The sequence below is a fragment of the Malus sylvestris genome, chromosome 7, assembly GCF_916048215.2.
Source record: "Malus sylvestris chromosome 7, drMalSylv7.2, whole genome shotgun sequence".
NCBI classification, from domain to species: domain Eukaryota; kingdom Viridiplantae; phylum Streptophyta; class Magnoliopsida; order Rosales; family Rosaceae; genus Malus; species Malus sylvestris.
Window position 1 is genome coordinate 34,580,006 of NC_062266.1, and position 110,552 is coordinate 34,690,557.

At 37.0% G+C, this 110,552-nt stretch overlaps 18 protein-coding genes and 1 non-coding gene across 24 annotated transcripts; 10 read left to right on the forward strand and 9 right to left on the reverse strand.

The window, feature by feature from the left end:
• Positions 1-1,442: 1,442 nt before the first annotated feature.
• LOC126630393 (metal-nicotianamine transporter YSL3-like) lies at positions 1,443-5,510 on the forward strand. Its single transcript, XM_050300508.1, has 8 exons — positions 1,443-2,229; positions 2,566-2,961; positions 3,068-3,240; positions 3,444-3,541; positions 3,636-3,770; positions 3,857-4,046; positions 4,164-4,278; positions 4,369-5,510. Exons 2-8 carry the CDS (start codon positions 2,586-2,588, stop codon positions 5,295-5,297), a joined length of 2,016 nt encoding a protein of 671 aa, XP_050156465.1. The 5' UTR covers positions 1,443-2,229; positions 2,566-2,585; the 3' UTR covers positions 5,298-5,510.
• Positions 5,511-8,227: 2,717 nt separating this feature from the next.
• LOC126630394 (cytochrome b5-like) lies at positions 8,228-9,886 on the forward strand. Of its 2 annotated transcripts, none has more exons than XM_050300510.1 (4): positions 8,228-8,346; positions 8,755-8,847; positions 9,323-9,389; positions 9,479-9,886. In XM_050300510.1, the coding sequence occupies exons 2-4, from the start codon at positions 8,761-8,763 to the stop codon at positions 9,727-9,729; spliced, it is 405 nt and encodes a 134-aa protein (XP_050156467.1). In that variant the 5' UTR covers positions 8,228-8,346; positions 8,755-8,760; the 3' UTR covers positions 9,730-9,886. The 2 variants fall into 2 exon arrangements, with proteins under 2 accessions (XP_050156467.1, XP_050156466.1); XM_050300509.1 differs by having other exon boundaries at positions 8,247-8,346; positions 8,670-8,847.
• Positions 9,887-12,099: 2,213 nt separating this feature from the next.
• On the reverse strand, positions 12,100-16,245 carry LOC126629710 (rab GTPase-activating protein 22-like). Of its 2 annotated transcripts, none has more exons than XM_050299814.1 (5): positions 15,815-16,245; positions 14,664-14,799; positions 14,501-14,550; positions 13,841-13,894; positions 12,100-13,698 (listed from the first exon to the last, which is right to left on the reverse strand). In XM_050299814.1, the coding sequence occupies exons 1-5, from the start codon at positions 15,952-15,954 to the stop codon at positions 12,474-12,476; spliced, it is 1,605 nt and encodes a 534-aa protein (XP_050155771.1). In that variant the 5' UTR covers positions 15,955-16,245; the 3' UTR covers positions 12,100-12,473. The 2 variants fall into 2 exon arrangements, with proteins under 2 accessions (XP_050155771.1, XP_050155770.1); XM_050299813.1 differs by having other exon boundaries at positions 15,566-16,243.
• Positions 16,246-20,612: 4,367 nt separating this feature from the next.
• Positions 20,613-23,315, reverse strand: LOC126627962 (probable 6-phosphogluconolactonase 2). Its single transcript, XM_050297540.1, has 3 exons — positions 22,601-23,315; positions 21,478-21,613; positions 20,613-21,373 (listed from the first exon to the last, which is right to left on the reverse strand). Exons 1-3 carry the CDS (start codon positions 23,002-23,004, stop codon positions 20,909-20,911), a joined length of 1,005 nt encoding a protein of 334 aa, XP_050153497.1. The 5' UTR covers positions 23,005-23,315; the 3' UTR covers positions 20,613-20,908.
• A 910-nt stretch (positions 23,316-24,225) lies between these two features.
• Positions 24,226-26,239, forward strand: LOC126629255 (ubiquitin-60S ribosomal protein L40). The gene is made up of 5 exons (XM_050299225.1): positions 24,226-24,402; positions 24,527-24,613; positions 25,327-25,429; positions 25,824-25,890; positions 25,999-26,239. The coding sequence occupies exons 1-5, from the start codon at positions 24,300-24,302 to the stop codon at positions 26,023-26,025; spliced, it is 387 nt and encodes a 128-aa protein (XP_050155182.1). The 5' UTR covers positions 24,226-24,299; the 3' UTR covers positions 26,026-26,239.
• On the reverse strand, positions 26,211-28,562 carry LOC126629253 (pyridoxal reductase, chloroplastic). Of its 2 annotated transcripts, none has more exons than XM_050299222.1 (8): positions 28,319-28,562; positions 28,015-28,243; positions 27,476-27,569; positions 27,265-27,388; positions 27,069-27,170; positions 26,817-26,968; positions 26,651-26,744; positions 26,211-26,554 (listed from the first exon to the last, which is right to left on the reverse strand). In XM_050299222.1, exons 1-8 carry the CDS (start codon positions 28,433-28,435, stop codon positions 26,369-26,371), a joined length of 1,098 nt encoding a protein of 365 aa, XP_050155179.1. In that variant the 5' UTR covers positions 28,436-28,562; the 3' UTR covers positions 26,211-26,368. The 2 variants fall into 2 exon arrangements, with proteins under 2 accessions (XP_050155179.1, XP_050155180.1); XM_050299223.1 differs by having other exon boundaries at positions 28,015-28,250; positions 28,319-28,443.
• Positions 28,563-28,696: 134 nt separating this feature from the next.
• TRNAL-UAG (transfer RNA leucine (anticodon UAG)) lies at positions 28,697-28,776 on the reverse strand. Its single transcript has one exon. It is a non-coding gene; the product is annotated as a tRNA-Leu (tRNA).
• Positions 28,777-29,249: 473 nt separating this feature from the next.
• LOC126629254 (homeobox-leucine zipper protein ATHB-12-like) lies at positions 29,250-30,592 on the reverse strand. Its single transcript, XM_050299224.1, has 2 exons — positions 30,047-30,592; positions 29,250-29,807 (listed from the first exon to the last, which is right to left on the reverse strand). Exons 1-2 carry the CDS (start codon positions 30,407-30,409, stop codon positions 29,475-29,477), a joined length of 696 nt encoding a protein of 231 aa, XP_050155181.1. The 5' UTR covers positions 30,410-30,592; the 3' UTR covers positions 29,250-29,474.
• Positions 30,593-41,401: 10,809 nt separating this feature from the next.
• Positions 41,402-43,404, forward strand: LOC126628114 (uncharacterized). Its single transcript, XM_050297701.1, has one exon. It carries the CDS (start codon positions 42,082-42,084, stop codon positions 43,042-43,044), a length of 963 nt encoding a protein of 320 aa, XP_050153658.1. The 5' UTR covers positions 41,402-42,081; the 3' UTR covers positions 43,045-43,404.
• Positions 43,405-48,571: 5,167 nt separating this feature from the next.
• LOC126630830 (auxin-responsive protein SAUR32-like) lies at positions 48,572-49,506 on the forward strand. The gene has a single exon (XM_050301038.1). The coding sequence runs from the start codon at positions 48,945-48,947 to the stop codon at positions 49,347-49,349; it is 405 nt and encodes a 134-aa protein (XP_050156995.1). The 5' UTR covers positions 48,572-48,944; the 3' UTR covers positions 49,350-49,506.
• Positions 49,507-52,534: 3,028 nt separating this feature from the next.
• On the reverse strand, positions 52,535-57,007 carry LOC126629699 (CDPK-related kinase 4-like). Its single transcript, XM_050299800.1, has 11 exons — positions 56,308-57,007; positions 55,792-55,922; positions 55,601-55,642; positions 55,394-55,502; positions 55,184-55,262; positions 54,568-54,864; positions 54,338-54,447; positions 53,993-54,097; positions 53,740-53,802; positions 53,170-53,337; positions 52,535-53,038 (listed from the first exon to the last, which is right to left on the reverse strand). The coding sequence occupies exons 1-11, from the start codon at positions 56,839-56,841 to the stop codon at positions 52,901-52,903; spliced, it is 1,776 nt and encodes a 591-aa protein (XP_050155757.1). The 5' UTR covers positions 56,842-57,007; the 3' UTR covers positions 52,535-52,900.
• Positions 57,008-62,030: 5,023 nt separating this feature from the next.
• Positions 62,031-68,311, forward strand: LOC126629039 (uncharacterized). Of its 3 annotated transcripts, none has more exons than XM_050298934.1 (16): positions 62,031-62,439; positions 63,107-63,157; positions 63,235-63,471; positions 63,773-63,871; positions 63,965-64,020; positions 64,227-64,338; positions 64,624-64,794; positions 65,039-65,296; positions 65,454-65,666; positions 65,751-65,948; positions 66,044-66,172; positions 66,291-66,593; positions 66,723-66,821; positions 66,899-67,362; positions 67,477-67,509; positions 67,916-68,311. In XM_050298934.1, coding segments are annotated over exons 1-16 (2,538 nt in total). In that variant the 5' UTR covers positions 62,031-62,325; the 3' UTR covers positions 67,917-68,311. The 3 variants fall into 3 exon arrangements, with proteins under 3 accessions (XP_050154891.1, XP_050154893.1, XP_050154892.1); XM_050298936.1 differs by having other exon boundaries at positions 63,241-63,471; XM_050298935.1 differs by lacking the exon at positions 67,916-68,311 and having other exon boundaries at positions 67,477-67,510.
• A 753-nt stretch (positions 68,312-69,064) lies between these two features.
• Positions 69,065-70,989, forward strand: LOC126629041 (uncharacterized). Its single transcript, XM_050298937.1, has 2 exons — positions 69,065-69,340; positions 70,626-70,989. The coding sequence occupies exons 1-2, from the start codon at positions 69,218-69,220 to the stop codon at positions 70,719-70,721; spliced, it is 219 nt and encodes a 72-aa protein (XP_050154894.1). The 5' UTR covers positions 69,065-69,217; the 3' UTR covers positions 70,722-70,989.
• A 6,058-nt stretch (positions 70,990-77,047) lies between these two features.
• Positions 77,048-79,956, forward strand: LOC126630566 (growth-regulating factor 7). The gene is made up of 4 exons (XM_050300698.1): positions 77,048-77,803; positions 77,897-78,067; positions 78,302-78,722; positions 78,922-79,956. Exons 1-4 carry the CDS (start codon positions 77,590-77,592, stop codon positions 79,673-79,675), a joined length of 1,560 nt encoding a protein of 519 aa, XP_050156655.1. The 5' UTR covers positions 77,048-77,589; the 3' UTR covers positions 79,676-79,956.
• Positions 79,957-81,086: 1,130 nt separating this feature from the next.
• LOC126630565 (protein IQ-DOMAIN 17-like) lies at positions 81,087-84,128 on the reverse strand. Its single transcript, XM_050300697.1, has 6 exons — positions 83,720-84,128; positions 83,456-83,615; positions 82,831-83,145; positions 82,460-82,699; positions 82,197-82,355; positions 81,087-82,097 (listed from the first exon to the last, which is right to left on the reverse strand). Exons 2-6 carry the CDS (start codon positions 83,579-83,581, stop codon positions 81,291-81,293), a joined length of 1,647 nt encoding a protein of 548 aa, XP_050156654.1. The 5' UTR covers positions 83,582-83,615; positions 83,720-84,128; the 3' UTR covers positions 81,087-81,290.
• A 2,806-nt stretch (positions 84,129-86,934) lies between these two features.
• On the forward strand, positions 86,935-88,680 carry LOC126627910 (small heat shock protein, chloroplastic-like). Its single transcript, XM_050297475.1, has 2 exons — positions 86,935-87,265; positions 88,121-88,680. The coding sequence occupies exons 1-2, from the start codon at positions 87,022-87,024 to the stop codon at positions 88,546-88,548; spliced, it is 672 nt and encodes a 223-aa protein (XP_050153432.1). The 5' UTR covers positions 86,935-87,021; the 3' UTR covers positions 88,549-88,680.
• Positions 88,681-89,238: 558 nt separating this feature from the next.
• LOC126629727 (uncharacterized) lies at positions 89,239-90,150 on the reverse strand. The gene has a single exon (XM_050299830.1). The coding sequence runs from the start codon at positions 89,765-89,767 to the stop codon at positions 89,387-89,389; it is 381 nt and encodes a 126-aa protein (XP_050155787.1). The 5' UTR covers positions 89,768-90,150; the 3' UTR covers positions 89,239-89,386.
• A 4,324-nt stretch (positions 90,151-94,474) lies between these two features.
• On the forward strand, positions 94,475-96,201 carry LOC126629865 (probable RNA-binding protein ARP1). The gene is made up of 5 exons (XM_050300008.1): positions 94,475-94,709; positions 94,859-94,997; positions 95,244-95,352; positions 95,441-95,480; positions 95,628-96,201. The coding sequence occupies exons 1-5, from the start codon at positions 94,515-94,517 to the stop codon at positions 95,844-95,846; spliced, it is 702 nt and encodes a 233-aa protein (XP_050155965.1). The 5' UTR covers positions 94,475-94,514; the 3' UTR covers positions 95,847-96,201.
• A 469-nt stretch (positions 96,202-96,670) lies between these two features.
• On the reverse strand, positions 96,671-100,131 carry LOC126629864 (polyadenylate-binding protein-interacting protein 11-like). The gene is made up of 11 exons (XM_050300007.1): positions 99,627-100,131; positions 98,878-99,504; positions 98,507-98,617; positions 98,366-98,410; positions 98,203-98,275; positions 97,994-98,106; positions 97,813-97,872; positions 97,681-97,728; positions 97,524-97,592; positions 97,090-97,151; positions 96,671-96,957 (listed from the first exon to the last, which is right to left on the reverse strand). Exons 2-11 carry the CDS (start codon positions 99,409-99,411, stop codon positions 96,900-96,902), a joined length of 1,173 nt encoding a protein of 390 aa, XP_050155964.1. The 5' UTR covers positions 99,412-99,504; positions 99,627-100,131; the 3' UTR covers positions 96,671-96,899.
• Between the last annotated feature and the right edge of the window lie 10,421 nt (positions 100,132-110,552).

Consider the following 110,552-nt stretch of genomic DNA (forward strand, 5'->3'; position numbering starts at 1 on the left):
TGGACAGCGCAATATATTTGTGGTATTTAATTTAATTACATAAAGTAATGGGTGGTGTTATATAAATAAAATTCATGAACTAAATTTGTGTATCAAATAATATGTACCACAAATTTAATACTATATAAATTTTCTTTCTATACTATATAAATTTTATACTATATAAATTTTCTTTCTAATTAGTAGCTAATTTATAACTTGAATTAAAATACAAATTTAATTAGTGCCAAATTTTATGCACCTAACATTATTCAAAAATAATTTGTATGTTATGAAAGTATTAATCCAACGAGAGTGACACGAAAATGCATTAGAGTTATGAAAATTTTCTTACATAATTTTACTTCAAAATTAGCATGAAAATATTCCCATTCTAACCATCCTCGTCCAATGAGAGATTTTTCAATGTGTATAGAATACGAAACGGTAAACCACATGTTATTATATAGGTGGTGTAAGTTGCCAATTAGTACTATGGTCTAGTGATATTCCTATTCACTTGTACGTGAGAGGTTTTATATTCAATTATCGCCAAATGTGGATTTGAACCACATTATTGTTATCTCATTAGTTATTGTGAGGTTTAGCACACTTCCCCACCTCTTAGTGTAGATAATATCGTTTGTCCAATAAACAAACAAAGTTGTTTAAAGTTTTTTTTTTTAAGTGTCCCTCTCTTTGTATAATTACAGTTGGTATCGCTCTGTGTTTCAGTCACATTAAAAAATTTCTCTCATCCAAGGAGCTATACCTACTCGCGATTGGGTTTGACGGTCCTCTGCATCATGTGGTTACCTTAACAAAATGAGTCTGTCATAATTTGATATTAAATTTGTCGTATCGAAATTAAGATTTTTTTACTCACAACTAAGAATGAATAATATTAGACAAATCTGAATTGTATAGCCAAGTGCAATGTCTACATATTAAGGGCTCGTTTGAATGTGCTTTTAAAGTGATTGCAAACACTTTTAGATAAAATATTTTTGGGTTTCAAAAGCACTTAAAGTGCTTTCTACAAGAAGCACCAGTTATAAGCATCTTCCAGGAAGCACTTTAAGTGATTTTCTAGAATTTACGTGTATCTTTACGAATGATTGATTCTAAAAATATTTTCACAAAAAACGTTTTCAGTTATTTCAAAAACATATCCAAACAACCTTTAAATTATCTATAATTATCGATGTGATACTTTAGTTCGACTCATGTAAATAATAAGCTTGATACTTAATCGTGGCCGAATGATTATACAAAAAAAAATCATTTAATTTATCTTTTAATTTATTTATTATTACTTTTTATGGTCTTTTTTTTTTTTTACTCAAAATATTTTTTAATTTGTAAGGACTACAAGAAAAGCTGAGTCTTTTCGGAACCCAGTGCGCCATGTTTAAGTACTCTCACTTTGAAGGGAATGAAATGAGTCAGTACAATCTCTCTCTCTCTCTCTCTCCCTCTCCCCTCAATGTCCTCATACAGATAGCATCACCATACATTAGAAAACGATATAATCTCTCTCTCTCTCTCTCTCTCTCTCTCTCTCTCTCTCTCCTCAATGTCCTCATACAGATAACATCACCATATAATCTCTCTCTCTCTCTCTCTCTCTCTCCCCTCAATGTCCTCATACAGATAACATCACCATACATTAGAAAAATATATAATCATTCCATTTGAGAAAAATGAACTAATTTAGATTTGCTCTCATAAGGTGGGTGCCTTTAGCATAAAAAACGTGTGTGGAAATCAGATGCATTTCCATCTATCTCTCTCTCTCTCTCCTCTCTTCCTGTTTGAGTGGGGTGGATCGAAAGTTGATATCATGTACTACAAACGCCTGTTTTGTACTTCAGTGTAGTACATGCAGAGACGACGGCTTTCCCTCGCAGTTTCTGCTTCTGCATTTTCTTATCGAATTATAAATGTCTGCCATGCGGTTGCCACCCCTCAAGCACTCGGCGCAAGCAGCAGCGTGACAGCGGAGTCGTGGGGGCTTTTTCTTTCAGGCTTTTAGTTTTCTCTGTAGCGGCATTTAATTCCATTAAATTCAAGACTGCATTGGGGCTTGCAAGGTTTGATCTTTCTGGTGGGTTCTTGCGCTCTCAATGCAATAAGCAATCTGGAGGATTTCAGATTGCGGATTGAGAAAAGGGTTCGTCTGCGGATACACCATTTGTAAATTTCTGAAATTTCCGGCTCGCGATCGAAGAACAAGAAGAGAAAGTTGAGGTGATAATATCATTGATGGGTTTTTGTGTTCTTTCTGTGTTTGTTTCATTTCAGCTATCAGATTAGTTCTTTAAACTCTCTGTCTGAAATGGCGTTGTGAAAACATGTTTGTATCGTTAAATTCTACAAATTTTTGTTTTTTTTTTGTTCTGTCTGATTTGATGGGTTTTGTGTTCGTTTCATTTCAGTTATCTGATTAGTTCTTTGATGTTTTTGACTAAAAGGTCTTGAGAAAACATGTTCATATCATTAAATTATGTAAATTTACTCTCTCTCTCTCTCTCTCTCTCTCTCTCTCTCTCTCTCTCTCTCTCTCATTTGACTCAATCTGATCAGGAAGGAGGTTTCTAGACCAAATGGGGAACACAAATGGCGAAAACGGAGAGATTGAGACGTTTGAGACAGAGAATGGACATGTGAATGAAGAGAATGGAGGTGAGCCACATGAGGATTTGAACAGAATAGTCCCATGGACAAGGCAAATTACAGTCCGGGGACTCGTAGCCAGCGTAGTTATTGGCGTAATTTACAGTGTTCTAGTGACAAAGTTGAACCTCACCACTGGTTTGGTTCCCAATCTCAATGTTTCGGCTGCACTTCTCGCCTTCGTGTTCATCCGGTCATGGACTAAGCTGCTTCAGAAAGCTGGAGTTGTATCAACTCCCTTCACCAGGCAGGAGAATACAATAATTCAAACTTGTGCAGTTGCATGTTATAGCATTGCTTATGGAGGTCAGAAAAATTTTGCCTTTGTTATTTTTTCCGTGTTGATGATTCGATTCCATAATATTCTTGAAATTTTGAATATGGGGTTTTGCTGAAATACATGGCACTGCAGGTGGTTTTGGTTCGTATCTGTTGGGTCTAAGCCGGTATATTTACGAGCAAGTTGGGGTTGATACTGAGGGGAACACTCCCGGGAGCACCAAGGAACCAGAGCTTGGCTGGATGACTGGTTTTCTATTTGCTACTAGTTTTGTTGGGCTGCTGGCTTTGGTTCCTCTCAGAAAGGTATGTTCTTTCGTCCTATCTAACTTTCGATAAAAGAACAAGGTTTGTATGAGGGAGTGAAAAAGTAAATTGGGTTATGTTTCTGAACTGCGAAATTATTGAGAAATCGATTCAGATTGCTTGTGTGTTTGAATTGATAAAGTTATTGATTCCGCACGGGGTTAGAATATTGTTTGTTCATGCAGTTTGGGTTGTGTTTGCAGATCATGATAATAGACTATAAATTACCATACCCGAGCGGAACTGCTACTGCTGTCCTTATTAATGGGTTTCATACTCCAAAGGGTGACAAGATGGCTAAGTAGGCATCTGTTTCTATGACTTAATCTTCGGTTTAAGATCAAATAGGACTCGAGTTTGAAAGAACTCTTAACATGTTGAGGTTCTTCTTGCAGAAAGCAGGTTCATGGGTTCATGAAATTCTTTTCAGCTAGTTTCTTGTGGGGTTTCTTTCAGTGGTTTTATTCTGGAGGAGAGAAATGCGGATTCGCTCAGTTTCCAACATTTGGATTGACCGCTTGGAGAAATTCGTGTGTGCTCTGCATCTTTCATTGTCCTTCTGTTTATCATGATTGGTCCTTCTCTCGTCGTTGATTGCATAAATTGTATTTTGCAGATTTTACTTCGATTTCAGTATGACTTATATAGGAGCAGGAATGATCTGTTCTCATCTAGTGAACTTATCTTTGCTTCTCGGCGCCATACTCTCTTGGGGAGTAATGTGGCCATTGATAAGGGGTCTTAAGGGAGAGTGGTTTCCTGCAACTTTATCAGAAAGCAGTATGAAGAGTCTAAACGGTTACAAGGTGTGGACTACACATTCAATTCCATTTCTTAACCAGATTCTTACTGATTTTGTCATAGAGATTTTCGAGTTCAAGTATGTAGGCAATTGAGTTACGTGTATCTTCGTTTTGCTGCAGGTTCTCATTTCCATTTCCTTGTTACTAGGAGACGGACTGTACAATTTTCTCAAGATACTGTACTTTACTGGCTCAAGCATCCACAGGAAAATGAACAACAAGAGCCTTAAAACAGGTAATTCACAACTTTGCATGGTTTCTGCTTCGTGTGCGAAAATGAAACATTTGATTTGAGAAATATCATTAAACTATTTCTCTCATGCAGCTTCAAATAACCAGAATGCGACTCTTGATGATCTTCGACGAAATGAAGTCTTCCTAAGGGATAACATTCCGGTTTGGGTTGTGTGCTTAGGGTACACCTTGTTCTCTGTCATCTCCATCATTATCATCCCGCTCATGTTCCCTCAACTGAAATGGTATTATGTTGTCGTAACCTACCTTATTGGACCCTCTCTAAGCTTCTGCAATGCTTATGGGGCGGGTCTAACTGACATGAACATGGCTCATAACTACGGGAAAGTGGCTCTCTTTGTGCTTGCTGCCGTAGCTGGGAAAAACGATGGTGTTGTTGCAGGACTTGTAGCCTGTGGTCTGATCAAATCAATGGTTTCTATCTCCTCCGATCTGATGCACGACTTAAAGACTGGTCATCTCACTCTCACGTCTCCTCGATCAATGCTTTTAAGCCAGGCTATTGGAACGGCCATAGGCTGTGTGGTAGCTCCTCTGACATTCTTTCTCTTCTACAAGGCTTTTAAAGTTGGGGATCCAAACGGTGAATACAAAGCCCCTTACGCCATCATTTACAGAAACATGGCAATTCTCGGCGTTGAAGGCTTCTCTGCTCTGCCCAAACATTGCTTACAGCTGTGTTATGGTTTTTTCTCATTTGCCATAGCAGCTAATCTGCTGAGAGATCTTGCTCCTACGAAAATCGGGAAATGGGTTCCGTTTCCAATGGCAATGGCTGTCCCATTCCTCGTTGGAGCGTACTTTGCGATTGATATGTGCATGGGGAGTTTGGTTGTGTTTGTCTGGCACAAGCTGAAGAAGAACAAGGCAAGTTTAATGATTCCGGCAGTTGCTTCCGGTTTGATATGTGGAGACGGGATGTGGATCCTCCCTTCGTCGATTCTGGCATTGGCCAAGGTTCAACCTCCCATCTGCATGAACTTCTTGGCAACTAAGTAGACCTGGATTTGCGTCGCAGACTCGTAGTTGTGTTCTTCGAGTACAGTTGCAGTAGGTAAAATCTGCAGATGCGGATTCAGCAAAGTATAGGGGAATTAGTGATAATTATCTCAAGTAATACATAAAGTAATGTAGCACGGTAGATGACTAGATGCTGGGGTTTTGTATCCTACTTCTCATATGATGAGCTAATAAAGATGCATCCAAAGAAAACTTGTGCCACATTTTGTCAAATGAAACCTGTGATTTTAACTTTTCTCCGACAATACAGTGTTCTAAACTACTCTAATCTACGGATGGTTTGAATATAGGCGTAAGAGGATCAAAACACTGCCCTGATCAGCTGGCTTGACTCACGTTTGCCATATTGCATCTTTATTTTCCCTTATGGTATGCATCTTCTTCTTCCTTCCCTCCTAAACTACTACGTTTTGTCGAAACATGGTTTTTTCAGCAATGAAATGTTATAACCTACTCGATCAATGGATGAGCGACTCGAACGCGAGCGCAAGGATTGTGACATTGTCCTGATCAATTGACTTAACCCGCTTTTGACATGTTGCTTTGCTTTCCTTTGCCTTTGTGCTGATTAAAAAGATAAGTTTGGAGCAGGTAAAGATGCAGGAGTAAGATTCTCTCCCCTCCTATTACCATCCCCTTCCATTCTCTCTTCTCATACTATTCTTTTTGTCTTATTCTTTATATAAAAAATTCAAAACATGATGTAGACGTGGCGTAATCGCAACCGTTTAAATAAAAGGGAATGGAAAGAGTGAGAGATTAGGAGGGGAGAGAATCTTACTTCGAAGATGCATGGTTTAAGAAGCTCACATCAGATATGATGGGGGAAGTGATCCTCTATATATATATATATATATATATATATATATATATATATATATTCAATTCAACGCCTAGAAGTTGGGGTATGGAAGTAGTAAATGAAGTTGTTTGTGAGGACCTAGGAGAAATTAAGGTAGCTGTGTCAGAGTTGAGAGCAGGACAGACATCCATTTTTGGACCACCACCGATGTGTGTCAATGACAGTGATATAGTTCTTCTGGTGTGAAGAAGTTGCTGCACGCCTAACTTTGGTTCAACTTCAACTTTTCTAGGCAGGCGGTAGGCTGATTTTTCAACCCCTATTGGCATTACTTTGCTTCCACTCGCTATGGAAAGGGACGAGGGCTCGTTTGACATTGCATTTCGAATGACCAAATTCAGTATAAGATAATCGAAAATGTATATGGCACGTCTGGCAAAGCCATTGCAACTTTTTTTTTTTTTTTTTTTTAAAGGTTTATAGCGAAGTGTTGCACTTCTTTACAAAGTACTTTTGAGTGTTTTTCGAGTTTCATAGAAAATTTGTTGTGTTTTTAATAACAGCGCTTGCACTAAAAACGTTTTTCATGTGTCTAGAACTATACTATAAAACCCAAGGAAAAATATAAAACATTTTAATTGGACTAACAATTGGGAGGGTTTTTTTTTTAACCTTTCCTTTCTAGAAAGGACTAGTTGGTGGCTTTTGCCACGATAGTCCACTTTTTTGGGGGCTGGGAAGACTCACATAGTCATTTCAGCCTCTTCTGCCCACCATCATGTGATTCACTAGCGCCAATAATCGAACTCAAAACATGTCGTGTGGAATACGAGTCTGAAAAAGGTTTGAAACGCCCTTATGTTGCATATAGTTGCAGATGGAGTTTCTAGCTCAGTTTCAGAAACACGTCAAGGTGATGTCGATAACCTTATTCGACCACACATGGACAAGACATCACTTCGTGGATCAACATAGACAAGACATTACATTTCTACTTTAGATGCTTGACTGTCGACAATATTGGCCAATAATACACTGTCACGTGCAAGTTAATCTCCACATAGCAATGCAACATTAAACTACAATGCAACCATAGTCAACCGTTTAATGTAATTGTGACGTCGTTGCATGTCTCCCACCTCTATCCTCTTATTTTCGACATCGTCATTCTCTTCCAATATTTCCAATGCTTCCAGTGACATTACCATATCTCATGGTTAAATTTCAACAGTTTACTCGTAAAAAACAATATGCAAGAGAGAATTTCAGTAACCAGACAATAGATTCTCAACTTGAAGCCATAAATTTCACAAACCCCAAAATACGAGTCCAATCAGCCCATATCCGCTTGGATCAAAGATGTAAATAAAGTCAATTTAAGGCCCAGATAGTTGTATCCGACCCCTCCACCCACCATTGTCGTAGCCCAACTTAAGGCCCACACAGTTGTGTCCGACCCTTCAGTTTAGCTCTTGTTTGTTGGGTCTCGGCCCGCCATTAATTTAATTCCCTGAATTTTAATTAAATTAATCAGCGTTTACAAGAAATAGCAAAATTTAGAATTCATCTCCCAATTTGTACTCGAGTTTAGAAATCGTTCCTAAATTAAAATTCCATTAATTTATTTTGCTGAATTCAACAAAACGTGCATTATTGGTCTTAGTCATTACCTTTTTTAAAAAAAAATCTCATATTTAGAAGACGTAACCCACATGTGGGTCCCATGTTTGTTTTTAGTCTTAATATAAAATAAAATAAATGTTATTTTTATCATATATTTGTAATATTATTTATATATCTTTTTAATAGAAATGAGATTCACAGGTGTTGAAAGATCGAACTGTGTTTCTAGCACACTGATAAGTTTTGATTGGAACTTGGATCCCTTCTACCTGAGCCAACTAAACAAAAATTTGAATCCTTAAAATTCAATCAAACAGCTAAAATTATTATAATTTTAAATAAGTTGGCCCAGGTGAAAGGGATCTAGGAGTATCCTTTCCCCCAGGTGGATGTGCCGTTTCGAGTGCGCAGTTGGGAGACATGTTTACCCTTTAAAATTTAAAAAGCCTCTAAATTTATTGATAACAAGTGCGTAATATTCCTAAATTCGAAGGGCATTTTGACAAGGTCTCGTCCATAAATGCCCGCTTCAGCAAATTGACTTTCCACTCTGAGAAAACAAAGCAGCAGAGTCCATCTCGCAAAGCCTTTCTCTCTCGGCGGGTAAGTCCCAATTGTTCATCAATCTTTGCTCTTCAATTCACAATCTCTCTCTTATCAATTTTATTTTAGATTTTGTGCTTAAACCTTCATGGGTTTTAATGGGTATTTCAAAATTCTGTTTTCTGTGATTGGTGGAACCTGTTTTTTATTGAAATTTCGAGGCTTTGGTGCATAACTTTTGTGGGTTTTAATTTAATTGGTATTTCAAATTTTGTTTTCTGGGATTGGTTGAAGCTGTTTTTGTTGAAATTTCGATGCTTTGGTGCATACATTTTTGTGGGCTTTAATTGGTCTATCAGAATTTTGTTTTCTGTGATTGGCAGAAGCTGTTTTTGTCTAAATTTCGAGGATTTGATGGGTGATTTTTAGCGGGTTTTAAAGTTTTCGGTGATTTTTGTATGGTGGCAGTGAAAGATGGCTTCTCATCCAAAAGTTCACGTATTCGAAGAGGTGGTAAAGCACAACAAGAACGAAGATTGCTGGATTATTATTGCTGGGAAGGTCAGATCTTTATCTTGAGTTGGATATTTGATTGTCGTACTGTAAACTTGAGTTCGCAGTTGATGGATTGATTTATCCTTTGTTTGGTTGCTGAGAAAATCTAGGAATATGAGAAAATAACCCTCAAGGACTCAACCCAGAATTTGACTATTATGTTTCTGCATGTCAATGTGCTCCTGTTTGCCACACTCCCACTCCTCAGTCCTCCCGTTGTATCTGTCCCTTGATTTGATTTTGATTTATTCAATCCATTGACTAGAAAAGAGTGAGCGCATAGGGGGAAACCGGAGTGCGAAAATCACTTCCCAGTGTTTTAAGGTCTCATTTGTACAAACATAAAGCAACTAATTTCTCGGTCGATGATTGTATGGAGTTTAGATCACATACTTGAAACAGAATCTGCTAGCTGCACCAAAAAAATTGATGGTTAGAAGAATAGGCTGATTTATCGATGGTTTGGAATATCAATTTTCAGGTGTATGATGTGACGCCATTCATGGATGATCATCCCGGAGGCGGTGAAGTTCTGCTAGCTGCAATTGGTAAGGCCTTCGATTACTTCGTATATCCTTTTATTTTCAACCTTCAAGCCAGTAGGGTTTATGAGACTAATTTTGTTTGAAAACTGTAGGGAAAGATGCAACAAATGATTTCGAAGATATTGGTCACAGTGATTCAGCCAAGGATATGATGGAGAAGTACTACATTGGTGAGATTGATCCATCAAATATCCCATTGAAACGGATTTCCATCCCGGCACAAGGGGGTCGAAAGAATCCTGCCAAGTCATCCGATTTCGTGATCAAGATTTTACAGTTTCTGGTTCCCCTTTTAATCTTGGGGTTGGCCTTTGCTGTCCGTAACTATACCAAGAAAGAGTAGAGTACCTAGTTGAATAGTTGAAATTTACAATTGCTCGTTTCAGTTATGTCGTTCTTGCTTTACGCCATTGTTCATCCGAGTATCAGTCGGTTTCTAGCGTCTGTTTGACAGATTGTACAATGGTTGATTTAAAATTAAAGGATTGTTCTTGTTGTTATTTCCATATGAATTCCTCATCCGTTATTTGTTGCTGTTGTGAGAAAGGCAATTGTTGTGTGTTGCATTTGAAACCTGTGCTGTGCTGGTTTTGGTTTTGACATTTCACCTTTTCTGCGGATGCGTTTTATCATGTGGTCCTGGACCCTCGTACATCAGGGTAGAATTATCTCCATCTTTGACCAAAGTACATTTAGCCAGCCTCCTCAACTGTGAACGGTGTTTGACACTGTCCTTCGAACGTTCAATGACCTCCATCTTTCATTAAATCCATCACCTGCAATGCACATAATAGGCCTGGCAATACGGGTCATGTTTGTTATGTTCATGTCGGTTTTTTGTCATATTTATTATCATAACGGGTCGTGTCAAAACTATTATCTTACTAGGTTTTTAACAGGTGACCCGATAACGATCCGATTTGTTAATGGGACGTGTTGTTTGGTGTCGGATAATGGATCATTCAAGAAATTGTCATGTCTAATGTCTAGATTTGACAAACGATATCCTTATTGGGTTTTTAACTCGTGACCTAATAATGACCTATCTCATTAAAGAATTTTTAATAGGTGACCCGATACTGACCCGGCTCGTTAACATGTTGATCTAAAACCTGTTATTTTCATGTCATTCATGTTGAGTGAAGCAAAAAATTATCAAACCTAACACATAGCTATCTTTTAAGGTACATAATAATAAATACTTGAAGTCAACAAAATAATAATAAATACTTGAAATTCCAGAAATACATCGATGACTTGTAAGTTGTAATTAAACTTATGCTTGATAGAAACATATAGAGTTGACGAATAAGGTGCGCTCATTAAAAATTTAAAAATTCACAGACGAAAAAATGGCAAAAAGTAAAGTATGCAGTTCCCTTCTACATCTTGCATCTATAATATTTTTGCCTTAGTGGATCTCCCTCTCATTTAATAAAAGTCCGAAATCTTGGTTTCCTAATTGGTGAAATACTAAGCCATCCGAATTGTTTTTTACTAATATTCAAGAAAAATAGTGTTTTAAAAGAATTCATAGACTTAGAGGAACTCTTACGTTATGAGTCATGAAGAATAATAATATTTTCTTCATTCAAGATAGTTTCATTAAAAAAAAAAAAAAAAAAAGACACTACATGAAGGCTGGTCACAAGTGTGGACGACTAAGAACTTTCCTGTTCGTAAGGGGCGGTTGTATATCTATAAATATTGGACTTTCGAGTTTGTGTTGTTTTTCTTGACGAGCTTTGATATATAACTTGCCCCTAATTGATTTTATTTATTTATTATGTTTATGTATTAGTATTTTTTTTTTGGGTCAAATATAGTAATATTAATTTTATCAAGTAACTACCCACATAGTGGGTGCTTTGTTTGAAATTTTCAAAATGATCTAGTTTTACTAACCATTGTTAATTATATTGTTTTCTTCTGGAATTTTTAATTAGGGAGGGTCATTTTTTTAGAAAATGAGAAGGGGACAGGGAGAGAGAGAGAGAGTGGGGGAAGTGGGACGTTTTTGTTTTTGGTTTTTTATTTATTTTAATATTGAAGGTATTTTAACATCATATGTAGATGAGACTTCAATAAAAAAAAACATTAAATTTTGAACCTGTGAAATTACATTATTGCCCATCATTTTTTTTGTGTGTGATAGAAGACTAAGTAGTCTTTTCATCCTCTTTTGGTTGACAGAGAGTTTCATTAATTAATAAAGATAGATTTAGAGCTCGTTTGGATGTGCTTTTAAAATGACTAAAAACGCTTTTGGTGAAAATACTTTTAGAACTAATCCTTAGTAAAAATGCAAGTAAATTTTGAAAAAACACTTAAAGTGCTTCCTGAAAGAAGCACATAACTAGCGCTTCTTGCAGAAAGCATTTCAAGTGCTTTTAAAATCCAAAATATTTTATCTAAAAGCGTTTTCAGTTATTTTAAAAGCACATTCATGTCCTGACTTTCAATGATACGACTTTCCTGTGACGTCTAAATATTGGACTTTTGGTTTTGCGTTATTTTTTTGGTGACGTTTTATACATAATTCAGTGTTTGGTATGACATTCCTACCGACCGAATCCATTCTTTAAGGGATCGAAACTCGACGAAACTGGAGCAATTCAAAGGCTCGTATTACACTAAAGGGTCGAAAATAGCCCCAACTAGATAATAATTTACACATCCAACCACCAAAGGAACACTGAACTGCAAGGGCCTATATAGGAGAATGGTATTATTTCTAATTGGACAATTTGGGAACACATGAAAATGTGCTCCTCATCCAGTATGGGAGTATGGTTACATTAACGGATAAATGGTAAATGCTAATACAGGAGTTTTACCTGCAAATCGTGGAATCGCGCGGTAAAAACAGAGCAGAATACAATGCAGGTAAATCTGAATAGTTAATCGTTCGAAAGTTTTGACACCGCCACTTTTAAGCAAGCTTGAAGATAGATAGTCTGGTCGGAGTGAGCTCCCGAAGTGCTTATGTTGTGAAAGAGGAAAGAAGGAACGAGGAATTTGGATGCTCCGAATAACAGGATGCCGAGAATGAACCATAAGAACGAACTATGCTACCGAAATATGCAGTCATGAGAAAGATGTCTCTATCTTGTCATGGAGGTTTACTACCAGGTCATGTGCATCGTCCAGGAGCTTCCATATATCGAGTTGCCCCGAGATGCTATTGCACTCCCGGATAATCTCATCCATGCTGCTATACTTCTCGATTATCAGCTTCCTCTTCTGCAATACAGAAGCTGCGATGGCGAAGAGTAACAGATCGTCTGTTGGTGGGGCTCGTTGCCTTATCCTGCTCCATGCAGATTTTCCGATACCTGCCCTTATGGCTGCTTGATCGGCCCACATTACCTCCCATAGGCATACTGTCTGTTCGAACGTCAACTCCCTCCTAAATAGCACAACCACCATCCTATAAACGAAAAAGCAATCCTCCGCCTGGAGCTTCTCCAAGTGCCTGTATAGATGGGAGTCCTTGCATTTGATAATTTTAGAAACGATACTCAACTGCCTTCGGATCCCTACCTCGTCAAGCCTAAAATTATGTCGAGCCTTCTTCATGAAACCGACAAAACACCAGAAAGCCTCGTGATCCTCTGTTATTACAGCAGCTATAGGAGAAAGCAGGTCACTCATGCCCTGGCAGTAACCAATTTCGGGGTCATAGAGTGCATATGCTTCAAGAATAGCAACTAGTCTAGCAGCATGGAAAATTCTGCAAGGCTCCAAGTGACTGTAATCTTTCAACCCAACAGCCTCAGCAGTACGTGATGCCCTATCCTGTGACACTTCAGCTTGAGATGGGGCGTGCGGAATCCAATCTGAATTAGTCCGTACCGCATCAAGGCGTATGATCCGCTGCCAGGTGGCAAAATCCTCAATGTTTAGATTTGATTGGACCTCTGTCCTCAAGGGAGAAGATTCATCCTTGGAAGTCACGTCATGATCATTTTCTTCCCTCCCTTCACATGAGGGGAAAGCATGAATCACCTCAGGTTCTTCAGAGGAATCCGAGTCAGACGAGTCAGAGTTTACTGCTTTGGAATCAGCATTTGTGTTTTCTCTTGAACCATCATCATCTCCATCCAACAATGTACTGGAAGGGTCATCTGAGTATTCAACATCTGGTATCTTATCTTCACTAGAAAGGGATTCCCTGGCGCTAACCACATCCTCAGAGCTGGGAGAACCTGTATCATGGGTGAATCTACTACCGTCCCCATTCAACTTAGAGCTATCATTTTCGCGCTTTATGAGTCGGCGGCACTGTCTGCGGAGTTTCTCATATTCCTTTCTGCAACCAAATATTCGAACAATGTACCATAAAGTTAGCAAAGCCAATGGATAATAAAAAATATTACTCAAACTGGAAAAAGCTTCAATCAACTTATGCAATATGAAGCTACAAAAGAACTAGATGAACTTGGCACTATTACCTTTTCTGAGATCGTACTATCTCCCTTTCTTCTTTTGAACTGTTTAATTCATAGCTGTTGAGAGTCGAGACAGAAATCCAGTCAACATATGTAAGTATGGTTTCGCACTTCCCGAAAACAACACAACATTTTAATGTATATGCAGAACAGGAATCAGTACGATGGTCATATATGAATATGATAATGGCATTAAAGACATAATCACAGGAATAATTTAAGTTTTGACCAAGGTATACTTGCAGATTTTATTTCCAAAACTCATGCCATCAATTCAGAAGGAATCGCATTACTCATATTACGTGGAGGAAAAAAAAAAGAACACTTTTCTGAAACTTTAACTCCACATTGATTATGCAGCGAATAGTTCAAAAGCAGAAATGTCAGGTCTAAAGCCTAAAATGAACTTCTCTGAAGCCATAACCAGACCTAAATAAAAGCTCATATATCTAGCAGTCAGTATGTTTGACTTGGACCTAATGACATGTCTAAAAGCAATGATCCAGACTAATAGGAGAGAAAGAGCATACAATCCTCTGCCAGGAATGATACACCAAAACACCTGATGTTGGAAGCACATAACAAGTTCTATCTCGGAGATGCAAGGTATTAATGTAGCAATGTTTCAGTTAAAAACTTAAAAGAGGTGTTGAGCATGCTTACACTCCAAGGAGAAATGGCCAAACTTCTGCTCTAATACTTGGATCAACACCCTGCATTCACGAAATTTTAAGATGAATAATGTCAATGATGGAAGTTGGAACCATGAATAGATGTTACGGCATTTTGATAGCAAATATATAACACAAAAGTGACAGAAACTCACTCCACTGCGAACTTTCTTCACCAACTTAACTCCACCATCGCGAAGCTTTCCATCTGGTGTAAAGAAAAGCCTCCATTGCTGAGCTGAAAGGGCATGTTTTCTTTTCCTGCGGGACCAAGGTGACTTAAGACGAACGCTGAAAATAAAACAATAAGCGCAATTAGTAATGGTACGATTAAGGAAGCATCAGCTATACGAAAAATATCAATGTATGAATGAATGAAAATGTCAGGCCAATAAAAACATATAAAAGAAAGGGTCTGGCAGTAAACGAAAACCAAATTAGACCGCTTCAAAAGTGTGGATATTCTGCATAAGCATGCACTCGAAGGGCCAAGTCAAAGCAAATTTTCAACAAGGATTAAAGTTAAACTGCAGATAAATGCAATAGCTTTGCAGCTTAATTAATTGACTTTGAATATCCAAAACATTTCAATCCATCCATCTGTTGAGAAGATTAGTAAAAGCTAACATCGATTCGGGTTTATCAATCTTTGACTTATTAAACCACAGCATTATTGCTCAATGGCAGCTTAATATACAAAATTCAAACACTTATAATATTAAAACATAAAAATCCTAACTTTGCTAGAACCACGAAACAAAAACAACACAAATCTTCCAGAAGCAAATCGATGCGCAAAAGAAACAACCAATGCGGCTTGCCCAATCCATCGAACCCACAATTTTTTAAGCAACTGAAAGAGTAACAATTTCCAAGGAGGACCAAAATGCGAATGAAGAAGGTGACCCGAAAGAAGGGATCCAAGCGAAAACGCCATTAAAACAGTGGAACTGAGCTAAAATTGGTACTAAAAACATGAACTTGAAGCTTCCCGAGATCGGGATCTAAGAGCGGAAATTACTGAAAACAAAAGCTTTAGAGAGAGAGAGAGACTCACCGATCAGAGGAAGAACAATGAGCTGGTGAGGAAGAGGACACGATTAACAGAACCGAACGCAAATAAATCCACGAAGACGACGACGACGACGACAGCGAAGACGAAGAATGAGATGAATTCGAGCTCGAAGGCGACGAGGAAGTCTGAGTTCGTCGTAGAGCTCTCATTTATCAGTGAATTTTTGTTCAAGGGTTTGCGTTTTTCAAGAAATTTCAGAGCTTTTCTGATAAATTTCAAAGCTTTGTTTACCTAGTGGCAGTGCTGAACACGGCCACGACCACCGCGAGCCCAGCCAAGGCCGTGACGCCGACGGCAACGTACGACGGTGCCGCCGACCATAACCCGCCTCCGCCGGAGATGAAGGCGTTCCCGGAACCGGAGGGGATCATGTGAGTAGGGTTGTAAATGACAGAAATGCCCTTGTGATCTGCTGCATCCGCTGCTTCTGGTGGGAGAGCAAGAGCAGGAGGAGGTTGGGATTAATTGGGAATTAAAATTTAATAATTTTACTCCCAATTGAAGAACCGCAAGAGTGAATGAATGAAAGAATGAATGAATTGAATGGCAAAGGCAACTGCTTTGATTTGGTTTTTTGCTTTGTTTGTTTTACTTTGAAAGTCTTCTTCTTTGTCTCTCTCTCTCTCTCTCTCTCACTAGTGACTGAGTCTGTCTCTCTCTAGAATCTAGAGGGTAGGAAGAGTAGACCCCATTTTTATAAAGAGTGTGAAAGAGAGTCAAGTGGAAGAGTTGAGAAAAAAAACAAAGAGTGAAAACATAAGATCAAATCTGGATTGATTGTGCCTGGTTTCTTTGTAGTCTTTATTATTGATTAAAATATGTTAGTTTACGACAACAAAAGGTTGGAAGGGTTAAGTTTATTAACACGTGTTCATTAATTATAAAAATCAAAGAGACCACACACAAAATGAATACAAAATTTTTTATCGAAAGTCGTAACCACAATCCCTAATTCCATTAGCCTACTAATTCTAGGTCAAGCATTTCCTAATTTTATTGTTTAACTAGGGTATTGTATACTATTATCAAGCTTTTATGTTTGTTGAATGTATTATGTTTCTTGTCACTTTATTATATTCAGGGATTATATGACTAATCAACCAAATCATGTGAGATGGGCAATTAGTCAATCAATTAGATGCATGATATTACTTCTTTCCTAATTAAGAGTAAATGAATGATTTATGCACTTTGATTTTCTTCTTCTTTAGTTAATTTAATTTAACGTCCAGATAAAATAAAATAGTGTAAAAAAAGAAAATGAGCGCAGATGTTGTTTTCTTAGTTAATTGTTTCTTTGAACCACTTCTTGAATAACTAAATGCGTTTGTTTGACCAAAATACGCTTACGCATAATGATATACAATTATCTCCTATTAGTTGGCAAGTTCACCAAACTCCAATGTCATTTCTCATTGAGTGCTTGCTTCTTACCTCATTTTCGGATTTGGATTCCATTCAGATTCAAATTGTGGGGATTCTAAGGATGTTTGCATTCTAGTCGTTTATTATACATTATGTAGCCATAAATCATTTTAAATTTTTTTTATTTAAAATTAAACACAAATAATGCTAACAAAAACTTACCGTACGATGTACAATAAACAATCATGATGTGAAAATTCTAAGATTTCCACAAAGAGAATCCATAGAGGACCCTCCTCTTCCTCCTCTTCCTCAGCAATCAGCATGCTTAACTTATTTAAATTACTTTCATGCTAAAATAAATAATTAATTAACATTGTGAGAGGTTATAATACTTCAAAGTTGTAAAAACTCGCTATTAAAATCCTTAGCTCCAATTAGACCGATGAATCATTATTGAATTGGACCTAAGAACTTTAACTGGTAGGGTATTGAGTACTGTATTTTTCGATAACTTCAGCACGATTGTTTTTTACCTTAAACATATTTAAAAAGGGTCTAATCCAGTTTGACTGGGTTGATTAGGCATGACTAATTTCTTAAAGTAACGATAAAGGCATAGTGGTGTGACACTTTACTTAATTAATCATCATGTTAGGCACATTTAGATAGTGAGGGCGCTCAAAATCTTGAGAGATTTATCAGTATAATCAACACATGAGATGATACATCACGTGTTATTATACAAATGGTGAGATATATGTGTTAAAAAGTTAATAACTTAAAAAATAAAAATTTTCACCACTTACATAAAAACGCATAATGTACTACTTGTATTCCCGTTATAATAAAAAATTTCTCCAAAATCTGCCCAACTAATTTTGTTGTTTGTGCAAACTTTGGCAAATTGTTAACTAACAAGAAAAGTGACTTAACAAGAAAAGTGAATATCAACACGCATAGTCAACAAAATCGGGCCAAGTGCTTTTGACTCGGCAAAAGAAGGCTGTATTTTTGTTCACCGTCTTAAAATGGTGTTAATGTTCACAATATTATTTATTTGATGAATTTAAATTTGAGAATTTTATGTATTTACTATACAGATTTTAAAATTTTAACTTATCTAACAGTGATAAATAAAATAGTAAGCATCATCGTCATCATCACTACGGGTGACGAACAAAAATATTCTCGTAAAAGAAAAGAAAATATCTTCTTTTTCTCCTTTTACTATCCTTTATATTGTTATTGTTATTTTTCTTTTTCTGTTCTTCCTACAATAGCTCTTTTTCTACTTTTTTATGTGATCATATACAAGTTACATAAAAAAAAAACAGATGCAAAATGATGATCTTACGCAGGGGGTCAGGGCCCTTTGTTTTATGGCTTACACTTTGAACTCTTTTTCTATCACCTATCACTATCGTGAAAGAGATCGTAAACCATTTTGTTCGAGACGCGAAGCTTGGAAAACATTTTAATTGGAATCGACATGTAACGTGAAGAGAAAGATATAACGTGAAATGTAAAGAAATATCCGATTAACAAGAAAAACCCTTCAAAGTGCGGCCATGGGACTAGGCCTGGCATTTTGGACCCAACTCGTTAATCCGATCCGACCCAACCCATTAATATTTGTATTTGGATGGATGGTTAACGGGTTGGGTCGTTAACGGGTGAATCCGTTAACAACCCGTTAAATAACGGGTCACTTTGGGTCAACCCGTTAACACCCGTTAGTTGAGGATATTTTAGTAATTTTAGTAAAGTCTTAATGACAAAAAATAAACTTTATGCAAAAAATAAAAATAATAATAATTGTTAACAGGTGTTAACGGGTGAAACGGATGACCCGTTAGTTTAACGGGTCGGGTTCGGGTGATCCGTTAACTTAACAGCTTGGGTTCGGATGACCCGTTAACTTAACGGGTTGGGTTCAACCCGACCTAAACCCAATAAACCCGACCCGTTTACAAGTCTACATGGGACAACCAGTTCATGCCTGCTGATGTAGAAGAATATGTAGGTTCCATCAATCTACTGTTTCTTAAAGCATGTATCATATAGGGTTGCACAGTCTTATTAAAAGTCGTACCTACATACAAATATATGGTATCCAAATATAATGAATTGTTTTTTAATAAGAGCGACTGACCATCCAGTCAGTCAAACTTTCTGCGAAGCTTTTCTCCTCCTTCAGAACTTATTCAACAACTAATATACATTATCACAATGGTTTTATACTTGAAAGTGTGCTCTTCTTGGTTTGGAGGATCAATGAACTTGTTTTGTGCTTGGTAGATCCCAACACCTACACCAAAGCCAAGGAGAGAAAACTAGTTATTTTAGACAACCGTTTGTTCTCAACCACACATGAAAATGAGGCTCATTTAGCCATGTTAACATGAACATGAACATGAGCAAAAGCTCTGTTTCTGGTTTAATAACATATAGTAGTTATCTTCTTGGAGATGATGAGTTTTGGCGCAACCGAAATGTTATTTTATAAAATATAATAGTTATTTTCTTGGAAAGGACGAGTCTTGGCGCAATTGAAATATTATTTCTTTAATTGTAACCGAAAGGTCATCGGTTCGAGTTGTGAAAATAACATCTTTGCAAAATAAAAATAACATTACGTACGATAAACATTTTTCCCTCGGCTTTGCAAAGAAAGAAGCATTGTTGGCTTGGGTCATCCTTTAGTTATCTTCTTGGGCGAATTGCATCTCTCTATTCCATTGCTTGAAAATTTTGATTGGGAGTAAATAAAGACGAAATCTTTGAGGACTTGAATGCAAAGTTCAGAAACCCAAGTCAGTTTTTGGTTGGACGGAAATGGAAAGATACAAAGGTTTACACCTTCATCGAACTTATTAATGACGTCACTCATATGAACGAACATCATAGAATGTACGTACTTGATTAAACTAAACTAAATTAAGCAAGTGGATGATTGTCCGCAAGGAGTACAGATCTTCTCTGGATCTAAAAAAAGGAAGCCCAATGATCAAATGATCCGAACTGTTGAAATTTGATCCAACGGTTACAATTATTATAACTTTTAGAAGAACCGTCTATTTGTAACCGTTAGATCAAATTTAAACGACCCGAAACATTTAATCCTTAGTCTTCATTTTTTAAGATCCGGAGAGGATCTGTACTCTCTACAAGGACAAGGAGGGAGGGTGCTCCTTCCTAGTCATGTGCTCAAACTCAGGCATTGGTTTCATAAATTTCTATAGATTTGCTTAAACAAGTAAATAACCCGCTGATACTTTCATTGATAAGAGCACTTTCAAGTTTCACCTAACTAAGGCAATAATTGTCCGTTAATTGGGTAAAGACAATTAATAAAACAATTTTTACCTTAATGGATAGTAATTGTTCGAGTGCATCTCTATCCATGTCTACTCCGTAAATGAATTGTCCGGGCAATTGGCATTAAAAATAATATTAGCTTCATTTCGGATAAGATTTTTAACTAATTTTGTCACATCACGTGTTATTATCCGAAATTACAATCCGTGCTATTCTCTGCTTCCTTCCATTGTAGCCCAACTGATTGGGCTTGGGGTGGAGAGGATTTTGCGGGTTTTGGGGATTCAAACACCCAACTGCCTTGATTCTTTAGATTTAGGAAAACTTTCATGCAACCGCAACCGGAATAAAAGCGTTATAGCTCATTTTCATGAGAGAAATTTTAATAGGATTGTTTGATTATTCGACCATGCATCCGCTTGAGGCGAAACAAAGAACACAACCGTTTGTAATTTATTGAAATATGGTTGTTGTCTTATTCATTTCGCCTCAAGCAACCCGCAAAGAAGGTTGTGTAAGCAGTGAATCACAGTGATTCCTGCCCAAATTATAGAACACAAACAGGTTAACATCGACATGTATGTAGTAAAAACATCGGATGCAAGTGCAACGAATTGCAAAGCCATCGACATTCTGCTCCTACAGCTTGGACGCTGCACCCTGGTCTAAAAACCAAGTTAACTCGTCTTCGGCTGCAAGCGACTGAACAGGCAAAGTATCAGGATGCTGACTATTTCCTAGCGCTCTCTGCACGGCATCAGCTTTATCGTCACCTGTCACCACCATTGCATTATACGCAGCGGAGTTGATCACCGGGAAGGTAAATGTAATCCTCTCTGGAGGTGGTTTTGGCGAGTCCGTAATGTGAGTCACCCATTTCGTCTTCTCGTTGCAAAGCGAATGGCCAGGGAATAGAGAAGCAAGATGTCCATCTGGCCCCATACCTAGAAGCATGAGATCGAACTTTGGAAATCCAGTAGCTTTTGAAGTGGCAATCACATTGCGCTCAACCAAATGTTTAAGACAGGTTTCGTAATCCTCAGCTGCTCCCTCGGCTGAAAGTGTGTCGTTAATGGCGTAAACCTGGCCAGGAGGAATCGGTACCTACCAAAATTCAAAATCCAAAATCCAAAATCATGGCTCTGACACGCAACATAGCAATTTAGTGCTTGAACACAACAATCAGAAGAACGCATACAAAATTGTACCTTGCAGAGTAAACCTTCAAGAGCAAGTTTATAGTTACTGTCGGCGTGATCTCTTTTCACCACTCTCTCATCCACCCAGAACACATGCCATTTCTCCCATTCCACCATATACATATACGGCTCTTCCGCTAATTTCCTGTAAATCCAAACATACAAAATACCCACAAACATAAAAAAGGAGTGAACAAAACAATCAAACATGCTATCGGACAACCAAAAACGCTTATAAACAGGCAGAAAAAACTAAAAGCACTTACTTTTCGAGCAAGCACTTGAATTAACAAAAAATTCTGCACGTTTATGATAGCAGAAGTGCTTAATTGGAACATACAGCAGGCGCAAAAGCACGTACTGTTGTGCGGAAGCGTCAAATATGAAACCAATAAGCTACAACGGCAAAATATGATAACATAAATAATCCAAATGACACAAGGATTTATACTGGTTCGGCGTAAGCCTACGTCCAATTCCGAAACGGCGAGGAAATTCCACTAATATCAAAAGGAGATTACAAATAGAGTTTTAACTTTCAAACCCAAATCCCACATACATCCAATGGTAAGGCTCTCATCTGATGCCGCTCCCCCACCTCTCCCACATTCGGCTGCAACCTTTTATCCATACAAAAGCATTCAATAAAAAATCCAAAGTTCCTTTACAAACATCATCATGACCTTCATTTTTCTTTTCAACAAACATCATCATTGTGTCTTTACTCATGATGATGTCCACCAAACTTTTCTTTGTTTAGTTTACTAGCCGAAAGTGAATGCCAAGTTGGCCACTAATTTGGTCACTATGCAACACGTACTTTTCGAGTAAGCACGTGAATTAATAAATATTTCTACATGTATATGATAAAATCACTCCTGAGTTCTAACGTAAGTGTTTACAACAAAAGCACGTACTTTTCCAGAAAGCATTTGAATTAACAAAAAAATTGTGCATGTTTATGGTAAAATCACTCCTATCAGAAGTGCTGACAACAAAAGCAGGCCCAACAGCACATACTTTACGAGCAAACATTTCTACATGTTCATGATAAAAGCTTATACATAAGCAGAAACAAAGCAATCCGAAATTATTAAAAAGGAGAAACGCTTGAGGATGGTTTGTTTCTGACCTGAGCGTGTAAATGAGAGAGCCGCCGGACAAAACGACGGTGAAGGCTCCCCTCTCCTTCTCAAACTTGGCCGAGAGGTCGGCAGTGTACTTCGCCAGACGCACCGCCACTTCCTCCTCCGTCTGAAACTTCTCCACCTTCTTCTGACACTGACCCGCCATATCTGCTGACGCCGATGATGCGGAAACTGGGTTCTTGAAATTCGAGCGAACGGGTTTAATCGAGAGGGATAGAGATATTGGTGACGATCGGAGTGAGATTCCCGGCGCGCGAGATGTACGCAATGAGGAGAGAGTCGTGCGGAGTGAGAGGGAAAGACGGGTCGGGGAGCATATGGAGGCCATGCGCACTGCGCACCCGGGCTTACTGGCTGAGAAAATGGCAGACCGGGCACCGACAGTCATACGGTGAGTGAAGAAGTAACGGTAGGGCGTGCGGTAGGCGGGAATTTGTCGGTAACTGTTAACTGAATTCGGCGTAAACCGAATGAACTCGTGGGTATAAGTTAGGGCCCGTTGGATACTTTTCGTAGGAAGTACTTCATTTAGAAAATGCTTTTGTTGGAATCACTTTTTCTTTTTAAAGGATGCCGAAAATATGCTCCTACATTAATCGATCCGGGCGGCGTGAGAAGCTTGTAATTCAGTTGTTAATGCGTTTATAGGATTTTCATGATGTTTCGAAGTATGAGATCTTTTGAGTTTTTTAATTATTAAATTTTTGTTAACAACTATGAAAATTAAGATTAAACGGTTAAGATATTCGTAATACTCTATAGTTCGGAGCACATTGAAATTTTGTATGTTTGTTCATGCATGGAGTTTGATTTTTCCACACTCTATCGCTTAAAAAGAAGAAATATGATACGATATACGTGAATATGAGTTAGTGTTATTTGAAGTTGTTTTTGTAAGAAACTCTTAAACTTCTATACATTTTAGAACGATTTTTTATTATAAGCATGTTGAATATGACACACGTTGACCTAAAAAGCCTTTTTTAGTTCCAAAAACACTTTCTATCAAACAACGTTAAAAGCACACTCCTAAACTAAATCAAACTTACCTTCATCGACCAAACTAGGTCAAAAACTACGAGCTAGTGGCCCAGTGGTAAAAGACAAATTGCGAGGCTTCCTTCAAACTAAAAACTGGAGGTCTCGGGTGCAAAACCCGTTGTTGGTGTGGAAGCCAAACTTGCAGTCAGGGGAGGTTGAAATGCTTTAGTGAGTCTTTTCGACCGCGGAAGAGGTGGATAACCATGACTTGCCACCAGTTGTTCCCTTTTTAAAAAATAAAAAACCAAACTAGATCAAAAGTACTTTCAAAATACTTCTCCTAAATTGTGAGATAAGTGATTGATAAGGATTGAAAAGGATTTATAAATGTGTTTTCAATAAGTGATTGATTTTTTATTTATAAATTTTTTTTTTTTTTTTTTTACATGTTTATGACAAAAGCAATTTTACCATAAGCTCTTCTGTATAAGTAGTGCCAAACAATTCTTTAATCATTTCGGGCCGAGGCCCACTTTTTAAAATTATTAAACACAAGCCCATTTTGTTCTTCACCATTTTTTGGTGAAAAGCCCATCAACCAACAAAAACCCTACTATAAACCACCGAAGAGCAAAACCGCCTCGTTGCCGCCGAGAGAGATACACACAGACAGCGGGAGAGGAAGAGAGAGAGCCGGAGAAGATGCAGATCTTCGTGAAAACCCTAACAGGGAAGACTATCACCCTCGAGGTGGAGTCTAGCGACACCATCGACAACGTCAAGGCCAAGATCCAGGACAAGGAAGGTAACACTTCCACCCGTAATCTAATCTCTCAGATTTTTCCAGCGATCAAGTTTCGTGCTCGAATTCAAAGTAGTACGATTTTGATGGTGATGATTTCGCCGGCTAAATGTTTTCAATTGTGTAGGTATTCCCCCGGATCAGCAGAGGCTCATTTTTGCCGGGAAGCAGCTTGAGGATGGCCGTACTCTCGCCGACTACAACATCCAGAAAGGTTAGCATTTTCGTATCCCTTGTTTGGTTGCTCAGAAACTGCTGGGTATATTTGGTTGTGAATAATTGAATTTAATCTTAAAATGTCAATGCTAACCTTTCTGGGATTAGTTGTGGATCCACACCATATAGAATTTTAACGAACTGAACGGTTTATTTTTTAATGTGGAGGGGCCCTTACACCTAATCCCATTTTTAAATATTGTAAGGGTGATCTATGAATCGAGACTTACAAGGATATATGAATCGAGACTTACAAAATGGATGGTTTGGATCGTCAAAGTTCGATGTGGAGTGGGCCTTATACGTAATCCCCATTTAAATAAAAAATGGGGATCCCTTTGCATAAAGGGCCTACACACACACACACGCACAGTATAAATTTGGAAAATGATTTTTCGGACTGTTTTCGGTTGCTATGTTTGGATCATTTCACCTTCAGAAGCTTAGTAGCCAAATCTGTAGATTTCTTCGAGCGAGTTATGTTTCCTGTTGCTATGTGATTATGTTTGGAGTGTTTCACCTTCAGAAGTTTAGTGCCCAATTGACAGTAGCGATAGTTGAAGGGCTCGAGGCCAATTTTGGACCCGCTGATGACCTAATTTATTCACGCCGTTGGCAATTTTTTTGTGTGTGTTAATACTTGTGCATCGGTGCTAGCTGTTTTTTTATGTTTTGCTGGTTGAAAGTTTATTTGGATCTGATTTTTCTCAGAATCAACTCTGCATTTGGTTCTGAGGCTTCGTGGTGGGATTATTGAGCCGTCTCTCATGGCATTGGCTAGGAAATACAACCAGGAAAAGATGATCTGCCGCAAGTAAGTTTCCGCTTTACTGTTTCTCGTAGAAGAACTGATTAAGCTTTTCTTATATAGATTTACTTCAGTTCTCTAGTTATACTCCTAATTTTAAACACACTGCACTACTTTGACGTTGTTGGATGCTAGCATCTTCACGTTTGATCTCATATAACTCTTTCGAGACAAAATCTATGTGTTCTTTTATATAAAAGGATTTGGATTTAGAAAAGAGAATGTGGATGAGTACTTACATAGTTACATTGCCAAATCCCAATGTCATATTGGATTTAGTTTAAGAAGACCGAAACCATTCGCCTGACTTAATCGAGTGTCTAACTTTCTTTAGTTTGAGAGTTCTTTTTCTTTTCTTTGATTCTCATTGTATCTCACATATATAAATGCTCGTGAACAGGTGCTATGCCCGCCTGCACCCCCGTGCGGTTAACTGCAGGAAGAAGAAGTGTGGACACAGCAACCAGGTATTTCATATAGTTGATTGAATATCGATGTCTGTTTGATCCTGCTACATTCTCAACCTTTACCGTCTTACTTTTGTTCTTTATTCGTGTTATCTTTTATTAATGCAGCTGAGGCCAAAGAAGAAGATCAAGTAGACTGGGAATCGAGACAGGGGAACGTCAAGTCTTTTTCTGGTCATTTAGGTCTTGGGCCGTTTCTTTTAAAACTTGGTTAGAACTTATTATGGGAAATGACTTTCATTAAGTTTGAATCTCTCTATATCGAGTCGTTGACATGGCTAATGCATACTTTGATTTTTGTTTGTTGAATGAAAGATGGATTAGTGTATGAATACTATTTTCCCTTCCATTGTTTTTTGCGTTATTCATAATTTATGATTTTACTGAAGACAAAGGTGCCGAGAATCAGATGGAAGGCATTTCAGTAGCCATTGTTTTCCTTCCATCTCCTCATAAGGACATTCGGAGAAGTTCTGGATCACCTTGTCTGGAAAATGTTTTGGATCATCTTCCCAGGGGACTCCCTCGCAGCATCTTCTAGCTGAAGCAGCTCCTGTGAACTCAGGCGCCAACCGAGAGCACCCAGATTTTCTTCCGCTTGTTTCACGGTCTTGACTCCGGGTATGGGAATGGTCCCCTTGGAAATGCACCAGTTTATAGCAACCTACAAACAGAATTCAAATCTTGCTTAGTCTTGCAAATTACGTTACTTGTGCCGTAAGTAAGCCGCATCGAAACAGGTAACAAGACGTAGAATTACTTGCGGTACGGTTTTACTCCTTTTTTGTGCAATTTCTTTGAGTGAAGTCAACAAGGGTTCCAGTCCCGGAAGAATTTGCCTGAATAGGAAGGATCTGCAGAAACACCGATGCATTTGTAAACAGTGTGTACTGATTTGGTTCAGGAGAGATAAAGAAACCACGTACCGAGGTCCGCGTGGTAGATTGGATGGCGTATATTTCCCAGTAAGCATTCCAAGTCCTAGAGGGCTATAAGCAATCAGGCGGATGCCGAGAGAATCACATATGTTCTTGATCTCCAGCTGATCTTCTCCGACGCTCAACAACGAAAATTGCACCTAGAATCGGGGTGTTATCTATAAGATTAAAGAGTTTCAGTGCACCAGCATGTGCATTAGAAACTGTTTGGCTTCATATCTTGTACAAGCAATGGCGTACCTGAGCTGAACACAACGGGACTCCCCGAGCTTTTAGGTAATCGTGTATCTTTAGAAGCTGCTTCGGTCCATAGTTGCTGACCCCGACAGCACGAACCAAACCCTTCACGATACCATCTCTATGAGTATGACCATTTCGTGCTAGTCTCGAAAATTCATCTCTGAACGCACAAGGCGCCTTTAAATCATTTGCTTACCTTGTCATACATTGCAACTAACCCGTCCCAAAGCGCTGCTTCTTGCAGAGGATTGTAATTTGCAGTCGACCAATGCAACTGTCCTATCCCAATTTGTTCGATCTGCATACGATCAATCGAGGCACTGGAAACAGCAGTCAAGTAAACTTGGGGAAAGGAGAGTTATTCCACACAATACAAGCAAAGTAAGAGTCGAATTTGAGAAGTGTACTTGCAAGCATTCACGAACTGCCCTGGGGTTAGGCGCCACGGGTAGGCTGCAAACTTGGTAGCAATCACGATGTCCTTCTGCACTCTCTTCTGCCCTGAAGATTTGTGTTATTTAACAGCTTAGGCTAACAGACATTCATCGTCAAACCACGAAAAATATTCTCATCCCATCTCTACATTGTTGGCTCATTCTCTGACAACTTAAGTTTTCTGTGAAGGGTGTAACCCTGTATAGTGTAGGGCGAGGCTACATCTATATGTTTGTCTCTGCCCTACTGGTCATTTGCACGTAAGGGAGGGTGTAAAATTGATATCATCGTCGGCTTATTCCTTAACAACTTAAGCTTTTGAGGTCTAGGTGGTTGCCTAAGGGCTCGTTTCTCTAAAATATGCTTTTGCTCAAAAGCACTTGTACAAGAAATTAGACTTGTATGTTGTATCCCAAACGATATATCAGAAGCGCTTTTAAGTATTAGAAAGCACTGCACCAATCAACTACAAAACTAAGTGATAAAATTGAGAAGAATAGCAAGAGCAGACCTTGATAATCTCGGATGAACTTCCCAAGTAGCTTTTCACTCTTTCCGTTCAACCTGCCGGTGCCGTAGGAGTCAGCGGTGTCGAAAAGGTTGATGCCGTTGTCGACAGCCAGATTGAATGTCTGTTGGAGCTCACCGTCCATCGATTCCTGGTACCCCCACAGAAGCTGGTTGCCCCATGCCCAAGTTCCAAACCCCATTGGAGACACACTCAGTGGGCCCACCTTCACCTGCAAGCTAAAGCATGCTTTATGCTAGCCACTTTGTACATGTACAAAATGCTAGACAGAGAGAGAGAGAAATACCTTTTGCCATGGCCAGAAGGGAGGGAGCTTGAGGGGCTTGAAGGGAGAAGAAGGGAGGGAAATCTCACTTGAAGAGGAGCTGAAGTAGGCTGTGGCTTTTATGGTTAAGCAAGCCATTGATTCCGCAAAAAAATTGTAGCTCAAGCGGTTAAGAATATTTATTTCCGACGTTATACATTCGATTTCCTAAATCTATCTTGTTCCTCGAACCCTCTGCAAGTCACTTTGGGAAGACAATTGAGGGGAACAAGTGCGCGATCATGTACAAAAGTATGTGGTCAGGATTTGGATAGCGAAAGTGAATTACTAATGGGCCCACAAAGCCCAACTGGAGAAGCCCAAATAAAAAAATGAAAAAATAATAACAAATCGAGGTTTTGACAGCTGTGGGATTTGAACCCACGCCCTTTCGGACCAGAGCCTAAATCTGGCGCCTTAGACCACTCGGCCAAACTGTCCACTTGATCAACTTTTTCATTAGGTTTATTATTATGCAAATGATGATATTTTATTCGTGTCCTCTGCCTTGCGACAGTTACGCTAATTTAATCTAAACAACAGTACGAAGATTCGAATGGAATGCCGCTAATGGAGCACCTTGCTCTAGCCAGTTTGACTAAGCTTGGGCATATAACTTTTGCCTCTCGTTGGATTCACTTCTGTATATTCTAAGGTTTTTGTCTGACTTTGATAATTAATTTTTTTTTTTTTTTAAATCCTTCTAAATCGTAATTTGACTAGTCCTTCATTGTAGTGATTCGTAGGATATACAAGATTCAAAGGATTGGTTTTAACGTTAATTTTGCTGGTTGGCAATTAAGTGCGGCTAGAAAACTGTGTTTTGTAAACCTAATACCTATCTTTGTGTACAAGGCAAGACGTTCATGTCATATTTGAACAATCTCATGATCCTGCAACACACACAAACACATACACTCATGCATGGATTTCTCTCATTAAATAGTCTGTTATGAACAATTAGCGAACCAAATTATGTAACAACTCGACAAGTATTGAGCTCAGAAGAATAAGACGCTGCATAGTTACTGTTTGACGTCGATAGAAGCTGTTAGTTGACCTCAGTACATGGATTACAAGAAAAATTCCACACCAATTACACCAAACTTTTATGTGCGGGGTGGGGGGGTTGGAAATTTCAGGTCCAGAAATTTAACCAGTGTGAATTACAACGATCAACCAGAATGTTGCCTGAATCCAACCTATGCAATCCTTGAGGTGTCAGAGAGGCATCCAATTGACCAATGTTCAGAAGATCGTGTATTTCATCTCCAAACTCCCCACCAACATCATGGCTTGTATGTGAATCTATGGCTCCTCTCTGCTCCAATGCCTCTTCTAGTCTTACTCGAGCACTAGTCTTACAATTCCCTTCTTTGTAACTCGATCCATCTGCCGTCTGATTTGCGAGAGAATCTTCGGGAGGGGCGCCATCGCGAGATGTTCCCACAAGATCGTGTAACTTCTGCAACTGATAAAAATAACCCAAAAAATGTTTAGTTTTGACTACTAAGCTAGAAATTTTGAATGCACTTTCATGAACACTGTTTGGCTACTTACATGTAACTGCAAATCACATCTGACAAATAAAACAGCTTATGCACGCATGTCAAACTGTAATTTTATTTATAAACACGATGGGCTTCTCACAGCCAGGTATATTTTTCGATTTTCGGATTGTAAGAAGTTGAACAAGGTTAGTTACTCTACCTGCATAAGCAAAGACTGCTTCTCCTCCTTCAAAGATTCAAACCGAGATGCTAACTTGTCATAATCTTCTCTGAGACTTCTGAGATCCTGCTCTATCTGTTTGGACTTCCATCTAGCTCTTCTGTTCTGAAACCATATTGCAACCTGGCGAGGTTGCAGCCCAAGCTCTCTTGCCAACTGCACCTTCCTCCTTGGCTCGAGCTTCGAGTCTGCTTCGAATATAGACTCCAACAAGCTGATTTGTTCGTCGCTAAACCGCCTTGTGTTCTTGCTCTTGTTCTTCTTCCTTTTCATCGCAGACTGTGGCTCTATGCCGTAATCTAAGTTTTCTTCTTCATAGCACTCCTCTTTACTCCTCTCCATGACTTTGGTTCTCGATTATTTTTTGTTGGGCTTGATTGATATCGACTTGTAATGCTTTCAACAATAGATGAAAAATTAATTATTAATTTTTAAGTGAATGTGGTTTTGAAATCTTGGTAATGAAGTGAGCTTGTAGTATATATAGTTAGGGTTGAAGAATATATCTTCTCACTCACGTGAACACAGCACACTGAAAAATCTCTCCTCATAAACACGGTTGTTTCTTATATTTGAAAGTTGTTGATTGATGGATGATCGTAATCCAAACCAATGGTGTTAGCTAACGTAAGACACACGTCGAATTCATAATTTCTTGCTTGTGGACCTCTCTAATCCACTCTTATCTTCTTTCTTCCCCATCTCTAGAAACACTACTGTTACATATATGTGTTTCTTTCCCACACAAACACACAATTTTGGCTTGTGTATTGTGCTTCTCTTCTGGTGGAAATAATGTGAAAAAAGTGCATGCATTAGACAGTTGCAGGGTTTGTAAAGAATAAACTTGAACTTGAGTTGCTTGTTTACGTGCCGATTTGTAGTCCGTTTAGGCATGTCCGAATTGCCATTCTCGTATTATATGTACTTTTTGCTTTTTTGACAATGAACATTCAATAATACAAACACTAGTGTACGATTAATTTTCAATTATGATAAAATCTTGCATGTTACTCTTCTGTATACAACCGGTAAAATTGTATAATCTCACAATCACGAAATCATTTATTTTTCTAAATTATAAATATTAGAAAATCAATTGGCACTCGCATGAGCGTATATCAAAAGACTAGCATGACACATAAAATTTGCAGTCTGTCAGTGCGTATTTCAATTGTTATTATGATTTCTATGTACCTTTTGCTTTTTGACAAAGGGAAACATCCCAACAATTCAAGCACTCATGCTTCTTTCTTGACTCTTGAGTTTAACATAAATTTGTAACTTAGCAGTTAGTGACATAACAAAATTTCTTCAATCATAAAGTTTAATGACTCAGATATTATTTGTATTAGGAATTAAAAGTAATAGGACTCAGGATGACATAGATGATGAAACATACTATAAAAAACTTAACTTTCAGAAATATCTAACGAGTCGTCACTTAGTACTACGATCTAGTGGTATTCCTCTTCAATGGTAAGTGAGAGGTATTCAGTTGAATTCTCGCCAAAGACGAATTTGAACCACATTATTACTAGCCTATTTTAAGGTTAAATCTAATCCGTTTCCTTAGTGTAGATAATATCGATTGTTAAATAATAATAATAATAAAATATCTAACAAGTCTCTGGAAAACCGATGGTCGCGCATATGGCAAGAAGATATGGTTAATATTGTATGAGTTGGATATGGTCATATGAGATAAGTTGATGGTTACTTTAGATGAAGATAAATTTGCGTGGCCTAATACCGACAAACAAAACGTCCAATTTCAATTCAATTGTCAAGTTGAATCAAAAGGAGAAAGCAAAGGCCAATGCTTTTTTCAATAAAAGCCAATCATATCGATGGGGCTGTGTGCACCGATCCTCCATTTTTTTTGGTTTCTAGTGTTTAGCTTCATCCTTCTATTCGATGCGTCTAATTTTTTATACAGCTTCATCTTTGTAAGAAAAACTTAGTGCACAATTGAGCAAAATGATGTTCTAAGATTTATAGAACGATCTTGTTTAGTAAGATAAAGTTTTGTTATTCATGTTTTTTAGTTTCGTCCTCCTACTCGATACTTCCATTTCTATAGGGCTAGGTCCAAATCGTTTTCAGGGTTTCATGGTTGGTGTGGCGTCCTATCTAGTCTCCATGAGACGTGCTCACTTCTCTAAAATTTATGCAAAGCCTTTTGGGATTAGGTCACACTTGCACGCTACGGGAGCACTTTATCAGTTTATCATTAACATTGTGGCAAGAAATAAAGGGTTGTGTTATGCAGTATTTTTTAAATAGTTAAAAGCGTTTTCAGAATGATTTGAGAAGTGCACCGGTAAAAGTGTTTAGACGACTTTTGAAAGGACTAAAAGTATTTTCTCTCAATTGAAATCTCTTTTAACTTGAGCCTTAAGGGGGTTGTCAATTTAGATTTCAGAAGATTTTAATGTACTTCTTTTAGGTGACAGATTTCAAATGATTTTAATACTCTATAATTTCTTATGGATTTTGATGAAATCAAAGTTTGACTACACCCCCCTTAATTTGACAAAAAATGTTTATTTGAAAGCACATATGAAGAATCACCTATTAGATCCAACTTCATAAAGCATTTGAATTTTCAATAAAAAATTTTGGTGTTTTTAATTAAAAACACTTAGCAAAACCTTGTATGAACATAAGCAATCCTAAATCAACTCTTAGAAGGGTCCAAAACACTTTCAGATAATAAAAACGTTATGATTCAAAGGGCACTCGCAAAAGCGCTAACAAATTTTTTTTACATAACATCATAAACAAGCCTTAAATAGTAAGACGAACTTCTGTTTTCATTAGATTCCAAATTTAAAAGTGATTAGCTCATGAGAGAACTTATGCATTTTGTTGCCAAAAGCTGTCCATAGACAACACTCTCCTTCTTGGCGGAACTAATGGTTTCATCCATGTCCTCGAAGTATTGAGCAAGCTCATTGAGATTCCACATAAGAATGGAGTGCCGGCTGTAGGTATTGAGCAAGCTGGGACAAAACTTTGTTGTCCAAATCCAAGTTACTTGGCTGCCTTTCGTGCCAGGACTGGAGGACTAGGATAAGCATAACGAAGATTAAAGCTTTCATTCCCTCCTCACCAAACTTTGCTTCTGAAAACGACACCGTCATTTGTCTTTAAACGACCATGATTAGCATTTCTTGTCGTCCCGGTAAGTTTGGTGTACATGTAACGTGGATAACCTTCCCAAATTCATACTGTTTTAACTTGTCAAATATCCTTAGTTGGCCTTTGGTGTTTAGGTGCTTTGCGAGGACAAGTTTCGGCGAGCGATTCGTGCCAAGTGTGCGAGCAAAACTTTGGGGGATAAAAATCTAGAGGTGATGACTTGTTTGGCTCTCTAATCATTAGGAAGAAGGGATTGAATCGCTGTCGTTGTTGCATGGTTTCAACATCAACAGTTCGCCTTTCCTTCGTAACATGTAAGGTCTATTAGGTGGTCTGGTTGGGATAGATTGTGATAAGCTAAAATGGATTTGAATCCAATAATTTGTTTGTTGAGTCAAAATGTGAGAGGACATGACATTTACAATAGAATGAGTTATTTAACCTATATTAATACATAAATTAAAGTCATATCTTACATATCCCTATCGATCCAATTCTTAAGGCATAATCTCATTCAGCCACCAAACGAGCCCGTACAGATTGACTATTAAGTTTGGATTCATTACCTTGCTCCTCAAGCTATAAATGGCCCTAAGCTCTATAAACCATATGTTTTATATCACCAAACCCAATTTCCAATTATGTTTGAAATGTCAGCCGCATCGCACAATTTTCAAGTAAACAGCAGGTGCTCCTCCAATCAAGCATTTCAAAGAAGCACACAGCAGCTGATTTTTCAATAAAGTATTTTAAGTACCTTTTTCAGCCAACATTTACTTTTTAACTTTTTCTATTAAACACTATGAACACTTTTAGCAATCTGAAAGTAATTTTTAGTTATTAAAAGCATACTGAAATTTTCAATAAAAACAAAAAAAATTAATGAAAATGATTTGAAAATTTTTAGTTTTAATTAAAGAGACAAAAATGTGTTGTAAGTGAATTATACCAGGATTGACTTTTTAGAATAAAAATATCTTTAACGTTAAAACAGTACAAAGTGTTAACATATAACCATGTCTTTTATAAAACACCTCCGTGTGCCATGTGCTTTTCTAACTGAGGAACACTTTTAAACTTTTAAACTTAGCAATAGTGCAACACATTAGAATAACCATACATAAATGAAATGGTGCTTGATGGAGGACGGCTGGCGCTTTCTTTTCCACCACTTCTGGGGCGTCGGTTGGTTGGATCTTTGGTATTTGCTGGGAATGGTGGTGCATGGTGGAGGATTCCGGTGCTTTGATGACGGTTGAGGTGCAGGCGGCTTTGGGCTGTTTTGTTTTTTAGGTTTTCTTTCTGAGCCCAATTGTCTGTTTGCGCTTTATTTTGTATGGAAGGTTATTTTTTTATTTTGTGCTTGACTTGTAATTTGATCTCTTGTTATTTATATTTGTCGTGTTGGTAATGAAATTTACCTTTGATGGAAAAAAATGGGGCTTTAAAATAGCCCTCATAAGGTTAACCCAAATTTGATGTTGACTTCTTCAAGCTTCTCTGAAATCCAACATGCTCAATCATACGACGAACAAACCACAATTTCACAATTTCACAATCTTCCAATGGTTTGGGAAGTTTAGAAAAGAATTCTTCCCAGTAAGCCTTCTTTTCATATGCACTCGAAGAGAGTCTAATGAATAACTTCTCCAAGACCAACCCTTCATTTAGCAAACTCTTTACTGCCCGTTGCGTCTCATAATCTCTCCCTTAAAACTAATAACTTCGACCACCTTTAGATGCGAAAAGGTACAAGGAGGCACAACATCCTCATTTGATATAGAGCAACTTTCTGATTGATCAATGTAATAAAATACATTAGACATCTTAACAACATAGAAATTATGTAAGGTTATCACGGAAGATGGAAAGAAACAACCTGAACATTTCAAGATGGAAAGAAACAACCTGAACATTTCACACTCATACAGCTTCAATCCAATACGCAATGGTCTTATTGACAGGGTCAATTATATCAGCCTCACAAGTAAGAAGGAACCTATTTATGAAATCTCGAAAGAGAATTGCCCTTTCCAACTTAGGTATGTAGTAGCAGAAGTGATGCAAGTCAATGTTGGAATTCAACTTCCATACGTATTTCCACCTTTTTTTTATAATATGCTCGTTTGAACCGCTTCTCAAGGTTCGAAGAAGGATATGATGTGTTGAAGAATGTCGTCACGAATAAGACTTGGTGCTTCGCTCAGATATATGGACATATTGGACCAAATTTCATTTGATTTCTATCCCCAAACATGACGCCAGGAATAAGATTTAGTGCTTTGCTCTGATATATGAGCATTAGGCCGAATTTCATCGATTTCTGTCCCCAACCGGCATTTTAAGTTTTGAGGACAATGTTTGGATTTTGGTACTTTCTTGAGAAATTTCCAATTTTCTTTTATATTAAATTCCCAGCTAGGGTTGTGGTAAACTACGAACACATATGTTAGGGCTGTTGAGGTTTTCTTAATGGTGAATCATATTGCTATTGAATTTTGGCTTAGAGTATTTTCTTCAATTTTCATGTTATACTTATCACACTAGGTAAAAATAATAATAACTGAAGAAGTTAAAGATGATATCATAATAAGATGAAGATTTCACAATAGTCGTTGACTCAATTTTTTTCAATACAAATAATATATTTACAGTGAAGAGACGAATATTTTAACTAAACCACACAATGAGTCTGCTAACTATAATACTTTGGTTCAAAATCGTATTCAACGAGAAACTTAATACTTTTGACTTATCATATAAACGTATAAGTTGTAGAATTATCAGAGAGACAGGTCATACGGCCCACTTTCAACAACACCGATATTACAATCCATCAGGTGTGGGGTTTTATCACAAAAGGCATCGGTATTGGTTGGAGTAGAATTATGGTATTTAAACTCTTATTTTGTCATTGATACGGTCAATGTGGGACATTTCAACACGCCCCCTCATGTGGGACCCGATTAATGGGTCACACGTGGGAGATCCACACATCGACAACCACGTGGAGCCAAGGGGACTCACCTTACACGCAGGGCCAAGGGACCACCATCATCGCGCGGGGCCAAGGGGACCCACCCATCACGTGGCAGTACAGTACGGGCCCACTCTTTGGCTCTGATACCATGTAGAATTATCAGAGAGACAGGCCATACGGCCCACTTTCAACAACACCGATATTGTCCCCAACTTGATAATTACCACTTGCACAATCCGTCAGGTGTGGGGTTTTATCACAAAAGACCTCGGTATTGGTTGGAGTATGATTATGGTATTTAAACTCTTATTTTGTCATTGATACTCAATGTGGGACATTTCAACATAAGTGTCCCCACTCCATTTCTTATATATGTATTATTTACATGTGAGTGTGTGCCTAGCTCTAAACTTATGTATAAACATAAGTATGCCCACCCCAATTGCCCAAACCTTACAGCTGGTTCCAGAGAAACCAACATGATCGACTAGTATGCACCAACTCTTTCAATGTGCAGCCCTTTCTTTCTTTTTCTTTTCTTTCTCGTAAAGTAAACCAAATGATTATATTTGTGAGTAATCATGTATTTAATTATGACGTACCACCAACCCCAATATTTCCTGGGACCTAATAATACTTTTCATTCAAGAAGTAAAAGTACTCTCTCCCCTTTTGTTTCATTTGGAGTAACGCGATCCAAATAAGTGAAGAACACCAGCTGTATAAGAGATGAAGATGATCATATCGGAGTTTATGTATCACGAAGGAAGCTGGTAACTTTGAGGGGAATGTTGTTTGGTACAAGATTACCTAAGTCGGTAATTTCTTGGACCAGGCTTCATTCCCCTCAATTACTGCTTCCATCTAATTTGCCAAACATCTCTCTTCATATAAATTATTAGTTCACCAATCCCGATGCCCCGTGGAGATGATCGAAACTGGATCCCGGATGATCGATGGATCTTCAGGTGATTGAATTTCGACCAAACCCCATTTTTTCTGCTTATTTTGACAGATTAGTTCAATGATGATGCGGGCTTAGTTTGATCGTACTGCAGGTATGAAAAAAGAAAGAAAAAAAATCAATCATTTGCTTTTGACTTATGATTCATGTCTTTCAACATTAAGACTGTTTGTGAATTTCTTTCGGTCTTTTCCTTCTTGTTCATCATTGAATAGATCTTTTGTCATGATGAGCACAACCCTAAATTCCAATCTGCGTACTTGTCTTTGGCCTTAGCTAGGGTTAAACTCCCTAGGGTTTTTATTTTTTTATTTTTTAAGATCAATTGAAATTAGGGAGCAGCCTCTCCATAAATGGGGGTAAGGCTAGCCGACATTCACCTCTCCCAGACCCTGCGTAAAGCGGGAGCCTTGTGCACTGGGTACGACCTTTTTTTTTTTAATTGAAATTAGGGTTTTAATCTATTGGATAATCTGGATCCTTTACCCGATCACAAAATGAATAACTGTTAATTACTTTAGTTGTAGTGGTAGTGGGCGGCGGGTGGAGTTTGTAGAGCTGTATTCACAGTATCAGTTCAGTATAAGATAATATTCATCTCCATTCTCCACCCTTCTCAGCAGCTTTACTAATTAATATTCTACTGATCTGACTATATTATTTGTTCCACTGAATAATGCCTTGATACATGCTTTTAGTGGAAGACATATGGATTCGAATCTTATTTGTATCGTGGATGAAATTGCCGTGAAGATATATCGGCACCGATCAGAGTGCGTACATATATATATATATATATATATATATATATATATATATATATATATATATATATATTCATATTCTGCAGTATTGATTCCTTTTATTGTGATCAGTTTCCTTTTGTAAAAGAGGTATTTCTTTCATCTTTTGAACATATATTTCTTTACAATGCATGCCATCTATCCTTTTGATGTTTGTGTGTGTGCACGTGTATCTGTCTATGGAAATCTGGGAGAGGTTTTGTTAGATCAACTGAAAATAATTTCAGTTAGAAAGAGGGCAAGAGCAAACACATTCTTTACCAGAAAATATAAGGTTTCGTTAGGTTATTTCTATTTCAGTTTGTTCAATTTGTATACAACATGATCATCTTGCACATTGCTCAATACATTTGTGATCACCAATCGCCCATATATATTAGCATAGACTTCCAGAAACACATACACACACACATATATATATATATTAACAGTTCAAACTGTAATCTGTTTGATTAATATTCCAATATCCCATCCTTTTTAATTTGAACCTTCATTTTTTTTACACCGGCAATACTATATATTGCGCATTAATCACCACAAAAAGAGCTAACAATATCCACTGATCTTAGTTGCACGTGATAAGGTGGGCAAAATGTCTATCGATGAATGAACGGGGTGGTAAAAGGTCTATCAGTGGCCATTGTTAAACCTTATTGATAGACCTTTTAGCCTTTTCATTTTGTATGAATTAACCAACATTTTATGAAACTAATATTGGTTACTATAGTTAGAGCTTTCTTGTAGTACATATTGGTTACTGAAGCAAGTTTAGCGACTAAAATCTAATCCACTCCCTCCCATATTTAGAATATACCAAGCCGGTTATCTGTTTCTTTTTCTAGCCTGCAGACTAATTAAAATGGAGTGATGTTATTTGGATCATAAAATTGACACACTTGTTAATACATGTAGCTCTTACATGCAATAATAAGATTTGTTTTATTGGAGACTGGAGAAAGTGTTGGCAAATGCATCCAGTGTGTGTCTCAGACTCTCAATAGTTATATTAGTTTACAATCACGTGTGCATGAGCACTAACGCTGAACTCTTATCTTCAAATAAACTATTTCGAAAAATTGAGAATCGAACAAAATGAGCCGAATATTGAATTGAAGCCGAAAAAAATCGAACCAAATTGCCCATTTTCAACGATACATTTATTTGGGAAGGCAAACTGGGATTAGTTATTTTACTGGATCGAGCAATAAGCATGTATAAATGCATATTGTGTTTCATGCACTTAGTTTCTCATATACTAAAGGTTGGTAAGCTAGCAAGCTTGTAGTACTGTCTAAAGTTTAGGCCAGGCCACAACCGAACGATGAGTAAAACAAATATTAATTTGACATTTTATATGTTATTATATGGTGTGTAGTGGGTTGCAGGTGAGCAATGTGCGTGACAAAGTTAGAAAGAAAAGGACCTGTATCTATTCTCCGGGGGGGGAATGGAAAGTACTGATTACTGGAAATGTAGGTTTTATATATTTGGTAAATCAAATGATGTAGATGTTGGTGATTTAATTATTACTTAAGTGTTAATCATTAACGTGTTTATTTTTTATTGGTGACACATAATTTGATTTGCAAATTTGATTTAAAAATTTAATATCTCTAACATTATCCTTTCGCAACTGCAGTCAAGTCGATGAGGCTTCATGCCTTAATGCACTTCTATTTCCGTTCATTCCGCTAAATGTAAGAGATGAAGAAATGTTAATAATTTTACTTTAGTTTTTGGGATCGACAAAAGCAAAGTTTTCTGGTTTTATTTGTGCAAAGATATATTAATCTCAAGAGTGATTCTTTAAGAATGGCTGCACTGGCTGTGGGTTGCATACACCAATTCCGGCCAATTGTGGCAGTGCAATAGTTGCTCTGCTCCCATTATATTGATTTCCACGTGAGAAATAGACTTACTGGATTTGAACCGGATCGTCCTAATTTATATCTTGTTCGTTTATTAATCAGATGATCGTATTCGTATTTTTGGATTCAACTTGTCAACCTAGCTTTTGATATGATTTGTATTTGGGTAATGATCGAATTCCATATTTCAAGAATAAAAAAATTAAAATTTTATTAGTAATATTTGTTCTTCATTTGTGTTTGATCAAATTTGTGTTTCGTCTGATGTCTGGACCACAACCACATGATTATCGTAAAACAAACATTTGACATTTTATATATGTATGTATTATATGGTGAATAGTGGGTTGCAGTTGCAGGTGTGCGAAGTTCGAAACAAAGTAATTAAAAAGAAAAGGACTTGATATTTTCACAAGGTTGAACAAAAAGCAGTAATTGGAACGGAGTAACATTCTCTCCCCCTTCAAATCTCATCTCCTTCCTTTCCTTACCCTCCTCTCTCACTTTGTTATCTTTCTTTCTCTATAAATAAGTCAACAAAAAAAGTTGATATGACTTAATCATCATCGTTCAAGTATGAAAGGACTAGAAAGTAGATAAATTTAGAGAGAAAAAAATCATACTCCAATTGGAACTGCAGGTTTTATATATATCCTACAGAATGCAGCCAAAAGAAGAGAGATAAATTTAGTAAGAAGAAAATCATACTCCAACTGGAACTGTAGGTTTTATATATTTGCCACCTACAGACTGCAGCCAAGTGAGTCGATGAAGCATCATGCCATAATGCACTTTTTATTTCCATTATTCCGCCAAATGTAAACGATGAAAATAAATGCAATTAATCAATTGCACTCATTTTAGTATCACCAAAAGCAAATTTTCTGGTTATATTTCTGCAAAGATATATAAGTTTCAAAAGTGATTCTTTATGGATGCTGCAGTGCAATGGTTGCTTTACTCTCCATTGCAATTTACAGAATTGACTACAATATTTATAAGTACTTAGTAATATCACCGTCTGAAAGTCATATTCATATATACTATTTAGATATCACTACAACAAATCTAACCGTTATATTGTAATAGTATTACATACAGTAAGTATATTGTACCAAAATTCACAATTTACAAGATACAAAAATATACAATATATATTAAAGATGTGACCATTGAACAGAATGTATGGTTGCGATTATCTTACATCTAGAATTTTAGTCTTACAATTATCATTTATCTTTTTATGCATATAAATATGATTAGGCATGAAATTACCCAAATGTGGAAGGTTATATGCTAAAAACAATCCATCTAAGTTGTCATGCAGATCATGCTCAACCGTGTTAAATCCAATTACAGCCCGCAAAAAGGAACAAAAATCCTAGAATATAAGGTTTTGATCTGTATCTTCTTAACTAACAATTTTAACTTCTTTTTTCCTCACCAAGAAGCCAACAATAACATTCTATTAATTCGTAAATAGAATTTATCTCAAAACATTTTAAAAATAAATAATAAAAATAATGTCTATAATAAAATTCCAAATAAAAAAAAATTCTAAACCGTAAAAAGCCGAAATGGAAGGAGACATCTCATTACACCACATTTCTCCTCCTCCCTTGACTCTCCCTCCCTCTCTCTCTATCTAAGGTTTCTAAACCCCAAATCATTGATTGCTCTTCCTTCGTTGCGGCTGTCTAACAGCCTGTTTCCCGGCGGTCGGGAATCGGGGAGAGAAATAAGTCTCGATCGTTCTCTCCCCAGATCTTCTTCCGACGTAAACCCCCTCCCAATGCCCTCTTCCTCCTCGTTTTTTCCATATTCCACCTTTACCTCCTCCAATATTGTTCCTCAGTACTCTATCCAATATTTATTCACTATATCCATTCCATGCATAATCCCCGGTCCCACCACCTTCCGCCGCCTCTCTCACCGCCACGGCCACCAGCCTTATTGCCGCCCTTACTTTTGTACAACAACATTGATCACATCTCCTCTTGTTTTACCGTAGCCGCGTGGTTAGGTAGCAACATATCGATATCGATATAAATACAATATCGAATACCCATCGATATATACAAAGGAGGACAAACAAAAGGAGGGCTTGTCATAGCTATATAGCAAATCCATATATCCATCCTTCATCGAGATCATCAGATAGATCGAGAGAGAGATACAATATTATTGATTAACTAATTAATTAATTTGTTACAAATTAATTAATTAGTTAATCAATCCAATTGATATTTCGCTCGATGTTCTTCATTCCTTCGACGCCATTCCTCGACTCCGCCTTCGACGTTGCCACCTTACTATTCATCTCCGCCCTCATCGTCCTCTCCCTCCTCTCCCTCTCCTTCATCTTCCACCTCTGCTTCAAGTCCCGCACTGCCCTCCACCTCCAGCACTTCAACGCCCTCTGGACCGTCCGATTCCTCCTTGTCATATTCATCATCTTCTGGTCCCTCAACGAGCTCCTCCGCATCCCCACCCTCCGCCGCACCTACCTATACCCTTTCCTCTCCGTCCTCGGCTCCTTCGAGGAGCCCCAGTTTTGCAAAATTCACGTGGCCCTTTCGTTAGGGTTCTTCGAGCCCGCGTTCCTCGTCACCCTGCTCTTCCTCGTCGACGTCTCCACTGAAAAGAAGACCCCCAATGTCTCCTGGGCCATCGCCTTCGTCCTCGCCACGTGTCTTCCCATGCTTCTGGTGCAGGTCCTCTTCCTGTTCTTCCGCCCCTTCCACAAGCTCCACCTCCCGCTGCCGGAGATTTTGGTACGGAACTATGTCGTCCATAAGGTCGAGTACGGCGGCAGAATGGTTTCATGCACATACCCTTTGTTGAACACCATCATGTTCGCCGCATTCGGCGGCGCGTTCTCGATGTGGTTCTTGTTTTCATGCTGGAAGGTTTTATCCTTGGTGATCAACAAGGGGCTGAGGTTAAGGATTTACACCCTTGCTGCAACCGTATTGGTGCCGCTTCCGCTGCAGATTATTCTCATGGGGATGACCGTGTTGTGGAAGCCGGACCACCCAGCGTTCACAGCCGTCTCATTTGCTGCGTTTTTGTCGACGCTAATTTGTGCAGCCCTGGGGCAGGGAATTTTGGTCATTAAGCCCATCGTGGACTCCTTGGCTGCCGGAGGGGATTGCTGCCGCTGGAATGGGAAGCCAAAGACGACGGAGGGGGTGGAGATAGCTGTGTCGGCTGATTAACTAAATCATTTATTGGATGTAAATTACAACACAATGCATTCGATGATGACGATGAGGAGGAAGACTAGTTGTTCTAGTTAGACTTATGAGGGCCTTTCGGTCACTTCACCATTCAAGAAATCTTTGTTTCTTTTTTGGGTAATTAAGTACAAACATATATGGAGGAATTCAGAAGAGGAAAATGTGAAGCTCGTATGCATGAATGTTTGATGTGTTTTCCTTTCTTCTCCCTCTATATTTGGTATAAAATTTTCTTTTTCTTTAATTTTGGCTAAATTACTACAAATTGTGATGATGAAATGAGAAAATCATGTGTTGTCACACATTACTTTTCAAGTCTTCAAGCGTTTATTGTTCCCATACCAATGTCCTACTATACACATTTATATATAAATATGTAGAAATATTCAAGCTGCTGCATGTTTATGTTATGGGGATTGGATGGAATGATTTAAATAGTTCATTTGGTTCTTTATTTAGTTTTTCAAAAGGATATTGAATAGTTGCGGGTAAATGATTTGTGTGAGATAAAGTAATATATAACTCAACTCAACTCACAACATGTCTCTAGTCATAACTATCTACTTATACAGTTACGATATTTCGATTATGAAGATTAAATCATGTTGATGCTTCAATCTAGATGAAATAGACTTTCAGAGATTCATGCATATATCTTATGTACAAAGTTGCAAACAATTGATAATACTTATGCCCACAATAATAGTTAATTTCTCTAGTACCACTCATATTTTATAATTCTTAATTTTTTTTTAAAGGAAATCAACTAGTAGTTTTGCCAGTTTACCTTTTTAAATGTCTGAAATACTCATATAGGCATTTCAGTGTTCATAGTCAGTATCATGTGATTCACTAGCACTAAAGATTGAATCAAGAACGCGCCGTGTGGAATACAGACCTAAAATTCGTCCCAACCACTAAATCACCCCGTGGCTGAAATCATTTTTCTAATGAACCCGAAATTTTTCACTTGTAACAACATATTTTTTGTAGTATAATTTAAAAATTTTCATAATATTTTACTCAACTGATTTCCATTGTCATGAATTCCAGTTCAAGCCCATTGAGAAATGCTCCTCATTATATTGGAGGCCGGGTTATACGATCGGATTGGACTTCTCCATGTCTGTCATTTAGTACCAAACCCAAATCTTGAGCAGAGACGACCAGCAATTGCCCAACTCATACTTTCATGTATCAATGTTCATAATTTTAATCTAAATTACACTTTCTGTTTTATGTTATTTTCCGGTACAATTTTGTTTTGTTTAATGTACAACATGAAGTGCAGATTTTGATCATAAAGAAAAGGAAAAACGTCGACATATAATACAATTAGAATGTGTGTGCAAAGATACAACTGTAGTTTTATAAAATTATATAAGAATTTGGGAAGCTAATGTGTGCGAGAATTTTATGTTGGACGCTTTTTATTTCTTTACTGAGGCAGAAACTCGGGGCAAAAAAAGGTAGAGGAAGATCCAAGAACACTTGGAAAGAGATTTTAAGAAAAGACACATAGTAGTTGGAGCTCACAAAAGGCTTTGCGTAAAACAAAGTGCAGCATCGTTCTAGAATTCATACAACTGACCATACTTTAGTGGCATGAGACTTTATTGTTGTTATTTTATTTATTAATATTTTGACCAGTAAAATTTGGAATATGAATAAGAAAGAAAAAGAAACAACCATATGATCATTCATGAAATTTGAAATAGTTCTCCACAAAAAATTGATCACCTAACTTAGTGCGTTCATATTGATTATTCTTTGTCCCAAAGCAAAGTTCCCATTCATATTTTGTTTTTAAAAAAATGTTCCCATTCATATTTTTTTTATATAGTTTTGTGTTAAACTTATAGAGCACATTAGAGCATCTTCAAAAGAAATTTAAAAATGTCAGTGAGCATCCAACCGGTAAGCCAAATGCTGACTTGGACTGAAGGAGGAGCTTCTAGCGTAAAAAATAACAGCAAGAAAGGTTGATGCCAAATTATTTTTAATTTGATTAAGGGTAAGAGTAGGGCATACCATGAATACAACCTATTTTGTGGAAAGGGATCCTCTTCGGATCCGTTTCTCATAATCCACCAAATCAGAGAATCCATGCCATTGAAATTTGATTCAATGACTAATGTTATTATAACTTTTAAAGTGGCCCCCTGTTTGTAGCCGTTGGATCAAATTTCAATGACACGTATTCCCTAATTTAGTAGATTAGGAGGAAGGGATCCGAAGAGGATGTCTTTCCTTCTTTTGTTTCTTTGAAATAGTTACTTGCCACCTTCTTTAATAAATAACTCATAAATATTACAAAACATAAAAATATCGGGTGGATTAAGAAGTTTTGCATGATGCGAAATTGCCACATGAGTCATCAAATTTAGAATTGATGTTTTAGATTTGACATATTCTTTGGATATGCTCTTAGCTGGTCTTGCACGTATTTTTGAACTTGTTGAATCATTTTCAGTTGGGTAAATGTGGTTTCCCGTTTATGGAGAGATTTTTCAATGTGCCCATAACACGGGCACATACGTCATGTATCATTATACAAGTAGAGGGTTAATTGAAAAGAAAAAAAATATTCTCTTAACTTATATAATAACATATGGTATTTCATGTTTCAGATACATTAAAAAATCTCTCCCGTTTCAGATATCAACTTTTAAATATGTTACTCAACATTTTGTTACCACATGAATTCTAGTTTACGAAAAGGGCAAATCGAACGTACACTCAAGAGACTCATAAAACCAGGAATAATGTTCTGGACCAGCCACTTGAAAAAAGGTCGAAAGCCCAAATTGGTTGGCTGTTACAATCAAGGTAGATGGCACTAAATTATGAAAAATACACGTGGGCGGAAAAGGAAATGAATAATATTACTATTAATTAAATTGATCATAAATCCTGATATGACAGTTAAAATAATACGCTATTAATTTCTTCACAAGCTACTTATATTTGTAAATTGACAAACCAACTATTGGTTTAGCAATATTTTTCTTCGTAATATTGTATGATATCATAAGTTTAAGAATTCATATACTCTGTTGATTAAACTAAAAAAACGTAAACTAAGTCGTAAAATAGAATTACTGAACAAGGGGCATTATTTGTTGAATATTAAACTTGCCATATGTTTGAAGGGATTAGGATCTGCTTTACTTCATGCTTGTGTAAAAAGTTGGAGAAGAAAAAGAAAAAGAAAGCACACTCGCTCAATACTTTTCCTTTGATGCTCGACACAATCAGTAATCACCTCCCCTTCTGGTTGAGTCTTTTAACTTTAAAAAAAAAATAGCTAAACCATTATTAAATGGTCATGACTTGTTTGGAAGTATTGCTAAAATGAGAGAAAACGCTTTTAAAGAAAATGTTATTGAGTTTCAAAAACACTTGAAATACTTTATGTAAGAAATACCAGTAGAATCACCAGTTATATGCTTCTTCACATAAGCGTTTTCAGTGTTTTTTAAGAATTTATTTACATTTTTACTAAAATTTTGATCAAGGGGTTTCGGAATGGCCATCACAAAACTTGTGCATCAATCAACCGCAGGAGTTTGTTGATTAATGCTAAATTTTCTACTTAAGAGGGGCCAAATTATGAGGAGCACAGGCATCTTTGTGGGCAACCCTACACAATAGAAAATGCGCATGCGGACCTTTCTTAACAAGGATTTTGCAGTAATATCTGGCACAAAATTCGTTCCTACACTGGGATCACTGGAGTTGGGCATGGCCTCATCTGGGGTAATACTAGGAGCACTTAAAAAATCAAGGGCAGTTCGGTTAGTTTAGGAGAAATTTTGGAACCGAAAACTAAACCACATCATACGTCCGATCCTTTTTTATAGAGATCATAAGATAAAAAATAATAGTAATATAAAATATTGACATGGTTTAACCGTGACCACACAAATAGAAAGACACTGGAGGGCAGAGAATCTGCCTCCTACGAGATGCTGCACACAAATCGCTCGCAGTCTGCGTCCTCGGGGCCATTTTGTTTTGGTATGAGTTAAGGGGTACACAGTTAAGCAATTGTGGTTAATCTTGTTTTCTAGTAAAACAATGGGCAATTAACAGTATTTTATAAAGATAACGATAATGATAATGATAAGATATTTAAACCTAAAAATTTAACTAAATTATGATGCTGACGTCCCTAATCGACAGAACTGGTCCAACCATGCTTGGACATGTTCATGGCATGTTACTAGACCGGCTTCATATGGTGTGACGCACACGTGACACCTCATCGTCGGTCGCACTTTCCAATCGTATGGACCGCGCACAACTGCTGACGATGACGAGAAGCGTCTGCCACTCGTCGTCCACGTGGATTTGATAGCTAAGCTGCATCCCCAAGATTTCAATCTCCCTTCATTTCCTCTATTTTTCCTTTTTATGAGAGGAGAATTCGTTTCTTTTACTTATTGTGGAATCTCAAATGTATGATTTGACCCACACAAAAAAAAAAATTAAAATCTGAAATGTTTGATTTTTTAGATGCGAATTCAAATTTGAACGTAAAATGACTGGAAACAATTTTATGCATATTAGGATTTTTCTTTTCAAGTTCTTTCCCTTTCAGTCCTTTCATCTTATGTCTCACTTTCTACTTTTTCTTTCCCTCTTTATGAATAAGCGAACATAAGTTAACGTGGCTTCGTTGTGATGTTCAAATAGGAGGGAATCGGATGGGAGAAAAATATTAAAATAAGAAAATCCTACTTCATTCTACAGTCATTCTAACCTGTGCATACCAAAAAAATTTCATAATTTTTCCACATTTAATTTTCTAAACATTCCTCCTAAAACGTTATCAAATTCTCCCTTATAAAGATTATTTTTGTTAACATATTAATTTATATAACCTTATTTGTTTTGATTGGAGTAATTAATATATACCTTATAAAAGCATCTCCAAATGAGACGTCAAATTTAAAACATCAAATTTCAATTTGATGGCTGACTTGGCAATTTGACATATTGTCAATATTTTCTTTCTACTCAATACGTCAAAATTTATTGCTTCATTAATTCTTTTTTAAAACAAAATTAATAATAGTTGGGCTGTTATTGGTTTAAAAATAATAAAATATTACTTAAATATGCTAGCATTTAAGGTAAGATAAGTGGAATGCATTTGGAATAGCAAAAATCAAATTTGGAGGCAGCTTCATATTTGACATCTCTTTATTCATGTCAACTTAGCCTTCTTTTTCATGTCAATTTTGACATCTTGATTAGAGTAAATGGTATATTATTTGTTACTGTTATATGTTTATGTGACATTTTTGACATCTCCTTTGGAGATGGTCTAAGTTTTGGAAAGATAGAAACAAATTTGCAATTGCTATTTACATTTTCCTTCCACATATACCGAATGCAAATTAGTAACTGCCATAAAATAAAAAAGTCAAATAAATAGTAATTAGCAGGCGCGTTTTGTAATGTTTTCCTATATAAGTTTATTAGTTGTAACCTTCCAGGACTTCTCCAGCTTTTTCCTATCTCTATCCTTTTCCTTTGTGTATAAGGTCAGCAAGCCATAGCTCCTACGGCAGCTACTTTATAAAGACCAAACCCTCCCTCTTCAAGAACCCCTCACCTTCTCCATTTCCATCAACATTTATGTTGGTTGTTGAATCCGATCAGATATCATGAGCAATATTCCGAGATCGTTAACCGACTCCGCCCTAACCTTGTTCAATCTCGCCATCTCCGCTTCCGATCCGTGGCCATTTTCTTTCCTCTTCTTATAGTCCTAATTCAACAGCTTCAAGTTTTCCCAGTGTTTTCTTGCTCTCTAGGGTTTCCTGGTTTTTCAGGTTTTTCGAGTTTTTGATATTCTTGGATTCGAAAAGATGGGGTTTATCGCCGCCGACAGGGACAGCAAGCACCACCACAACCACCTGAACTTCCACCTCCACCTCCATTTCCCCCACCTTCTCCATCACCACCACGACAAGAACAGCAAGGAGCTGAAAGACATCCCGAAAGGGTGTATGGCGGTGATGGTTGGCCAGGGGGAGAATCAGCAGAGGTTTGTGATTCCAGTGATCTACATCAACCACCCTCTCTTCATGCAGCTGCTGGAGGAGGCCGAGAAAGAGTACGGATTCGATCACAAAGGTCCGATCACTATTCCTTGCCACGTGGAGGAGTTTCGCACCGTTCAAGGCATGGTGGACAGGGAGACTTCATTCCACGGTCATCATCACCATCACAACCACCACCATCAGCACCATGCCTGGTGTTTTAGGGTTTGATTAAATGTTGATTAGGAAGATTATTATGTGAGGCCTTGGATTCTTTGGGACCTCGTAATATTATTAAACAGTTAAATATAATTTTTGTTCTTGATGATGTGTTATGGATTATTGATAAAGATGAACTGAATATATAAAAATAAAAGTAGGAAGGAAAGTTGCTGGTCGTTGGGGATAAGAAACCAAACAAACGTTTAGGACACGGTCCTAAGCAAGGGTGGGTGCGGGCCTGTGGAGGCTTACCTTCTCACAGCCATCAGATTTATTTTGTGTGTTGGATTTTATTTGGAACTTTGCCCCACAACCTTGGATGTCATATCGTGTGTGACACATTGTCAAATAAGTTTTGGCGGTATTTTCTTCACTTGTAATGTCACATCCCGGGCTTGACTCCGCTGTAACACGATATTGTCCGCTTTGGGTTCCGACCACGCCCTCACGGTTTTGTTTCTAGGAACTCACACGATAACTTCCCAGTGGGTCATCCATCATGGGATTGCATGGGATTGCTCTCGAACTCGCTTAACTTTGGAGTTCCGATGGAACCCGAAGTCAGTGAGCTCCCAAAGGCCTTGTGTTAGGCAGAGATGAGAATATACATATAAGGCATAGAAGATCCACTTCCCTGGGCGATGTGGGATGTTGCAATCCACCCCCTTTAGGGGCCTGACGTCCTTGTCGGCACACTTTCGGCCAAGGATTGGCTTTGATACCAAATTGTCACATCCCGGCCCGGGCCCCCACCACATCTCAGGCTCGACTCCGCCGTAGCATGATATTGTCCGTTTTGGGTCTTGACCACGCCCTCACGGTTTTGTTTATGGGAACTCAGACGAGAACTTCCCAGTGAGTCACCCATCATGGATATAAGGCATAAAGGATCCATCCCGTTTTAGGCGCGCCGCGCACCAAACATGAGACGGAATGTTTCGTCCCACTCCGTTCCGTTCTGTCCCGTCACACGTACCATACGGTATCTAAGGTCCGGAGGGGACCCAAATTTCCATACTACAAAGGATCGGTTACCCACCTTCGTACGGTGGTCCGTGTGAACGGATTCGCCTTTGACTTATGGACACATTATAATTCAACAACAAATAAACACTCCATAAAATATCACTTGATTCTAAGATCCATACTACATATAGCGCGTCTCACGGTTTTGTTTATATAAACTCAGACGAGAACTTCCCAGTGGATCACCCATCATGGATATAAGGCATAGAGGATCCACTCCCTTGGGCAATGTGTGATGTTACATGTAACCGAGAAACATTAAGTTTAACACTCATAAATAACGAATTTGATATCTAAACTTATGTTATGCTGCAAAACGGGTTAAACTTCTGCTACAAATTGTAATGGTAAATTAACCATAATTCTATTGAGTGATTACATATTTTTCTCTTTTATTCTGTAATGGTGGCCAATTGTTTCCTTGATTCCAGTTTGGAAGTCCCAACTATTTTTCTTCATAGGTTCAATTTATTTTATATTTTGTCTTCTTGTATTTATTTTTTCGACATCTTAAATAAATATCGTACATTTCCATAAAAAAAAACCTAGAAAGAGTTTAAGTGCACATAAACTATATGCTATAGGTGTTGAGAGGACGATGAGTCTACTCAACGAATAGAATATGTCAACCGAAAATTTGAATTAATTGAGTTTTATAATACTCTGAACGACCTACTCAGCTAGTATTTAGATATAAAAAGTGTGAAGGCAACACGAATTAATATTTTGAAATTTTGATCCAATCATTTGATGTCGTCTGGCTTCTGCATTCCACCGGTTGCAACTAGCATGGTTGTTGGCAGGTCTTCACATTTGGCTGCATAATATAATCACATTTTTATCATGTCCATTTGGAAGTTTACAAGTATGAACTCCTTGTACAACTGTTAAACAGTTTCAGATTTTGGTGATTTTTACAGACATAATCTTTGAGGAAAGATCTAAAAAATAGACAGTTCGAATCATTAAAATACAGTACGAAATAAATCCTACAAAAACGTGTGTAAAAAATTGGGTCACTGACCCGCCACCCACACACACACACATATATAATATCAATATTATCGTCCAAACATATTGGAACACACTGCCAAAGAGAAGTCTATTGGACATTGACTTTCATCAAGAGGCCAGCTAACCAGCCAGCAACTGACCAAGTACAACCCATCCCAGTACCACCAAACTTTTTTTTTTGGTTCGAAAACGATAAGTAACACGAAACTTTGACCGTATACAAATACAGAAATACAAGGAAGATTTTATGAATTTACATTATATAAACAAATCAACGCCACTGAATTGATGAAAAATTAAGGGACCTTTAAATAAAATAAATAAGAAAAAAACTTGATATAAGTCCAATTTTTTTAGTCAATAGTAGGAATAGTCTAATTTATTAAAATAAGTCCAATTCTATAAATTTAATTATTTAATTATCAATAATTATCTATTCAATGATAAGATTTATTATAAAAATCAAATTTCTTCATAATTATCTGTTTGATTATTTCTTTTTATTTTTATTTTTTGTTATTTCTTGTTCTTCTTCCTCCTGCTTTAAACCACATTTATAGATTTTATTTTTAATTTTTATAATCAACCTATATCACAGGTTAATTATTTTTATGTATCTATATGACATATTCTTTTTTATAATCAATGTGTCAAAAATTAATGTGTCTTGCTTGTAGGTATACTATGTTTTTTCCTACCTTTTAGTTAGGTTTCATGTCTCACTTACATGTATAATATATATTCATATATTTGTTACTTGAGTTAAGGTAGAATGTTTTGTAGATAATTTATGTTAGTATATTAGTTTTTGTTGTTGTAAGATATTAATTAGATTTTTTGGAGTTGAAAAATGCATAATATCAGAAGATTTTAATTGATTTTTAATATTTAAAAAAATATAAAATGAGTATAAAAGAAATAAAAACATGTAATTAGATAACTAGACTCACTCGTAAAAATAATCTATGTTTTTGAACCTAGATTTAAAAGCCCTATCATTTAATTTCACGCCACTTTTCAATTTAACTTGCTTGATAACTATTTTCATTCTTAATATTAAAAAAAAAACAAATAAAAACTGAAATGGTTATCAAAACGAGCCGTCGGGCCGAACAATACTCGGTTTCCAAAGTTTGGTAACATGGAGCTTGAAATTTGAAATTACAGTGCAAAGCAACCTTCTAAATTTATATTTGAATGTCTTTACAAGACTCTGTAACCTTACCTTCAAAGATATGAGCACAAACATCCCACACAAATGTAAATACAAAAGCTTTCTTCGACTGCATTGCCTCTACCGTCGCAGCGATCACAACCGGTACAATATACGGATTACGTTTTACAAATGTCGATGCGTTTTCAAGGGTCTTGAACAATTCTTTTGCATATATTCTCACAAATTATTGACATAGATAGACCCATACCACTTCACTCGCCAAAGGGACGGACAAGGTTCTAAAAGAATCGGAGACACTTTCAGTAGAAACTTTGACGAAAAAATTATGTATCCGGGGTTACATTTATCGATGTCTAGTATTGGAACTACGTACTGTCACACCATGCAAAAATTTGGTGTATCCAAGGAAGGAAAGTTTTCGGTCTGAAGTTCGGATCCAGTCATTGAGTAACTGATAAGATGTAGGAAGCAGATTCATTTCCTGCATAAAGTTTTTGTTTTTTCTTGAGTTTGCTGATATTCAATTGATAGACGGATGCAGATACTTGTTCGATATGATATACTGAAAGTAACATGTACACAAGCAATTGTACGAAAGACTGATGTGCATACCTGTGCCAACTCCTCAACAGTGATGACCCGGTTTCCTTCGTTTTCAAAATACTCAAACGCCGTACTTGCAATGTTCTCCCATCCTTCATGAGCTTCTAGCTGATATGTACTTATTGCAGCGACGCAGAATTCTTCGAAGTCCAATTTCTTGTGTGAGAGTGGTTCCATCTTGAATAAAAAAACTACAATATGAGTATACGCCTCGTGCAAAAGCCGCAGTTCAAGAAATATAAAAAAAATGTATTGGAAAATTGGCTTCATTTATCAATTGTATCGATTCTACGATTCCAGGCTGTGTGTGTCAATAGAAAAGACAAGCCAGCAATGAAAAAGTCAGAGAAGAAAACAAACTCAAGACAAAACTTCTAGAGTCCTCCAATATTAAGGAGAAAAAAGTGCGTTCTCTTTATTTGTTTCATTAAATACAACCATCGCAGAAACAGACCGCTATTCCGCCTTACATATCACAGAATATCCAACAGTTTACAGTTTTATATCATTTAAAACAAAAGTTAGCAAACAAATTTAGGATCATTCCACCGTTGAAATCAAAGAAAGAATATCTCTCACCAATTTTATAAAGTCATGAACCCTCGACTCCTTCATGGCATCAGTTGCATTTCTCATGAGGGCCTGCAATATTCTTCATGATCAGTTCATGAAAAACAGTGAAGATAAACGAATTTGGGAACATCTAACTACGGTACTTACTAGAGATATCAAATAGCCGTATTATAGCATGTACATAGATAATACGGGTCCAAAATGGGATCTAAAATGTAACAAAAGAAATATTGTTAAAGCAAAAAGAACTCGGACTAACCGTTTTGAAATTATCAAGGGACACATATCCTTGTTTTGGATCCAAGAGTCTAAATTGAGCCCTAAGGTAGAAGAGCTCGTCTTCTGTTATAGCTTTGGAGAGGGCCTGTGAATAATGAAATATGTTACAAATTTGATGCCTTCTAACATCACAATTGTGGGTTTGTGCGTGTGTGTGTGTGTGTGTGAGTGAAAGATTGGATTGCCCCAAAGTATGCCATTCATGCCTCACAGCACCCAGCTTGTTATCTTTGATTTTAAGTTGTTTCTTCATCTTTTCACTTTTTTTTTTCCCTTCACATTTTCGGGGATTGGGAGGGGATGGTTTCTTGTGAGTGTCTGTTACCTTTAGTGCTGCACGCTTCAAAGGTGAGGACCGAACATATGACTTAACCAACTTGTAGATTAAAATATCTAAAGGCACATCACGGTTTTCATCTCGTAACCATGGGTGAGCTGTGAACACAAGAAATAGGTATCAGCAAATCAACAAGAAATACCTGTACATGACACTAGCAGGGAAATTTAGTGCAAAATCATATTCTGGACTGTATGAAATATTTAGAACCAACTTACATAAAGCTTGGGCAGCAGTCATTCTTTTTCTGTGGTCCTTGTTCAGAAGCCTTTTGAGAAAATCTTTGGCTTCCGAGGACACTGAAGGCCAAGGTGAATCATCAAAGTTAGGATCAGCTCTTAGCACTGAACGAAAGATTCCAGATTCAGTTCGTGCCCAGAAAGGTCTACTTCCACATAGCAATATATATGTTATGACACCAATGCTCCACATATCTGCTTCGAGACTGTAAGATCTATGTAACACCTCAGGTGCAACATAGTATGCACTTCCAACAATATCATTGAGGCGTTGATCTGCACATGTAGAACTAAATGTGCTGTGAAAACAATATAATGTTCAGATAACTAAAGTTCTCATAAATAGATTGAATTCTAGGAAGGGAAGTTTGATTTCTCACACGAATATGCCAACATATCAGGAAAAAAAAACCATTTGAAAAAGGTTAAAGAAAATATTTCCAATGAAACAAATAGTTATTGACGATGCAGGTTGGCAACACAGTAAAAATAATAATCATATAGGTATCAACTTCATGACAAGAAACAATTTGCAGCTGCACATCATAGATTGAAGCCAAAGTATGGTGTGTGGAAACTGGAAAGTGACCATTACCGGGCCTAGTAAAGTCAGAGAGACCAAAATCAATAACCTTCAATGGAGCATCCTCATCTCTTGTTTTGAAAAGAAAATTCTGCCAAGCATTCATAATTAAAAGAGTCATTAGTTACTGGTTGGGATACGAACGTGAAGAATTGAAACACAACTACATGTGAACATTCACAATTATTCTAACTGTTAGTTCAAACTTTCTGAATATAGTACCTCCGGTTTTAGATCACGGTGTACAACACCTTGGAGATGACAGAAGGAAACAACACTTAAAATTTGCACAACAATAGTTTTAGCGTCCTCTTCTGTGTATCTTCCACCCCTGCCACAAAGTAGTGATTAAGAATAAATCCTTGACTCGTAAAATCCGATAGTGCAAATAACAAGTACAATACAAGAAAATAAAGCAGTTCATTCTACCTCGACAAAATCCTATCCAGTAGTTCTCCACCTTCACACAACCTGTAAGGTCAGCAGGATGAGAAAACTTCAAAACAGGCTTATCAGCCAAAAATACTGATACACACACACACACACACAATGATGAACCATGATTCCAAGTTTTTATGAATAACATGACTATATATTAATGAAAGGAAAAAAGTTCATACTCCATGACAATGTAGACATTATGGGCATCCTCAAACGCATCGTAAAATCTGACCAGATTCTTATGTCCAGCTAATGCTTTCAGTATTTTCACCTCTCTACGAACATCTTCAATAGCTATTGCGGTTGTCATCTGCAAAAAGATCCCTCATTTAATTACCAATATAACTTCAATTCAAATTTATATGCAGCAACTCAAGTACTACTGAGTTCAGAGTCAGAGATCAACAGGCGAAAAGTTCTTCGGATTTGACTTGTTGCAGGGCAGGCATAATCCACATAACCATTGCTTAATCCAGTGATCAGACTGTTCCCCAACTAATTAAAATTTATCAATTTCAAGCAAAAGTATAAAAAGCTGATTACTTGAAATACTGATTGCTTCAACACAAATGGATGCAATTTTCCCTTTAAATTCATCCAAATTTACTTAAAATACACAAAGAAACAAGCTTTAAACACCAAACAAGAAAGTGCCAATTCAACTAAATTATTAAAACAAACAAATAAATCATCACCTTCGCTTTGGCTATGATCTTGACGGCGACCGGCTGTCCTTTGAGCTCTCCTTTCTTGCCCTTGGCCCAGCAAGTATGACCAAAATGGCCTCGACCCACCATTTTCCCCAGCTCAAACTTCGCCCCAATGTTCTTCCCATACCCAAAGCTCTTGTCCAGTGCTCTCTCTCCTCCCTCGCCTTCCTCGCCGCCCTGATGCTCCTCCGGTATCGGCCCGTCCTTTGGCTTCGCCTCGCGCCCCTGCCGCCGACGAATGGCCTCCATGATCGGCTTCGCCGGCGACGGCGGAGGCAGAGGCCACCGAAACTTCCTACCCGGTGTCCTGGCCGGCGACGGGGCAATTCCAGCTGGAAGTGGACTGGGGCACGGGCTTGCGGAGAAAGAGTTAGCCGGAGTGTGCTTGCCGGAGTGATCATCGCCGGGTCTGGGGCTGGGCGGCACGGGCGCTACTGGCGAGTGTTTTGACTGATGGGCGGCGGTGGGCTCGTTGTCGGCCCCGGAAACGGCGACGTTCTTGCTGCAGCAAAGTCCCATCGTTGAATTGTTAGGGTTTTTGGCGGGGCGGGAGTCAAAGTAAGTGCATCGGACGGTGGAGAAAATCCGCCGACTTATTAAACAGGCGCGAGAGCGGAGGAGGAGGAAGGAGAGAAATGTGAATAGAAGAAAGAAGATAGAAATGTGAATAATTAAAATGTTGGTGGCATTTATTTGGTTTAAGTTTGAAAGTTGGGGAGTTATATGTTAATCTGACAGCTGAGGATGAGACTTTTATGTTAAACGTTTAATTCCTGGCCGTTGATTTCAATCATGTGTTATTTCTTGTGGGTCTCATCAACCATATGAGTTGGGAAAAGGATTCTCGCCAGATCTTTTTTCCAGAGATCTTAGAGATTTCGTGATCTCATCATTTAATCGTATATTGCACGGTCCGTTTTCGGTAAGTACTATTTATATTTAATTTTAAATTTTAAATTTTAAAATGATTTCTGATCGTATAATGTACAATAAACGAGTGAGATCAAAGGATCCCTAGGAAAATGATCCGGCGATGATCCTTTCCTATGAGTTGCATTTTAATTTTATTTCTACTTTTTTCAGAAATGATGAGATATTCTATTCGTACGTAATTCACATGACATGTTTTGGATTCAATTTCTGATGCTGATGAATCACACGATGATTGCCATAAAGAATGTTAAATATTTCTGTAAGTCTTCTCTACCTTGGAATGTCGACTGTTATGACAAAATCATCAGCTAATCCTTTTTCTAAAAGAGATAAAAAGATAAGTAATTATACAGTAAAAATATTCATTCATCTAAATTATGAGCAAAAGGATTTGAACTTACTAGAAAGAAGCTCACAACTTTAGCCAAGTTGTCCGCCATTTTCATTTCTTCTTTAATTTTAATCGCATGTTTACTTACTTAAAATCGAGATGTCAAGGATTAGAGATGGAAAAGATTGTGAATTTAATGTTCTCTCTAATTAATATGTGGCAACAATATTTTATACACATTGTTATGGGATCCACACCATAATGTATTTTAACAACCAAACCATCATAACATCATTCATAGATTATTCTTGCAAAAAGTTAGACAAATTAAAAATCATTAAGACATTCATTTGTAGTGTAAAAATTGCACGGACACGATTATACTAAGAATGTTAACCTCTTAATCCAAGAGACATATGGTTTTGGACTTGAATAATTTTTTGCAATGATGATCTATCAATGGTGTTCTAAAAGATAGACAATTTGTATCATTGATATACCTTACGAAGTGAGCTCATAAAAAACATATGTCAAATCAATGTACACAAAAGAAAAATTGTATAAAAAAAGTAATGCTACGGATCTGCTCTATATGTATATATAAGACCTAAATTTTCGAATTTGATTTCCTTCTTCTTTATTCTTGCTCTTATAAAAGAAATAAAAATAAATAAAAACCATAGATTACCAGAATTATGCAATTCGTTGTAAAATATCTAATTTGCATATGTAATTCATAGAAAAATCCAACCCTCTTGTGCTAAATAATGTACAAAACTAGTATGGTTCTATTTAAAATGACCAAGACAACGTTGATATGTGAGTCGAGATCTCGTATTTCTAACTTATCCAACATCTCGAATCCAAATTAATCTTATAATATATTTTACAGCAAACAAGATAACTTTCTCAGACAAAGCCAACCTTATTATTATTATTTTTTTAAAAGGAAACAATTGGTGGTAAATCATGGTTATCTATCATTTTTCATGATCAAGAAAACTCATAGAGGTATTTCAGTCTCCATCTGACCACAAGTCTGGCTTTCACACCAGTAATGAATTTCAAACCCGAAACCTCCAGTTTTTAATTTTAAAAAAGTATCGTAATCTACCATTTACCTCGTGGTTCAGCCTTATTATTTAAATACAACCATGACGACAGAGTCTAATATTATAAACTATGATATTATAATTGGATTACCGACTTAATCAAACTGTTCCAAATACAAAAATATTCTAATCTTGGAATCGGAGGAGGACGACAGACTTTGCCCTTCATCTTCGAAATCGTCACCTTTGTAATTTGTAGACTCTTTTTCTTTGAATACAACGTTCTTTGGTTTTGTTTACACGTGGATGTGTTGCAAAGTTTATTCATTTCTTTTGTAATCGTGGGTCTTCTAGTTGACAATTACAACCTCATAAGACTTAAGAGAGGGAGAAACTTAGGTGTGTATATATCGTATCATATCTCGCATATCAAAATAACAGTCTCTTAGGTATGAGATAATCATTAACCGGATGAGTATTACACTTTTTGAATACATAGCAAGCGTTTATTTGACAACAACGCGATTGAGATTAAAACTTTATAAGATAAGAGGATCTCTCCTCAAGTCTTTCACACACTATAATTTGAGTAGCTCAAATTGTATCGTATAGTAATATACTTGAGATACCGTCATTTTAACATTATAGTCGCTTGTAAATTCTTCAATGGCATATGCTATGTAAATGTATTATTTGGTGCTTATACGTTATTTTTTTTTTTTTACAATAAACGGTAGCGATTTTTCATTAATAACGATAACAATAATAGTTACAAGGGTTGCCACATGGGTACAATCTCCATTGACCAAATATTTGATCTAAAGGTAATTCGCACAAACAATCAATGATGATAATCCCCTAATTGGCTACCACAAGCACGCGCACACTACCACAAACACCTTGGTACAAATTTGCCACAAAGACGGCAGGAGCAACAGACTTATCACGGAGCACACTAATGTCATTGCCACACAAGTGAAGTCACATTAAACCATGGTTAATGAGTGAGGTCAAACCAAAACCACCGTAAACACGCGAGGTCATATCAAAACCATTGCACACGCTACATCACTCGTTAAGCAAGACATTATCCGCTAAATACGGTACAAACAAATCAACATTTAATTGCACTAATTCGAAAATCAAAATCCTCCGGTTGACTTGTATCCAACGATTGGCCCATCAAAACCTACAATTTAGCGCTTCCAGCGGAGATCTGGCGGCTACTAGCGGCTACACGCAATATAGTCACATTCCCATGTAATGGGGGAAATGGATTTGAAAGGTAGCGACCAATCAAGGATTAGGTGACCAAATCAAAGTCCCCAAGTTGGAGTTGGAAGTTGGAAGTTGGAAGAGGTATCTTCCTTTAGAAAACAAAGTTGGAAATATTCTCACCACTTTGACTTCTCTCTAGGTAGACGTTCTAATGTACTAATTTTATGATATGTTTACTTTATATTTACACATGTCATGTATTACGTTAAATTTTAGAGATATTTTGCAAATTCTTTTATATGTGCTTGTAAAAATATTCATACGTTAGTAAATACAAGATACATTAAGGATCAAAATAATTATAATTCTCAGTTCATGTAAGTAAGCAGATCATCGGAGGGAATAATTGAACAATGACGTAAGTTGTAACTTGTAAGAGTATCGACTTTTAGCTAAAAATCTTATGTTAGCCACAACGGGGTGGTTGAGGGGTTGGGGCGAATTCCAAGTTCATATTTCACACGGTTCGTCCCTGAATTCGATTATTGGTGCTGGTGAATCACACGATGAACCATGAGAGGTTGAAATACCTCCGTGAGTCTTTTCAGCCTCCAAAAAGTGGACTTCTGTGAGTTGGCCACCAACTGACTATAGATGACATGTTTTCTCTTAGATTTGTCGCAAGACATTTGTTACTTAATCGATTAACATCATTTACGCTTACACTCGACTCGGTGTCCCAGACTTGATGTCTCTTAGAAAGTAAGTGGCAGTAGATGACATGTTTTCCTCTCATGACCTTCAATGCCAACGGGCCACCAAATTATTTAGTACAAAGCAGAGGGAGGAGATGTTGCATTCATTGGTAAGGACTTGAGAAGTTCGGTTCGATTGCTGGCATCCGAAAGTGTTCATTGAATTCAGAATAACAATGTTCAACTTTGTTGGGCAGTGGGAGGAGGGTGATGAGTCACCAACTCAATGGGCTTGGATTTCTTATGTTATTACATTCAGCTCAAAGCCCATCTCAGTTTAATTTTGGGCCAACTCAAACTCCATCCAGCATTGTCTGCCACGGTTTAAAGACCGGTCATCGGGCTTTGATTAGGATCGGAAGACTTCTAATCCAATTGTATGCCCTTAGATTTTAAAAGTTTTTGTGGGTTAAATAGTTAATCGTTAAAGGAAAATAGAAATTAGTGAAAAAGAAGGAAGAGAGAAATCGATAGAGGTCAAGTTCGCATTAAAGTCTACAAACATAATTGTTTTCTGCTACTGTAAAAAGTGCCATCTGCAAATAAGAATTTCGATCATTTTTTGTTTTTGTTGTTTAACCATACCCTTATTCTTGTTATTATATTATCATATTAAATAATTTATTTTGGATAGTAAATTAGGAAAATATCAAAGATGTAAACTTGCTTAAGTTTTTATTATTAGGCCAAGTGATGAGGATGTGAAAAAATAAGTTAGAGTTATGTTAGATCAAATGTTCGAGGTTTGTGTAATTGTGTTTAATGAAAGAAGATGAATCTTTTTTTTGCTTATGGGAAAAACAACTTATTCCTGGTCGCTTGCTCTAGCAACATTTAATGTACTAATACAACGTTCATAAGACCGCTTAGTGTTTGGTCTAGTGCTAGTTGTCTTCATTTAGTTAGATTAACACCGAAAAACCGATATATATATATATATATATATATATATATATATGATGAGTACGATACAATACCTATCCTAATTATAGTGCTGTGACTTTACTGTGCATGTATTCATAGAAACTAAATTCATTCACATATTCAATCGGAGACGATATTCAATCAAAATTACCCATCAATTTCGATACAAAATAAATAAAATTAACTGAGAAATGTGATTAAATCAGAATTGGACTGCCAACTATTTCGAAATCGTATAAAAAGAAATAACACTATACCAATCAAAGAATCACAAAAGTTGAAATAGGGGATAAAAACCTACATGTAAATATCTCAAATTAAATAATAAATCCAAGAATTCTCCAAATAAATAAATAAATAAATCGAAGAAGAAAAGGTTATTGCCACGTCTCTTCCAAAAAAAGAAAAAAGAAAAGGTAATTGCCACGCGCCACTCGATAGCGTCGACAACCATGTAATGGTACTGAAATTTACCCTATAAATGGCGGGAGCCTACCCTGCTCGTAAATTTCTCCCTCTCTCTCTCTCTCTCTTCCCCCCGTCAACTCTTCTCTAAATTACACATCAACCCCTCAAAAACCCTCCAATCGCAAAACACTCCAAATCGTCCAGGTGCTTCCTCTTCGCTATCGCCCTGGTGGAGTAACTCCATTGCCGGCACCTCTCGTCTCGTAAATTCCTGCAATTCCTGGTTTTACATTTCCCCCCTTTTCTTTGAGCCTCTCGAACCCTAGGTTTTTCTGAGCAGAGTGAGTAAGCGAGTTGGAGAAGGACTGTAGCTTCTGATTCAATGGAGGCTGCGGCCGCTGCGCGCGGTAGTTCTATGCCGATGCCACCTCCGCCAGCCCGCAAAGAGTGGCGCGCCGTCTCCGACCATCATTCGGCCCGAAACATCGGGGATGAGGTAGTAATCTGCTCAAAACCACTTGCATTGGGTTCTATTGGGTGTCTAATTAATGAAAAAAGAGAAAATAAATGAAATTTGGAACCTTGGGTTTGGATTGTGAAAAACCCTTCAGGTGAAATGAGGATTAGGGTTTGCAATTGCATGTTAATTCATTTGTGGGTTTGGTGTCTGTGGGTCGGTGGGTAATTTGGTTGCTGCTCTCACACTTTACCATTAGAAGATTGTTATAATCTAAATACTTGAAGGGGAATCGTTTGGTGAATGTGCCTATATTTTGAATGAAGCAACAACATGTCTCATTTTGAAGAAAAAAAAGCCCACACCCTTTCTGCCTTATGATGGGTAAAAATGAAGGAAATTTCACAACTCGTATTTTGTTTGAATGATTGGGTATTGGATATATAATGTTCGGTGTACTGCCAATAATAGTGCATCTGACAAATTTTTTTGGTTGCTGAGTTCATTTGCTTGAAATGAAGAGTAACTTAATTTTTAGCATTGGCTAAAGCTTCTACTGTGAGCATTACTGTTAGCTGATTAAGATGTGGTATTTAAAATTTTTGCTTCTTGTTTTGTTTAAACTATTTAGTGCTACTCGGGTAGCATTTGTATCTGCTGTTTTGGCATTATCTTGTTCTTGAATTGGGTATATTCCAATATGCAGGAGTTGGAACGATCAAAGCTAGGCCAATCGGATGAGAGAACAATATATGAGGTAAGGCTGTTGATATTAGTATTAGCTTGTATTCTGAAGGATTCAACGAAAGTGAATATGATTTGTTATCGAACAAGGTGCAGCAAGGGAGAGAGCCAGTTGATGTGGACTTCTGTTCGATCACAATAGATGGAACTTTAGATCATGACCTTTTGCAGCAGCGGATTGAAGATGTTTCTAGGCAAAGAGAGGAATTGCAACATATGGAGATTGATCTTAAAGCTCAAATCATTGCAAGATCTGAGATAATTGAAATACAAAATAACTTTGGTGCTCAAATAAAGGAACATGTCAATGCTGCTTCCAAGCTTCAGGTTTTCATTGATAATTTGACGTGTAGTTTATAATGTGTATTACGATAGGGTTTTTCAGATTGCAATTACAAGAATCTCATGAGGCGTAATAAATATCCAAGTTATGTTAGCATTCTTATTGTGATTTTGCAGTGTCACATTGCACATTCTGCATTTGGTGAGAATATGTGTAATCTTAAGCTCAAAATTTATAAGCCAATCTTAAAGGGCATATTTGATTGTTAAATGTTTTCCTTGAGATATATGCGTGAAAATGATCTACTAACAGCGTCAATCTGAACTGTGGGTTTACACTGTGCAGGAGCAACTTCATGAAAGGGAGCAAACCATACATGATTTGGAAAGGAAAATGGATGAGAAAGATAGAGAGCTGCATGCTGTCAGGCTAGATAACGAAGCAGTAAATGAATGCTTGTGTATTTTATATGTTTTAATTGAGCACTTTGGGTGAATAAAAATTCTTAATCTTTTGGTTTTCATAATGTTCTGGCAGGCCTGGGCTAAAGAAGACCTTCTTCGAGAACAGAATAAAGAATTAGCAAGTATCAGGTACTAGTCTGTTTGTTTAAGACCTGTTCACTGCACTTCTACGCTCTTGTCCAATAATGCATGTACTTTTTGTTTAGATGTAAATCAAGCTTGTCTTTTATTATTGCATGCTATTTAAAGGTTTTGTATTTCATTTTTTGGTGAACAATGCTGGGTTGAGGTTATAATCATATGAACAAATTTGCATGAGTTACTGTTCATTGCAGAATGGAACGTGACCATTCGGAAGCTGAAAGAACCCAACACATACAACAATTACATGACCTGCAAGAGCATATTCAAGAAAAAGAGAGGCAGCTTAATGATCTCCGGGAACAGGTATGTTGATTTGCATGTATAGATGTACTTGTACAGCTCTCAAGTTTTCACACATTTAAATTGTACATAAATTTAGAATATGCATAGGTCCATAGGTGGTTCTTTTCTACTAACTTTCATTCTCTGAAAGAACAAAGTCTATGGTGCTATTGTTTTAAACGGTCAGACTGAAATGTAAGTGACATTCAAATTGGAACAAATTTGGTAAATATTTCTGCAAGTTGCATGCTAATTTAGTTCTATAGATGTAATGCGGCTAGTGCCTGATAGTGTTTGTATTTTCAGCATAGGCTTGCTCAAGAAGCCATTCTTTATAAAGATGAACGGTTGAGGGAGGCCCAAGCTTGGATCACTCGTGTTCAGGAAATGGATGCCTTGCAGTCAACTACAATCCAAGCTGAATTGCGGGAACGTACAGAACAATATAATCAACTCTGGCTTGGTTGCCAAAGGCAGGTTGGTTTATTTGTTCTATCTCTCTCACACTTCCTGGGCGTTTTATTTTGTTAAAAGTTGAACTTGCGGGCATGTTCAGACACGGGCATCTGCAAATTGTATGTTTGGCTATATGCCAAATTTTTTCAAAACTTATGCCAAATAATATGTGATGCAAGTGCTATACATAATGAAACATGGTTTTTGTTTTATTCAAAGTTTGTTCACGTTTTTTATATTTTCCTTTTTGGCTCACTGATTTCAGTTTGCTGAGATGGAGAGACTTCATATGCATACGGTACAACAGCTTCAACTTGAGCTGGCTGATGCAAGAGAAAGGAGTGGGACTTACACCGATGAATCACGCATGGCACAATCAAATTCAAAGGATGCATCTCAATTTGGTCAGAATAATGGAAACCAGCTAGATACGAATACATCAAATGGAAATACAGGGCCCCTCCAAAATGGAAATTCAGATGATGTTCCCTCATTTCCTTCAACTGGAAACGCATCAACTCAGGTAGCTGCACCCTTTTGTGGTTTTCCTGTTAGTAGCTTTGACATATTATTGCTTTTTGGCTAAAGACCTTCTGTTTGAAATGAAATTCGTAAGTAAGAATTTGATTTAGCTATTATTTATATCATTTCCATAACATTAAGTTTTGGATCGTTATTAGATCGACCATGTTGCTGGGGTTCCAATTTCTCCATCATCTCTACTTGGGATGCCTTCCTATCTTCCCCCTGGACAAGTGACTGCTCTACATCCATTTCTTATGCATCAACAAGGGGTACCCCATTCGGTCCCACCACATGTTCCTCAATCTCATGTTGGGCATTTTCACTCGATACCTGCAATATCGTCTCTCCAACAGTGGCAGAACCAACAGGTGCTGAGATGAATAAATCTTTCTGTCCAGATTATTTTAATTTACAACGATAACAGACTTATGTTCTTCATTTTCTCTTTTAAGGCTCCATCTGAGAGTTTGCAGATATCTACACAGAATGAGCTTCCATCTTCACAAAATGATCCAAACTTAATAAGATCAGATTATAACTATGAATCATCTGTTAATGGGCAATCTCTTCATCAAGACTATTTAGATGTCCAAATTAACCAAGGGGCACCGCCTGATTCTGTCTTGTCATCATCCACTGGGGAAGCACAGGTATTGCTTCGCATTTGATGATTATGTAGTGATTTTATTTTGTGTGCAAGTCAGTGTGCATCTTTGCTGGAGTCACTGTTATTTTTTTGGTTCAGGTTCTCGAGTCAATTGATAGTAGAGGTTATTTGGTCTCATCCCAACCTGATCAGAGCTTGCAACAAATTTCCTCCCAATTCCACAACGCTTTAAGATTGGATTCTCTTGAGCAGAACAGTGAAACCAAGGTAGATAAGCTTCTCTTGTTATTTTCTTATGCAGGCTGGAGCTTTTTGGTCAGCCTGTCTGGTTATAGTGCAAATAGTAACTAGGGAAGAAATTCAGACTAACTTTGCTTTTGGACAGGCACCGGAGCAAAATGTTCAGACAACTGATCATGGGTTGGATGGACAAGTTTTAACTGCAGGACAGCCAAGTTCTAATAACAATTCGTTAAAATCTGATAATTCAGTTCCTTCAGTCGATAACAAGGAACCTGCAATTAACAATGCCACTAGTGCAGTTTTGCCAGAAGCATTTGTGTCAACTGTGCATGCAAATGGGGCAGGGGGAAAGACTTCGGAGGTTGCACTTCTTGATGAAAGGTCATTGTTGGTTTGCATGGTTCGCACAATTCCGGCAGGTGGTAGAATTCGCATCAGTTCGACGGTGAGCCTGCATATTTGTTACTAGGTTTCGTAGTGAGCGTGACGTTTTTGTTTTCTCAGCAACTAATTTAAAGCCTTGTTTCTCAGCAACTGATTAGTTCATAATATATGTTCCTTGGTCTGGGTACAGCTACCAAATAGGCTCGGAAAGATGCTTGCACCCTTACACTGGCATGATTACAAGAAAAAGTATGGAAAGCTTGATGACTTTGTGGCTAGTCACCGTGAAGTGAGTTTAATGATGATTTAAAGTGTTTTTTCATAGATGTATATTATCTCATCAGGACCTTAATTTTTATATTTCAGTTATTCGTGATTGAGGGCGACTATATTCAGCTTCGGGAGGGAGCGCAAGAGATGATAGCAGCTACAGCTGCTGCTGCAAAAGTTGCTGCTGCTGCAGCCGCATCATCTCCCTACTCTTCATCTCTGCCTTCTGTGGCTGTTACTCCAGTGGCACAGACTCACCGCTCAAGGAAGATATCAACTTCAAATGCAAATGATAATCACTTGCAGTCTGTAAAGCAGAATCAGCAATTAAATGGTGTAAGCTTTGGCGTTCCTGGAGGTCTCTCAAATGTAAAGATTTTGAGCAAATCTAAAGATTCTTGGGAACTGAACAGCCCTGACACTAGGCCAAGCCAGTCATCTGTACTTTTGAATGGTGGAAATGGAGCAGTTCTGGATAGATCAAGCATGAGCAGTACCCAAAGCTCAGGCTTGCCTAATGGCCGGCTGAGCTCAAATGCTGTTGGGAAACAACATGGCAGGTTTACCTCTTTAAACCATCTAACATACTGCGGTTTAATATTGTGGTGGATTAAGTAGTTACTGCTGCTTTATTAATGTGTAATGCTTATTCGGTTGATGTGTTACTTTGACAGGATGACCAATGCTACATTTACTTCCAGAAGATAGTAAGTACGATTACTCAATAGTTAAAGTACCACTGTCGTGTTTTGTGATATAATCTTTTTGAATACGTAATGTTGCATTTGTTTAGGCTGGTCGTCTACCAGTGGTCAAATTTCTGAGCTGTCAATTATTCGGTGTATCAATATTACTCTGCTCCCGTCTTTTCTCATATAAAGGGTTTTGAGTTCAGATATAGGATAGCATAGTATGAGCCATTATTTGCATATCATTGATCAATTATGGGATGATATCATTGGTCTGGTTGGTATCCAAGTTCAAAGTTCAAACCCCCGTACCAAAATGTCGCAACTGATTAAATGTGATGATGCAAATGTGAGTTTAATTGCTTACATATTTTGTATTAATACCCCTACAGCAATGCATCTTAAGCGTATTTGGTGTTGGCAGGAGAGAGCAGGAAATAGGCACCACCTTATGACCGGAATGGTGGACCGGTGCATGGACGGAAACTTATTTTGGAACGGCAACAGGACATGTGGGAGAATATATATTCATCAAAGATTGAATCACCATCAATATTTGCAGCTCACTTCATGGAATTCTCTGATTGGAATTGTTTGCCCTTTATTTTCGGTTTTCGATTCTTCAAAAGCTTTAGCTTGTGACTGTTTTATGATATACTGAAAAGAGTCAAAGAACTCAAAACTGTCTCTGCAGCGATGATGATATTCATGCACAAAATTGCTTCTGTGCGCATCTGGATGGATGGAAAATCTGCCCTTTTTGTTGGTGGATGAAATGATGGATCCTTGAAGCTTTATTAATTTGAGTACATTAATTTCATTTCTCTTTCCTGAATTTTACTGGATTGGGCTTGAGATCAACCCGACTCGGTTTCTATGTAATGGAAGCCCAGCCCACTTGGTTTCGTTTGTGCTTTGTTGGTCCATAATGCAGATTTTGGCCTCTTGCACTACAAATTGAATTCTTGTTCCGAGGGATTATAGTGCGGTGCTATTCACACTGTTTTTTTTACCTTTCACGTACTTCTCATAATTTCTATCTGTTAGATCGAATGAATTAAGATGATTAAATGATAGAAATTAACAGGGGGGGTTATCGAAGGTAAACCTTATAATATCGTTTTGTCGACAAAACAATAATAGTAATGTTATATTTATTGGAACAAGTTAGTTGCCATAAATCGAGTGTGCACGCACTTAAGGTGGGGAATATATGTTTCGAACTCAGTATTTACGGGATTCGAATTTAAATCTTGCCCCTACAAGTTGAGTAGGAATACCATTTAGACTGTAGTATTAAAACAATAATGTTTTGCAAATGTAATTTTGTACTAGCTCAAGATTGAATTCTTCTTTTCACACACTAATTAAAATAAGAGAATTTTAATGAAAAACTTCCGGTATTGTTCATTTTAACGAAAAATCATATTTTTACACTAAAAGGTCAATCCTAATACTATTCACTTTATGATTTATTTTTTTCTCATCGTTAAAACTCATAGTTTTCAGACTATTTTTTATTAAAATAAAACATTAAAATTTTGGAAAGTCGGCAGGAATTTCTAAACGGTTCGCTTTACCCTATAAGCCGGATGGGAAGCGGGTGTTTCTAAAAAGACCGGGGAGATTGGAACGGCGTTTGATCGAGGGTACGTAGAACTGTCGATCAGAAATCAAAACGAAAGAAAGGAGGAAGGGAGGGGGGGGGGGGCGCAGAAGAAGAAAGATGGGTTACGTTCTGAGAGTGAGATTGGCGTCGTTTTTCGGCGGAGCTGCGGTGGCGTCGTTTCTGGGGCTCTACATCCTCCACAATGATTACAAGGTCGCCCACCACTCCATTTCTCAACAGGTCCGTTTTCCTTTTTTCCTTTCTGCAATTCTTAGGGTTCTATCTTTTCTTCTTCTGTTTTCTATGTGTTTTATTCAATTTTTTGATTTGGGAACCTTCCGATCTCCGCGTGTTGACGGAAGATTGAATCTTTAAGTTGATTTGTAAAATGGGTTTGGACACAATTTGTTGTTTTATATGATATTTAGGGAAAATTCTCCTCCTTTCAGCTGAAAAAGTTAAAAACCAACTTGAAGAAAGTGATTTATGAGCATTTTATTCAAATATTGTTTTGAATTAGAACAGAATTGCTGCTGAGTATGTCATAGTTTTGTTTAGGAGGAGTGAGGGGTTTGAAATTCTTGAGGGCATTGGTGACATTGAAATCGTGGTTTCGATTGTCGGTTGAGTAGTTTATGTTGTGTACTTTGACAGTGGAAAATTTGAGAACAATGAAGATCAATCTTGTTACACAGAAAATGGTCACTAATGGTTGTGGATGGATCAAAACCAGCAATGCTTTATTTCTTTCCCCAATTATTTTTTGGGTAATTTGATCTCGAACGTTCTCCTTCTTTGTATGGTGTTTAGGATCCTTGTCTTCTACCGGTTAGTTGTGAGCTTTGATGGTTTCTCATTATAGAAATCAATTATCTATTGATTTTCTACTTCAATTCATTTATATTGATTTTAGCGAGGTACCCCATTCGTCCTTTTCAACCGATTATGGTTATGTATATATTCTTATAGGCTGTGCGAATGCATCTCCAATATGAATTGTGTATGATTTATCCTTCCTAGTGTGAAATCGTGATTTCTTTTACTATTTAGAACAAGAAAAGAAACCTTGATTTGAACAGTTCGTTATGTTGACAAGGTAAAATAAATGTTGCTCATAACGTAATGCTGCTGGAATGGTCATCAAAGCATGACATTATCTGTGCTTTTAAACTGTTTACACATGCACAGATCCTCACTCACGGGAACACTTGCACACGTGTAAACTATAAGTTCATATCCGGCTTCTCTGACTCAAATTATGTCAGTCGTAGAAGAAATTCTGATGGAACCTAGTAAACTCTGGTTTTTGCCCCCTGACATAAGCTATTTTGTTTTTTCGTAGACTCGATTGTTCAAACTTCAAATGTATGTTCATCTGTTGACATGATGGGATCTCCACTGTTACCGGCCTTTTGGGTTCGTGCAGTTTTACAACCATTCTGTGTATAGGGTTTCTAGGCATTTAAAGTGACAACTAGAGAAGGATATATGAATTGTGACTTCCTTTTTTTTCTTGTTTCTCCAGGTGAAAGGCCTCCATGAATCATTGGATAGAAGAATTTCAGCTCTCGAGAGTTTAAAGCCAACCGAAGCTCCACAACCTGCAGAAGCATCCGAGTAGATGCCTTGAGAACGCTGCTGCAACTTACTCCCGTTACTCCAAGGATCTTTTTTGTTTCTTCGACATTTGCGGGTGGTTTCTATGTTGTTTCTCCTCCCTTTCAAAGAATAATAATCACATAACTGATTCGTATGGCATGTCGTTGTCATTTACTAGAATACACCAGTATGTTGTATTTTTATCAGATCAAAACTGTTAGTAACTCTGAGAGATACTAAGCACGACGAGAGGTTATTTTACTTTCGGATATAGTCTGTTTCATCGAGTATTTCGTGCATGTCGTGTTTCACGGTGAAAGTTTCCCTGAGAATGGAGTCGATTGCACAAAATTTCTCTTCGCTCCGGCGGCTTTCTCTTGCTCTGTCACTTCTTCCTTCTCCCCTTTTTTCTCCTTTTTCTGTATTTTCCAGTTCTCCATCTTTCTTTTGCAACCACCTTGCGACATTTACGCGGATATGATTTTTTTTCTTTAAAAGGAGGACAACTGGTGGTAAGCCACGGTTATCCCTCCCTTCCGGGGGCCGGGAAGACTCACAGAGGCATTTCAGCATTCCCTTAGCCTTTGGCTTCCACACCAACAGAGGGTTTCGAATCCAAGACCTCTGGTTTTTAACTTGAAGAAAGCATCGCAATCCGTCATTTACTATTGGACCACTAACTCGTGGTTATGCAACGTCTTTCCAAAATTGTAAAATCCAATAAACCCAACAAAAAAGCTTTTGAAATGGATACAAAAAGTCAACCAATCAGCGAATGGGCTCCTACGATATTAATGGGCCCATTTGAAATAGAAGGGGCAAAGCCCATTTTATATTTGGACACCTCAACTTTAAAAGCCCGGAATGTGGAAGCCCCCGAAGCCTGGAAAAGGAAAAATTATGCGGATAGGATTTTGGAAGTTTAGAAAAAAATAATAAACAGTAGTCATTTGTCAGATAAGACCTAGGAAGAATTAACAAGAGATTTAACATGGAATACTTGAAGCAAACGAAAGATTTGACGCATAATCAAAGCAGTAATGTTTTAAGATTTATACAACCGTCAAATTTAATGAGATAAGCTTGGTTGTTGTTCTGTATTTCGGTTCATCCGTCGGTTTTATTTATTTATTTATTTTTATTTATGGTTGGTTAGATCTAATTTTCGATTACCCATAATATCCCTGACACGTAAAAGGTGAAAACCCGACAGAAAACTGAAAAAACGTTGAAGGCTCCTTTCCCAACTCCATCCGTAGCCAAAAACAAGTGGGAGAAGAGAAATAATAAGGGAACGGATCACTTACACCTAATCTTTCTCGTTAAACAATTCGGATTTTTAAAATTTGATCAAACGGTTAAAGTTATTATAACTTTTAAAGTGGGACTGTGTTTGTAACCGTTGGATTAAATTTCAAAGGCTCGGATTGTTTGATGATGATGATTTCTTTTAAAAGTGAGGTTTTTCATGAATTTTCTGTCACATTATGCTTTTGTATGATGTGTTATAATGCTGCTACGAGAATTAATGTTAAACTGTGAGATATGAGAGCAAGAGTCCCAATTTAAGAGAGGTACGTTAGCATTTCTCTGGGGGAATTAGTTAGGTCAGTATCTGTGTGCTCCTTTCCCTTGAGGTGTGAAAGCCCATCCCTATTCCCTCATTCCCTAACCACTACCACCGGACGATGCTGCTCCTCTGCTTCCTGAGGGCTCAGAGGATCAAAATTTGTATGTGCGCGCAGAACTTAATCATAAAAAATGATAACACTTGATCTGGGCCATCTGGCCACAAAAAAAATAGGAATATAATAAAAAGTGTAAATTAAGAAAAAAAAGGAGAGTTTGTGTGTTTGTGTTTCCTTGGCGGTGGTAGCTTCCGATAGCTTTTCATGGCACGCTTTTTCATATCGTTATTGGATTCAGTTGTCAAACTCGACAAGCACTACGGATTTAGGTATGAATTTTAGACTCATTCTACATGTTGGTCAAGAGTTTGATTTCTGACTCTGAGAAATCACACAATGGTGACTAAGAAATGTTGAAATAGTTTTGTAAATTTTTTTAACCTATGTAATATTAGACTGATTAGGAAAAACTAAAATACATGTGCGAGTCTTCTCGATTTCTAAAAAAACCATCATCTAATTTTCTTTTTCGAAAAAAAGAAAAACCAAACATTGAACGTTGATACATTATTATTGATTGATTGAATTTGAACTTTGAAGGAAAGCATTGACGTAAAAAGGGAGATGGAGGGAGGACAAGCGGTCCATGCCGATGTTATACTATATTCTTCCTTTGTCGGAGACACTCTCCCAAGTTCCAAGCAATCTCTCTCTCTCTCTCTCTCTCTCTCTCTCTCTCTCTCTCTCATCGCACATGGACTTCCTATATCTATATACCGACTTGGTTCAGTGCTCAACCATTTCTCTAACTTTTTATGCACATGTGGATTATGAGACAGTATTTCTTAGGGTTGCACGACTACGATAGTTTGCTCGCTAATTAAACATCGTATGAAGTTAAGTGAGATTAAAATATGACAGATTTTAAATTTATGTTTAAGGTATAATACGAGTACGTTGTCGGGAAAACACATACACAAATTTTTGTTACAAGATGTGGATTGTATTTGTGGGTAGGAGAACTAAACTGGATTGGATTTGGTATGTTCCATCACATTCATATTTCTTTCTTTTCAAATTTACTTTTCAAGGTGGGAGGGAAAGGATGGAGATTTGTTATGGGACCAGTTTCGCAATTGATCACCGACTACGTTGGTCTCCTCTTAAATTACTTGCGAGTATAAACATACATGTATACTATTATAATTAAGCACTATGTTATTATAATGATATACTAGCAGAGAGCACACACTTTGTGTGTGAACAATCGTCCACCTCCTCCCACGTTCTCCTCAAGCACAACCGCTTCAGTTCATTTAAATTATCCAAAAAACATCATGATTTCATTTACTTGTATGAAAAAAATGATGGTGAGACAATTTCTCTTGATAAGTGCATATTTTTATCTTATGTAAATATTTTTGATATAAAATTACTATTTTGCCCTCCTTATGTAAATATTGTGTATCAAAAGTGAGGGCAAATTAGGAAAAAAGGGGCAAAGAGTTCAAAAGTTACAAAATTACTATTTTGCCCTCATCATGTCAATATTGTAGAGCAAAATAGGAACAAAGAGGGCAAAAAGTTGACAAACTCTCTTCTCTTAATAGAATACATTAAATGTCAACTCAATATAAATATATACTTTTCGTCAATCATGTTGGTTGATTTTATTAATTATTATGAACCTGCGTCTCAAATTTTGAAATTTTAACTTAAAATCAAATCAAATTATTAAATTCTTAAAAGGGTAGATTCATAACAAAACCTCTCTTCTACATGGATTAGTTAAACATTTTATTAGGAAGTCCGGTCTTGACTCTTCTGTTTAGTTCATTCTCGTTCAGCTCTTGAAATCACATTTATAATCAGAAGGAATTGAGAAGAGATTCATTTTATATTTTGATATAGAACGAATAGGTTCATGAGACAAGAAAATTTAAAGATAACCCACTAGAAAGACTAATTCAATACTAAATTGATGAGCCAGAAGATAGAAGATTTTTGTTAACAAAACCTCACTTCTACAAAATTACCAAAATCAAATCCTTAATTTAACTACTTGTGTGTCTTTTGGTGAGTGAAAAAAAGTGAGGATTCGAAATGGGCGGGTGGTGACAAAGAGGAAAAAGCCATGCAACTGGTGATGGATTGGGGAGGTGATGGGGACAACCCATTATTAACCCCTCCAGCTGTTTGTCCCATCCCCCAAGCTGCCACCTCACCATCTTCCATTCCATTCCAATTCAACCCATCCAAGTTCCAACCCTTATTAGAAAAGTTGTTATCTTGTTATCTTGCTAATTAGACATCAAAGTCAAAAGCTGTCAGCTATAGGAATCGAACGCAAAATCTCTCACGCAATTTAAATTGAGGTTAACGTTAGTCTGTCTCAAATTGATATGCACAGACTTTTGGGTGGCCAATAATTAGGCCTCAACTATTCCTTACTTTATTAGACAGCTGGAAAAGATTTTTTGATCTGTAGAGAAACATTGTCGCTTTTGTCGTTGCCTTTCACCAATGAGTGAACATGCTCTAATCAAGTCACCCCCTCTCCTCTGGACGATCCTAAGCAAAAAGCTTGTTGCTTTTAAATGCTAATAGAAGAAGTATCGATTTCTGACCCAATAAAGACTAAGTAAAGTGGTTTAAAACGAATTTTAAGTTCGTATTTTATATAATATATTATGAATTTAATTTCTTAAATTAGTGAATCGCATATAATTACCAAAAAACGCTGAAACATCTCTATGTCTTTCTGACGTGAAAGAGTAGACTGTCGCACCAGCTGTCTCTTTCTTTAAAATAAAATAAAATAAAAAGAAATCAGATGACGATCAGTAGTGGCCCAGAATTCAATCCTTTTGTCATTCACCACCTCTTGTCTAGTCCCTTTCGTACATGCTTCCCAGCATCCCTTCCACACAGCCCCGCTTGAGCGCTTCGATCGACCAATGAAATTTGACCAAAAACCCTTCTTCATGAGGGTTTAATTACTGAAAAACTTACCCATAGCACGTATCTTTCTGATTCGTTTAGATAATAAAAGTGTAGTGGTATTCATGCATTTATTTTAGCTTCTTACACTTTTCTCTCAATTCTTCACCGTCCAACCGAATGAATTGAAGAAAATCAACAAAAAAAAATTAACAGAAATCTGCGGAAAGTAAAATACATGTGTAAATAACACTCATTCCTTTAACAAAATTATTATTCTCTCTTTTGCTTCGTAAATAATTCCATGTAGTTTTTCTACGTATACTATCAGGAAATAGAAAAATTTAGGCAAGCCCTTATGATTCAATCAAATAGCGTATAAGTCAGAGACTCCAAAGTAAAAACTAGATAATGAGGCGGTTGTTATTTAAAAGAATGACTTACATAAAAAAAACACTGAAATATATATATATATTACAATGCACTTTTCAACCAAAATAACACCATAACGATGGATCATATCCTTTTAGGTAAACTGTTGCAAGTGCACATTGTTAGTTACCATTGTATTTGGTATTTACCTTTTAACTTCACACACGCGCTTAAAGAAAGCGAGTGGGGGTGTCTCTTTGGCACATGTGGATAGCGCATTATGTCTTCGGCCCACTGGGCCCATTGCAGTTCCCGATGCAACTAAAGGCCTAACGGTGCTCATCACGTCAAACAAATACGACGCCGTTATCATCCCGTCTGTTCCATTTTATTGTAAATTTTGCTTTCTTTATTTTTCTTTTTTGTTATTAATTTTGGCAAATACAGAAGAACAATTAATAATTCATTTGGAGACTGAGATTTTGGATGTCCGAAGGGTGGGTGAGTCAACCTTGTTAATTATTACACTCCATGTTGGGATTTTATTAATTAGATTAATGAATACTTAAATGTACGATTGTTTATTATACTGTCTTTTAATATATAAAAAATAATAAAACATACAAGACTAAAATATAGCACTGCATAACCGAAGATGAATTTCCCGGTAAAATGTCTACCCGTAATTCAACAGATAAAGTATATTAAAGCGTAAGCCTTAGACAATTTGGCGACGAAAAAAATCAATTTCATTCCTTTAAGAGTAATGTTATTCATACCATATTTTTGTACCACATTTTCATACCACCTTAGGTGGCGTTTGATGTGTACAGCTACATCATTTGAATTAATCAGATTTTTAAATTTAGTTCATTATTTAATAAACTAATAATTAAGAAAAACTAGTTAATTAAATTATGATTGTGGTATACGATGAGTCTTTCTCCTTTCTTTTCATTGATTTTGCAAATTTTTCAAATAATGTGGTTGTTCACATCAGATGTCATCTAAAATGGTATAGAAATATGATATAAAAACATAATATGAATAACATTACTTTTCCTTTAATATTCATTTGATTAGATGTCATTGAGATAAGAGATGTCGTTTCTAGTCAAATCTAATTTAAGTTGGGCTAGTCTCTTCTTAGATTTCTATATTGTGAGACTTTTTGGAAGGCTGAAACATTGTCCTGAATTATGTTTAAGTCTCTATAATTATAGACGACATTACTAAAGAACGAAGACTTACGTGTAGATGCAAAAAACACGCAATAATAACATCGCAGATTAATAATACAATGTTATTCATATATGAAAGTAAAGGTTGGGGAAGAATATCAAGTAGGGTTCGTTATCCGCCCCTCCAATAAAGAGTAGGGGCTGCCCTTAATTGATAGAGGTGGCCACTTCCCAATAAGACTAATAGGAAAAAAGAAAAGAAAAAAGAGGTGCAGGATTTGTACGGGATTTAGCTTTACATGCATAAAACGATAGATGCCACAATAATGATGAGAGAGAGAGAGAGAGAGAGAGAGGGGATGAGAGAGGGTTTTCTTGTCTAGTAGCAAGTGTGGTGTGCGAATGTTGGAAGCATGGAAGCAAAGCAGAGGCCGAGAATGGCGGCAACACACTAAACTATATATCTTAAATCCCATGCACTGCACACCCAACTATAAACCACAAAGATAGTAATAAGAGGAGAGAGAAAGTGAGGAGAGAGAGAGAAAGTGAGGAGAGAGAGAGAGAGAAGATAAATAAGCATCAAGCATAAAGCTTTCTTGCTGCAGCAGAGAGAAGAAGCAGAAGCAGAAGCAGAAATCAAAAAGTTGGGTCTGCAGATTGATAGATGGAAAGGAAGTTTGCCAAATAAGGAAAAGTCTTTGTGAAGAAAGAAAGCAAGAAAGAAGAAAGATTTTGGGTTTTGGCGTCTCACACAAGGAAGAAGAAGATGATGATGGTCCATCATGATAATCACCGCCGTCCATTTCCACCATCAGACACAACACCTGCTCCTGATGCTGGTGGTCCCACATGTAACAGGCCTCCTCCTACATACGACGATGTCGTTGCAGCTAGTACTGGTACTGGTTCTTCGAGTGGCGGTGGTGCAGTTTTAAGAAACTTGCAGCCTTTTGACGTTCGAACACACACTTGTTCTGCAGGTTTGTAATTCCCTTTTCCTTTCGAGTCAAAACGCAGCGTGAAAGATCGAGTCTTTATTTATGAAAAGAGTGTAAAAGCTTGCTGATTTGCAGGAGGGATGACGACGTCGTTTGGATTTCCTTTCACAAATGCACAGTGGAAGGAGCTTGAGAGACAAGCCATGATATACAAATACATGGTGGCTTCTCTCCCTGTTCCCCGTGATCTCCTCTTTCCCCTCACTACAACTCCCCCTGGAACAACAGCTGCTTCCCAATCTCCCTGTAATCCCCTTTCCTTCTGTTTTCGCCCTCGAGAAATGATTTCCGCACATCCGTTTTCTCTTTCTGCACTCCTCAGGTTGTGTAGGGAGAAAAGCGGTTTGCGGAAATCACTTCCATTTTTTCTCAATTTGTTCTTCAAATCGATTTTCCTGATGTGGGTTTTGCTTCTTGAATATCGTTTTCCACTAAAGTTTTGATTTTTTTTAATGGTGCTCTGTTTTGGTTGGCGAACAGCGGGAGGTACGTTCAATCTCCGGCTATCGAACAGCACAGATCCGGAGCCGGGGCGGTGCAAGAGAACAGACGGGAAAAAATGGCGGTGCTCGAGAGACGTAGCGCCGGACCAGAAGTACTGCGAGCGTCACATGCACAGAGGCCGACCCCGTTCAAGAAAGCATGTGGAAGTTCATGCCACCGCCGCAAGCAAGAGGGTTCGCCACGACATCAATCTTGCTCCTCCTCTTCCGACAGTATCTCAGGAAACCGTGTCGATTTCGAACCCTGGAAATAGAATCAACAAAAATGTCTGCTCATCTCGGTTTATGGGATCTAATCTTCATCCGTACGGTCCGTCTCCAGTGTTTCCCGAGAGGGATGGTGCAAAGTTTGCATCTTTCGAATCTATGAACTCTGCTTCAGCAAACAGAGAACCCAGGTCGGTGATGGGTTTTTGATTTGTTTTTCGAATCTGATTAGTTTTTGGGCTCGTTTGTTGCTTAGGTTGGATTGGATTGGATAAGATTAGTCATGAAGTAAACAGAGAACCAAACATTTGTGTTTTGTACTAAATTTTTCGATTAGAATCGTGATTGTATGATTTTTGTTTGATAATGTTTTGTTTTGTGCTACTGCAGGAACTTGGACTGGCTGATGATGAAAGGAGAACCTGTATCTGATGCACAATGGCACCAACTGATGCATAGCAAAACAGAGCTGAGCACCAAGATCCCGTATTTCGACCCGAATTCCTCTGTTTTCAGCAATCGTTCCGAAGAGGAGTCTTTCTTGAATCTGAATTCGTATGCGAATTTCAATGCCGGAGAGGATCAGCAAGACTGCGGCGAGTGCAATTTGTTTCTCAATCCGGATGTGGCTCCTTTAGAAAGTCCCCTGCTTGAAGAAACCCCAAGATATTTCATTGATGCATGGTCTAAAGCAGTGATGGATGAAGCCAACCCTGTTAACAACAATGACAACAGCTCAGCTCCGTCGAGCGGGCAGCTCTCCCCTTCTTCGCTTACCCTATCGATGGGCGGGTACAACACCATCAGTGAGGAAATGGGTCAGACTCAGATGAGCTTAGGAACCAGTGGAAATGGGATGATGCCGAGGGTTTCGACGTGGCCTGCTTCAGCACCTGGCGGCCCATTGGCTGAGGTCCTTAAACCGACCACTAGCGCGGCCTCAAATCCTTCGTCTCCGGTCACAACCGGTACTACTACTAATGGAGAATTGGGCAGTCCATTGGCGGTGTCATCGCCGTCGGGAGTTCTTCAGAAAAAGTTTGTTTCACCGTCTGATAGCAGTGGTAATAGCAGCCCAACCCTTGCAAGTTCAAGGGCCAAGCCAGAGATTGTCTCTCTGTGGTTGAATCAGAGCAAAGCATAATCCATTTTCCTTTTCAAATTAGTCTAGTAGTTGTGTTTGGATTAGTTTTGTTGTGATTCTCCAAGTGGATTTGTTTTGGGAGAAAGTTTCTCTTATTATTCTAAACCTTTTTGTTGTTTTCTATAGTTTTGTTGCATGTACTAGCCTATCAATCTCGGACAACTCTACTGAAGTTTCTCTCAAGATCCATCCAAGATCTCTGTTGGGAATAATATCTACTTTTGACTTGTTTATGTGAGATTCTTCTACTAATGACGAGATTGCCATGAATTTGATATGTACTTTCGTTTTAGTACATGATTCCTCACTCTTTGACAAGCACTATGACATATTCATCCTTCCTAAAACTCTTAATGTTCGAATCACTGAGCTTTGTGCTTATAATTAGAATCGTTCATAAAATGAATTAAAACTAAGTCGTTTAGTCAATCTATTATAGTAAACATATAAAAGATTCACAATACTTTTATTAATTTCTTTCATTTGTTTTATGACTTGTTTTAAGGGAACTTTAACGAAAAGCTCGCGGTACTGTTCACTTTAACGAAAAATCACATTTTTACACTAAAAAGTCAATCCTAGTACTATTCACTTTACCCTTTATTTTATCCTTATCATTAAAACTCAAAGTTTTCAAGCCCTTTTCATTAGTTTTCCTTTGTTTTAATTGATTTTTTTATTAAGATAATCTTTATATAGTGATTTATAATATGAACGATTTTTATTATAAACATGAAATTAGGTAAATCGACAACAAACAACTTTATGTAGAACTCCGACTCATTATTTGAATAACTAAGTTTTATTCGTAATTTAATCCACCACGTTAAATAATATGCGCATGAACACTGCTCGGCCCCTTCTTCGTTCGAATAAGGAGTCAATTCTCAGCAACTGCTAGTGGCCGTCTAACCACATACACAAATTATCTTATATAACTGCAAAAAGTAAAGTTTCAAGTTACGATTTGGCTGCAAGGAGGAGCCAAGTGTTTTCATGTGCGCATTGTCGTTGCATGATTTGTTTGTTACGGATGAAGGGGTCGTCTTTACGGGTCTGTCCTTGGAAAAGCTCGCACACGTAGTGCAGATGATGATACGATATCTATGTCACAAGTTGATAACCATCTCCGGGCTCTTGGAGAAATATCTTCATTTCTGTAGTACAAGACACTGCTGATGCATGCATTGTGCAGTTGTTCATGGTATTATTTCCAGAAAGACAATGGGGAAAGATGTCATCAACTTTGTTCAATATCTAGCGGGAATACTTCCACTCACCACCGTCAAGTGATGGTGATGCTTACCATTCCTATTTATTACTGTTGGATGAGTTTAAATTTCGAGATATGTGTAGTAGATAGATACAAATCTCAAAATTTAAACTCTTTTCATGATGATAAGTAGGGTCGTGAGCGAAAATGCTCTCATATCTTGCTGCATGTCGAATATTCAACAAGATTATACATGAATAAAAGCATCTAGTGAAATCTTAAAAGTTAAAGTTAATTGTTCCTCTAGTCACATATTTGTGCATTTGAAATTGAGTTAGCAGAGTAACCACCAGTACCTAGTCATTTGTCAAATTTGCCACTCAGTCACATACTTCTGCTTGATTACCTAAACCAGTACCTTCTGAGCTCACTGCTGGAAGTTGGAGATGTCTCACCATCAGTGTAACAAGATGACATGCTTGGCCTCCGCGGCATTCGAACTGCAAGGTCTCCGTTGATGCCGTTGCTATATCTTGGGCTCTCCAAGGTATAATCTGAACCACCATTAACATTAGCAGTAGCACTGCCACCACCGCATGAGTCAGGAGCTGGAAACGACAAGCGTTTCCTCGCGGACCCTGACTTTTCTCTCTCGCTTGTTGAATGCCTTTGCCTCGGTGCACTTTGAGACCGAATCCGAGCCTTGGCTGATGCTGTAGCAGCCATGTAGTTTGGCACCCCCATTAATCCGTGGTCGTAATTCGTTGAGCCTAAGTTCAAGTTATGTGATGCCGGCATTGGGTGGTTAATCCTATGATCTCCACGAAGGCAACGGGGACTAGCCGAGTGCACTTGTAGATTTCTTGCCACGGAAGAAAATGGCGTGACGGGTGATTGAGGAGAGGCAACTGGATATGACTGCGGATGAACTCTTTGCTGTTGATAATTATACCGCAGATGATGGCTCTGATAATTACATTGATCTGATCGTTTGGTTCTGGAATTGGAATTCGGGGTACTCGAATAAGAGTGAGGTCGAGAAGTGTCGATTTCAACGGTCTTGATGGGATCTCTCTGATCACATGAAGCTCTGCCTCCATTGATCTCACATTGCTTTCTTCTTGTCCAACCATCAAGCAAATCAAACTTCTCCTCTAGCTCCTCATGCTCACCGGCATCTTCGTCGCCGCTACCTCTACTTCTCCATCTCTGAATTTTTATGAAACCGTACACATAACTGTAAGTACAAATTATGAGCTACTTATACTAATTAGGGAGAGAGACATAACATTGAGGTAGATCAAAGACCTGGTTAGAGAAGGCATAAGCAAGGCTGGTACTCCTTTCACGCTTCAAGGCAGCTTGTTTTGTTTTCTGCAACATGGCTTGAATCTGCTCCAATGTTTTCGGTTTGACATCGTCCCAATGGATCAAATCATCCGCGGCGCTCCTCTCTTCGTTTTTCGACTGTATTAGATACAGTACAATTAGCTTATTCAGACAAAATTTGTGGTATCACAAGCTATATCGACTGCATTAACTCCTAACAAGAACATTAAAAAGTATCTTACAATGGACTCCCTTCTGTCTGAGAAATGTGATCCCCACAAGCCAGTGGGATCACTGAAAATGGAATCTGCGCTGCCTTCGTGCGAAAGCCTCTTCGTTCGTTGGTCAAGAACACGAGCTTGCACTCGAACCAGAGCCTGCATGCATTGCAGAGTCATCTTTGCCCTCTTTCTAACATTGTGGCCTCTCACCAGTGCTTGAAGCTTCACCAGCCCCTTCAGCGCCCGAAGAGCTCTTCTCGCCTTCAAAACCGCAATCAAATTAGTTAATGCTCAGTTGCACCAGCTAGCTAGAATCAGTGTCACAATTTAAACTACTCTAATTTACGGGAGGGTAAAACTTAATTAATTAATGACTAATTATGGTTAAGTACCAGATATCCTCTGAAGGCAGTCTGAATAACAATGGCAGCATGGTCTCTAACGAAAATGGAAGGCCTGCAATTAGATTTAGTAAGACGAACAGCTTTGACAGCCGCTTGCACCATGACAACTGCTGCCTGAGCCGCCGCTTTCGTGGCCACGGCCGTTGCAAGAGCATCACCAGCCTCACCATGAGCTGCCATAGTTGCATTTCGAGTGGTTGCTCCGCCATCAGCAGCAGAGCTTGGACTCTCACTATGTTGTACATGTATAAACGTTTCTTGGCTCGTAGGCTTCCTAAAAATCCATCTCCGCTTTCCTCTCTTCTGCGAAAAGCAAACCCGAAACAAAACTCATTTACAGATCTCATAGAAGTAAGAAAATTTGTACTCCAATCAAGCAACTTTTTTGGTTTTTAGCATACTTAAAAAACTAAACAGAAACATGTTTTGAAAATTTGGTTCGGCAAATATTTTCACTCTCCCTTTTTCTCCTTCTGCACTACTTCTCTTGCTAGAGTCCTTTGATTCTTCTTCGATCTATTCAATTCGAAGGTTATAAAAGGAGGAGCGCAAAAAGGAGACGAGAGTGCGAAAATCACTCTTCTGCATACAAAACCTGCAACAAAGTTTGTACCTTTTCTTCTTCCTCTTGTTCCTGCAGTTCTTCTCTCCTCCTAGTGTTGGTTCTGTCACTCTTGGTAGGAGACCAGAAAGCCCTTTTGACCGCAGTCAACCAGGAGCTCCCTCCGGTCTTCCCCATTAAAATGCTGACCAGTAAAATATACCTCAAAAAACTACAAAAATGGTAAATACCAGATGATGAAACAATGAAGCGTGAGGATTTCTTTATAGGAACTTCTTGTTTGAGAAGTTGATATGTTTTGAATAAATGCCGTACCTTCAGACGCAGAGATGTAATTAATGAGAGGGGAATAGAGAACAAATTATGGCTCTGCAAGTGGGGTTATGCTTCTGCTAGTCCATGCATTTAGGAGCAGCAGCAGCTGCAGTGCAGGCCTTGTACTGTGCGTATATGTATGTATATATATATATATATACATGTATATGTATATGTATACATGTAAGTGTAACGTTAATATATGTTGCAGTGTATACAACGATAAAGGGAAGGAATGGTGTTTTCTTGTGGCATGGAGGATTTTAATGGGGCACTGTGTCACTTGTCGAGAGGGAGAGTTTATAGACAACAAGAAAGAGTGAATGCTCTCGATAGTGCAGAAAGCTGAAGCAAATATGGGGAGGAGGGTTTTTACCTTTTGCTCTTTTGCTTTATACGTTTTTTCATTAACAACTCAATGAGTCATGAAAGAATTGTACCCAAAAGTAGGGGCGAGATTTACATGAAACCGAGATGTTAAGATCATGGTGCCTTAGATCTTCATGACTATAAATGAGTCCTCCTAAAGCAAGAGGTAAACTTGGATAGAGGCACTCGGACCGCGTCATTTATAAAATAATTTTCACGAAAATATGAGGCATCACGTGACTCAATATTGTTCTCAATCAGTATTAAAGTTGTCATAATCAAACAGCACAATCGTTCTTGAACAAATCATGCGATGCTAATCATGTTATGAATTTATGTGATAGACTTGGGACACAGATGCTGCAAGCCTACAAAAGTGTAAGATAATTAAAAGTTAGTACAGTAAAATGTGATTAATCATACAATCATCAATTTCTTACGCGTGTTTCCTTTGAGGATTTGGATTTCTTGATAAGAGTTAAAGATGAGATGCAGTTTGAGTGCAGGGTTTTTGGATTGCAGAACAGTCAAAGTTTCTCGGATTCTCTGAACTCTGTCTTCTTTGTTTCTGTGTGTTTAAAGGTGGGTGAATATTTAAAGTCAGTTGCTGGACAACAGTCCTTCCATAAACATCACCAAAGAGAAACAACAAAAAAATATCCAGTCGCATCTCGTCTGGACTTGAGATTCTTTCCAAATCTCACATTCAATAACTGGTGGACCGAGTAATTCAGATCGTTTATTAGTTCATCTAATTGCTCCACCTCACGCACATTCGCACTTCAATACCTTCATATCTCTCTCTTAACCGATTTGGATTGCCCAATTCATAAGTTTTGGAGTCAATTCATAAGTTTCGGAGTGAGATTCTAAGAGGATTTGAATTCATCTCATTTGTGCCAAGTGCCAAACCAAAAATTAAAAACTTCAAAAAAGAAAAATTAAAGAAAAAAGGGAGACTTTGGATGCGGTCCCTAGTTATAAATAATCTTTGACTGAAACTTTGTTGGTTTTCAATTTTTGATCCAAGTCTCTAAAATTAATTGATAATGTATTTCTATGTACGTTACTATATTTTTTAAATTAAAAATTAAAATTTATAGTTGTTTATAGTAATGAGATTTTAAATAAAAAACATAATTTGTGGGATTACAAATATTAAAATATAAATATACTATTGTGTGTGTGTGTGTGTAAACATGGGTACATTCATAAAAAATAACCAAAAAATTATTGTATCAAAACATGGGTACATTCTTCAAAATGGGTACATTTAGCAAAAATAAAAATGGGTACAAATAAATAAAAAAATATGGGTACAATACAAATAAAACTTTAAAAAATATGGGCACAAAAAGAAATTAATATATGGGTACAAATTAAAATTGAAAGAAAAATTGGTACAAATTAAAAAAGGGTTGCAAATTAAAAATGGGTACAAACTAAAAATAAAAATATATGATAAAAAATTTAACCATAAATATAAATATACTAATTGTAACATTTTTAATATTAAATGAATATATTTAGAAATAAAAAATATTTTATTATTGAAATAATTAATGATATTATTAATACAAAGGATCTTGATCAAAAATTGAAAAGTAATAAGGTTTTAATCAATAAAATAGTAAAAATAAGGATGAAAACCTAATTACTCCAAGAAAAAATTTCCAGCCAAAAAAGCAAAAACTCTGCTCACTCATAGATGGGCCCCAAATTGTCCACAGGTGGTCAAATGACTCAAAGTAGCTCCTATTGCTTTGCTAGCTCGTGAATGATTATGTCATGTTGATAGGGGACTATAATGCCTAATTAACTTTGGCAAATAGCCCCTATAAACAAATCAAGCATGGCTCTAATGTCTAATTAACGGAGTATGATTCTCTCTCATTCTTTTTTCATTTTTTTTCATTTTTTTTTTACATTTTATATTTTGTCTTTCTCTTTGTATAAAAAATAATATAAAATGTTGACGTGATTTAAGCATGACCGTTCAAATAGAAAGGAAAAGAAGGGAAGGGAAAAAAAAATAAGGAAGAGAATCCTACTTCCTAATTAACTTTGACAAATAATTGTTACAGGCTTCTAACACATCGTGTGTTTTAACTTTCTTGCGTAAATCTATTTATAAACATGTGATATATTCATTTTCATGAAAATATTTTAATATCATAACATTGAAGTTTCACGAAAGTTCTTCTCGTTCATGTTAATTTAAAATATCGACACGTAGCATTTCAGTAGAGCGAAAGTTATTCCCCTTCTGGCTAAGAGAGTTACCACTAAAACTTTTCTTTAATATGGGGATGTTCTTATAACTTTCCATTACATGGGTAAAGAGATAAGTAGCAAAACGACAGAGATGGATTTGTGGAGAAGGCAGAATCACAACCTTGTACTGAAAAACACACTACAAAACAAGGATTCGTTTGAAAAGAAAGGAATCCTCCTGATCCCTTCCTCCTAATCCATCAAGTTCGAGAATTCAGATTATTAAAATTTGATCCAACGACTACAAACAGAGGCTCACTTTAAAAGTTATAATAACTTTAGCTGTTGAATTAAATTTCAATAGTTCGAATTCTTGAATTTAATGAATTAAAAGGAAGAGATCATGATCCCTTTCCCGTTTAAAAATATCTTAAAACTAGAAGGGTCTAATAACAAAATCACAATCTTTATCCATACAGAGATGATCCTTCCAGACGGACCAAGAAAAATGTAAAATTTACAAGTGTTCGGTCCATAACTCTCCCTCTCTCTCTCTTCCTCTCTCTCAAACATTCAAGACCCTTCTCCAAGCTTTCTTCCCGCAATCCCGTTACCTCTATATATACACAAAGATAACTCCCCACCTCACCAAGAAATCTGAAAGTTGTAGTTACCCACAAAAGAGAAGCTTGCTAACTTTCTGTGTTACTATTAGTTACATGGCTTCAACATTGGCTTTGTCTACTTCGTCACCTTTGCTTTCAAACAAAGCAAGGTCTTCAATCACAGCGAACGCCACTCTCCCATCTTCGGCCGCCTTTCCATCGCGGCGGAATAGGCTGCCGGTGATGAAAGCTCAGGCCGGTGGAGACGGCAAGTTGGACGTGCAAGTCAATCAGGGCAACCAAGGGACTGATGTGGAGAGGAGGCCAAGGAGGCTGGCTGTGGATATTTCTCCTTTTGGTAAGTCTAACACTCAATTTTGACTTTTTTGAACCGCGGAAAGTCGTGCGAGGAGAAAACATAGGAAGATTAGTCCGGCTATAAAACCAACGTCCATTCTTTATATAGAACGAATTATTTATGTAACATGTGACATAGTATCTACCAAAACCTATGATGCATACTCAATAAAATTGATATGATATCCACGCGTGAATTTCTAAGTCTGTCTTGGTCTTAAACTTTTCACTTGAAATCGTAAAAATTCTCTATGCACGACTTTTGTTTTTCACACTGTAAAAACTTCATTTATGATAAATTTTTTTAGCTTTTATCTTATTTATTACATGATTGATTATTGGAGGTGGATTTGTGGTATTATTTTTTCTACACAATTTTTCACACATGTTTTTGGGGCCATTTTTTTAATGTTTTATAACGATTAGAATTGTCTATTTTTTAGAACATTATTCATAAATTATTCTTAAAGAAAAATTAGATAGATTCAGAACTACTATCGTATTTATTTATTTGTAATGAAAAAAATAGACAAATAAAGTTTTACAAATAATGATTTATGGTAAGATAATTTCTTAGAGTAGACCTGAAATATAACCGGTTCGGATGCTTTTAAACGTTACAAATTGGGCTTCACAAAAACAAAAACATGTGTGTAAAAAAAAAATGGTGCCATTGGATCCGTCCCCTTGATTATTTTTACGTGATTTAAGTTTCCAAAATTTGGTACTTAAAACTTAAATCCAAAGCTTTTAACTAATCAGATAATTTAAAGTTACAACTTTGAATTGTCCTAAGCCATCAAATACTGCTTAGTAAAAAACCATCTAAAATGATCAGGTGCCAATTAATTTGCAGGTCTATTAGATCCCATCTCCCCAGTGAGAACAATGCGGCAAATGCTGGACACAGTCGACCGGCTTTTCGAAGACACGGTGGCATTCCCGGGAAGAAACAGAGCAGCAGGGGAAGTGCGCGCGCCTTGGGACATCAAAGACGACGAACACGAAATCAAAATGCGGTTCGACATGCCGGGGCTTTCGAAGGAGGACGTGAAGGTGTCGGTCGAGGACGATGTGCTAGTTATAAAGGGAGAGCAGAAGAAGGAAGAAGGCGGCGACGATTCGTGGTCGGGCAGGAGCTTTAGCTCCTACAATACCCGCCTTCAGCTGCCGGATAATTTGGAGAAGGACAAGATCAAGGCGGAGTTCAAGAATGGTGTTCTCTACATAGCCATTCCTAAGTCCAAAGTTGAACGCAAGGTTATTGACGTTGCAATTCAGTGAAAAAGCCTGAGCCGCCTCTGGTTTTGTATGGACGTACACTAGATATTGTGTGCTGTTTTGGTCGTTTTCTTGTGCTTTGTTACGTTATGTAAAGTTGCTTCTAACATGGTAATAAATATTTTAAATCCCGAATTGAATCGAAAATTAAATTATCAAGCATTTATACGGATGGCAGATTGGATGGAAGGGTAGCTTGTCAAACGATATTATCTATACTAAAGGAGTGAGGATGTGTTTAGTAATAATGTGGTTCAAAGATGAGAATCGAACTTAAGGTTCATTTATAAATAAAGAGAAATATTATTAAATCGTAATATTAAGTGGCATATTATGAGCTCTCGAGGCCCAAACCTGCAAAGTTTGAATTTGCTGTGCTAGATCTAATTTTTACTGTTCTAGATTTATATCCATTACGTCCTCTGATGTACATCTTCCACAATTTTTCTTTCTAAAAATGTTCCAAATGCAGTGGCAAGAACATGAAGCCATCTAACCTCTATATTTGGGGAAAAGCCAAAAAAGCATGACTTATTTCTTTGATAATACCTAAAATCAAAGTTGAATTGTTTAAAGGAAATGTGTAAAAAGCACGCAAACACTTCTACTAATTAATTGTTAACCATAGATTTTGTGTCTCGCCGAGTGCTTACCAAGATCCTACCTAACAGGTCCACAAAAGATCGTGCTGCATGACTAGAAAATATTAATGACCATTCATTCATTACGTGTTTTACAAGAAAGACTAAATTATTGAAAAGCTAAGAACATTTGACGCAAAAGTGTGTATGATCAGCCATAGATCATGAAGATTATACGCCGGAACGTAACCATAGTTACTTTACTCGATTTCTTCGGGGATGGATTTGAGCTTCGGTTTCCAAATTTTTGAATCTGAAAGTACCTCCTGTACTGATATTTTCTTTGTAAGTAGCTCTTGAAGCCGTTGCTTTGTTATGACCATCTTAATCCTTCTTGTAGCAGCACTGTCATTTTCTGCAGAACCCGGAAGGGGAGTCATATAGTAAACCTTCCCGGGCTTCAGTTTGCAATCAGGGGAAAGCTGCTCCGAAGCTTGCTTTGATAAACCGATACCGACGCCCGAAAAGTTCGATAAAATGTCCTTAACTAGGGTTGGCGCTCTGAATTCCAAAACCTTCCCGTCTGTCTTCAAAACCTTCAAAACTTTGTCCTCCTTGGAGAGAACTAAACAGTTGCCCATTTTTTCTCCACAGCCAGATCTAGTGAGAGAGATGTTAAATATATATAGCAAGGTCTGGGGAGAGAGAGAGGGAGAGAGAGAGATAGTATTAACAATCGGTGGTGTGAAGGAGCAAGGGTGACATGTATAGTGTGTGAGAGGAGGAGGAAATTAAGGCGAATATATTATTAAGGGAAGGGCAGAAGGAATGAGGGGGTTTGTTTTGTGCGGAGTGGAAAGAAGAAGGCAAAGGAAACTGTCTTTCTTTGAGAAGGGCAATTGGTAGTGGGAGGGAATGAGATATTTATAAATATTTGGTCTTGGTCTTTTGGAGTAAAGAAGAAAAGGAAAAGATAAATTTGTCAACACGAATGCACAGAGAGAGAGAGAGAGAGAGAGAGAGAGAGAGAGAGAGAGAGGTTAGTGGAGGGTGGTGCATGGCATATTGCTCATGTCCATGGAAGCTTTGAGCTTTATTGATTTCTAGTACTAGAAGAAGTTTAGGTCATGTTTGTTTACAAAGAAATAGATTTACAAGGATTGAGCAATTTATAATTTGTATTCAGTATTTGTTATTAATCAAGGTTTTGAAAATGATGCCCATTTACTAACAAGGAATGAAAAGAACGTGAATCCAAGTACCTTATACCTTTATATCTGAAAAATCAAGGTATAAAATTATTAAAGAGGAGTTTGTATATTCCATGCCCAATCCTTCATATCTCTATCAAAATATAGAATTATTGAAAATGACTTTGTATATTCTGCGCTCAATTTTTCATATATCCCTATTTCTTCTCATGATAAATAAAGGAGTGTGATATCCACACACCCTATTTTACTTCTCACACACCTTTTTAATTTTCGGCCGTCGAATTGGATGAATTGAAGAAGATCAACGGACAAAAATTATCAAGGGGTGTGTAAGAAGTAAAATAGGGTGTGTGGATAGCACACCCCTAAATAAACTTGTCCATAATATTACTATCAAAAATCACATAGGCAATCCATGCCTATTGATTTGTTTTATTTGTTTTATTTGTTTAGTTTTTATAATGTACAAGTGGCATAGCAATTGTAGGATGGACACTACTGTAGACTATGTGAGTTTTATATTGAGGTATGGACCAATGGAAATCTTGTGTTAAAATTTTATACAGCTTATTTGGGAGGCAGGCATATACATCATCCTTATCGTTTTGGAGATGTTAAAGAACAAAACTGTTTGTACCATATTTGACCAATCCCGAAATTACTGAGCACCGGTCAACGTTATACCGTCAAGGACCCATAAGAATTTCCCTCCAACCAGGAGGCCAATCACATCGCGACACGTGTTGACATCAAAAGTCAATCATAGCGCGACATGTGTCAACATCAGAAGTCAATCACAGCACGACACGTGTCAACATAAGAAGCTAATCACAACACGACACGTGTCAATGTCAGAATGAAACTAGAAACTCTCTTCTATAAATAGAAATCATTCTCTCACAATATTTTCTAATGTCATTTGTACTAAATCATTCACTAGTACTCACAAAATGAGAGCTTGAACCTATGTACTTGTGTAAACCCTTCACAATTAATGAGAACTCCTTTACTCCGTGGACGTAGCCAATCTGGGTGAACCACGTACATCTTGTGTTTGCTTCCCTGACTCTATCCATTTACATACTTATCCGCACTAGTGACCGAAGCAATCTAGCGAATGTCACAAATTTAACACTTTCTGTTGTACCAAAGTCCCCACTGATTTTGTGCATCAACAAAAACAAATGCATATCTATATATCATAATGGTGATAATATTTTTCTTTTTTAAAGCATAATTTGCAGGACTAAATGAGATTAACTATTTTGTAATAGTCGTGTGAGAGAAATCAACTTTTCTGTGTAGGCGCGAGGACCATTACATTCAGAAAACCCCATGCCCTATTTTTTATTTATTAATAAACTAAAATAAAAGAACTAGATATATAAGTGGGGTGATCGAACCAAAACCCTCAAGGAACAAACAATCAACAAAAACGAAAATAAGGATGCAATAAAATATCTTGAGCATGGGCATAGAAACACAAAAAGTTGATTACATTGCTAATGCACTTTTTAATAAAGATGGGTTTTGTGCTTGTGTAATTTATCTTTTATTAGATAGTGTATCACCAGTGTGATCATTTTTGTGTTTAAGTAGTATTACTCATTAATGGAATCTGATTTTAATTGGTAGTAGTCCACTGCACTGAGTGCTTATCATCATCAGATTAGGAAGAAAGAAGTGAAACCAGAAGACAAAGATCTCCTATAATTATGTAGTTTATTGAATAGTTAGCTTACTAGGTTATTTAAATAAGTCCATCGCATGAACCCAACCCTAGACTTTGGCCTTCTCATGGTTCATCCCATTAAATTAGCTGGCGATGTGCAAATTCGATTATATTATTAGGACACCTTGTGGACGATTTTGATACGTGAATAAAGAATATATTCTTTTGTATGTATATCTTAATTTAGATGTAAGACCATCTCCAACCCTTGGGATAAAAGCCAAATTTTTTAGCCCAAAAAATTTAGCTTTTAGCCCAGAAACATCTTTTCTGCTCCAACCCTTCTACCCTAAAATTTTAGCCCGGAATTATTAAAGAATGAAATTAGCCTAAATTTTTTTCTTAAATCAATTGTTTTTAAAAAAAATAAATATGTAGATTATTGTAAATTAATTTTATGAACATTTTAATCTAAAAAAATTTAAATTCCGATAAACATTTCGCATTTAGCCCGGGGGGAAAGCTGGGGGGTATTTGGCCCAGAAATAGCATTTGGCATTTAGCCTAAAATTTTAGCATGGGTTGGAGAGTGTTTGGGGGAGGGTAATTTGAAGAGTAATTTGGCTTTTAGCCCATGGTTGGAGATGGTCTAAGAGGATATATCTTCGATTCTATGTAAGAATTGCTTTGATAAGTTTAATTGAAAGACGAGACAACTGCTTACGTAAGCAGATTTCATGAAATAGACAAATGATCATCTAGTTCAACCTGCATGGTGTGGTGTGCCATAAGGTCAAAAGGGGGGACACATATATTAGGTTGTAGTACAGAAGGGAAGATGGCGTGGAGGAGCCCATGCGTGAGCGTTTTGAAAAGCTTAATTTGAAGGCATTGTACCGACTCACACTCCAATTTCAATGAATCTGGGATTAGGTTAACTGGCTAGGGTAGAGAGTTTAATAAGTTTGAATTTTCCAATTTTATAGATTTGAGTAATTAAGGGTGGTTTGATAACATTTCTTTTCTAGTTTTTTTTACTAAAAACTCGTTTGATAACTACGTTCATATTTCAGGGATGAGTATCCTCTTCGGATTATCTTTGTGAGGATCCTAGGGATCCACACATCTTAGATGTTCATCGTATATCGTCCGTCCAATTTTCGTTAGGTACTATTTGTGGAATCCGGATCCTCGTCGGATCCTCTTTGTGAGAATCCAGGAGATCCGTGAATCGTGTTCATTCATCGTACATCGTGTGGTCATAAATCATTTTAAATATTTTTATTTAAAATTAAACACAAACAACACTTGACAAAAACTGACCGCATGACATACGATAAACAAACACAATTCACAGACCTAGGATCCTCACCAAAAGAATCCGGATAGGATCCTGTTGGCTATTTGTGTTTAATTTTATATTTAAAATTCAAAATAATTTCTGACCGCATGATGTACGATAAACGTTTAAGGATCCTCACAATTTGAATTTGAATAGGATCCAAATCCAGTTTTGAAAACTCAACAAAGTAGCTTTCAATTTTCATTTATTTGAAAACTCTAAACTGAAAGTAATTAACAAAGAAGTTAAAAACAAATGTGAAAAATGAAAACAAAATGGTTACCAAACCACTCATTAGAATATTGTCTTGTAAAAAAAATATAAAAAATTCAAGCCAACGGACAACTTGAAGTTAGTGACTTTTTTGTGTGAGTTTGCAACAGTATGAAGGATAAATTTTTCAGTTTGTCAAAAAAAACACGGCTTGGTACATCAAGTGTCATGATACAATTGGATGAAGAAAAAATTCTTCAAGTTTTCAACCAATTGTGCTATTACACTTAGTTTACCAAACTGTGTTACAGTGTTCCAGACACACTGAAAAATCTCTCTAGAATGAAGGGGGCTTACAGAAAACGAAAGGACCGTGGGCCTATTGGTACAGTATAACAAGTGATTTTTTAGTGAACACATCCTGATAACCAATAGTGTGTTATTACAATTTGTTGGAAATTTAAAATAAAATAAAATAAAATAAAAAACTCCAATTGTAGTATGATTCATGAAACTTGGTCTATGTGGACAATATTTTGGGCACGCTCAAAATTTTCTGCAGCATAACAAAAAATGGACATTATTCAAATGTGTAACTTAAACTTAGCAATGGAGAAAATTCTCAATGTGTATATGCTCTGTTAATTTCCACTTTAGTTACCACTCTTCTTACCTCCTTTTATATTAATATCTTCACCTTTCCTAAAGCATATCATTAATTTTCTTGTTGAGGGTATCTTTGCTTCTCGAATCTTTGGCTTTACGATGAAGATCTAGTAAGTTTTGCTAGAAATAGCAAGAAGAAAACACAATACGACAAAAGATTAACTTTCCAAAAGGTCTGATTTGAACAAACGGATATCTATGACTTTTTCTTCACAAAGCTTTGCTATATTTATATATATATTTGTCCCGACTCTCTCAAAGCCAAAAGCGTATCAGTAAGAATGATCAAGGTCGGAGCAAACGGTTACAGTGGCAAACAATTTGGTGATACAACCAAAACCAAGATCTTTGTCGGAGGATTGCCGTGGGAGACTCGAGTTGGCACCATGAGACGCTATTTCGAGCAGTTCGGGGAGATCCTGGAAGCCGTTGTCATCACTGACAAGTTCACAGCAAGATCAAAAGGCTATGGTTTTGTAAGTTTACTGCTTGGTTTCTTATGTTATTGCTTTAGGTTAAAGTTTTATAGGTACGTATCGATACCGAATGAACGTCATGCACAAAGAATTTATGTTTTGAGTACTGCCGTTATTAGTTTTTAGATATATTGTTGGTTGTTGATTAGGTAACGTTCAAGGATCCAGAATCAGCTATGAGAGCTTGTGAAAACCCTAATCCTATCATCGATGGAAGGCGAGCTAATTGTAATCTTGCAGTCCTCGGTGCACAGAAGAATCGTCCAACCACTCCTCAGCCTCAACATGGTCTGTCTCTTCTTTAGTTTCTATGTTTTTTTGTGAGAAAAACTTCCATGCTCTAGGGATTTCGAGGCAACGGTATCTTAAGTCAATCACATATACTGTTAGCCCATTATGCAAGATAGTTAAAGCACGTCAAAGTGCATTATTGACTTGAAATATTGTCGCCCTAGCATTCTAGGTGGATCCAGGTGGACGTAAGTTTTTCATGAACTCTAGTCTGACCTAATCTGGTGTGTGTTAATCTTTCAGAAGTTGTTGAGGGAATGAAGAAAACCAGATCGTCATCCATACCTTTCATCAACACCTATTTCCATCACTACAACCCCCAATATGCATTAATCCCTTATTCGACTTACGGGTAAGAAGACATAATTAGTGAAAATTTAGGCACTTAATTTACCTAATTATCTTCTTAATTCTGATAATCCGATCCTCTTGGCTTTCAGATATCCAATTTACCAGCAAGACAATAACGTTGCATTAATGGTTAGTTTACTTGTGTTGTTTAATTCATCTAAGGATTAGACCGGTTGGTCATGGCATTGTGCCTGCCTCCAAAGTTCGAATTCCCGCCCCGCATCTGCACTAATAGATTCGTTTAAGCTGACAAGGACTTTAACATATGAAATGCAGAATTATAATTACACCGGATATGGTGGCTGGGGGCAACAGCAACACTACTATCCTTATCCTGGGGTGTACTATTATCCGTGTGTTCCAGTACAAGCACAACCTGGACATAATAGTCCAACAACATCCAATCCCAGACCCAAACTACAGAGCTTACCGCTTGCACTTCCTACAACTACAGTCACAGGTACTTACTCCAACTTTGGTCTCTACTCTAACTAGTCCAGTGCATTCTAGTTATATATCCAATGCCAGCACAACCCGTCGCCGGGAACCGCCAACAACTGCCTCCGATTCTGCGAAGAGCTCATCGACTAATGTACGGTTATAAGGTTGGGATAGAAAGGGCCAAAGAGATGCAATAATACATTCCCTGTTACAGACTCTGTTCTTTTAGCTACTTGATTCATTCATACATTTTTTCATTGTCAATAACCCAAAAGGGAGCTGATGACAAAATTTCGTAGATATTTTCAGTTTTTGTTTTCAAATACGAGTTCTCTGTGGTCTAGTTGCCCCTTGAGGGCGTTGTTCGATGAAATTTGGAGTCAATGATCAAACCCGGATGGAAATTGTATGTCGTACGAGAATTAGAATAAAGGATATACGACCAGGTACAAGGCAAATTATCTCGACAAGAGGACAAGGAAAGTGACTTGTTAATTCTTAATGGATTACTTAATACTGTTAGGCAATTGTCTCACTTACGAAACCACTGCGGCGATATCATAAACCAATAATGCACTATCTTTTCTTTAAATTTTAATATTTTTGTGCGTTATTAGTTTCGAACACTGCCACAGTGGCCTCCCAAGTGTAGGTTAGTCTCTCCCACAAAACCTACCTCCATAGCAAGTATGTGGGAAGATATTTGGGATCAGGGATCTCAAATGTCAACCCAACTCTTAACAACTCGAAAGCCAAATGTGGGTGAGATTAGAATGCCAAAAGAGCACCTAGAAAAGTTACGACCGGCGAGCTCTTACGAGTTTCCGGTCGTGAGAAGCATCATAAGCATTTGAGAATTTCAGGACTATGCCTCTAGATTTCATAACAAAGTAAAAATTAAACCATTAAACTCCTCAGAAATCCATCCAACTCTACAAGTTTGAAATAAACCCACAGATAACCCCGTGTAGCTCCCAACGATACCTTAACAGTAACCTAGACAAAAGCACAGATAAACACGATATGCCGAAATACAAGTCTCTGTGTATGCTTACGGTTGATATATCTATCAGCAGCAGATTAGTCAAGGAAACATGCAAAGGTGGTTCACTGCGATGGAGAACGAGGGGTACGGGGTCGAACTGGTGTCTTTGAGGGGCTTACCCTGCATGCATAATACATAAGAATGAATAGGATGTCCAAAGTAAATTGCTGCTAAAAGAAAATTTGAGGTGTGGGAGGTGGGGGATGTTGTGAGGAGATGTAACTTGTAAGCTAAACATTCTGCCAAACTGACCTTATCGGTAGCGATCCCAAAACCACACCACTACAGTTAAGAGCTGCAATTGCGCTTTCAGCCTGCGAGAGTGAAAACACAGAGCACAACAGAAAGTATGAGTAGACTAATAGACAACCTTCAATCTAACCGCACTTCTTTAAACAACAGAAGGACCATTTCCTTGTTCAAAATAATTTATGATCTTCAAAATAGTTCACCAATTAAATCAAAATATTATTGGTGACGGTGATTTTGAACATATATATGTGCAACAACAGACCACATCAATGATTTGCAATCAATTTGGTGTTAGCCATGCCCATACAACTCCATTTCAGCATGTTTGGAGAGCAGATCGGATATGCATACACGCTCACAAAGCACAGAACAGAGTGAGGCCGATGAGTGCTAAAAAATCCAACTTACATATAGAAGGGCCACTAGATACTTACCACAGTAAATTCAACAAAAGCAATACGAGTGGAGTGCTGATAGTCTCCAAGCAGCCTCAGGCGCTGAACCTACACGAGCCAGAAAAAAGTCCATACGATAAGATTGCAATTTTAGAACAAGAAGTAATCAAAATTTGTCACAGAAAGAACTACCAACCTCTCCACAAAGTGATTCAAAAAAGAGTTTGACATCAGCTTGAGTAACCTGCACGAGTAAACAAATAAAATCAGGAAAAGGCACACCAGTTCTGGTCCTAGAACCCTAACGAGACTGGAAAGTTGAAATTACCTTCTTGTCAATATTCGTACAGTAAATAGTCCTTGAGCACATCTCACGCTCATCCTCAGACTAAATCATATAAACAGAAGAAACCCAAGTAAGAACAGGTAAAATCAGTGCAATTCAATGAATCACTTTTTAACACTCTTGGCAAAAATGTTGATGACAAGCGGTAAAATATGGTCCTCACCCTTGGCAAAAATGTTGGGTTAACCGGTGCAATTGCAGTTTTTGAAGGCAGCACCCTTACTGGGTAATAGCCAAGCATGGTTCCTGACAGAGTTAGAGCATTCCTTGCACCGTCTGCAAGGGTGGATAAAAAAGTTGATTCAGCACATCGAAATCATAACAAGACCCAGACTTATCAATGAACTAAAGTATGTCAGCTTTTGATATTACCTTCATCTGTGAACTCAATGAAGGCAAATCGAAGAATCGAATTTGGATCACCGCAGACACGACAGTCCACAACCTTTAGGAAGGAAAATTCAGATTATAATCCACCATTCTAGCATTATCTATGTTGAACCAGTACAAACAAGAAAACGAAAAACTTGGTTACCTGTCCACAGCCAAGAAAAAGAGCAGCCAGGTTCTCTTCAGTAACCTGATACAGAGTAAATTGAGTGTCAGTCATACAAAGATTAACATTGGCTGCATAAAATTTTAAAAATGTGGCAACAAACTACAATGCAACTATTACCTGTTGATCAATGTCAGATACATACACAGTCCTCCTAATCATCTCCTCCCTCTGAGCCAAATTCAATTTGTAATAGTTCTTACGCCGACCTTGACTATAACCATTCTTCTTCTGCAGACGAAGAAAAAGGAAACAAACAATAAGCAAAGCACAAATAAACAAAAATTGGTAGTTGATCAATGAAATTTCTAGATAACTAAAAGTCGAAAAAGAATAAAAAATTTCATATGAACCATCATCAAACACAAGGAAAAACAACCAGACAAAGGGAAAACAACACCACTTTGTTGGTCAATTAATTTCCTGCATTTTCTCAGCAACCAAACAGAAAAATTTAAACTTTGGTAAGGAAATGGAAGAACCTCACATACCTTCCTACCCATTAGTCCATTGGCATTGCCAGAGTTACTGTGCATTACAAAACCATTAGTATATCCATACCCACCAGCAAAATCGAAGCCGCCGTTGTTGTTGACAAGGGAAGGAGGCACAAACTCCTCAGCCATGGGATTCAACTTAGACAACAAGTCCGCCAAATCTCTCATATCACGGTTGTAATTCTCATCGCCTTCGCCATTCAACCTCTGATCAATCACATAACCATCAGACTTGGCCTCCTCCGTCTGATGGTTATCGACCCCCCCATTGGAATCAAACCCATTTGGGGTCTGACCCGATGGAGCTTTGTGATTGTTAGTGGCGACTGAGAAAGTTGTCACTTTCTCCTGCTCCTGAAACTTCCCCTCGACACTCTGATCGTCTCCGTTGGACTGTACATTGGACTCAGCACTCAGAGCAACAGAGGAATCGACTCTGGGTTTTGGGTTTCCGAGATCGTTCTGTGCATTCGGGTCCGACGACACTGCTGTGTTGTCGAAATTTGGTGCATTCTCAGCAACCGCCATGATCAAAGAACAGCAACCCCTTTATTCGATTCAAAGACTGGATTTTTAGACTTCTCGAAAATTTATCACACCAACAAAGACTAAATTGGATTTCTGCAAAATTGTTACCCAACACTACTGGTCATAAAAAATTTAAAAAAAAATTTAACACCTACGAAGAACAAAATTGAATTTGTAAACAGACCCAGATGATGAATTTCACAGGAAAAACTTACCCGGATTTTTCTAGTCCAACTCCATTGAAATGAAATCAAACCCACCTCAAGATCGCTTAAGTACAAGAGATTAAAAAGGCAAAAGCAACAAAAAGGGCAAAAAAAGCCTGCAAATTTGATAAGGAAATGGGTAATAAAAAACAGAGCACTACCTTTTTTTTTTTTTTCTTTCTTCTTATTCCCTCTTATTTATATTAAAAGATTATAAATTTCAGTGACGATGAAAGACTCGAGAGCGAGGGAGCAGAGAGAGGAATAAAGGGTGTTTGTTTTTGGTGCTTGGGATCGTCCGTTTTACGCAGAGGAGAGAGAGCGAAAGGGCACTGCCTTTTTGGACCTTCTCTTCTCTCACAACGTACCAAAATGTTGATGATGATGATGATGCAAAAATTTAGATGATTTGGAAAGAAAAATACCCACCAACCCAATTAACTTTTATTTTTTTTAATTTCCACAATAACCCATGTGTTTTCTTTTCCACACTTTCCCATTTATTTATACACAATTAAATATGTAAAAAATATATAATATTATATAGATAATGACATGCATCGAACATGTGTGACCTACATCCATGCGTTGAGATGGATTAGGGATAGCATATATGGAAATAAATTAAGTAGGGTTCATTTTACTTACCATATCAATAAAGTTTTGGATATGCATCCATCCCCACAATGTTTTTTGCATTTTTCTGGTCAGAAAAATAATTTTTTTAGTGAGGTTGTTTGTCACGTTATAATCCAAAATAAGTTGTCGACTTTAAATTTAAATTGCATCAACAATAAGTTTTAACCCGCTAAGTAGAGTTGGTCGTATGAATCCTAAAATACTAGTACGCTTGATTTTCTATATGCCTTTCCAACGAAATATTTAGCGCAAAATAGAGCCTACTAGTGTTCTAAAATTTATATAATGGACCGACTCAACCCCACTTATGATATAGTGCTTTGTTATTGTTGTTGGTGCAATTTAAATTTCAAGTCAACAACTTCTTTTCGATTATAACTAAAAACCTCACTCAAAAAAATTATTTTTTCTGACCAGAAAAATGCAAAAAAAAAATTTCCAAATAAAGAAATAAAAACGTAATTCCCATTTGGGGCGGTGATACAATTTTATTTATTTAGAAGTTATTTAATTATTATGTTTTAAGCATCTCACAAAAGTATAATTGTTTTATTTACGAAAAAAAATGGAGAAATCGAATACAGAAGCATGTTGGAGTTTTTTATGCTTGAAAGTTGAACGTTGACGAAGGAGGCATATGATTTGCTTTGGTTTTTGTTTTCGTAGGTGTTTGGTTTTTGTTTTCGTAGGTGATCAAAACAAACTTTGGATTGTTATCTGTTTTATTTTTTTGGAATAGAAAACAAATGAAAATTTGACCATGTCGCCTACCAATTTAAGTATTAGTTTTTCTGTTGTTGGAATTTAAAGTAGGGTAATAATATCTACATATCTATTTTTATTTCGTACATATTTTCTTAATTTTTTATCGTTGGATCTAATGAATAGAAAATTATCAATGGATAAAAATTAACGATAGTGTGAGAATAACACTTTCTTTTAAAGCATAGTTAACAAAGAAACCAATCCAGCTACAAATTATACGAGCTGTATAGTTAAAATAGGAACAAATAGTCGAACCTAGGATTTCGAACGTGTGAGTAAGTAGAACAATTGAGCTATAAATCTTTACCTAATTAGTTTATTTATCACAATTTTTGTGCATGTAAGTGTGTATAATATAATAAATAAACAATAACTACTATTGCTTAATTCAATTTCACAATTTTTCCAGACCAAAAAAAGAAGGATGATAAGATATAGTGGTTATGTTTGGGTATGGGAGTTCCAAGCCTCCACGCATGGAGATCAACTAATTAAGAAATGGACTATAAAATGTTAGATAAAGGAGATTAATCTCTCTCATGTCTTTGTTATGCTCATGGAGAGCATTTGTAATCCCCAATATCGAACAAATTATAGTTCATTTTTTCATAATTTGGTCTATCCTTCTTGGAATTTGGGAAATCTCTTATCCAAACATATGGGACGGTACCTGGACAAGCACTAGGTCGAGTCAGTATGTTGGAAAGGGTTGCGACTCCATCTGCCAAACGATCCGACCTACTCAAATTTCGATGTTTCAATAGTCGGCGACCATAACACATGATCCATTCCATCTTTCAAGAAGTTGATTAAACCAAATTGGATTATCATGTGACAACAACTCGGCACTGCAAGCTCGTTCCTGCTTCATTGTTTTATCTCTATAATTGTTCATAAAGAACCAAACAAAAGCATAAATTCAAATTGAAATTAAGCAACAAATAGATCAACCCTAGTGAATAGGTAAAATGTCTAGAAACATTTATTTAGCACAAGAAACAAGATAATTAGGTAAACAAACAACTAAATCGAGAGAGGAAAACTCCCAGAAAAAAAATCACAAATCATAAATACCTGAAGAGTGAAGACATGATAACTCGAAGAGTTTTGATAAACAAGGAAAATTCGAAAATAGACCTTGAGGAGGCGAGGAGGAGAGCAAACATCAACCCTAGATATAGGAGGAAAGGTGTTTGAGCATAGTGGTGGATATGAGACGAGATAAATTAGAGGCTATGTTTTAGGGTAAGAAGAGTAAATGTTATATTGTAAGGAGATGACCACTACAAGAATGCATACCTGATAGAAACACAATGCGTGTCGCACGATTCTAGAAATGAATATAACTTGTAAGCCGGTTATGTTCACGCGATTAACAAAAAGTGAAACTCATTATTCGAATTGTCAACAAATATTACTATAACCGTAACACCAACCTTGTTTTACTATATTAGGTTAAACTAGTTAAAATCGAATTAGACGAGTAATTTCGAACGTTTGCACAACCCTATCACAAGTGACACTTGATGTGAAGATTTTATGACAAAGGTATCATCTACGAAGGAGTGTGCCATAGGAAGTTTCTTAGCTCTTTGCCCAAACATGGGAAAATGTTTGCAAAAGTGCACCAAACACACTTCATTTCTTTCGATTAAAGAGAGAAAAATCTATAGAATGAATTCATAGAAGCCTTTATCTCAAATCTCCATAATTAATTTGACATCATAAAAGAGAAAACCATAATTTGCTTGGAGAAATTTTTTAATGTGCGGATAACACGGTCAAATACACCAAATATCATAACACAAGTTGTTCGATATATACTTACAAAAAAAATTTCACCAACTTGTATTATAACACATGAGTACCGCCCGTATTTCCGGCATACTACAAAAATTTCTCATTTGCTTGTTTGTCATACTTAAATGTTTCATGTGTTTATTACTTGGTGAAACAAATGGTTTTGTAATCAAGAAGTAATTATTCTACTTATATATATTATGGCATAATTTACAAAAAAATACATGTCGACAATTAGATGCTGTTTCGAATTCCCAGACAGAATACCAAGTTGGTGCCCGACCACCAAAAGAGAAAGAAAACAAAATATATATATCATCACAATGTTCCCAAATTTATTTTCCTAAACAATTACAAAAAAATATTGAAAAAAAAAACACACACACAACAAATAATATAATTTGCGTAATTTTAATAATTTTATTGAAATTGAAGGATAAAATTTCATCGATAATTGAAATAAACGCTCGATGGAAGAGGGCGGTTTCTGCAGGCAGTGGTCCTTCACTTTGTTGCTGGTAGTATTCAATGACAAGAAGATGAACTTTCAGTCATCATCCACCCCAATCGCCGAAACTTACAAATTTTGTCTTTATTTTTCGTTTTTCTAGGCAAAATATAGCAGCCACGAATTTGGATTCTCTCATTTTTCAGTTTCTCTCTCCCCCGTTCTCATCCTATTTGAAAATTCACGATTACGTTCCGTTTCCATGTTATATTGATTTTTTTTTATAGAGAGAAAAAAATAGAAAAGTGAGAGAGGAGGTGAACAGAAGGAAGAGATTTGGAGATGAAAAAATCCTACTCCAAGAATTACAAGATTAATCCGTCAATTCCTCCTGGCTCTTGAATTATGGGGTCATTTTTATTGCCTCCTAAACCATATTTTTTAAAGCTAATTTTCATATATTATTTTTAATTTGGCACACGTATTTTTTATTTAAGATAATCACATTATATAGTTCAAACAAAACAACAAACACAATTAAATAATGATCTTTAGAATAAGAGAATTAATAAGTGTTCCCTTTTCTTTTTCAGAAATAGTCATATTGCCCAATGTGGTCAAGTTTGCGCATTTCGTCCAATTTGCGGTCCATATATTTTCTAAGATAGAAGCCTCTTTTAAGATCATTTTGTCGTTTCAATTAACTCATCATCATGTATATGGTTATTATCATTCATTTTATTATTTTTTTAAAAAGATTCTTTACAGCAGTTCACTCTTCTGAGTATGGGGAAGACTCATAGAAATATTTTAATTTTTTCCTGATCATCGTGTGATTCACAAGCACCAAAAATCAAATCTAGAACACACCGTGTAAAATACAAACTTAAATTCGTTCTAACTATTTAGTCACCCGATGATAATTCTAACCGTGATTTTATTTGATTTTTTCAATGCAATAGTAAAAAACCATAAATATGCGCATAAGTAAAAAACAATGTGCAGTAATCACTTCTTTTTCTCGACAATAAAGCATGTTTAAAATGATGAGGATAGGGACTTCTTAAACATGTTTTGAATTTTATGATCCATCCATTTTCTTGCTAATTTGCGATCACAAAATCGACCATATTTGTTTCGGTGGTGGACCACACCAGATAATGATGGGGCTCTGCCAAGATTTCAGTTGCCCTAAATTTGTTCAAGGGTTACCTTATTGCCACGTAATCCAAAGTGTTCTTGTTTATTTCTTTAAGGCAATGAATCTGACCGTGACATCCAATTTAGTTGCCATGCTAGATGATTATCCACTCACGAAACAAAATTAACCAAAACTAGTCGAACCAAATCTTTTGGCTTTATTGACAAAACTTATAGATATTTATCGAGTCTTTATCAAATATAGCCAAAAATTAACTTTTAATTTTAAAAATGTTATTTTTTATAAAAACTTTTAAATATATCTAAAATTTTACTTAAATAGACACAAATACCCTCAAATTTAACAATTAAATAAATTAAGGGCTTTTTAGTTACGGTTTCCTCAAGCTCTGATCCAACTTCACCTTCGCTTTTACACTCCACCACCACAACCTTATCCCCTTCGACCTCCTCATCACCAACATTGAGCGCTGCCGCGGTTACTACCAGTGGGAGTAGCAGAATTTCAATCATGTCTTCAACGCCTTTTTTCTTACTAATATCATTTTTAGTTTTCAATATAAAAATAGTTTTTAAAGTTAATCCACATGTTGTTATATGATTGTATTTGTGAGACCCACGTGGCGCCACATCATCACACTAACAGAACAATTGACATATTTTTCACGAAAAAACTAAAATGATCACAATGGACAAATTCAAAGAAAGACTAAAATGATTTACGATAGATAAATTCAAGAACACTACTATTGATTATCATTAATTGTTAAGGACCAGATTAAGAAGTTATTTCAATGTCACGAATTATTTTAGCTAAAAAGTCTTTAATTTATTTGATTGTTAAATTTAAGGATATTTGTGTCTATTTAGATGGAATTTTCAATATATTTGAAAGATTTTATAAAAAGTGACATTTTTGAAATTAAGGGTTAATTTTTGGCTATTTTTGATAAATACTCATATGCATCCATATATCCTTCATGCACTTTCACGCTGGTTTATCGAAGGGTGTGTAGTGCTTTGGCTTAGGTGTTTACACCGTTACTTTCCATTTGTTTGTTTTTATTGGCACTATTGCATTTGGTCTATGTATTCCCATGAGCTACTTGTGTTTTGTGGAGGCGGTTTGTGTGGTGCTGTTGCAAAGGGACCCGGCTTCTCTGCCCCCCCACTTCCTATACATTCTCATCTCCTTCTATTTTGTGTGGTCACGGTTAAGCCACGTCAACATTTTATATTAATTTTTGTATAGAGATAATAAGACAAAAAGCAATAGTAATATAAAATGTTGACGTGGCTTAACCGTGATCGCATAAATAGGAGAGGATAGGAGTGTATGGGAAGTGGGAGGGCATAGAAGCCAAGTCCATTTCAAAGATGATGGAGCTCTGTGTTCATTCCTTCTTGGGAGCGTTGTTTGGTTGAATTTTAGGCTGAAGTGTGGTGGTGGATCTCTGATGCTATGGTAGCGGAAGGGGTTATAGATTACTTAGGGTTTTTTTTAAGGAAAACTAATGAAAATGACTTGAAAATCTTGAGTTTTAACGATAATGACAAAATAAAGAGTAAAGTGAATAGTATCATGATTGACTTTTTAGTGTAAAAATGTGATTTTTCGTTAAAGTGAACAGAATCGGGAGCTTTTCGTTAAAGTTCCATTTTTTTTGTTTGTGATGGGATCTAAAGCTGACTTTAGGCTCTATTTTGTGCGTTTTGAGGTTCACTTTTTACTCTTATGCTTAACTTGTCTCATATTTATACTTGTTCTTCGCTGGTATAAAATTTACCCTTTGACCGAAAAATAAAACTTATGCCTTTTAGGCCATCTCCAACCGATGACTGGCCAGATGGCTCGTTTTAACCCTCTGGCCCTCCAAGATCCTCCAATATATTAATATTTTAATGAACAGTACATTACCATATTTGCCTCCGTCTCCAACCGAGGGCCAGATGACTCGTTTTAGCCCTGTCACAAAAAATCGTCTCCAACCGAGGGCCATAAGGCCAAACATAATTTATTATTTAAAAACTACAACTTAAAATAAAATGAAACAAATTTTGTGAAATATAAGTTATAGGAAAAAATGGAATTTTAAAAAAATATGAAACAAATTTTGTAAAATAAAAGTTATAGGAAAAAATAGAAGTTATATGAAAAAATTTGTAAATAAAAAATAATAATAAAACTGTAAAAAAAAAAAAAATCAAATGCAATGGCTACTAGCCATTGCATTTGAATTTTTTCTTAATAAATCATGTCGATTATAACCAACAAGAATACATTGATATTATTTAGTATAAATGTATTACTGTCGGTTATAACCGACAATAATACATTTATATTAAGTAATATAATGTATTCCTGTCGGCTCTATAACCGACAGAAATAATAAAACATTAAAAAAAATGGCTAGCTCCGAGAGCCCTCCAGCCCTTTCTGATTCCGTGGGGCCCTCTCAGATTTCAGAGCCCTCTGGCCTAGCCCTTGGTTGGAGACGATTTTTGAGCTATTTTCGGCCCTCTGACCCTCTGGATCCTTCGGTTGAAGATGACCTTACTACCAATCATCTAATCAATTGCAACTATAAGCCAATTAACAAGTAACTAATCCACCCGAGTAGGAAAAGCCAGAGTGAATTTAGCAAACCAGTGATCTAATGTTGGAATTGGCAATGATCTTGGCAGCAAAATTTGATCTTTTTTATTTATCAAATTAACAATATTCATCGAAAAATCTTAATAAGAGTGTAAGACATGAATCTCAACATTAGTAAAATACGTACAACAACTGAAAAGCAAAACTAAAGCGAATAAAAACAGTACAAAAACTCGATTGTAGAGGTTTTAAGTGGTGTCCTTTTCAGACCATATCACATTCATGTTGAAAAATATTAAAGTCCCACTTCAGAGGCATAACAAAACTATATACAACTTAATTTGAGTTGTTCCACCACTAATTGCACTAATATTTTTTTGTGATAAACTCTCACACCTATTTACGAGTAGTTCTTTTATCGATCGAACTAACAAGTGATTTAGTTTAAAACAATATCAATGATGAATGAATTAGTAGTGGACTATTAAACCAGTTCTTTTATTGATCGAACTAGCAAGTGATTTAGTTTAAAACAACATTAGTGGTGAACTAATTAGTAGTGGACTATTAAACCGCCAGAAAGTTCATTCAGCAGCTAGCTAAGGAGTTGAAATCCTCTTTGAATCTATGTGTCTAGAGCAGCTGGATTCAGAAATTCGAGCCGTTTAAGAGAAAGATCTAGATCATTGAAAGATTTCATTTTTTGTGAGATGAGTTAGTGGGATAGGCTAATGAGGACTGCATAATTTAATTAAGTGGTCTGGATTTCTGAATTCAATTACTCTGAACACAGAAATCAAAAGAGAATCTCAACTTCTATCTGGGGATCCTTCTTGGGTTTAGCCAGCATATTGCAATTTCCCAATGCATGCAGTTTTAGGCTAATAGACAACAACTGAAAGTAGGCTGGTCAGGTGGCTTCTCTAGCAACAGTGTGCTTAAAATGGATCAAAGACTCCGATAGTTTCACGCATGGCTTCTGCATTGCACCATCAAAGCAAAACATCAAAGGGGTGTGATATCCACACACCCTATTTTACTTCTCACACACTTTTTTAATTTTTGGCCGTTGGATCGGATGAATTGAAGAAGATCAACAGACAGAAATTATTAAGGGGTGTGTGAGAAATAAAATGAGGTGTGTGGATAGCACACCCCAACATCAAAATGTAAATAAAAGGGGTTGTAATTTGTTGTTACCGACAAATATGTAAACAAGGGGGTCACTTTTCCTCGCACTCAGTCCCAAGTCTCAGTTATTTTCGAACTCAGTTTGCACTACAAGTAAAAGATGACTGCCATTGCAAAGGTTAATGAGAGGGTTGTGCTATCAACGCATTTATTTTGACTTCTTAAGCATTCATTTCATTTTTTTGCTATGGATCGAAAAAATATTCAGTCCGGTAGAACGTGGGTCTCCAAAATACGATGTCGTAGGTTCAAATCCCACACAGTGTGATTTCGGCTTCATCCCAAGCTTCCATTGTTGGGCTTTTTTTTTTTAATTTTCTTTTTAGGAGAATCCATTGTTGGGCTTTGTCATTATACCACTGTATATGTATTCTAACACGGGCCGGCGATGGCAAGCGCGGGAGTAAGAAACCTTTGAAGAAAATTAATGACAAAAAATTAACAAGGGTGTGTAGAAGGTAAAAATAGGTATGTGAATAGCACTATCATAGTGAATCCATGTAAAAATGATTCATGGAAAGGAACTGTTTGGTTTGAGGATCCAATGGTCAAGATTTCGGTGTATAGTACACACTAGAAACTTCTAATAAATAGCGAAAATTCTATTATGTTACAGGATATGACGTACTAGAAGAATGAAATATTAGATGTGCAATTAAGAATTCAATAACCAAGGATCCAATTGACCAAGAATTCCAGTGTATGCTATACGCTGGTGCATATTAAAAAATTTCTTTAAATAGCGAAATTTATGCTATACTTTGACGTAGACATACTCTGAATAAATGAATAGATAGACGTGCAACCAATGATTTTGGTTTATACTCTACACCGATACGGTGATATGCATGCAGGTCAAAAGTATTCCTCATGAGGTCAAGCCGTTTAAGTTAATTAAGCTTATGTTAATATATAATAAAAGGGTGATTCAAAGTTAATAAGTTAATAAGGTTCTTGCTTTGTGAGGGCCGGGAGATAATCTATCGTATGCAATCTTACCATTACTTTATAAAGAGACTGTTTCTCTGACTCGATTATGACATTTCGATGACAAAAGAACAACATTTTCATTGCATTAAGACTCATCCTTTTCCATTAATGATATATTAAATTATTTAAATGTCCTCCCTCTCCCATTAAATCGAACACGTTGGATAGATCAACTTGTAAGCTGATAAGTTAGAACCAACACACAAGGTACGTGGAATTGGGATGGTCTGGGAAGAAAATAGACTAACTTGACAACCAAGACTTCTACTTATATAAGTTAACAGATTAATGAGCGGGGAAAGGACATTGCAAGTCAAAAACTTTGAAAAACGTTCCGAAAGAGACCAGAAGAATAAGAAAAAAAGAAGAGGAAGCAAAATAAAGGATGTAATGTTATATTTAGTCAATAAGGATAAGCACAAAATGACATTAGTTTTCAACCATTACAAGGTGACTCAGTAGTTGGGGATGAATTCATGTCCGTATTCTACACGACACGTCTTGAATTTGATTTTTGGCACCGGTGAATCACACCATAGTGGCCAGGGAGAGGCTGAAAGCCTCTATGAGTCTTCCTTGTCCCTCTGAAATGATGGACTGACGTGACGAAATCATCAACTGGTCTCCTTTATTGGAAAAAAAATGACATTAGTTTTCACATGTTACTTATTTGACATGGGTACTGAAACAATTCATATGATTTTCCTTACATTTGCTGACACAATTGAAATTATTTTGATTTTCAATATTTGTTGTGTAACACACAAAATAAAAAAGTATGCAAGTTTCTTATCATAAGTAATTTAATACTTGATATTTTTTTTTAAAGTTTGTAACTCAAATGATTAAGAATATTTACCACATTCAAAGTCTTATGCTCGAATTCCTAACTAGGATTAATTTCTAATTCATTATCTTTCACATTTTTTTACTTCTCCGATTCATGAAATTCATCTTTGAGTCGGTAAACATGAATTTCAAAATTTTTTCTTCCACGATTGAAATTATTTTGATTTTCCATTTTTGTTGCATAACACACAAGGTGTAAAAAAGTACGTGAGATTCTTAGCCATAAGTAATTTAATACTTGAAAATTTGAGAAAATGTTTCTGATTCAAATGATTAAGAGTATTTACTCATGCATTAAAAATATTAAGTCCAAATCCCTAACCCAAAATTACTTTATAATTCATTACCTTTCATATTTTTGACTTCTCCAATTCATGAACTTCATCATTTTGAGTTGGTAAACATGCTATAATCCGGCGAAGCGCTTTTAGCAAGTGCTTATCAGATAAGCATTTTAAACTGGATCTTAGTCTTGGGTCACACAATTTGTCTCATT

Coding starts and splice junctions, on each gene's coding strand:
- LOC126630394 (XM_050300510.1), top strand. CDS start 8,761: ATGGCTTCTCATCCAAAAGTTCACGTATTCGAAGAGGTGGTAAAGCAC. Junction 8,848..9,322: donor GGATTATTATTGCTGGGAAG/GTCAGATCTTTA, acceptor ATCAATTTTCAG/GTGTATGATGTGACGCCATT. Junction 9,390..9,478: donor AGTTCTGCTAGCTGCAATTG/GTAAGGCCTTCG, acceptor TGAAAACTGTAG/GGAAAGATGCAACAAATGAT.
- LOC126629699 (XM_050299800.1), bottom strand. CDS start 56,841: ATGGGACTTTGCTGCAGCAAGAACGTCGCCGTTTCCGGGGCCGACAAC. Junction 55,263..55,393: donor ACCGTGATCTAAAACCGGAG/GTACTATATTCA, acceptor AATGCTTGGCAG/AATTTTCTTTTCAAAACAAG. Junction 54,865..55,183: donor CTCTGACTTTACTAGGCCCG/GTAATGGTCACT, acceptor CTACATGTGCAG/ATCAACGCCTCAATGATATT.
- LOC126629254 (XM_050299224.1), bottom strand. CDS start 30,409: ATGGAGAGGAGTAAAGAGGAGTGCTATGAAGAAGAAAACTTAGATTAC. Junction 29,808..30,046: donor AGCAGTCTTTGCTTATGCAG/GTAGAGTAACTA, acceptor TATTTTTATCAG/TTGCAGAAGTTACACGATCT.
- LOC126628114 (XM_050297701.1), top strand. CDS start 42,082: ATGTTCTTCATTCCTTCGACGCCATTCCTCGACTCCGCCTTCGACGTT.
- LOC126630830 (XM_050301038.1), top strand. CDS start 48,945: ATGGGGTTTATCGCCGCCGACAGGGACAGCAAGCACCACCACAACCAC.
- LOC126629710 (XM_050299813.1), bottom strand. CDS start 15,732: ATGAGAGCTCTACGACGAACTCAGACTTCCTCGTCGCCTTCGAGCTCG. Junction 14,551..14,663: donor TGAAGAAAGTTCGCAGTGGA/GTGAGTTTCTGT, acceptor TCGTGAATGCAG/GGTGTTGATCCAAGTATTAG. Junction 13,895..14,500: donor TGGCCATTTCTCCTTGGAGT/GTAAGCATGCTC, acceptor GACTCTCAACAG/CTATGAATTAAACAGTTCAA.
- LOC126627910 (XM_050297475.1), top strand. CDS start 87,022: ATGGCTTCAACATTGGCTTTGTCTACTTCGTCACCTTTGCTTTCAAAC. Junction 87,266..88,120: donor TGTGGATATTTCTCCTTTTG/GTAAGTCTAACA, acceptor ATTAATTTGCAG/GTCTATTAGATCCCATCTCC.
- LOC126629864 (XM_050300007.1), bottom strand. CDS start 99,411: ATGGCGGTTGCTGAGAATGCACCAAATTTCGACAACACAGCAGTGTCG. Junction 98,276..98,365: donor TTTTTCTTGGCTGTGGACAG/GTAACCAAGTTT, acceptor TCCTTCCTAAAG/GTTGTGGACTGTCGTGTCTG. Junction 97,593..97,680: donor TTGAATCACTTTGTGGAGAG/GTTGGTAGTTCT, acceptor TGGCTCGTGTAG/GTTCAGCGCCTGAGGCTGCT.
- LOC126630565 (XM_050300697.1), bottom strand. CDS start 83,581: ATGGGGAAGACCGGAGGGAGCTCCTGGTTGACTGCGGTCAAAAGGGCT. Junction 82,700..82,830: donor CTGCCTTCAGAGGATATCTG/GTACTTAACCAT, acceptor GCGGTTTTGAAG/GCGAGAAGAGCTCTTCGGGC. Junction 82,356..82,459: donor CAGACAGAAGGGAGTCCATT/GTAAGATACTTT, acceptor TATCTAATACAG/TCGAAAAACGAAGAGAGGAG.
- LOC126627962 (XM_050297540.1), bottom strand. CDS start 23,004: ATGACTGTCGGTGCCCGGTCTGCCATTTTCTCAGCCAGTAAGCCCGGG. Junction 21,614..22,600: donor TCTCTCATTTACACGCTCAG/GTCAGAAACAAA, acceptor TTGGATTTACAG/GAAATTAGCGGAAGAGCCGT. Junction 21,374..21,477: donor TTGAAGGTTTACTCTGCAAG/GTACAATTTTGT, acceptor GAATTTTGGTAG/GTACCGATTCCTCCTGGCCA.
- LOC126630566 (XM_050300698.1), top strand. CDS start 77,590: ATGATGATGGTCCATCATGATAATCACCGCCGTCCATTTCCACCATCA. Junction 77,804..77,896: donor AACACACACTTGTTCTGCAG/GTTTGTAATTCC, acceptor GCTGATTTGCAG/GAGGGATGACGACGTCGTTT. Junction 78,723..78,921: donor TCAGCAAACAGAGAACCCAG/GTCGGTGATGGG, acceptor GTGCTACTGCAG/GAACTTGGACTGGCTGATGA.
- LOC126630393 (XM_050300508.1), top strand. CDS start 2,586: ATGGGGAACACAAATGGCGAAAACGGAGAGATTGAGACGTTTGAGACA. Junction 3,771..3,856: donor TTGACCGCTTGGAGAAATTC/GTGTGTGCTCTG, acceptor TGTATTTTGCAG/ATTTTACTTCGATTTCAGTA. Junction 4,279..4,368: donor CAACAAGAGCCTTAAAACAG/GTAATTCACAAC, acceptor TCTCTCATGCAG/CTTCAAATAACCAGAATGCG.
- LOC126629255 (XM_050299225.1), top strand. CDS start 24,300: ATGCAGATCTTCGTGAAAACCCTAACAGGGAAGACTATCACCCTCGAG. Junction 24,614..25,326: donor CGACTACAACATCCAGAAAG/GTTAGCATTTTC, acceptor GATTTTTCTCAG/AATCAACTCTGCATTTGGTT. Junction 25,891..25,998: donor AGTGTGGACACAGCAACCAG/GTATTTCATATA, acceptor TTATTAATGCAG/CTGAGGCCAAAGAAGAAGAT.
- LOC126629253 (XM_050299222.1), bottom strand. CDS start 28,435: ATGGCTTGCTTAACCATAAAAGCCACAGCCTACTTCAGCTCCTCTTCA. Junction 26,969..27,068: donor TCCCGTTGTGTTCAGCTCAG/GTACGCCATTGC, acceptor CCCCGATTCTAG/GTGCAATTTTCGTTGTTGAG. Junction 26,745..26,816: donor AATCTACCACGCGGACCTCG/GTACGTGGTTTC, acceptor GTGTTTCTGCAG/ATCCTTCCTATTCAGGCAAA.
- LOC126629865 (XM_050300008.1), top strand. CDS start 94,515: ATGATCAAGGTCGGAGCAAACGGTTACAGTGGCAAACAATTTGGTGAT. Junction 94,710..94,858: donor GATCAAAAGGCTATGGTTTT/GTAAGTTTACTG, acceptor GTTGTTGATTAG/GTAACGTTCAAGGATCCAGA. Junction 94,998..95,243: donor CACTCCTCAGCCTCAACATG/GTCTGTCTCTTC, acceptor TTAATCTTTCAG/AAGTTGTTGAGGGAATGAAG.
- LOC126629041 (XM_050298937.1), top strand. CDS start 69,218: ATGGGTTACGTTCTGAGAGTGAGATTGGCGTCGTTTTTCGGCGGAGCT. Junction 69,341..70,625: donor ACCACTCCATTTCTCAACAG/GTCCGTTTTCCT, acceptor TTGTTTCTCCAG/GTGAAAGGCCTCCATGAATC.
- LOC126629039 (XM_050298934.1), top strand. CDS start 62,326: ATGGAGGCTGCGGCCGCTGCGCGCGGTAGTTCTATGCCGATGCCACCT. Junction 63,872..63,964: donor TCAGGCTAGATAACGAAGCA/GTAAATGAATGC, acceptor ATGTTCTGGCAG/GCCTGGGCTAAAGAAGACCT. Junction 66,173..66,290: donor AGCAGAACAGTGAAACCAAG/GTAGATAAGCTT, acceptor GCTTTTGGACAG/GCACCGGAGCAAAATGTTCA.
- LOC126629727 (XM_050299830.1), bottom strand. CDS start 89,767: ATGGGCAACTGTTTAGTTCTCTCCAAGGAGGACAAAGTTTTGAAGGTT.